This window comes from Canis lupus, chromosome 22 (assembly GCF_011100685.1).
Source record: "Canis lupus familiaris isolate Mischka breed German Shepherd chromosome 22, alternate assembly UU_Cfam_GSD_1.0, whole genome shotgun sequence".
Classification (NCBI taxonomy): domain Eukaryota; kingdom Metazoa; phylum Chordata; class Mammalia; order Carnivora; family Canidae; genus Canis; species Canis lupus.
This window is the reverse complement of record NC_049243.1, coordinates 61,242,650-61,377,912: the sequence shown is the minus strand read 5'-3', so window position 1 is coordinate 61,377,912 and position 135,263 is coordinate 61,242,650. Positions and strand designations below refer to the sequence as shown.

At 52.9% G+C, this 135,263-nt stretch overlaps 2 protein-coding genes and 2 long non-coding RNA genes across 10 annotated transcripts in view; 2 read left to right on the top strand and 2 right to left on the bottom strand.

Annotated features, from left to right (window-relative positions):
* Positions 1-14,121: 14,121 nt before the first annotated feature.
* Positions 14,122-16,765, bottom strand: LOC119865159. The gene is made up of 2 exons (XR_005376103.1): positions 16,712-16,765; positions 14,122-16,380 (listed from the first exon to the last, which is right to left on the bottom strand). It is a non-coding gene; the product is annotated as an uncharacterized LOC119865159 (long non-coding RNA).
* Positions 16,766-17,054: 289 nt separating this feature from the next.
* On the top strand, positions 17,055-125,876 carry RASA3 (RAS p21 protein activator 3). 2 transcript variants are annotated; one of them, XM_038570139.1, is made up of 25 exons: positions 17,055-17,213; positions 64,433-64,550; position 66,368; positions 74,654-74,756; positions 84,251-84,345; positions 91,189-91,265; positions 99,859-99,939; positions 100,319-100,391; positions 102,651-102,727; positions 104,313-104,417; positions 105,923-106,079; positions 106,863-107,011; positions 108,018-108,132; positions 108,850-108,924; positions 109,682-109,805; positions 110,888-110,994; positions 111,750-111,827; positions 112,738-112,815; positions 113,777-113,850; positions 114,532-114,638; positions 115,106-115,188; positions 117,727-117,935; positions 119,393-119,496; positions 123,772-123,955; positions 124,443-125,876. In XM_038570139.1, the coding sequence occupies exons 1-25, from the start codon at positions 17,159-17,161 to the stop codon at positions 124,516-124,518; spliced, it is 2,505 nt and encodes an 834-aa protein (XP_038426067.1). In that variant the 5' UTR covers positions 17,055-17,158; the 3' UTR covers positions 124,519-125,876. The 2 variants fall into 2 exon arrangements, with proteins under 2 accessions (XP_038426067.1, XP_038426066.1); XM_038570138.1 differs by lacking the exons at positions 17,055-17,213; positions 64,433-64,550; position 66,368; positions 74,654-74,756; positions 84,251-84,345 and adding an exon at positions 88,906-89,034.
* LOC119865246 lies at positions 54,353-71,095 on the bottom strand. The gene is made up of 2 exons (XR_005376640.1): positions 70,774-71,095; positions 54,353-56,400 (listed from the first exon to the last, which is right to left on the bottom strand). It is a non-coding gene; the product is annotated as an uncharacterized LOC119865246 (long non-coding RNA).
* Positions 125,877-128,458: 2,582 nt separating the features above from the next.
* C22H13orf46 (chromosome 22 C13orf46 homolog) overlaps positions 128,459-135,263 on the top strand; it is an 11,415-nt gene continuing 4,610 nt past the window's right edge. For 2 of the 6 annotated variants that reach the window (XM_038570140.1, XM_038570141.1), the window contains exons 1-7: positions 128,841-128,935; positions 129,050-129,195; positions 131,432-131,483; positions 131,998-132,106; positions 132,211-132,258; positions 133,147-133,194; positions 134,935-135,002. In XM_038570140.1, coding sequence (XP_038426068.1) covers positions 128,856-128,935; positions 129,050-129,195; positions 131,432-131,483; positions 131,998-132,106; positions 132,211-132,258; positions 133,147-133,194; positions 134,935-135,002 — 551 coding nt within the window. In that variant the 5' untranslated portion in view covers positions 128,841-128,855. The other 4 variants (XM_038570142.1, XM_038570143.1, XR_005376639.1 and 1 more) reach the window with 4 other exon arrangements.

Here is a 135,263-nt window from a genome sequence, read left to right as displayed (position 1 = left end):
AGAATAAAAGATTTTAAAAAAGTATGGAAGATAAAAATTCGGAAATAAAAGCAGAAGATCTGGCTAAGAGTTCCAACTCCCTGCTGATAGGAATTCAGGGAAAGAGTCAAGTAAAAATCACGCAAGGGAAGTTACCTGAGAAACAATACAAGAGCACTTCCCAAAGTTGAGGAGGAACGTCTTGAGAGTGGAAGAGCTGACAGCACGGATAACCCTTAGAATCCCAAGAGTGAGCAAGCGAGTGAGTGAGTGAGTCCCTCCAGAGGGACGGGGTGGGGCTGGCACCTGGAGGGCAGAGGTGATGCTGGCAGCAACCTCGGCAGGAAGACCAGGAAGGGAAACCTGGTTAAAACCAGGTCTAGGTCAAGTGCATGGATAAAGAATAATGTAGTCAAGAACACAGACCTTTCGAGAACCGCAGACTCAAAAGTTTGGAGAGAACTTGTTTGGATTCTCCCCACCGCGGGAGGAAGTCTCTAACAGGCTGCCCTCCCAGGTAAAACTGAGGAGTGGACAGGGTGACTGACGTTAGTGCTTGGATAGAGGAAATGCTCGGCCGGCTGAGAAGGTGGGGTGTGCCCACTCGGAGGCGAGATGGGGAAGGTGAGGCAGGCACCTCTGGTTGCTGCGAGGGCCCTTGGCACTACCAAGTATTTTTTAAATAAATGCGTATATTTCGACACAAAACAAGCTTTTCAAATGCTGAGCCAGGCACACTCCAAGATTCACCGCGTGTCTCTGCGAGGTGTCAGGCCTTGTCTGAGTAAGGAAGAGCTCTCACTGGCTTGTGCTTCTGTCTTAGAGCTGCTCAGAGACCCTGCCCAGGCCCTGCCAATTCCGCTCACACTCTGCCCAACACAGAAGGGCCCTGCTCAGGCTCTGCTTAACCAGGAGAAGACTCACTGGGAAGTGGTGGGTCACTTAATTGTTAAACCAACCAGTGGCAACTTATACAACCAAATGAGGGTGGTTTTCCAAGCAGTGGAGCGGGAAGACCTGGTGCTTTGGGACCGAGAACCTGCTGTGGAAATTTCTGCCTCAGTGGAGAGGCCCCCATGGTGGGGATGGAGCATGGGCTTGGGACCAGGGCCGGACGCCAACCAGGGTTCTGCTGCTTGCTGCCATGGTGGGTGAGGTGCCAGCAGAAAAGTCTGTCTGGTGGGACTGAGACCCTGCAGGGAGCCTGGCAGTGGACAGGCCCAGGTGTCCACAGCTCCACACACAGGCCTTGCCAAATGCAGCATGATGACTGATTAGACAAGGTGCCAATGCAGAAGAGGCCAGGGTGATGCTTTGTCTTTATGTTCTTCAGAGCAGTGACACATTCTTTGGAATGTCCATAAATACAGCAAGCCTTTGTCTATGAAGGAAAATTTGAATCTTATTTTTTGACACAATCAAAGTAATTTGGAATGACTGTTTTAAAGGAAGTGAATGATATAACACAGGGCAGTGGAAGCACTCGCCCAAAGTTCAACGCACCTCTTAGCTGTGGACGCCATACACTTGGCTGTGGTTCTGGTGTCCAACTGTCCCAGTCCAGACCTCAGCCTCACCGCTCACTTACAAAAGCATCTGCAATTTCCCCCTCTGTGAAACAAGGTGACGATGGTTGGACCCCCACACGGTGATTAAAGAGTGCCCAAGTGTCTCAGGCTGCCTGGCGCTGAGAGGTGTCCCCCGACACTAGCCCTGAGTAGCCTGGGCAGCCCAGTTAAGCCAGCCCCCTAGGACCTGGGATCAAGTAAGGCTTGCCAGTGGATACGTGGCAAGGGCTCTCCTAGCAAACTTTTCCTATTTCTCACAAGTTATTTTATTTACTTATGTTTGTTTGTTTCTGAGGAGCAACTGATTTTGAGCTTCGTGTGAGAGGAAGTGAGAACTGGCTATGCTGGACCCGAAGCAGGTGGTATGTGGATTCTGGCGCAGCTCCAGGAGCACGAAACAGAAGCAGGAGCCTTGGTAGGCACGGGGCTGGGACACTGGTCCTGCGGGCTGCTCGGGGTTGGTGGCAGCTCCAGGGCCTCGCATGGGGAGCCGATTCCTCTGCCTGCAGGAAGCGGGCGCCGGTGCTCTGAGTGGGTACACCTGCTGCTCCTGCCCCTGAGACTCTGGCTCCCAGGTGCTGGGCACAGCGTGCTTCCCTGAACCCGGGAGCACCGACCCTGGGCCGAGCCTGCTTGTCATCTCAGTCCACAGTCCTGAGAAAGAACACATGATGGCTCCACACGTCTTTTTAAACTGGGTCATCGTGTCCCATGCTAGCCTAGGGCTGGATTGATTCTCCACCATCCAAGAAACTGTAGCTCAGTGGAAGAGGGTGGAAGGGATTGTGATAGCACACTTCTCTCCGTCCTCCTCCTTGTGCATTTGCATCTCTAAGGAGGAGGTACGTAATAAAAATACAAAGTTTTAAACAATAAATATGAGAAGTGGGACACCTGGGTGGCTCAGCGGTTGAGCACCTGCCTTTGGCTCAGGTCGTGATCCCGGGGTCCTGGGATCTAGTCCCACATCGGGCTCCCCGCGGGGAACCTGCTTCTCCCTCTGCCTGTGTCTCTGCCTCTCTCTCTGTGTGTCTCTCATGAATAAATAAAATCTTTAAAATAAATAAATAAATATGAGAAGCATAACTTCATCACTGGGGTAGGTGCTTCAGGTGGGTGTTCCTAAAATGTGAGCCCAGGAGATCACCCTGTCTTTGTTTGCCCCAAGAATGCTCCAGCTTGAAGACACAAGTCCTGTGTCCTGAGAGCCCCCCTTGGTCCCCGGCAGACTTGGACTGCTGGTCACCCATTCCTGGAACATGATAGAAATGTCAACTCTGGCCTCCTTGGACCTGCTGACTCAGAGCCTCAGGGGGTGTATCCAGCCTGCTGCTTTTATCTGGCCTTCGGGATGTGACAATGCAGCTCCGGGTTGAGGATCTAGTCCTGGGGGTGCTGGGGTCCAGGTTAGTCTGGTGAGGGGTCACCTCTGCAAACCAGCAGCTGAGGTGCAACTCCTGCCCTTGGCCGCTGGTCCCACCATCTGCTCTCCAGGCTGTCGGGAGTGGTCCTTAGCCAGGATCTGCCGACTCTGCCTGGCTTGCTCTGGGGCCACCTTCTGGACTTCTCTGTTCACCCGGGGACATGGTCATTATTCCCAGCAGGTGGCACATGCTAATCACCCTTCTTAGAAATCTGAGTAAACTCAACACTCAGTTGCTGAAACACCAGGCGTATGTGTTTGCAAAGGACTCACAGTAAGATTAGGCCACAGCAGTGATGGAGAGGAGCCTGCAGTGGGCATCATCAGGACTTGAGTGTGCTGCTGCGTAATTACAAATATCCTCTTTGGCTCCAGTGACACTGAGACTGGTAATCACAGATTTTTTTTTTTTTTTTTGAGGAAAATAGATACAGGAGGATATTCTGAAATTCAGCACCTGTTTGCTCAGTCACATTTTCAGATTTGCTTGTGGGGGTTATGCAGGTGCTGCCAGTTTGGTAACAAGTCTCTGAAATGCCTCCATTGGGACAGAGATGAAAACAAGATGCTTTTGTGACGTGTATGTGACCAAAAATGGAATTTCTTGTTTTAAATTGAAGTACAGGTGACATATAATGTTATGTAAATTGCAGGTGTACAATATATTGATTCACCAACTCTATATGATGTGATGCTCTCCACAACAAGCATGGTCATGGTAAAAGGTCACTATAGTATTATTGACTACATTCCCAATGCTGCACTTTTTTATCTCCCTGACTTACTTATTTTATGCCTGAAAGTTTGTAACCCTAATGCACTTCGCCTGTTTCTTCCACCCCCCACCCCCTGTGGTTACAGGTTTATTCTCTGTGTTTATGAGCGTGTTTCTGTTGTGTTGGTTTGGTTTCTTAGGTTCCACATATAGAAGAGATCATAGGATATTTGTCTCCATCTGACTTATTTCCCTTTGCCAACACTTGTTATTTCTTGTCTTTTTGATATTGGCCATTCCAACAGGTGTGAGGTGATACATCATTGTGGTTTTGTTTTTTTATTTTTATTTTTTTATTTTTTTTATCATTGTGGTTTTGATTTGTACCTCTTGTACAATGTTTTTATTTCTCAAGGAGAAAATTTGAGACAAAGTAAGGCATGGCCCTATACATTTTGTTCTATCCCCATTATTTCAAAGTTGTCTTGTGACAACTGAAAAACTGCCCCATGTAATACTGAGCTCTGGTGGCCCTGCGTGTGATCACAGTCTTGAGTCTCAGTATCTTTGCACAGGGGCAAAGAACAATGATGACCCCTGGGCATGAACCAGAGTTGCGGGCAGCGTAGCAGAGGACATGAGCCCTGAGCCCCTGGCTCTGCCTTGGTCCATGGAGAGAATTTGGTTGCTCATAGCAGCCTGTGGAGGCTACTGTGGAAACCATGAGTCCTACCTCAGGATGGATGTGGTGATGAAATGCAAGTGAGTAGGTGCCCTTAGTACTCTTTCCACCGTGAATGTGGTGCACTGAACCTTGGATGCCTCGGCTCCTGTGGTTCCTGGATTCTGGGAGGAAAGTCAGCAGTGACATGGGCCTTGTAACTTGGCTCAGAGACTGAGCCAGAGATTAAGTGTTTTGGTGTCATTCCTGGAAATTAATAGAGTTGGTGTCCCCTCAGTGCTCTAGGTTGAACCGGGTCTTTCCAGTTAGCTCTAAAGTCCACTGAAAAGTCAAACTTTCAAGGGCATAATGGATGTGGTTGGCAGTTTTAAAAAAACAGTGTTGCTGCAAACTTCTGGGCACCTGAGTCTGTCTCGAGAGTCTTGTGCTGATGATCACACAATAGTTTGGCATTTGGTTTAGGGAACAAAAAAATATGAAATCAAAGTGAAGCAAAAGTACAAGAATCTTTCAAAAAAGAAGTATCAAATACTGTCCTTTTTGAATAAGAATTTCAAAACAGTATATAGCCTTTTTTTCTGTATTTCTGATTAAGTCACAGGAAAGTGAAGACCTGTATGGGCAGACACACTTAACAAGTGAGAAGAGAGCCAGGGGTCATCTGTATGTCTCGACCCTCTTTCTGAGCTGGACGGGCTGTTTCTGCCTACTGCTCTCATCTCTGCCTCAAACCCACTTGAGAGTCAGAGAAAATAGATCTGCATGTTCTCTTGCCTGGGCCTTCTCAATTGCCTGTTTAAACTTGGTGTGAGGGTTGGAAGGGATTTGGGGAAATCCACAAACAAGGTGTCTCTATTGGGTTAGTGGTTCAGAAATTATGCTGTGGCTTGCCACACCCTCAATGCCTGATGGGACCCCCAGACGTTAGCTTCTGGGATCCTCGACTCCTTGCTCCAGGTGGGCATTGGTTGTCAGGTTCAGAAGACCTGTTGAACTTGGGAAAATGTCCTCAGTTACAACCACAGTTATGCCACCACAGATCTTAATTCTCATTTTAATCTGTCTTTTAATCCCCATTTGGACCTCGTAACTTTTCCTTTTTTCAGTTTTTTAAAAGTTGCTTATTTGAATGGATGTGAAAGTAGCCTGTGTGTAAGTGAAGGGAGGTAAGAGCAGGGAAAACAGGTCCCACCTCCATGCACACGTGTATATACATGTGCACACACACACATGATCACGTGCACACATGATCATATGCACGCACATGGTCAGGACCACACACGTGTCCACATGCACAGGCACATGAGCACACATGTGTATACATGTGCACACACATACATGTACAAGACATACACGTCCACGTGTCCACGTGTACAAATTCACACGCATAGGCACAGACCACTTGTTTGGGGACTGCCGGAGCTGCTCTGTGGAGGGAGGCGGTTCTTGCCTCCCTTGTGGAGAGCCCTGCTCTAAAGAGAAGGAAAGAAGGAAGCTGCTGGCTTCCAGTGGGTGAGTCATCCAGATGGGGCTGGGACCCCTCCAGGGATGGCGTGTGAAGTGCTCCCATGGTGCTGAGCTCTGAAGGGATGTGGACCAGACCCAAGTTCTTCAGATTTGTGTCTGAAGAACTATAGTGTATGAAGTTTAGAAAGCCCAACTTTCAGTTCTCAAAGCAAGTGGAAAGTGTTCCCAGTGGACGCTGGACTTTTTTTCTTCTTACGAAGGAAGGCTATGTAAAATTTATAAAATTACAATTCTGCTTGGCTTCAGGAAAGTCCCTAGAACTGTTTCTGTCCTTCCATGGAGCGGAGACCACAGAGAGTCACCGCCTTGAGGCAGACGGTGTGACACCAGCATGGCACAGCTTCACCACCATCAGCATCGTCATTCTTATTACTGCTTGAATACGCCAATTTATTCATGGAGTAGATTCTCAAGGGTTTTCTTTTTTTGAGAGAGAGAGGGAGAGTGCACGCGTGTGCACTAATGGGGGAGGGACTGAGGTAGAGAGAGAGAATCAAGGATTTTTTAATGAAAAAACTTCAGTGCAGCCTGGGTGGCTCAGTGGTTTAGGTTTGGTGCCGCCTGCAGCCCAGGGTGTGATCCTGGAGACCCCGGGCTCAAGTCCCACATCGGGCTCCCTGCATGGCGCCCGCTTCTCCCTCTGCCTGTGTCTGTGCCTCTCTCTCTGTGTCTCATGAGAAAATAAATAAAATCTTAAAAAAAAATTCAGAGCATCATCAGTCTCAATGTAGATTAATATTCTCTTTGTTATTGTAAACTGAATTTAGGTTATTTTCACACACCAGGTCTGGGAGAGACAGACAATAAGCAATCAATTAAATAAATAGTAGATCAAGTAGAACAATGTTAATTAAAAAAATAAAGCAAGGTGAAGAGGTGAGAATGAATGGGGGCAGGGAGGCAGTTATTTGATGTAAAGTAGGGAAATATCTCAGGGATCATTTGAGCAAAATTTCAGAGGGAGAAGAGAGAGCAACATGTAGCTATGGAGCAACACTCCCTTCAGCAGAGAGTAGCAAGTGCAAAGGTCCTGAGGCAGGCAAGAGCTTGGGGGACAGCATGGAGGCCATGGGTATGGAGCCCTGAGAAGTGGCAAATGGCATGTTAGGAGGTGAGGTCAGAGGATAAGCTGAGTAGAGGCACATGGGCTTTGTTTGTATATAGGGTTTAGAGATTTTGGGGAGGAGGCCAGTCCAGGATTTGAGCAGAGGAGTGACACAGCCTGAATTGAATTTACAGAGGACTACTCTCACTGTGAAGTAAAAAATAGATGTTTGTCCTCTTCTCTGGTAGAGCATGGTGACCATGCTCTAATTCATCTCAAATTTCTAGCCTGGTGAACAAAAATGTAGTTTTAAAGAAATCTACCTCAATGAGACTGAGACCCCTCCTACAATTCTACATCTTCACCTTAAAGGTAACTTGAGGGGACACTTGGTGGCTCAGTGGTTGAGCATCTGCCTTTGCCTCAGGTTGTGACCCCAGGGTGCAGGGATCGAGTCCCGCATCGGGTTCCCCGCAGGAAGCCTGCTTCTCCCTCTGCCTGTGTCTCTGCCCCTCTCTCTGTGTCTCTCATGAATAAATAAATAAATATATATATTTTTAAAAGGTAACTTTAGGTGGCAACAGGGTCGAGTAGGACCCCAGGAGTTAGTTAACTCATCATCATAAATGTACGGTCTGCGTCCCTTCAACTGGGGGAACCAGGATTTAACTGGCCTACAGGACACAGTCCAGCTGGGAGCCCTAGGCCTCCAGCCACCCACCAAACGTGGCATTTCAGCCCTGGAGGCTGGTCTATCCCGCAGGGCACGTCGGCTCCCTGTAGCCCTGCTGCCCAGGCTTCCAGAGGCTGCTGGCTCTAGCAATTGATAAGGGTGGGAGAAGCAGTGGAGGCAACGAAGGGGCTTCAGGCTGTGGTCTCCCTGGAGCACATAGCACTTTGCAGCATGCTTCCTCCAAAGCCTAGAGGCCCATTATAGGGCCTCTAGGCCCTATACAATTATCATGTATCTGCTCATATTTAAACATGAGACACGCAGGGAGAAGACGGTGCCAGGGAACCAAAGGTGTCTTCACCGGCCTCACCCCTTCACATGCTCATGGGAGAGGAGCTGAGCTTCAATGCCCACCCAGCTAGGAAATGCATGGGCTACTCCATAGCTTGTACGTGGATGGTGCAGGGCTCTCGCTGCTCAGGACTTCAACTCTGACTGGGTGGAAATGCTTACTCAGAGAATTAGTGTAGGAACATACAGATGACTTTCATGCAAGAGGGGTGGGATTGTGATTATATTCTTTTATATTTCCCTTAATGTTGCATTTTTAGCAATGAAAATTGATGATGGGAGAAAAACACTTTGGAATATTATAACTAGACATATTTTATAGGGTAAGGACCCACTGTGTCTAGCATCATATGCATGTATTTCCCATTGGATTTTCTCTTTCTTTAGGAGCAGCCTTGCAGGAATGCTATAAGGGCTGATGTCTCACCATGTCTAAATAACATATCTCGGATAAGTTTGGAAGTGCAAATAAAGAAGCACACCATGCAGAGGTGCACGCCAGGAGGCCAGGCTGAAAGCACAGACCCCTACACCTCCCAGAGCTGGGTGCTGCGTCGGCTAACTGTCCCCTGGTCCAGCAAGAACACTGGTGTCTGGCTGGCCGCAGGTCCTGAGACCTGCTCCTCACCCACCATGTCCACATCTCAGAAAGGGGTGATTAGTCCTGAATGGGAGAGGATTCTGCTTCCAGCCCCAGAGCCTCGTAGCCCAGCTGCATGCAGACAGTCCTGGTCTGTGGTGTGGGGCAAGAAGCAGGACTTCGGGCTAACAGCATTGGACCTAGAATGGGAAGAGGGGGCACCCCCTCCCCCACTCAGACACTAGCTGGTCCCAGACCCCGGACTCTCCAGTGACCTCCCTTTACAGTCTTCCCAGTCAAGCATAAAGGTGGGAGGGGACAGGGAAGGGAACTGTCTGGTGCAGCACATCTCAAACCGAGCCTTGCAGCCAGCCATGTGCTGGTAAGCGCTGACATCTGACTAGAAATAAAAAGGGGGTAGTGTGTAGTGCTTGCCAATCCACGGTGTGAATTCTGCAAGGTGGGAAGAGATGCAAGCAACACGTCATTATGTAGTATTTCCACCATCTAATAGGCATTGGCAGCCTCAAGAGCATGAGTTTCAGTAGCTTTGTAAGCTTTGTAAGCCTGTATCATTTCATTTTAAAAAATGGTTCTGTTTAATAATCAGCTGGCAAAACTTCTGAATATTTATTGGTTGGATCTTGTGAGCTGGTACCTCCAGCACTCTAGTTGCTCACTAGTGAATGGAGGATCCTGAAATCAATTAAAAATTAAATAAACAAGATTAGTTTAAGTGAAGCTAGAATAGAATATAAAATTTTAGAACACATTATATCTGGTCAGGATAGGTTTTCATCTCATAAAATTTGTGAGTATATCATGTCATCACCTAAAATGTATTTACTTATGTGGGTCTTTTAAAATTTTTTTTTAATTTTTATTTATTTATGATAGGCACACAGTGAGAGAGAGAGAGGCAGAGACACAGGCAGAGGGAGAAGCAGGCTCCATGCACCGGGAGCCCGACGTGGGAATCGATCCCGGGTCTCCAGGATCGCGCCCTGGGCCAAAGGCAGGCGCCAAACCGCTGCGCCACACAGGGATCCCATGTGGGTCTTTTAATAAGAAGTTTGAGCAGTTCTGCAATCGACACCTCCAGCAGCATTTCTGTACAATGTTGGTTTGAGAGTGACTGTCAGGAGGGCCACCCCACCCACCAGGAGAGCTAAAATCTGACTAAAGAGAGCTGCTGTTCTGAATATCTCCTGCCTTCTACGGGAGGAGGGAGCAAACGAGGCTCTGAGGGATGCCTGTGAGCCATATGAGCCCTCAGGTGTGCACTGTGACTCCTGAGGTCAAACCCCTTGTTTGCGAGCAAGGACACCAAGGGCACGGTTTCCTCAGGTGTGGCAGATAAACACAATGTCACGCCCTTCCTGTGGGTAGCAGAGATCAGCTCCCCACAGGAGAGGATGTCTGCCCACGTGGGGCTGTAGCAAGCGCGGGAGGGGACCGGCGATGAGTCGGTATCTACTGCCATATCGTCCTTCCTTCAGTTGTTTTGTTTTATTTCAAGAAAACTGTAGATTCACAACCCTTATAAGGCACGACACATAGGTCCCAGGCACTCTTCACCATTGTCTCCACTGCTGACATCTTGCAGAACTGCGGTGACTGCAAAAGGATCCCAACCAGAAGACGGCCAGGGTCCCATCCATGCACCCACCTGGAGGGCTTGCTCCTCATGCACACGTGTGTGTGAATCTGTCACATGTGGGTTCCTGTGGCCACCAATGTGGCCAGGACACAGACCATTTCCCTCCACGGGGTCCCTCCTCCTGCTCCCCTGGCCCCCACCCCCCCATGGCCCCACCTGCTCCCTGCTCCACAGTTGGTCATTTAACAACGCTGTGGAAAAGGACTTGTAGGGCCTGTGATAGGCTGTCCTCCGGCAGCCTGGGGATCCGTGTCAGCACTTTATTCCTGTTTGTCTCTCTCCCACCCCCTGCCAGTGAAGGCCTGTGGGACACCGTTTCCTGGTTGTACCTTTTTTTTTTTTTTTTTTAAGATTTTATTTTTTATTTATCCATGAGAGACACAGAGCGAGAGAGAGAGGCAGAGACACAGGCAGAGGGAGAAGCAGGCTCCATGCAGGGAGCCCGACGTGGGACTCGATCCCAGGACTCCAGTATCACACCCCGGGCTGCAGGCGGCACTAAACCGCTGGCCACTGGGGCTGCCCTCCTGGTCGTACCTTACTGCAAAGATGCTTTGTGTGCAGGATGCCTTTGGGATGTGGGCCACTGTCACCTTGGGTGGCCATGCCTCGTGCTGCTCCGAGCACACCCCCAAACAGAAGACCTTGGTCCCCTGTTTGGGAAGAGGTGCAGGCCTGCAGGGGCAGCTGACCTCCTGGTGAGGAAATCCTGAGATCCCAGAGCAGGAGCCGGGTGGGTGCTTCTGGACACCTCCCTGCGTGGGCGGTGGGCGAGGGCAGCTGGCACCCACCAGGTGCTCAGGCGGTTTGTGGCAGCCGCGGGCAGGAGAGGGAAGGGCCCGCCCTTACCCTGGCGGGGGAGGGGGCGCTGAAAACCCGGCGGCCCGGGTGGGGGCAGGTGGAGGCCCATCTGTGCGGTGCACGCCCCGCGCCCCACGCCCCGCGCACCGCTGGTCCCAGAGCCCTGCGGGCAGGCGCCGCCTCTCCCCACTTTACAGACACTTAGATCTAGTCTTGGGGAAATAGTTATGTTCACATCAAATTATTGGGAAGGAATAGAAAATAAGGTCGAGCAGTGCAGTCGCTCACTCTTCATACCTGAAGGTAAATGAACCGTCCCAACGCGCACGGATGCTGTGCTGGTTCCCGGCCCCAGCCTTGTCTTTCTTCCACTCTGTCGTCACTGGGCCCCATGACGCGCCCTCTGGCAGGTTTGCTTGTCAGCAGCTGCCACCACCCACTCCCTCTGGTGCCACTCACACCCCTGGGGGCTGGGAGAAGCAGGGCCGCGCCCGGGGTTGGGGCTATGGCCTGGCTCCTGGGCTTCCCAGACCCCGCGTTCACCCTGCAGCACTGCGGGGTGTCCACCTGCCTCTAGGACGCTCTCCTCTTTACCTTCTTACCGTGCCGGCGCGCACCACACTAAAGCAGGCAGAGGGAAAACTTCGGAGTAGCTGCATAAGTAGTCCAAGGGCCCGAGGTCAGGGGTATGTGTGGTGTTTCTCTGGTATTCCCACAGGATCTGGCTGGTTCCAGACACATGCTAGGTGCCCATTAGACATTTGCTAAATAAATGAATTGCTAAACAGAGTAAGTATGCATTCAGACAAATTATATGGCCACTGTGTAAAACTGTCTATAAATGTTAATAAAATCTTGAAGGAAACAAAGAAATAAAAATATTTATGATAGGCAAGCAAATACATTTTGCCCTTTTATTTTTATTTTTTATTTCATTTACTTATTTTAGAGAGAATCTGAAGCAGACTCCTTGCTGAGCACCAAGCCCAACAGTGGCTCCAGCTCAGGACCAGCTCAAGAGTGCAAGATCACAACCCACGCTGAAACCAAGAGTCAGATGCCCAACCGACTGAGCCCACTAGGGCCCCCATTCTTGCCCTTCTGAAGTCTTATTATTATTACCAAAGGGCCAGCTCCTACTGGGCATATGCCTGGTCGTGGTGCTGAGGAGCACGCCAAGGCTCGCTGCTGCTCCTGTGCTATCTCAGCAGTCTGGTTCCCTGCAGGGAGCATCTGTGGGTCAGACAAAGGGTTTTCTAAAGCCCTCGGCCTCTTCTTCTTTGGAGCTTGTGCTGTGACTCTGCTGAGTATCGGAAGTCAGAATAGTCTTGACAACAAATCCCCATTCCAAATGGTGTGAATCAGGTACCCCTCTCCTTTTAACTTTTTCTGGCAATGGGCCAGGTTAGGGTTAGGGTTTCAGATTGATAGAGGTGGGGAGAGAGAGAGGCAGAAGGAGAGGGAGAGAGAGAACCCCAAGCAGGCTCCACACCCAGTGCGAAACCCGACATGGGGCTCGATCCCATGACCCCGAGATCCTGACCTGAACTGGAATCAAGAGTTGGACACTTCACCAACTGTGCCACTCTGGTGCCACTCTGGTGCCCTTCGACAGAGATTTTAAAAGGACAACATATATTCCTGCTATAGGTAAGAAGACAAGATTTGGAGTGTAATTAATTGGATTTCAGGGCTGTCTTCATAGAGTACATTGATATTTAGCTAATTCACGGTCAAAAGTCACAAGTTAGATGTTATTATGTTAAAAAACAGTAATTTTGAGCAAATATTCTTCATAGTAAGCAATCAAGATATTACACAAATCTATTCAATGGGTAAATCTTTTAGACATTTAGGGTGATCTTTTATTACTCAAATTGACAGATGATTGATATTAATAATGATTAGTATTGCATCAATATTAATCAAATAACATTCCATCGAAACTTTATTTTTTTAAGGTTATATTTTAATTCCACTTCGTTAATATACAGTTTAATATTAGTTTCCATACAACACAGGGTGCTGATCAGGCCAGGTGCACCCCTTCATCCCTGTCACCTGTTTCTCCCACCCCCATCCACCTCCCCTCAGGTTCCCACCAGTGTGTTCTCTGTAGTTAAGAGTCTGTTTCTTGGTTTCTCTCTCTTTTTTTCCCCTTTTTCTTATTTGTGTTGTCTTATATTCTACATATGAGTGAAATCATATATTTATGTTTCTTCGATTGACTTATTTTGCTAAGCACAATACACTCTAGTTCCATCCATATTGCAAATGGCAAGATTTCCTTATTTTTATGGATGAGTAATATTCCATTACATATGTACACCACATCTTCTTTACCTATGCATCTATCAACGGACACTTGGGCTGTTTCCATATCTTGCCTATGGTAAATACTGCTGCCTTAAACATCGGGGTGCAAGCCAAACTGTGGAAGGATCCTCGGTGTCCATCGAAAGATGAATGGATAAAGAAGATGTGGTTTATGTATACAATGGAATATTCCTCAGCCATTAGAAACGACAAATACCCACCATTTGCTTCAACGTGGATGGAACTGGAGGGTATTATGCTGAGTGAAGTGAGTCAATCGGAGAAGGACAAACATTGTATGTTCTCATTCATTTGGGGAATATAAATAATAGTGAAAGGGAATATAAGGGAAGGGAGAAGAAGTGTGTGGGAAATATCAGAAAGGGAGACAGAACATAAAGACTCCTAACTCTGGGAAACGAACTAGGGGTGGTAGAAGGGGAGGAGGGTAGGGGGGTGGGGGTGAATGGGTGACGGGCACTGAGGGGGGCACTTGACGGGATGAGCACTGGGTGTTATTCTGTATGTTGGTAAATTGAACACCAATAAAAAATAAATTTATTATAAAAAAATCGGGGTGCATATATCCCTTTGATAATTTTGTACATTTTGGGTAAATATCCAGTAGTGTGATTGCCCGGATCCTAGGGTAGTTCTTGTTTTAACTTCTTGAGGATGCTCTGTCCTGTTTTCCAGAGTGGCTGCACCAGCATGCATTCCCAGGAGCCATGTTCGAGGGCTCCCTTTTCCCTGCGTCCCTGCTACACCTGTTGTTTCTTGTGTTGTTGAATTTACCATATACACTTTATCAAAGACTTTATTAGTAAGGATAGGAGAGGCTTGGGTTACGCTGATTCCTCAATGCTATTGGCTTTACCCAGGAAGAAGTGAGAAGCTCATTTCTCATTTTTGTGGCTGCAGATCCCAGCAGCCCTCCAGGAGTTACTCAGGGATCTGGGCTGCTTCTATCTCATCTCTGAGTTTCAAAGTGGGTCCTCTTCAATTGCCACTGCAGGAGAGACTGGAAAATATCCCAGTGGCTTTTCTCAGCTTCCAGCCAGATGTGATGTCCCTTCCTTCCCATTTCCGGGCACATGGTTCCTCACTGAGCTGTGATGAGGGCAGGTGGTGTGGCCTCCATGCCCCGCAGAAGAGCTATTGGTACACACCTGTGAGGCTCACGGATGCCTCCTCGGAGTGGCTCTGGGCCTACTTTCTACCAGCTGCATGACGTCTGGGCTTTAAGTATCCAGAAGGAACCTTAGCGTAGATGTGTTCACTGTTCGGCTTCTGTCTCCAAACAACTAATATTTGAGAAATATTACCCAAAGGTGTGCTATGACTCATTTCTCTAGATTCTCTAAATGCTTTCTCTCACAGACACTCAGGCCTTTGGAGAGCTACCCTCCTTGACTCCTGAGAGCCTGAGTAAATCTTATCAGAGAATTATGAACTAACATTATGTCCCTAAGTTAGCCATGAGACAATGGGAGAAACCAGTATATTCATTCAACAAATTTTAATGGAGCTTTCACTCTGTGCCAGATGCTGGAACAAGCATATCCTTGAAGGTTAGTCATTTGAGATTAAAAACATCCTTCCTAAATGTGCTGAACATCCCTACGAAAAAAATCCCATATTGCTTAGTTGGCCAAAAGAGTATTTTCTGAAAAACTAACATACTTCTGTTTATTAAATCATTTGTCTAAAATACTATATTTCTATATTTCCTTTTCACCTTGATGACCAGGGAACTCAGAGCTGGGCTTTACAAACATTGCTGTAGCTGTATCTACTGTAGATATTTGACACAATAGCTTCTTCCTTCAACACTTTTTTGGTACCCTTTAAAAATCATTCAGTTATATACTGGTCATTTATTTTATGCCATTTCAAATCCTTTGAAAGTATATTGATCAAATAGGAATAATAAATGATCTAATCATGCTGTCTGAGCAATGCATAAATACCAACTTGTTTATAGATTGATACTTTTCAGGAAATATTTTTTGGGGGAGTACAGAAGAGGATTCTATCAAAGGGAGAGAAATGCAACTGTTAGTTATAAAAAAAAAGGATTATACTTTCAAGAAAGCCCTCATGTTTCCCTTGAACCCCAATATTTTCCTGTTTCTTTTTAAGTAGGCTCCATGCCCAATGTGGGGCCTAAACAGTCGAACTCTTCAGTTCGACTGAAGAGTTCTGATACCCATCTTTTCCTCTGGTTGTATGAATGGAGCAATACTCTTGCTAGCAGGCTGACTGCCCTGCTCCTGACACCGCGTTTGGCTGACCATCTGTGTTACTCCTTGCAGTTCAGAGCACCCGGGCTGCCACTCCAGCCTCGTTGCTCAATGTAATAATAGCACCTGGCTTGCTTCCGATGGTTAAACGTCACCCCTAGGCTTCTATATGTCACTATCTGGTCATCGTCACTGCTATCAGGGAGCTCGGTGTTCTCTCTGTAATGGCCCAGTCATAGAATGGCCAGCTACCGCTGAGACCCTCATCTGAACATTCCTCATCACTTTTGTAACTGAAATGTCCTCTGGGTTTTCCAGGAAACCTTGTCTGCAACTAGGTTTCCTGGTCGTGGGAGTATATTTACTCGCTTGTGCCACTTCTCTGAGCGTTCTGGGGTTTTTCTCTGCTATCCTCCACAACTACTTGGCATTTCCACTTAGTGTGGGATATCGCTTTTTATGAGCTTCCCAAGACCATGCTAGTAGCATGGGGTACGTGCCAACGTGCCAAATCCTGTATCATGATGGAATAATTCCTTATCAGTAAACTCTAACCTCATCTACCTTTTTGTTCTGCCCGCCCAAATCCACGGTTCTCTGGATCCGGTTGTGTTTATTCTCCCGGCCCTTTGGGCACATGTTTCCGTGGCTGTGAGGCTCTTCTGCAGATAGGACCTTCTTCCTTTGTCAGATCTGGCGCTTCTCCAGCTGGGGGATGATGACGTGGTGGAGGAATGGGGCTGGGGGCTGACCACTGGTGTAATACAGCCTTGCAGAGGTCTCTGCGCTCCTCAGCAAACACAGAGAGAGCGTTTGTCTGTAACAGGGAGAAGTGGGATATCTCTTCAGGTCCGGAAGATTTTGAGCGCGTTAATCTAGACCTTCTCCTGAGCCCCAGGGTCTCCCTCCTTCCCCGGCTCCCCTGCCTGGTCTCACTCCATTCCCCTGCCTGGCTTCCGTCTAGCCTGGGCCCCTGGCCGCTCTGGGTCCTCCTCACCTAGCCAGCTGCCCTCCCCGGTTTCCCCCATTCCCACTTCGGGTCCCACCTCCTCGCCTCCTCCTCCTGCTTCAGCGCCCCATTCCCTTCCCATCCTCTCCACCGGGTCCCCCATCCCCCGGCCCGGTTCCTGCTCCCCATTGCCCCCCACCTCGGCGCCCCGTCTCCGCTCGCGGTTCCGCTCCATCCCCTCGGCCCCGCCTCCCCGCTCCCCATCCGCTCCCCATCCGCTCCCCATCCGCTCCCCCTCCCACCGCAGGGTCCCTTGGGCTCCCTCCCCCGGAGACCGACTCCGCCCCCTTCGAGCCTCGGCCGCGGCGGAGCTGGGGTGTTCCGAGGGCGGGGCCGCCTGGCTCCCGCCTCCGAGAGCTTCGCCGGGGGCCGTGGGGTCGCCCCGCGGGCGGAGCCGTCCTGCCCCGCCTCCCTGCGGGCGCGGCCGAGGCGCAGAGCCGGGCGGGGGCGGGCGCGGGCCGGGGCCGGGGCCGGGGCCGGGGCCGGGGCGGGCGCAGAGCGCGGGGCTGGGCTGCGCGGGGCTGAGCTGCGCCCTGGTCCGGCTGCTCCGCGGGGCTGGGCGCGCGGAATCCGGCGAGGACCCAGCATGGCGGTGGAGGAAGAGGGGCTCCGGGTGTTCCAGAGCGTGAAGATCAAGATCGGTGAGCGCCGGGCGGCCCCTGCCCCGACCGCGGGCCGGCTCTGCGGGACGCGGCTCCGGGGGCGCGGTCGGGCGGCTGGGCTCGTGCGCCCCGGGCTCATCCCCGGGCTCATCCCCGGGCTCGGAGGCCGCGTCTCCCGGGGCTGCTGCACCGAAGCTTCCCTGCACGCGGTGCCCAGGGGCGTGGGCCGGGTCCGCAGCGGGCGGGCGAGCGCGCGTTCGTGGGGTGCGCCCTGCCCTGCCCTGCCCTGCCCGGCCCTGCCCGGCCCGCGCCCCCGCCCGCCCCCATCGACAACTGCCCGGGGGAGCCTGCGGCCGAGTCGGCGGGGAGGTTCCTGCCCTTCTCGCTGGCCCGGGGCTGGGGGAGGGAGTCTGGAGGGGGTGCCCGTCCCCAGCGCCGTGTTGCCTCGGGAGGGTGATGGGCAAGGTTTTCCTCCCTCCCAAGACCCGGATCCTTGCCTGGCGTGATGTCACACGTCGATGCCACCAGTGTGCGGGATGAGCGGACGGCTTCTGGGGGCCCGGGGAGCGCCCTGCTGGGGGCGGGTGCTGGGGTCCTCCCTGCCGCATCGCCGCCTCCTCCCGCGGGGCAAGGGGCCGCTGGGAACGCAGCCAGGCGCCCAGTGACCGTCAGTTGTTGATGACATCTGATGCTGCCTGAGGAATTCCAGCTACCCCAAAGCAGCGTGCTGCTTCCTGTCTGCTTTATTTTGGTTTATGGATCATTGCTGAGACACCGTTGATATTTGGCCGAGAAGCACTGTGGATTGAATGTAGCGGTTCTTCAGGCACCAGGAGGCCGCCTGCAGAGGATTTCTCTTGTTTACTTGGTTGAAATCTGCTGTCACTTTTGTACTGAGAGATCCAAGGTTGCGCCGCTGCTGTAGTGGGGTCAGGGAACTCGCCAGTACTAGGGTCTTTCAGCCAAGAGCCCTCGCTCAGCCCTGGGCCCACTGAGCCTTAGTCAAGGGAGCAGGAGGGGAACCTGGGGTGGGCGAGGGTGCCAGGCTCTGCAGGTACAGCTGGCAGGAATGGGTCTGAGGTCTTCATGGTTCAGGCCAGGCACCTCCAGTCTCCTGCTCGGTTCCAGGAGTGTTCTGGAACAGTGGTAGACCGAGCAGGGAATGGCACAGCACATGAAGCAGGGTAGTGAGGAGACTGTGGAGATGTAGGAGAGCAGCCTCACTAGCCTACCAGTCCATGTCCATGGGTGGGTTCTGGATCTTGACAAGGATGGGCCTGGTGTGGAAGGAAGGGGATTTGAAGACCCTGCTTGGTTAGGCTTCCTGTCTTTCATGTTCTACCTTAAACACGCAAGAGAAACACCCAGCTCAGCTGAGGAATGGTGCAGTGCCTGTATACTTAAAAGTCCTAAACATCTGCTGTCTCTAACCCCACATGAGAGTGGGTACTGTTGGAAGTTTTGAAACACCTTTCTCATGTTTGGGGGCTTAGCAGTGAACACAGCACCACCTTCCAACTCCCCAGATGTTGGTCCAGCTTCAAGAAACTCTTATCTCTCTCTCATCTCTGGGGGTCTTTGTCCACAACACTGGGCTGCAAGAGGGAGATATCTGTGTGTCACCTTTGCAGCTGGGGGCATTCAGGGAGCAAGGGTCTACACCCAGCACAGACAGGGCATCCTCCTGTGTTTGAGCACAGACATGGTTCTAGGCTGTGCCTCTGAGTTAGAGCCTGGGCTGGAGGCCCTGAAGGTTAAGTGGAGGGGCTGGTTTGGGGCTTAGTCTCATTTAACTCGAGGGGTGGTCTGTTAATAGAATGGGATGAGGATGGTCCTGAGCATGGAAGGTGGTAGTGCTGAGCTTTTGATTTCTTTCCCTAGTTGTCTCTCGTGGCCAGTCTTGGCTCTGGCTTGCCTGAATGCCCTGGTCTTTAAGGCACAAGATGATGAGGAACACCACAGTTGATCTGGAAGAGGGGCACACATGCATGAATCATACACACAGTCACATGCACACTTGCCTCTTCTTGTTCGGGGACACACTGGCCAGGCCATCCATTCATCTTTGAACCTTGTCTCCAGGCTAGCTGGCTGCATGCCTGTGCGCTCTTGGCTGGCTGACCCAGTGCAAATGTCTTCCCCTTCCATAGCCTCATGTTTCCATGTACAAAATGCAGGCAGTAATTGTCTACTGCATCCGGTGGGGGCTTACAAGACGATATTGTTCCGGCTCACATTCATGCCCACCCCCTCACTCCCGGAAAAGCAGAGAAAGAAAAGAATCTCCCTGAAGTTACACTGGTAAGCAATATCACTAATCTTGTTGCTAGCTAAAAAAGAAAGGCAGTACGTTTTTGGGGGATGAGTTTTTTAGGTGTCAGGGCCTTGGGTTGTCTGGTGGTTGTGGTCCCCAGGCTGAGGCTGGGGACAATGGGAAGAATCTTTTCATTGTCTTCCTCTTCCCCTTTCTCTGGCCCTTCTACCCTCTGCAAAAGCCAAATCAGAGCGAGGCATTCTTATTAGATCTTTTTCGGGCCTTGTGGTGAAGAACCTATTGCCTTTCCCATGGAGATCTTGCAGTTATTTTGGGTGGTTCTTCTGTATACTTAAAAATCCTAAACATCTTCTACCTTTGGTAGTAGTTGTTGCTGTTTTTATACTAGTGTCTCTTGTGTAAGGCCAAGTGCACTTCCTATGAGATTGTAGTTTTGAGGAAGTGTGCCTTTCTGACTTTCCATGAGTCAGGGCCTTTGTGCTGGGAGGGAAGCAACTTGAAGACTGTGAGTGAGGCGTGTGTGGAGGACCCACAGAGAAAGCCCTTCTGGGAAGCATTATTTTGGACTCAGTGCTCCTCTCGGCTTTGTGATATAGCTCTAATTCTCAGTGGTACTTTCCTTTTCCATAATAGTTACCTCTGGTTTTCAAAAGTGTCATCTTATCTTGATAAATGTGTTCAGTTAAGAGCAACATACAAAGGTTTTTCTCTAGAGCTAAAAAACAAACAACAAAAATCAAAATCTAGCCTTGCACTTGAATGAGAAAAGCCCTCTTGCTCTGTTTTTTTTTTTTTTTTTTAAGATTTATTTATTTATTTATTCAGAGAGACAGAGAGAGAGAGAGAGAGAGAGAGGCAGAGACACAGGCAGAGGGAGAAGCAGGCTCCATGCAGGGAGCCAGATGTGGGACTCGATCTCGGGTCTCCAGGATCATATCCCAGGCTGCAGGCGGTGCCAAACTGCTGCGCCACTGGGGCTGCCCTCCCTCTTGCTCTGTTAATGGTTTTCATCATCAGGTTTGAGGGCCCAGTTTGGATCCACTGGGCATGTTGGCCTCCGTGTCCCCAGCGAGGCCACGCTCTGCCTGGTTCCAGGCTTTCCTCTCTTGCCTGTCTCTCCCTCCCTTCTCCTTGGGCTCAGAGCACACTCTCGTGTTTTTTCTCTGTAAAGTTACCACTTGTCCACCATCAGGGTCGATGGCAGGTGGGGTCCAGTGCAAACACATTGGGACTGACAGTGCCCACCATTCAGCACAGCATGGCCCAGGCATGGGCCCTGGCGGGCCTGCCCCAGCCTCATGCCCTCCCTCCAGCTAGTTACAGACACAATCCCTCCAGAAGCAGGAGGCCTCTCAGGCAGGAACCAAGGGAGGTGAGAACAGGACATGGTGGCTGAGGGTCTCTGGCCTGTACCTCCCTGGGCCAGGTGGCTGCTCAGGTGGGGCGTGGTGAAGATGGCCCAGACCACAGGGCCTGGACACTTAGGGTTCTGCATCTGCTCTGTTGAAAGTGGGATATTTAACCAAATTTCTGGCATGGGAAGGAGTAGTGTGCTCATCCCAGGGTCCTGTGAGGGTCAGCGAGGTGCTGCTCCTGCTTGATAAGGTAGTTATCGTTAGTACTTCCCAGGGCTAAGGAGACATGGTTTTCCTGACCAGAGAAAATATTTTGTGAATATGAGGAAGTGATATTAGTGATGTTAGCTTTTTCACTGTGTGTGTGTGTGTGTGTGTGTGTCAGTGAGAGAGAGACAGTGGGAGAAGGGGCCATACAGGCCACACATGGTTCTTGGCATCAGGGATTTTGTATTCTCTTGAGCTGTCTCATGCTAAAATTAACCTGGATATTCTATTAACCGAGCTGAGCTAGCTGCTGCTGCTGCTATTTTTAACCCTTAAGGACTAGTGTGCAGACCTGGGCTCTGCCTGGGGAGCAGCCAGGCTCAGAGGCCATTGGGGATTTCAGTTTGTGGCTCCCTCGCTGGGGAGGGCTGGGTTTGCTGTGCACACGTGTGGCATGCAGAGGGTTGCAGACTTCAGGATCTAGTTTATGCGTATTATCTCATTTTAATTTAAGTTTCCACAACTCTGTGACATTGAAGTGGAGAAAAGGAGAGCCATATAACTTAAATAACCTGCCAAAGTCACCCAGCCCATGAAAGCAGAGCTGGGGGCCTTACACCGATGCCAGTGTTATTCTTGCTACTTTACTACAGTCTGTCTTTCTGTGTGATCTTGGGTTTGAATGGTAGAGGTGCAATGAAGAGCTGGGAAAGACCGGTTCTAGGCCCAGGAGGGAACAGGGCCACTGTCTCCCGTGGGTGGACCACCAGGGGCACTGGCCTGATTGTCTGCAGACTTGGAGTCATTGACTAGGGCTGCTGGGGTAGAAGGTCGAGAGGAGAGAATTGTGGAGATGGGGTCTTCAACAGAATACAGAAATCCAGAGATGAATTGTTAAGCAGGGTCACCAGCAAAACATATGTTTTGGGAAGAGGCATGGGGCAGGTGAGCGGAGCATGGGTTCCTATCGGTGGAATCATTTGGCTGGAATATAGCATTTGGTGGGAACGTTCGGTTTGCTTCTCCGAAACCAATGAAGCATCTGAGTATGTAACACACATTCCTGAAGGCATCGGGGAGTCGGAGCATCGGCATATCATGTTGTAGTCATAGATGTGCACATGTTTAGAGAGGAGATGGGTATATTTGCTTGAAGCAAGCAGAAGTAGTAGCCGCTCATGCCTGAGAATTGAGATGTGCAAGTTGCCCTTGAATGTGTGGCTGTGGGTGTACGTCCTACTTTCCTAGTGACCTTGGAGGTAGTTTCAGGCCTTGGTGGGCACAGGCAGAGTGTCCTTGGCTGCTGTAGGGACCACAGCCCCCAGGAGCCAGTGAGGTGAGGAGGGTATGCCTAACGACACCGAGATCCCAGACCCAAGTCTTTGTTTCTCACTAATTCTGTGACTCCAGACAAATCTTTGAAACCCTCTCTGCCTCAGTTTCTTTGTCTGTCAAAGTGGAGAATAAGACGTTTTTCGTGAAGTTTAATGAGACTGTGTGAACAAAGGCACGTCCTCTGTGTGACTTTCCAGGCAGGAGGTGTTCTGTTAATTGTGTGACAAAGTGAGGTTCCAGCCAAAGCAAGATGCATTAGTTCAGAGAAAGCTGGACTTCCATATGCGTGTTTGCTCATGGGTGAGTTCTGGAAAGATGTTGGGAGCAAGTGGCCCTGAACCTGCCATGAGGTTTCGAGACATAGGGAGCCAGTGTGTGATGTAGATCCTCATGGACACATGGGTGGCTGGCATGGCCCACATGGCCAGCGCTGTGTATGGACGGATGGCCCTCTGGCCTCTGGGTGAACCTTGTGGGGACTTGACGTCCTGTGTGGTGGTGATGGTTGTCCCTGGAAGGTCTGAGGCTGGAGAGCAGAGGAGAAATCAGGGTGCTTGAGCAGGGAGTCCTCACTGTCTGGTCTCCTGTTCCTGATGTTGGGGTGGGGGTTTGTATTGGCACAGTGAGGGAGGGGCTTCTATCCTGATGGGGAGAAGTGCTTTGACCAGCAGGTACTGATGTACAGGTATGATCATACCATACTACCATAGTCTGCTGTGAAGTGAAGCCTAGCAGAGAGTGGACACAAAGGAAATACCAATGGGAAGGGTGATTATGCTATGGGGCTTCCACAGTGTGGAATATTGCGCAGCTTCCAGAGCAGGGAGTTAGAGCCAGGCCAGGCTGTGTGACATGCAGGAGTTCCCAGGGGTATGACTAGAAAGAGAAACAAAACGCAGAAATATCTACCGAAGATCACCCCTTATAGAAGAGCAAAGCGTACACAAGAAGGCGATGTGGATGTCCGGGCGCACACGAGCCTATCAGCTAGACTCCCTGGGCTGGGGACTGTGGACTAGGAAAGACAGCAAGAAAGATCTGTTTCAGAAAATCAAGGATGTTACTGTCGGGCGCACACACGAACTAGGTATTTAGGTAGGCATATGAAGAGTTCAAAAATCACAACCTTAAAAATGGAAAGAACAACTTTTTGGAGAGGCAGTGCCCAGAAAGGTGAAATAATTTACCTAGACTGCTGACAGGTGTGGAGAGTTGGGAGTGGGGCTGCCATTGGAATCTAGAAACAGCAAACCAGATGCAGGGACAGAGGCAAAGTGGTGGGCGCACAGGGCAGGGGCTGGCTCCTGAGTCATCCTTGAGTCTGCTCTGACATGCGGAGACACTGAGCAGACCACAGGGAACTCAATGTCGTGTCATCCACAGCAGGTGACCCAGTGCTTCTCTTTAAGTGTGAGGCAGTGTTCAACGCATTCACACTTCAGTATAAACACAGGTCTCAGGGTCACCCTTAGAAGTATGGAGATGTGTGTCCCTGATTCCTGGCTTCCCCCCTGTTCTGCAGGCTGGACCTCCCGAGGTGGTTCTCACACGAGGGTTGTTGGGTCAAACTCAGAGCCACTTGGGCCTCAGCATCAGGGAAGCTTTGGCTTTGAGTGTCTCTTCTGTCTTTGCGGGGGGGGGGGGGGTGGATGGTCAGGCCGACTATGGGATCAAAGATAGTGATTGCTCGTTTGATGTGTGTCGAAGAGCCGGGCATGTTTCTGCTCACGAGGCTGGACTCCCTGGGCCGTAGCTCTGTCTGTTCTGAAATGCAGCATTGCTGGTTTCAGTTTTCTTTTCTTCTTTTTTAGAGAAATACAGAGAGAGAGCGCGCGAGACAGTGCACGTGTGCATGAATGGACTCACCAGCGCTTGTGGGCAGGGAGGGACAGAGGGAGAGAGAATCTCCAGCAGGCTCCACACCCAGTGAGGAGGCCCATCCGTGACTTGATCTCATGACCCTGAGATCATGACCTGAGCCAAAATCAAGAGTCGGACACTTTCTGACTGAGACACTGAGGTGCCCCCGGTTTCAGTTTTCCAGTTGGCTTGAATCCCTCTCCAGGGACAGCTGCCTTTGTCCTAGATACAGCCGGTAAATGCTGCATCTCACACCTTGGCCCGCACGGGGCACCTCACACACCTGAGCCCGTGTGGGGCTCCCCTCATCTGAACCACACAGGCTGCATCTATATTCTGAAACATGCTGTGAGGTGTAGCACACTCCTCGGAGAGCTGGAAGGGGCTGGAGGCCACGCTCAGGGTCACACAGTAAATCAAAACTTTTTCTAGAAACAGAACAGAGCAGAGTCCCCTTCGTTCCTAAGACTGTGGAGGAATGACTCTCGTGCCTGCTTTTTCCTCCATGTCGTTTCTGTTCCTGTTATCTGAATAATTTCCAAAATGTGAAGCATTATTCTGTCTTGACCCCAGTTGCCAGTAGGATAAAACCCAAAGGTAAAGTCTTTCTCAGACTCAGGGTGACTCGGGCTGGAGACCTGTGGCTGGAGGTGTTTTCCTGTCCTTCAGGCTGTGCCCCCCCCGCCTCCCCCCAAGCATCCTTCGCAGTAAGATCTGCTTGGCAGCGGCAGGTGCCTTCAGCGGCTCCTCCAGCACTAGGAGCAGGACCCAGTCCCCAGGCTTTTCCTGAGAGCCATCGTCCCCTCTGTGTGTGGAGACTCCTGGGACGGAGCTCAGGCTTCCAGATTCTTCAGGACATTTAATAGAGTTGAGAGCACTAAGTGTTTGTGTATTTCTTTCTGGAGCCTCATGTGCAGACTCTACGGTCCTCTTTGTGGCAACATGGGTCCGCTGAGGCGTGATCTTGGTGTGGGCCGGTCGTCCTGTCACCCAGTCAGGGCGGCTCCTCCCTTTTCGTCGTGTTGGTTGTAAGAGCCCATGGGTGGGTGAGGCCTGTTATGGGGCCTCTAGATCTCTGTGGCTTTGTTGGGTGTTTCCCTTCTTCTGAGGAAAAGGATTCGTTTTCCTTTTTTTAGCTCTTGTGGTTTCTTTTTTTGGTCCCGAATCCAGTTCTGGGAGGTACGAGAACAGCAGGTTTGCTCGATTTCGTCCAGTTCATCGCACCCGCTCAGTCATCGCTTAGGGAGCCACGGACACGTCCTGCCCCACCCAGTGATTCTGTGGAGGGTGCAGGCTGGGACCGGCGACTGGCCCCCACCTCTGGGGCTCAGGGAAGCTGCTGACGTCTCTGAAATGACACCAGCCAGAGAGCTTGTGAGGGACCCGCAGTGCTCAAGGCCCTCGTGCGTTTGTGGTCAGGGGGAGCTGCCTTCTTGGGTGGTTATGGAACTGCTCCCCCCGCAGGAGACGGCTGCCCCCCCCCCCCCCCCCAGCCTGTCTCCTCCTCGTGAATCTTTACGTCAGGAGCGTCTGTAGCACTTGGACACTTACTCAGCAGAGTGACCCCTGGGGGCTCAGAGCCCCCGACCACTTCTCAGCTGCCTACGGCCCACAGCCCAAAGGCTTCTTTCTGATTATCCCTCCTCCTGGGGGGTGCCCCCTGCCCCCCAGGTGACCCCCTGCCCCCCAGGTGTCTCCTGCCCCTCAGGTGTCCCCACTCCCCCCTCTCCCCCAGTACCCTCACTCCCCGCAGTGCCCCCAATCCCCTCGGTGCCCTCACTCCCCCCTGGGTGCCCCCACATCCCGCCCACTCCCCCCACGGTCCCCACTCCTCCCCACTGCCCCCCCCCCCGTGCCCCCACTCTTCCCCACTGCCCCCTCGGTGCCCCCACTCCCCCCTGGCTGCCCCCACTTCCCCCCAAGTGCCCCCACATCCCCTCTTTGGTGCCTCCCTCCCCCTAAGTGTCCCTACTCCCCCCTGGATACCCCCACTCTCCCTTGGTGCCTCCACTCCTCCCCACTGCCCCCCTCCAGTGTCTTCACTCCTCCCTGGGTGTCCCCACTCCCCCTTGGGTGTCCCCACTTCCTCCCCTTCCCCCCAGGTGTCCCTACCTCCCCCCCACCTCCTCTCCCTCCTTCCCCCTAGAAACCCCTACTCTCCCCTCACCCCCACTCCTCTCCACTCCCCCCAGTGCCCCACTCCCTCTCAAGTGCCCCTGTTCCCCACCAGGTTCCCCAATCTTCTCCCCCATGCCAAACTTAACCTTGTGCAGGGAAACCTCTCCGGCCAAGGCAGGTAGTGAAGACATGGCCTTGTGGCAGGTGGAAGATGGGTCAAGTTGGGGCAGTTACGCTTGGATATTTCAGGGTGTGGGTCAGCCCCAGGCCCCTAAGCCTCTGGGCACCTGCTTGTTTTGGCCCAGCTACACTGGGACTTTCCAAGGCTGGGGTCAGAGTGTGGTCCGGAACTATGAGCAGAGATCCAGGAATAGGAGTTGGTTCCGGAAAACCCATCAGTGTGCAGACCCTAGGGGAACCTGGCTGGGCCTGCTACTTGTTGTGACGTCTGGGGTGGGTGCTGTGACCCAGCCGGTTTTCCCACGGGCTGTGGGATGTGGGCCTGGCAGGGGAATTCCAGACCACTCAGGGTTGAGGCTGGCAAGCGCTGCCTGTTCAGGAGGCCCTGCTAGCCTGTCCTGAGGCTCATTGCCCTAACAGTTGTTAATTTAGGACCAAACAATTGGGTATTTTATTACCTTATAGGGATGAGTTTCAAGGGCAGTAAACTGCCTACACGATGTATACACAGAGAATACTTACACCAACGTATAGTAGGTCTAGGAGTCGGTCAGGCGTATGGAGGAGCCAAGTATACTTGGACTTTCCTCACAGCTGCACCCTGTGAAGCGGAGGGTTTAGTTAGGGAGGCAGTTGTCCATCTGGTCTTTCTTATGAGGTCTCCCCTTGTTGGAACATGGTTTCATGTGTGCACATATACACATGCACAGAATACACACACAGATGCACACATGGGCACACACCATACACACATACAAGGATACACACGCACACATGTGAGCACACCACACGGCCCTGCATACGTGTACAAAATACAGGCACACAGATGCATACATGTACACACATGGGCACACACATGCACACACATGGGCACACACGATACACCCAGACACGTACAGATGTACATATGCACATGTAGGGACACACATGCACATATGCACACACGGGCACACACCATACGCACAGATATAAGCAGATGCACGTATGCACACATGGGCATGTACACATGCACACATGGGCACACACATGCACACACATGCACACATGGACACACGTACACAGAACACACACATGCAGGCAGACACACGGGGACACACTGCTCACACAGGTACACACATGGGCCCTAGGGCCTGTCTTGGGGGGTAGAGATGCAGGATGCTGGGTGCCCAGTGTGGGCATAGCATGGAGACTGAAGGGAGGCTCACACCCCTTTGTGACAACTGTTTCCCACTAGCTGAGATCTATGGCACCAGGGAACTGGTCATGCGTGACACAGTAGAGTGTGTGGCATTTAAAAAGTTCCTGTTTCTCAAACAAATCAATCTTCTTCTGCCCCATACATTGCAGAGTCATGTGGCCCCTGTGAGCTGATCCCCAGGGGGCCTGGGGTGTGGTTTGGGGGCACCTGTAGTCGGAGAGCCTGCCCTGGAGCCTGCGTATGTGGATACCTAGGTTTCCACTTTCTATGATTTGAGAGTTTTCTCTGGAGTTGTTTTTGAGTTTCTAATTTTTTGTATTTGAATCAGAAGCCTTTTACTTTTCAGGCCCACATCCTGGGCCTTGTAGCTTTTTTTCCCTAGTTGTTTCTGGCCTGTTTGTCAGCTGGCTGCCCTCGGTGGGAGTTCCCTGTCTTTGGCCAGCTCCAGGGACTCTGGGCTGGGCCGTGCAGCTCAGGAGGACACAGTGGAACTCTGGGAGACAGGAGAAGGCACCGCCGCCAGCACTGGTACTTGAGCTGCGTCCTTGCGGGTCTGCTGCTGGCGTGCTGACTTGGGGCAGGCCTTCTGGGCTCAGGGGTCCAAACCCTGGACTAACAAGCTTGCTTGTGAGAGCCCCCCTGAGTGGCATCAGTACACACACCTTCCTGGAAGGGGGAGGCCGCACTTGGGTCACGATTTCCCATTTCCCTCTGAGCCGGTTGGCTGCAGATGGGGACTCCTTGGGAAATCATGGGAGGTGATGGTCAGAAGACCTTCCTTGGCTTCCTGAGCCCCCAGATGGCTCCATCCATCTGGAATCCCCGGCATTCCTTTCTCTGTTCATCATTTCCTGCTGCGAAGTTTGCGACAAGAGTTTGAGAAAGAGTTTCTCAGCATTTGGACCCAAGAATGTGTTTATGCATGTCCTGACTGGAAAGAAAGGGTCACATGGAAAGAAAAAAACACTTGTCATTATGTTTTTGCTCAGTATCTTGATTTTCTATTTGTGATTGTTTCCTAAAGTGTTTCCCAGTGATCCATTTGGGGAACCCCTTTCCTGGCTTCCTGGACCAGCAGAGCCTTTGGTCAAGGGAGTGGACGGGGTGGTGAGGAAGGAGCAGGAGGGGCCGGCACAGAACCAGACTCTTACTTCTGCTGCACCACTGTGATCGATAACAGTGTAGTCCAGTGTCTCTCCCTCTGGAACGCACCCCTGCCCGCCCCCCCGCCCCCGCCCCCGCCCCACTACCGTCGTGCACTGCTGTCTACCCAGCCCGCATTGGCTTCCCTGTGGCAACTGTACAGAATCGCTGGTTCTGTGAACATAGGAATGTTGGCTTTCAAAAGTAGGATGTGTGTGTTGGTCTTCAGCGGAGAGGGTGAGCCGATGAGCGAGCTGCCTCACACTCCGGAAGCTAGTTCCGAGTTCCCTGTTGCCGTGGCCTGAAGCGGGAGGTGTGGGAGGTCTCCTGTGCACCGAAGCTGGAGGTGCTGTGGGTCCTGTAAGTTGGTGTTGAGTCTCCGGGTTGGGATGGGGAGGTAGGAGGGGCGGCATCCACAAGTAGGGGTGAGACAGGTGACTTCTGGGGTCACCGCAAGGCAATGGCAAGAACTTGATGTGTTAATCACAAATGCTTGTTTGGGGGAAAAGTTAGTTTTTAGAAGGTTTTCTCCTGCTGTAAAGTGCTCGCAGGTTGCTTAGGTGGCGAGTCTGAGTCACGCAGATCGACCATTGACCGAAGTCAACCCAAGGGGGGCCCGATGTTTCTGTTTCATGGAGGTTGGATGCTATCATCAAATGCTGTACAAACTGGGTATTTCACAGCACACACAAGAAGTAGAGGACTTTCTTTCCAGGTTTTTACAGACTGAAGGTTAAATAAAACAAAGTCTTGTATTTATGGGACTAATAGTAGCAGGGATTTTCAGTTCTTGGGGAGGCGAGCCTTTCTCTGTGCTAAGAAGCCTGGGGCGGTCTGGCCTGCTCCTGCCCTCTGGGGAGCAGATGTGTCCATGTGCCCCTTGCACACAGGGTACTTCCCTAACCTGCAGATTCATTTTTCATTATTCAGAGTGGTCCCCATCGAACAAGAAGAGCACTTTTATCTTTAAAAATAAATTAAAAATCAACTCCGTGTTCTATGTATTTGAAGATTTTATCTGTTCTAAAGTGCAATTTCCCCCACATTCAACAGCTCTGAAGATTTGCTTCCCCCTCCTTGGCAGCAGGTGACAGTGGTCTGTTTTACAACAGAGGCTTCTCAGGCTCCTTGAAATGGGGGGTATTCCAGGGAAAACGGAAGCAGGGAACGCTAGGGACCAGGTCTAGAAACTGGGTGACTGGACAGGACGCTGTCTTGTACATTATGTTTGCAGGGGTACATTTCAGAGTAGCAAACCGTCTTCAGCTAAAATAGAGCCTGCAGGGCGGGAGAGGGTGGCAGGTGACAGGTGACGGTGCCACGGGGTTGGTCCCATATGCCTCCTTCCTTTCCAAACTCCTCTGTAGTTTGCAGAGGCCTTGGCGGGAGGGTGACGGGTGAGAGTAAGAAAGCAGTCATTGAAAATGCTTCAGAAATGAGGCTCCCGACTGGGATGTGTGTGGACAGCAAGGCTCGCCCCTTTCTGGGAGGCCTTCCTGATTCTGGGGTTTCCTGAGTGAATACAGTGGGAAGGCCCCAGCACCGTCTCTCTGGGACCCCAGCTCCTAGCTTCCTGGGCTTTTGCTCAGCACTTGAGAGTCATTGATCTTGTGAAAGCAGAGTGGAAAACCAGAGGAGACAGGGGTCTTCGGGACGGGTGCACCACATCTTCACACCCAGCACCGTGAGACCCATCGTAGGTCCTGCTCCAGCATATCTGGTCCAGGCAGTGCTGATCGCCCGGGAGTGAGTGTGTCCAGACACACACCTTTCCCCTAATGCCAGGGCAGTTTTCACCCTGGGGGACGTCCGGCCACGTGTGGGTTGTTTTTGTTTGTCACCGCTGGGAGGGGGAGGGTGGCACCCACAGCCCAGCACCTGACAGCGCACAGGCACCCACCTGGAGAATGTCAACACCGGGTGGGCAGAAGAGAGGCCTGGGGCGTCGTGCTGGTGCCTGTGAAAACCAAGGGTGTGTCCGACTAGTGCTCTCGGCTTCTCCCTAGGAAGTGGCCAGGAGGGGAGTAGATGGATCTCATGCTTGCCTGATGGAAAGACCTAGCAGTGTGGACCACACGGATACGGCCCGAGGGTCTAGGGTGTGGACAAGGAGGGCAGTGCCTCTGAAAGGGAGTGTGGCCATAGCTGGTAACCTGGCTCTGCACCTTACTTGCTGTGTGAACTTTGGCAAGTCACTTAACCTCTCTGTGTCTGTAAGATGAGGGAGGATAACAATAGGCTTCATAGGATTCTTCAGTGGTGCGGTGGCGACGTGCTGGGCCTACGTGTGCCTTACCTAAGTGGCCCCGTCCCTCTCTCTCCAGCTCTTCCTCACTCTTAGGAGGAGCCTGAGGCCTCACAGAGCTGGAAGGGACAACTGATGGTATTTTCAGGGCCTATGGAAAGCAGGACTGCTGGCCAGATTCCTCAAAAGGACGTGGCTGAGGGGAAGGGCTGGGCTGGGAGGGCATGAGTTGGTGGCGGGCGTTTGGGGTCTGGCCCCCGTGCCCCTGGCTGTGGTCTCACCTCATAACTGACCCCTGGACCTTGGGGCCCTCTTGTCCCATCAGGCTGCCCTCCCGGGGACCCGGGGATGTCTCCAGTGCCACTGCAGGCTGGTTCCGAGGCTCTCCTTCTCTTCACAGAGCCTGGCCCTGGTTATTCCTTAAGTGTGCTGCCTGGGACTTGCAAGTAGAACATTAACTAGGAAGCATGATTTCACAATTAAATGCAGGTTTGCAGGGAAGTTGGTGCCCGTAGTTAGGAGGCTGTGCTTTCCCTCGGGGTGCAGTAGAAGGAGGAAGTGGGAAGGATGTTCTCTGCTACTTTAAACCTCGAGTGCAGCAAAAACCTTCACGCACGGCTGCGGGAGCTTCGGGAGAAGCTGTAGGCACTGTGGTCACAGTCCTGTAGATACCATGGTGACAATCGAAGTTATTTCGAATGTTCTTGTGGCTTTTGTAGCTTCTTTCTGGATCATTTCATGGTTTTATCTCTGTGCCACAGGCCCTGATGGGGAAGTGGTAGTAATGAATCAGATAACTATTTTGGAAACTATGGGAAGTTGTCTTGTGATGAGTCTGCACTTAGAGTGTGCTGGTGCCCCCTGCCCCCCGCCTAACACCAGTGAGGCGAGCGCCGGTTTTGTGTGCTGGGCAGCCCTGCGAGACCAGGCTGGGAGGCTGACGGCCTGGCTGTCTCCTCCTGTTCAGGGTCCTTGGCACGGAGGCATGACGTTCACGTGCTGACCTTGCCCATCAGACACCCAGGAAAACTGACTTCTTTGGCCTCCTGACAACATGCAAATGCTGGGTTGCCCAGCAGTAAGGGAGGCCCTCAGGCTGGAGCTGTTTCCAGGTGGGGCAGCCGTGCCCTGCTGCTCACCTGCTCCGCCGCCCTCGCACACCCATACTGGTCAAGGCACGAGCCTGGCACTTGAGCTGACCTCTCCCTGCCCCAGGGCTAACGGGGTTCTGGATGACTCACTGCACTGGCACTTTATAGAGTCTGCCTTCCCCCTGCGCGTGGAAGTGGGGCTGCGGACGGGTCAATGGAAACACATTGGAGTGAGTGTTTATGTACTCTTAGGTTTATACTGAAAACCTGCCCACGTTGTATGAGTGGATAAGAGCAAACAAGGTTAGTGAAGGATGAAGAAAAACAAATTGCTTTTATAAGTAAAGTTAAATGCATGATAATGTTCCACTCATTTTGCTTTGTGCACTTTAAAGGCCAGCGAAGAGTGAGGTGTTATTTTTTCAGGGGTGGAATGAGGGTTCTGGCCTACTTGGTACCATGACCCGCTACATTGGGTACCCCCAGGACACTTGATACCATGTGATGAGCTGGAGGCCGGCGATGCTCGTCCTGCTCCCTGTCCTCACCCCTGCGTGGACAAGGCTGAGATGACCTAGCCTCCTTCCCAGGCACTGAGTCTGGGAAACGAAGCCCCAGGAAATCCAGAATCGGGGGCTAGCACAGTGACGAGAGGAAATCCGTTCCCAGCTGCACAGGTGAAGGTGTGGTTTGGCTTTGTGTCACTGCGGGGCAGACTCCTGCACATGCGATAACAGTTTGTGGAGTAAATGCTGCAAATCTCTAGTATAGATTGTCTCACAATCTTGAAAGGCAGGTGACAGAGTTCACTGGCCTGGTTTCCCCTGACTGTTTGTCTTTAGCAGTCTGTCTGTCCACAGCAGCTTCATTCCCGGGGGCTCAGCAGGGACCCCTTTCGTGTTAGGTGTCACACTCAGCAGTCACAAGGATGCTATCTGAGTGATCTCGTGACTGTCCACAGGGTGCCTGGGACCTCCTTGCCCCAGGTGCCACCCTGACAGCAGAGCAGGGAAAGCTTCCACCTTTGGGGCCCGGCATCGCTCACCTGCTCACTGGTGCTGTTCCAGGACCACCCCAAGCCCCTCTCTGGGTGAGGAAAGGGTGCCCATTTCCCTTCCCTCAGCTTCTGGTCACCTCCCCCCATCCACCACCCTGCCCTGGGGATCCTGGCTCTCTTTATCGTGATATCAGCACATGCCCACCCAGCCCCCACCCTCCCTGCGTTCCTGCTCTCCCTCCCCCTGTTCCCCCAGCCTCTGCCCTCTGCCACCCTCCCCCTCCCCTGACAGCCCCCCTCCCCCTGCCCTCCCTGCCTCTGCCCTGGCCCTTTGCATGTCCCAGCCCCATCCCCAGACACTCACTCACTCCCCTGACCCCCCAGGAGATGGTCTGCTTTCTACTGAGGTTCCTTCCTGAATTTTTTTGCACTGATTGCTGAGTCTGTGGCTGAGCTGGTTCAGCTCTGTTGCTTTTCAGAAAGACAAGGCTGCTGGACCCCTGGACGTGGGGTGGGGCACACCCATCACTGTCCTTAAAGTTTCCACCAGGGCTCTCCAAGTGGGGTCCTCACTGCCACAGCAGCACCTGGGGACTGGTTTGACGTGTAGATGTGAGGGCCCCACCGCAGACCTGCAGAATTGGGGGCTCTGGCATTGGGCCTGGAACCCCATGTCTCCTGGGGTTCCCCTGTGGCGTGAGGTTGAGCGCCTCTGGTCCAAGAGGAGAATCCAGCAGTGCCTCTGGCGTGCTCATCTGTGGAAGGTGCTCAGGTTCTGGGGAGAGGCCCTGACTTTCCTGGTGGACGTCCTGCCAGGACCACATGTCTGAGCACCTGGCAGGGACGGAGCTTTCCAGGAGCCCCTCTGGGTGCTGTGCTAACACCCATTCACAGAGACGGGGTGCTTTGTTCCTCGTATTTGCATTTGCTGTCAGCAGATTGGTGTGAGGACACAGCAGCCCTTCCTGCTCAGGCAGTACAGGGCGCCCAGACCGAGGGGCCAGTGAGGTGCCTGGGGCCAGATTCTGTCGGGACGGGGCAGTGTCACGCACCCAGCCCCACGAAGGGGCTGATTTGATGTTTGCTTTTGTTTCTTCCAGTAACACCTGCACCCCATTCTTTGGCGTGAAAGGATAGGGTGCGATGTGTGCGTCCTCCAACAGCAGCATGAACAGAAGGCACTTGGAGTTGGTCATGTTCTATTTTGAATTACTGCTGTGGTACCTTGTTACTCCAACCACTGCTTGGATTTGATATGCCCCTAGAAGTACGGGTCTTGCTCAAATTACAAGCAGGGAGTGCTCTAATTACTGACCTTGGATAGAGGTTTTACATACTCTGCTATTATATTTGAGGTTTTTTTGAACAGCTTGTGTGGTTAGAGGCTATTTTGGAAAGAAAGGTTGTCACGAATGTCGTCAAATACTGAGCTTCTTGGTGGGAGTTGTTGAGAGGCGGGTTCTGCGTGGGGCTTTTGTCACAGCCCCCTTGTGGCATCAGCACTTTGTTTTTCCCTTGAGTAGCCCTGAACGTCAGCCCCACATCTTTGCCAGGCCTCACGGTGGAAGAAGCCCTGGTGCAGCCGGCATCCGGGGTCAGCACCACACACACCCCCTACCCCCCACCCGCCCACCCCAGTCAGTCCCAATGGCTGATCAGGCTTTTAAAGTGTAATCACAGTCTCCAAGCAAGCATGAGCCGGAGTTCAGCGTGTCAGTTTTTGGGGGAGCGTGTCCCTGTGCAGTCCCTCTCAGGAGCCTCGGCTCAGCGTGTCTCAAGTGGTGCCGAGGGCAGGCCAGCGCTGCCACCCTCAGTGTTTGACACCCCACCTCCTGGTTACTCTGCAGGACATGCTGTGGCACCCCTAAACCAGAAAGGCCCACAAGGGCCAGTGCCCACTTCCCTTGTCCACTGTTTCGGCTCCCAGGGCCTCTGGCCCAGGTGTACTTAACCCTCATCTCATAGAGTTCCAGCAGCTGTTTGTTCTGTGTCTTCTGGGTGCAATGCATGTGTTTACAAAAGTAAACATTTTCACCGAAGAAGATTTGGGGGATATAGAAAAGCAAAGTTAGAATATGAAAAATTGTAATTCTACATTGGGTGACCCCCAGACACTTCCTTTCTGGGGGTGAGATGGGACCGTCACAGTTGTGTGTGGGTGACTAAGACACAGGTATGTTTTGTGGGGCTGCTGCCGCCAGGTGCCAGCATCCCATGTGGGTTCAGACCGTCATCTCCACCACTGTCTCTGCTGTCGAAGCTAGCAGGACATTGTCCACTGTGTTCAGAGATTTGAGGGCCTGGCATTAGTTTCACAGGTGGATGTGCAAGACCTTAGTGCAGTGTTAAGAGGACAAGCTAAAGTCTGATGGCCTGGGGTTCAGTTTTAGCTTTGACGTTGGCTAGTTTGTGCTGTGTGAGAAGGTTGATGTAAATGTGGGTTGGATTTATCACCGTCTTTTCGGGTTGTCAGTGGTTTGGGATTAAGTGAACATGAAGGGTACGGATGGGACATGAGCTGTGCATCCGGTGCTGGAAGCAAGAGGAAGCTATGAACAGGCTCCTGGAGCTTGGATGCAGCTCTGCTATCGGTGGGGAAGAACCCTTGGTGCGGGGGCATGAAGTGAAGGAAGAAACCCGCTGTTTACATAACGCCTTTCTCTAGATGAGGTCACAGCGCCAGGGCTTTGGCCTGACCCGGAGCCAGCCAAGCATCCTGTGACCAAGATGAAGTTCTAAGAACCCATTTGTCAGCCTGGCTCTGGGCTGCCCCTTGTCTGACCTGAGGCTTTCTCAGAAGTTTCCCTTGGGAAACCTGGATCTTGATCTCATTGAAAGCTGTAAGCAGATTGATGTGGGTGCTGTGTCTGGCTCTGGTGCCGGTACTGCCCTGTTTTCATGCGCCCTCCAGGGCCTGGTGGCCTCCTGCCCTGGCCTCTGCTGGGAACCGGGTGATGTTGCCATTTCCTCCTGCTTCTCTCATTTTGCAGGACCTCTCTGAGGCCAATGGAATATTCACTGGGACCAGATCTTTCTGGAAAGACCATGATTTACTAGGGGGACATTTGGAGGTGGTAATAAGCCCAAGTGGAGCAGCTGTTGTTGTGGACAGGAGATGGACACCCCTCTGTGGCTGCAACCTCCACGTGTGCTGCTGCCCCAATCTACCAGGGTCTCCATGGCTCCCCTCAGCGGGTGGACTCCCTGCTCTCCTGTAGCAGCAACAGCGCCCTGTGGAGGGGACGGTGCCTGCTCCCTGCTCAGACACTAACTACTGAAGCTCCTGTGCTGGGTGTGAGGGCCGAGCAGGATTAAAAGATTCAGAATGATCCCCATGGGTTCAGACTCTGTGGGTAGGCCAGGAACCATGCTGGGCATTCTCAGGCACTGTGACCCCCGTGTTGTTGATGGGAAAACTGAGACTTAGCAGGAAGCTCATATCCAGTCTGAGGGGAGAGTAGGGGAAGATGGTTCTGCCGGCTGTTGGGCATCCCTGTGAGTCTGTGTCTCAGGGACAACTGTACATGGCTCCATTCTGGGAAGTGCAGTGGTCGTGGGAGCCCCTCTAGAGGCACTGAGGCAGGCCCTGGACTCCTCTGACCCTGGCAGCTCTGAGCTTCTCGGGTGGGTTGGGACAGACTTGCATGGGAGTGGAGTCCATGAGGGGCAGTTGCTGCCACAGGAACCTCCTGGAGGTGCTCCCGGCCACCTGCTTGGCCGCAACAGACATCCAGGTTGGGGAGGCCCGGCCCCAGCCCCCTGGGGAGACTCGCACACTTGCTGGGATGTGAAACACAGATACTGCTAGAGCAGTTTGTGAAGGAGGAATTATAGCACAAAAAGGCAAGACACAAGCTGTGACCGCCAGTGTGAGGAGGACTGAGGGCTGTGCCAGCACCCAGGCTTGCCTGTGACACTTCCTCCTTTCCCTGTGATCCAGATGGTCTATGTGGTCATTTGGCCTCCTCTGTCTCTAATTTAGGCCACCGTGTGTTTGGGTGTCTGCCCGGACTGGGCTCTCTGTCCCCTGACCTCATGGCCTTTGTATGCCCCCCTCCCCCGCCAGGCTGGACCTCCACCTTTGCTGCCCTTCTCTGCCCTGGGTCCCCCTGGCCCTGGCCACCGCAGAAGCCTCCTTCCTCTGTGTTCTGGTGAGGTCAGGGCTACGGAAGATCTTCATGGCTCAGACTACTTTTCATTTCTTAGACATAATAGTAGAAATTAAGAGTGGGGAGTTTTCTATGAATTAAACTTGTTTTGATTCATGGAGAATTGTGAATTAGTCCTTCATTGAATAATAGGCAGACTGCCTGGGCCAGCCAAAGCCTCAGATTCTAGGCGCTAAAAATAGGAGTGGTGGGTGAAGGGCAGGTTGGCAGAGTGTAGAGGCCCCGACGGGACAGCGAGCTGACACGCGCGGACAGTGGAGCCCTGCCCTCCAGGCCGCTGGTGGAGGTCGGGCCAGCCCAGGTTTGGCGAGGGAGCTTTCTCTAGAGTTAAATGTTGTAATTAAGCAGCCATGTACGTGCTGTGAAAAGGGGGACTGGAGAGTTTAAGTTTAAATTACGATAAATTAAAGACTAAATGTGGAAATTTCAGCATTGGTTTGTTATTAGCTGCAGCTATACTTCAACAGAAAAAATTGTTCAGATCAGAGGGCAAGGTGCCTGCTTTGTATATAAGTCAGCGTGTGGAAACAAGAGTATGACTTGGGGGATTGGGGAGGTGTCTAGCTCTCGATTTTGGCTCAGGCCATAATCTCAGGGTCATAGGATCAAGCCCCTTGGGGAGGGCTGCCTCCAGTGGGATTCTCTCCCTCAAGTCCCCCAAGTATATATATAAATAAATGATCTCTTTCTTTAAAAAAGTAACTTGGAGAGTGATAAAAGTGCTAGAATTGCTAACTAAGGTGGGTTATTTTTGGTGGTATAGTTGACTTTTTAAAATGTCAGGCAGGATCTTCTTAGGTTTCTAATAGAAAGTATCATAGAGAACTCAGGAGATCAGAGCATGTATGGGAGCCTAACTGATGATAAAGATGGCATGTGAGCTCACTGAGGAAAAGGTGGTATATTTAGTAAGCGGAGTTGGCTTCATTGGCTCTCAGTCTTGAAAATACGATGTCCTAATGTCCACCATACAAAATAGACTCCAAATGGATTGATGGTTTCAACGTGTAAAAATAAAACAAAAATATCAGGAATGCTTTGGAGACTGTTGTGAATGACCTCTGGAATGTGGGAGAACTTCCCAAGTGGTCCGTAAACTAAAGGCTGAAGAGGAAAAGATGACAAGTTTGATTATATAAGAGTTAAAATGTGAGTAAGGCAAAAGCCATCAAATAACAAATGGCACAACGAAGGAAGCGTCTGGCTCATGGTCATGACCTCCTGCTTGCACTCCGACCTGTGTGCTCACAGCGGACAGAGCAGCTGCCGGACGCATGGGATGCACAAGGCTGGAGTGCAGCCCCCCTTGCCCCGACCTCTCCCCGGAAACCCCGGGTGTACAGCAGTGACATTCCCCTGGCGCTTGGCACATGCCCTCAGTCCTGTGGGCAGCCCTGCTCTCATCCCCCAAGAGGTGGAGGCTGTAGCATGGTATGGTGTGGTTGGGGCACACGGGGCCTGGCGGCAGCAAGTCAGCAGTTGGGTGGGCTCATCCCTCTCTGTGCCGCCTGTGCCATTCCTGAAAAGGAAGGAGGTAAATCCACAGGTCATAGCAGATTTATCGTACGGCGAGGGGAAGCAGCTGGCTGTCGTAGTGAACACGCTGGGAACCACCCCCTTCCATGCATGCATCCCTTATACAGTGGTGAGATCTCAGAGAAAGCTCTGGAAGCTTTGGAACCAAGGGTCAGCCCAGCAGTGTGAAGGGAAGGAAAGATGACTTATTGTTTCTGTGTGAGCTTTCTTAGTGTGGTTACAATGAATCCGAATTTCCTTTGTAATAGAAATGTTTGAAGATAGATAAAGAATACAGTTTCCTTTTAAAACTTAATTTTAGGGATCCCTGGGTGGCGCAGCGGTTTGGCGCCTGCCTTTGGCCCAGGGTGCGATCCTGGAGACCCGGGATCGAGTCCCACGTCGGGCTCCCGGTGCATGGAGCCTGCTTCTCCCTCTGTCTGCGTCTCTGCCTCTCTCTCTCTCTCTCTCTCTCTCTCTCTCTGTGACTATCATAAATAAAAAATTAAAAAAAACTTAATTTTATACATAGAGCTTTTTAAAAGGAACTATGCATGTTATTCACTTACTATTAATTATGTGCCTACTGTATACCCAGAAACGGGGTAGATGACTTTGTAGAATGTGTTAGAATTTGGATCCAGTTGTTTCTGGAGCTGAAGAGAAAATAACTAATAAAATAATTAAAGTGATCAATTCAGCAGATAGAGATAACACATCTGCCAGTCACCAGGGATCCAGACATCGCAGTAGGAAGTGCCCGGCATAACTGGGGTTTATGGAGGAGTTTCTAACTTAAGGTAGATAAAATGAGCATTTAATCACAAAGCTTCATTTTACATTTATTATGTTTCATTTTACATTTAAGCTTTATCAGAAATTGCCTTTATTATTACACATAATAAATTGACGTGGTCAATGTTTAATATAAAAGGAAAGAATTATTGGCTCTTAAATTTGTAAGCATTTCCATTTAATTATAAACATGCTCTATAGAAATTTGGAAAAATTCAATTCTGAATTTTTAAGAATAAGAAGAAAGTGACTCATTCCCCCAGTGGGGGCTTAGCACAGTCAACATTTGGGTACCATTCTGGTTCTTTGGTTCAGCCATTTCTTCTCCATTCTTATTTTTTATTTGGGGATATCTGTATTGCATATGTACTTATCAGATGTTTTTTTTTTTAATATTTATTTTTTTTAATTTTTTAGTTATTTATGATAGTCACAGAGAGAGAGAGAGAGAGCGGCAGAGACACAGGCAGAGGGAGAAGCAGGCTCCATGCACCGGGAGCCCGATGTGGGATTCGATCCCGGGTCTCCAGGATCGCGCCCTGGGCCAAAGGCAGGCGCCAAACCACTGCGCCACCCAGGGATCCCCTTATCAGATGTTAAATGCACATGTATACACACATATACTCCATATATGCTTTAAAAATTTAACTTCAAACATTTCCATGTACTTCCAGAAGAAGTTCCTCATAAAAATCACTTTGATTGCTGTGTGGCCTTCTCCTTAGCCTTACCGCCCTCATCCACCCCTCCCCTCGGCCCTCTGCTGACCCACAGACAGGCCACTCTGGAGGCAGCGACCTACCTGCCCTCTACAGCCTTGTGTCCTGGCCCAGCACTGGCCAAAGGCACTTTGTCTGTTGGAGTCTCCCGTTGTTGAATGTTTAAGTATTTCCTTGTTTTCTTGCCAACATAAATATTGTTATAATAAACATTGATCATTAAATCATTTATAAATTTTAATCATTTATAAATCTTTGTCTTATGGATTATAGTTGACCCTTAAACAACATAGGTTTGAACTGTGTGGGTGCACTTACCTGTGGTTTTTAAAAAAAAATATAGCAAAGTACTGTAAATGTATTTTATCTCCCTTATGATTCTCTTAATAACTTTTTTTTTCTCCAGCTTACTTCATTATAAGGACACAGTATATAATACGTACACTTGCAAAATATGTGTCAATCAGCTGTCTGTGTTATTAGTAAGGCTCTTGGTCGGCAGTTGGCTTGTTAGTTTTTTTTTTTTTTTAAGTCGAAATATAATGTATAATGCTGGTTTTTTTTTTTTAAAGATTTTATTTATTTGTTCATGAGACACACACACGGAGAGAGGCAGAGATACAGGCAGAGGGAGAAGCAGTCTCCCTGCAGGGAGCCCGATGTGGGACTTGATCCCGGGACTCCAGGACCATGACCTGAGCTGAAGGCAGATGCTCAACCACTGAGCCACCTAGGTGTCCCTGTATAATGCTGCATTAATTTCAGGCATACAACATAGTGATTTGATAATTCTATACATTACTCGGTGCTCATCACCACAGGTGTGTCACGATCTGTCACTGTACAAGGTCACTACAGTGTTGTTGACTGCATTCCCTATGCTGTCATCTTCATCTCCCTGATTTATTTATTTTATACCTGGAAGTTTGTATCCGTAATGCCCTTCGCCTGTTTCTCCCACTCCCTACCCTCTCCCCTCTGGCAACCACTAGATAATCTCTGTATTTATGAGTCTGTTTTTTGTTTGTTTTGTTTTTAAGATTCCATATGTAAGTGAAATTGTATGCTATTTATCTTTCTCTGACATATTTCCCTTAGCAGTGTACCCTCTAGGTCATCCATGTTGTCACAAATGCCAAGATCTCTCTGTTTTATGACCGAGTAATATATATAATAATAATAAAGTAATATATATTAATGTAAACATTATAACATCTAATTATAATATAAAAATAATTATGAAGGTGATATAATGTCATAGTAAACATAGGGGTGCACATATCTTTTCAAATTAGTGTTTTGATTTTCTTTGGATAAATACCCAGCAGTGGAATTCCTGGATTGTAGGGTCTATATTTAACTTCTTGAGGAACCTCCACACTGTTTTCCAGAGCATCTGCACCAGTTTGCATTCCCACCAACAGTGCACAAGGGCCCCCCTTTCTCCACATCCTCACCAATACCTGTTGTTTCCTGTGTTGTTGATTTTAGCCATTTTACAGGTGTGGGGTGGTATCTCATTGTGATTTTGATTTGGGATCAAAATGATGATGAGTGATGCTGAGCATCTTTTCATGTGTCTGTTGGCCGTGTGTATGTCTTCTTTGGAGAAAGTCTATTCAGGTCTTCTGCCCATTTTTGAATTGGACTATTTGTTTTTTCTTTTTTTTTTTTTTTGGTGTTGAGTTATACAAGTTTTTAAAAATATATTTTTGGATATTAATCCTTTATCGGTTATATCCTTTGCAAATATCTTCTCTCATTTGGTAGGTTCCCTTTTGATTTTGTTGGAAGTTTCCTTTGTTGTGCAAAAGATTTTTATCTTGGTGTAGTCCCAGTAGTTTATTTTTGTTTTTGTTTTGTTGCTAAGGCTGGTGTCCACGTGGTTATTGCCTATGTTTTCTTTTAGGAGTTTTACGGGTTCAGGTCTTACGTTTAGGTCCTTGATCCATTTTGAGTTTATTTTTGTGTGTGGTGCAAGAAAGTGGTCCAGTTTCATCTTTCTGCATGTGCTGTCCTGTTTTCCCAACACCATTAAATGAAAGTGACTGTCTTTTTCCCTTGGCATATTCTTGCCTCCTTTGTCATAGACTAATTGAAAATATAAGTGAGGGTTTATTACTCTGTTCTGTTCTATTGATCTGTGTGTCTGTTTTGGTGCTAGTGCCATAGTGTTTTATTATAGCTTTGTAGTATATCTTGGAACCTGGGATTGTGATACCTCTCACTGTGTTCTTCTTTCTCAAGATTGTTTTGGCTATTTGGGGTCTTTTGTAGATACAAATTTTAGGATTATTTGTTCTAATTCTTGAAAAATGCTGTTGACATTTTGGTAGTGATTACATTAAAGCTGTAGATGACTTTTGGTAGTATGGACATTTTAACAATATTCGTTCTTCCAATCCATGAGCATGGAATGTCTTTCCATTTGTTTGTATCATATTCAATTTCTTTAATGAATATTTCATAATTTTTGAAGTATGAGTCTTTTACCTCCTTGATTAAATTTATTTATAAGCACTTTATTATTTTTGGTGCAGCTGGAAATGGGATTATTGTCTTAATTCCTCATTCTGCTACTCCATTATTACTGTAAAGGCATGCAACAGATTTCTGTATATTAATTTTGTATCTTGCAACTTGACTGAATTCATTTATTAGTTCTAACAGATTTTTGGTCTTTAGGGTTTTCTATATATAGTATCATATATCTGCAAATAGTGAAAGTTTTACTTTTTCCTTACCGATTTGGTTGCCGTTTATTTCTTTTTGTTGTTTGAATGCCATGGCTAGGGCGTCTAGTACTATGCTGAATAAAAGTTGTGAGAGTGGACATCCCTGTCTTGTTCCTGACCTCAGGGGGAAAGCTCTCAGTTTTTACCCATTGAATATGATGTGGACTATGAGTTTGTCATAAATGGCCTTTATTATTATGTTGAAGTGTGTTCCCACTAGACCTACTTTGTTGAGGGTTTAAAATTTTTTTTTAATATCATGAATGGATGTTGTCAAATGCTTTTTCTGCATCTTTTGAGTGATCAGATGTTTTTTTTTTTCCCTTTCTCTTATTGATGTGATGTATCTCAAAGATTGAATGCAAGGAACCACCCTTGCATTCCTAGAATAGATTCCACTTGATCGTGGTGAATGATTCTTTTAATGTACTCTTGCATTTGGTTTGCTAATATCTTGTTGAGGATTTTGCATCTATGTTCATGAGAGATATTGGCTTGTAGTTATCTTTTTTTAGTGGAGTCTTTATCTAATTTTGGTATCAGGGTAAGCTGGCTTCGTAGAATGAGTTTGACAGTTTTCCTTTTTTTCTATTTTTTGGAATAGTTTGAGAAGAGTAGTTAACTTTTGGGAGAATCAAAAATAATACATGGATTTTTTTTTACTGTGCAGGGTGTTGTCACTGTAACCACTGTGTTGTTTAAGGGTCAACTATATTTTCTTAGGAGACTTAGATACTGATTTATTCATGGTTTTTCAAAAAAAATTTTTTTTTGAGAGAAGTACCTGTGGGGGTGGGGAGGGGCAGAGGGAAAGGGAGAGAGAGACTCTCAAGCAGACTCCCCACCTAGTGAGGAGTCCAACTCAGGGCTTAACCCCATGACCCTGAGATCATGACGTGAGCTGAAATCAAGAGTCAGATGTTTCACCAGTGGAGCCACTAGGTGCCCCTCAGCTGCTGTTATACAGATAAACCTGTCACTTGCTTATTATACAGCCTCAATTGTCCAGGGTGTTGGGACGCAGGCAGGAGGCATCCTAGGTGTATCAGATAGTTGATGGCCCTCTGGGGACATGGCCAGGAACCCCTGGGAGCAGGGGCTTAGGACCTTGGGTGGTAGCTGTCCCTCCACCCAGAGAGGCTGGTGGTGTTTTCCTTCAGGGTATTAGGGCCTCCTTGTTCATCTGTGGGCTGGGAAGGCCTGCAGGAAGCCCCTGCTTTGGGCGGCCAGGAAAGCCCTCTCTGTGGGGTCCTTGGTTTGGGCGGCAGGGAAAGGCCAGCACTTGTCTTTGCAGGGCCTCTGAGTGGGAGACGGTGCGGGTGACTGGGGTGCATTTCTTTGTGAGCTACTGGCTTGCTGATGTTTTGTGGTGTTAGGAAGAGGAAGGTACATCCATCTTTCCTGAGCAGTCTTGCACAGTGATAAATAAGGAAAGAGAAACCAAAGTTTCACGTTGTCAGTTTCTTCCTATTCTAAAATTGTTATTAGGACTCAAATCCGGTGGGCAGCGCAGGCTTTTCGTTTGTGGTTCTCCATGGGAGGTGGTAGAGTGGAGCTGCCTTTGTGGCTGGTGACTGCCCTGGGCAGTTGCTCACACTGTGGTGGTGCTGGAGGCAGGGCCATCGTCTGATTCCCAGTGACCAGGCTCAGGCAGGGAGCCTGTTTCTGCTGGCTGAAGGCTCAGGATACGACAGCCCAGCAGTGCTAGACTTTGATGCTGGCCGTGGTTCTGCTGGTGGGTGACTGGTGGTGGCTGGTGATGACTGGTGGTAGGCGCTGTGGGTCTCTTCTAAGGTTTGGCTGCCTCTGGCCATTGGCCAGGCTTTAGGCAGGAGCTTTAGGCTTTAGGCAGGAGCTCCCTCCAGGGCTCAGTCCGTGTGCCTCAACCAGCCTGCAGCTCCTGTTGGAGGTGGGGAGTCTCTGTAATCTGTACTGGGTGCTTCTGGGCTTCTCAGTGCATATGTTGGTACCTCAGGTGCTCTGATCAGACGAGAACAGGTGTGCAGAGGACACACCTGGACTGGCCGAGGCCACTTGGAGAGTGTGCACTTAGACTGCAGCCCAGTAGCCATCAGACCATTAGGCACTTGTCCTGTGAAGAATCCCGAGGAACCCTTCAGTCTTGGGGCATTACCGAGCCAGTGGATGGCTATCTGTGACATTGGCGGCAGGCAGTCGCGTTGATCTTTCCCTGTGCCAGTGTGCTTGTCGAAGGAAGACGCGGCCTGGCCCTTGCTCTGGCAGGTGAGGACAGTGAGAGCTAGGGAGCTGCAGGGGGGACTCATTGCTTGTTGAGGACCCAGAGCAACACACACCTTCCGTGGAAAGCCGGTCCACAGACTTGGCTTTTGCTGTTTTTTTGTTCCATTGGTCCCAGGCCCTGAAAGGATGGTGCCTGGTCCAAGTTTCAAGCCCAGAAAGGAGAGAGGTCAGGGCACCACTCGGTGCTCCGAGGACAGCAAGTATTAGGGCCCCTGACCCACCGAGTCGCTGTGGTGTGGAGTAAGGTTGCTGAGTGTGAGCTTGGTCTCCACCCAAGCGAGCACTGGGGTCCACTGGCCCTGGTCCTGGTGAGGCTCTGCAGCAAGAATGGTTTAGGTGAAGAGCCCGACTCTGGAAGACCCACATCCAGGTGTGAAGGCCCCCCCGGGTCTGGCTGGTCAGGGTAGCGGGGTGAGCCCAGGGCAGACCACTGTCGAGAAAGCCCAGCGAGAAGACCGTACCCTTTGTTACTGGTGGGATTCGCACCCGAGGCCTTGAGGCTCTGCCTTGAGGGAGTAGAAACTAGCGGGACAACAGACCTTTTCAGGGGAAGCCCCTGGAATCCCTGCCAGTGTGCCTGCAGGCCGTCTCAGGCTTCTGTCAGACTCGGCCAGCATCTCAGGGACACACGTGGCGTGCTGATCAAGCTGCCACCGCAGTGTGGTGAGGAGCCCACACAACCCCATCAGTTTGAGTCTGGGCCCCAGCTCTGCTTCGAGACGGGGGTCACACATAGAAGGTGGTGCCGCAGCTGGTGAGGTCTGCAAGGTCGCCAGTGCTTGTTGGGGGCATCGTGACACATGCGGTCCACCCCTCCCTCCTGAGCACGCCGTTGGGGGACTTCTCCACAGCCCTTGGATTTTAAGGCTAAGGTGGCTGGGCTCGAGGAGGCGGACACACGGCTGCACAGAAGTTCCGCACCAGGGAGGGTGTTGGGTGATCTCAATGTGGAGGTAAAATCCAAGCTGTGTCTCCTATGAGTTCTTTTATTCACGATTTCAGCAAAATTTAAAAAACATCCTGTGTGTGTCAGTATGTCCTCGTTCCTAATGGCCCCTGGCTCTCCCAGGGCAGCCGGCTTGTAAACCGGGCAGTGTTTCCTGCCTAATTAGACCAATAGCAATGTTAAAAATAACTTGGGGGTTTTGAGCAAGTGGAACTCCTTGGAGAGCTCTGGCTTCTGTAGCTCGCTGTGTCTGGAATAGCCCTGCCTAGGCCCCAGGGAAGAAGGGGTCACTGCAGCCTGGGGTGCATCTGGGGAGTGACTCAAGCGCAGGCGGGGACAGCAGCCACGTGTGCTGGGTGGGTCCGAGACCTGGCGAAGCTTTCCCCCTCCTGTGCATGAATCAGCGAACACAACAGCCCATGGCCCTTTAGAAATAAGTTTAAAGCTTGTATTACTTCATTCTTTAAATCCCTCTGTAGGTCCTGCCTCCCCATCCCAAGCATCTAACAGCTGCCTCTCTCCTTGCTGGCCTGTCGTAAAGAAGTCTATCTTCCGGGACATTCCACGGGTGACACGTATGAGGTCATCTTGGCAGGCCCACGACTTTTGACCTCTGGGTGGTTCCCAGTTAGCTGCAAGGATGTTCTTTTGTTCGACATGTGTTTGCTGAGAACCAAGAATGGCTTTGTGAAGCTAACAAGGAGTGACAGAGCCCATGAGGCAGCCTGGTCTTTGCAGCAAGGAGGGGGCCTCCTGCACAAAATCACAGCGTGTGTGTAGGGTAGAAGGGGAGCATCGCGACGGAGGAATGCAGCCCTGCCGGGCGGCCCCAAAGCGCAGAGGGGATGTGGGTGCTCGGGATGTCGAGGCTCAGCGTGACCCACACGAGGGGGCTCAGGGATGGGCCTGGCATGTGCTTTGGCTCAGGTGAAGTGAGTCGTTGAAGGTTGTCCTATACGTGCCAAAGGGCATCGGCTGTGGGCGGAAGTTCCTTCTTTGGTGGGTCATGGGGTGCTTTTGAGGCGTGAGGGTGAGGGCGGAAGGACAGTCGTGCAGGTGAGGTCAGATGTCACTGGAGGCACGGTTCTTCTGCAGAGGGTGCTGAGGCTTCGCGGCCTGGCCGTTCCGCCACGAAGGAGGGTGGCTGTGCCCGGAGGCCCGCGAGAAGCCCGAGCGCCCCGCTAGGCCCGTGTGTGCAGCTGGCCTGCGTGGGCCATTCACAGAGGGTCCCCTGAGGCGAGGAGGAGGTGCCCTGGCGGGGCAGGGCCGAGCCGAGTGTCAGAGGCTGGCTGTTGTTGAGGCGCCGCGGGGTGCGCAGGACGGGAGGGAGAGCTCAGAGTCACCGGGGCTGGGGGCTGGTGACGATGCGGTTTCTGTGTTCAGGAGCCCGCCTGGGACGCCCGGGGTCTGCCCTGCCCACGGCACCTGGTGGCGCCCGCTGCTGGTTTGAGAACTGCTGGACACCCAGGTCCGGGCACTTCTGTCCTGGTGCCTGGCCACCCGGTTCACGGAGGGGAAACGGGCAGGGGGGATGGTGCTGATGGGCCCCTCCTCCTGCGTCTCTGGGGTGTGTATGGGAACGCTTGCGTGCGGAGCTGTGCGCAAACGCTGCTCCACGACAGGCCATGCCGGGGAGTCCTGGACAGCAAGATGCCGAGCCAAAGGGGCCAGACTCGGAGGCAGGATGTGCGGGTTCCGTTACTGGGAACATTCCCAAGAGGCAGCTCCGTCAGCCGGCAGCGGGGCGGTGGTCGCCCGAGCGGAGGCGGGATCAGGGTGAGTGCTCTCTGGGCTGGCTGCTTCGCCAGTTGATGGAAATGCTTTGGAGTTAATGCTGATAGTTGTGCGACTCTGTGAATGTGCCAAAACCCCCTGAATTGTACATTTTAAAAGGTTGGATTTTGTATGTAAAGTATGTCAATAATATGGTAGTAATAACTGCAAACAAATTACAAAAAATGCCCCATTTATTCACTTGTACGGTCACTAACTCATTATTTGAAAATCTGGTAAATAAATGGAATCATCAAGCATTTACCCTTTCTGTGTGACCTTCACTAAAGGGTCACCAAATGGTAGACAAGGGGCAAGCATCTCTATAAGATCACCACAGTTTATTTATTTATTTATTTTTAAAGATTTATTTATTTATTTATTCAGATTGAGAGAGAGAGAGGCAGAGACACAGGCAGAGGGAGAAGCAGGCTCCATGCAGGGAGCCCGACGTGGGACTCGATCCTGGGTCTCCAGGATCACGCCCTGGGCTGCAGGCGGCACTAAACCGCTGCGCCACTGGGGCTGCCCATCACCACAGTTTATAAATTAAAATGAGAGGTAAAGTTAGGATCTATTTTGCAGCCTCTAATTGATTAACAGACCAGGCTGCACTTTTATGAGGTGTAACCTGGCAGGACTGTGAGCCACATGAGAGGTTTTGGAGGAATGCTGAGCCCTGGCTGGGGAGGGGGTTGACCTGGAATGACAAAGGACGTTGCAGGTGTCGGTGTGGCTGCTGACTCCATGCTGTGCACATACGTGGAGTTCGCGGAGTTGTGTTACACTCCAGCAAGAATGTACATGTGCACATCGTTTTCTGCTCCATCCAGCAGAGGAGGTTGGGTGTGATAACCAGAGTCCCACAGAGTGGCTACTGCCTTGGTCATCACACTGCCAACCATCTTTACTTTTCTTTTTTACATTGTGATAAAATGTGCATAAAACTCACCATTGAGCCAATTTTAAGTGTACACTTCAGTGGCCTTTGGTGCACATACTACCACGTCTCTTTAGTTTCAAAGAGAAACTTTGTAATCGCCCTGAGGGGCACCGTGTGACCCCCTCACAGCCAGCGATGGCACCGTCCTGCTCCTGCCCACACCCCAAGAGACACGTGGATGCGTAACTGCATCTGTCCAGCGTTGGCTGCTGTGGCTGCTGGACATCCATGGGTGTGTTCCTGTCTTCGGTTCTCGCGTGTGCATGGCCTGCAGTGGGGTTGCTGGGTCATGCCCTAGCTGTTTCCCATGACGGCTGTACCACCAGCAGTGTATGGCCACCCCACTTTCTCTACATCCTTACCAGCACTTGTTATTTTTCCACTTAAAAAAATTCTGGCCATCCTCGTGGTGAAGTGTTATCTCACAGCAGCGTCGACTTGCATTTCCGTGACACGTGATGCTCAGCATCTTTTAGTGTTCATGCAGTTTGGGTATCTTTGGAAAAATGTCTTTCACATTCTTTGCCCATTATTAAGTGTCTTTAATTGTTGAGTTGTAGAAGCTCTTTATATGTTTTGGATCACAGAATACTCATCGGGTATGTGGCTTGCAGGAATCTTCTCCTGCTCTGTTGATAACTGTCACCCACATCCACATTGCTGCCGATCTTTGCTTTCGAGGCCTCGAGCTGCATCACCTGTTTCTCTTTATGTCACAGCTGGAGAGAGGCATCAGGTAGCCTGGCGGTTGTAGCACCTTGTTTTGGGTTCTTCCAGCCTGGGGCCCACCCCCAACCCTCCCTGGGTCGGCACTGTCATGGTGGCTGGGCCCTCTTGTTGTCTGCCACCCTCTGCACATGGAGGCTAGCCCTGTTGGAGTTTCGGTAATGCTGCCTTCCTATGGAGGAGCAGAAACAGGTGCGTCACAGCACTGGTACTGTGAGACATGCTGACGTGGATGTTACCTGTGAGTGACTTCAGGGAGCATGTAGCCCCCCACGATGCTGCCCTAATTGTCTTCATTCTCCCAGAGACCGTCAGTCAAAGACCACCCCGACAAGGAAATGCCAAGTGCTTGAGTGCCTGGGGTGTATTTAGCCACCCGAAAAGATCAAGCTTTCATGAGAAAGGCCTCCCAGTGTCTCTTTATCCCAGAATAATATATCAAGTCTCACTTTTGCCACAGACCCAGGATTTCCACCATGTGTCTGTCTGGATCTAGGCCATTCCCTTCAGGCCAGATGTGAGTGAAGAGAGGAACACTTTCGTTTAAAAGTCTTCCTAGAACTTTGTTTTGCGCGGCAGGCATGAATGGCAGGCTCTGATTGTATAAGGAAGAAAATGGTTTTTCTGAACTTTTGTTATTGTCTAGGAATTTCCTTTCTTAAGCTTAAGCCAGGACTCTTTCAGAGAATGGTGTGGGGAAAAGAGAGAAAAGCAGAGTTAGTACCAGTGTGTTCAGGACAGAAAACAGCTGCCTGAAATCCTAAGTTGATTGCTTCTGAACAATAAATCTAGATCTTGCAGAAGACTCTTTCTGCCTGGGACTGGCCAGGTCAGGGTGGGCGTCTTATTTTACATATCAAGGCATTGCTGCCGGTGGAAGAGGTAGGCTGTAGGTGGGAAGGGAAATTTGGAGCATTTAATGTATTTAAAAAAAATTTTTTTTATTGGAGTTCAATTTGCCAGCATAGAACATAACACCCAGTGCTCATCCCGCCAAGTGCTCCCCTCAGTGCCCATCACCCAGTCACCCCAACCCCCTGCCCACCTCCCTTTCTACCACCCCTTGTTCATTTCCCAGAGTTAGGTGTCTCTCATGTTTTGTTACCCTCGCTGATATTTTCACTTATTTTCTCTCCTTTCCCTTTATTCCCTTTCACTAATTTTTATATTACCTGAATGAATGAGCCATATAATGTTTGTCCTTCTCTGATTGACTTACTTCACTCAGCATAATACCTTCCAGTTCCATCCACGTCGAAGCAAATGGTGGGTATTTGTCGTTTCTAATGGCTGAGGAATATTCCATTGTATACACAGACCACAGCTTCTTTATCCACTCATCTCTCGATGGACACCGAGGCTCCTTCCACAGTTTGGCTATTGTGGACATTGCTGCTAGAAACATCGGGGTGCAGGTGTCCCGGCGTTTCATTGCATCTGTATCGTTGGGGTAAATCCCCAACAGTGCAATTGCTGGGTTGTAGGGCAGGTCTATTTTTAACTCTTTGGGGAACCTCCACACAGTTTTCCAGAGTGGCTGCACCAGTTCACATTCCCACCAACAGTGCAAGAGGGTTCCCTTTTCTCCACATCCTCTCCAACATTTGTGGTTTCCTGCCTTGTTAATTTTCCCCATTCTCACTGGTGTGAGGTGGTATCTCATTGTGGTTTTGATTTGTATTTTCCTGATGGCAAGTGATGCAGAGCATTTTCTCATGTGCGTGTTGGCCATGTCTATGTCTTCCTCTGTGAGATTTCTCTTCATGTCTTTTGCCCATTTCATGACTGGATTGTTTGTTTCTTTGGTGTTGAGTTTAATAAGTTCTTTATAGATCTTGGAAACTAGCCCTTTATCTGATACGTCATTTGCAAATATCTTCTCCCATTCTGTAGGTTGTCTTCTAGTTTTGTTGACTGTATCCTTTGCTGTACAGAAGCTTCTTATCTTGATGAAGTCCCAATAGTTCATTTTTGCTTTTGTTTCTCTTGCCTTCCTGGATGTATTTTGCAAGAAGTTGCTGTGGCCAAGTTCAAAAAGGGTGTTGCCTGTGTTCTCCTCTAGGATTTTGATGGAATCTTGTCTCACATTTAGATCTTTCATCCATTTTGAGTTTATCTTTGTGTATGGTGCAAGAGAGTGGTCTAGTTTCATTCTTCTGCATGTGGATGTCCAATTTTCCCAGCACCATTTATTGAAGAGACTGTCTTTTTTCCAGTGGATAGTCTTTCCTGCTCTGTCGAATGTTAGTTGACCATAAAGTTCAGGGTCCACTTCTGGGTTCTCTATTCTGTTCCATTGATCTATGTGTCTGTTTTTGTGCCAGTACCACGCTGTCTTGATGACCACAGCTTTGTAGTACAACCTGAAATCTGGCATTATGATGCCCCCAGCTATTATTTTCTTTTTTAATATTCCCCTGGCTATTTGGGATCTTTTCTGACTCCACACAAATCTGAAGATGATTTTTTCCAACTCTCTGAAGAAAGTCCATGGTATTTTGGTAGGGATTGCATTAAATGTGTACATTGTCCTGGGTAACATTGACATTTTCACAATATTAATTCTTCCAAACCAATGAGCATGGACTATTTTTCCATCTTTTTGTATCTTCCTCCATTTCTTTCAGAAGCGTTCTGTAGTTTTTAGGGTATCGATCCTTTACCTCTTTGGTTAGGTTTATTCCTAGGTATCTTATGCTTTTGGGTGCAATTGTAAATGGGATTGACTCCTTAAATTCTCTTCTTTCAGTCTCATTGTTAGGGTATCGAAATGCCACTGATTTCTGGGCATTGATTTTGTATCCTGCCACACTGCTGAATTGCTGTATGAGTTCTAGCAATCTTGGGGTGGAGTCTTTTGGGTTTTCTATGTACAGTATCATGTCATCTGCAAAGAGGGAGAGTTTGACTTCTTCTTTGCCAATTTGAATGCTATTTATTTCTTTTGGTTGCCTGATTGCTGAGGTTAGGACTTCTAGTACTATGTTGAATAGCAGTGGTGAGAGAGTAGACATCCCTGTCGTGTTCCTGATCTTAGGGGAAAGGCTCCCAGTGTTTCCCCATTGAGAATGATACTTGCTGTGGGCTTTTTGTAGATGGCTTTTAAGATGCTGAGGAATGTTCCCTCTATCCATGACCTTGCACCTAAAGGAGCTGGAGAAGGAACAGCAAATAAAACCTTCACCCAGCAGAAGAAGAGAGTTTATAAAGATTCAAGCAGAACTCAATGAAATAGAGACCAGAAGAACTGTGGAACAGATTAACAAAACCAGGAGTTGGTTCTTTGAAAGAATTAATAAGATACAGAAACCATTGGCTAGCCTTATTAAATAGAAGAGAGAAAAAACTCAAATTAATAAAATCATGAATGAGAAAGGAGAGATCACCACCAATACCAAGGAAATACAAACGATTTAAAAACTTATTATGTGCAGCTATATGCCAGTAAATTAGGCAATCTAGAAAAAATGGACGCATTTCTGGAAAACCACAAACTACCAAAACTGGAACAGGAAGAAATAGAAAACCTGAACAGGCTGATAACCAGGGAGGAGATTGAAGCAGTCATCAACAACCTGCCAAGACACAAAAGTCCAGGGCCAGATGGCTTCCCAGGGGAATTCTATCAAACGTTTAAAGAAGAAACCATACCTATTCTACTAAAGCTGTTCAGAAATATAGAAAGAGATGGAGTACTTCCAAATTCCTTCTATGAGGCCAGCATCACCTTAATTCCAAAACCAGACAAAGACCCCACCAAAAAGAATTATAGACCAATATCCCTGATGAACACAGATGCAGAAATTCTCAACAAGACACTAGCCAATAGGATCCAACAGTACATTAAGAAGATGATTCACCATAACCAAGTGGGATTTAACCCAGGATGCAAGGCTGGTTCAACACTCATAAAGCAATCAGTGTGATAGATCATAGATCATATCAACAAGAGAAAAAACAAGAACCATGTGATCCTCTCAATAGATGCAGAGAAAGCATTTGACAAAATACAGCATCCATACCTGAGCATTTAATGTATTTAAAGAGCTGTTAGGAGGGGAGCAGTACCTGAAACACGGCAAGTTGACCCGAATGCTGATTTTTTTACTTTGTCAAAGGATGAAGACCCTCAGACAGGCAGAGATGTGTCCTCCTCACAGCCCAGAGCAGTGCAGGAGGTGCTCAGGTCCCATGGGAAGGAGGCAGGTGAAGGGCCACAGTGTCTGGTGACCCTGATGATAATGGCATGTGGCAGGGTTAGCGTATTTACAGTCAAACTGCAGAAATGGTAGGTGAGGCATTGATCGGTACAGCACAGTGTGAAATGTTGAATTCTTGACATTGTAAAATGATTGTGAAAACATCATCTTTCATAGCATGGAGTCAATAGCTGATTTTAAATTGATCAACCGAGAAACATCAGTGATGCTCTTTGAATTGATGATGCTTGCTCAGAAACTAAGAAACAAATCGGTGAATGTGACTTTCTGGAGACTGTGTCTGTGGCAGGGCCAGGAAGACGTAATATTTACTCTCAGATTCCCACAGCTGCGTTATGGGTATCTCTGAACAATAACAACAACACAGCATATAAGTAAACAAAATATTTTAACAGAAACCTGTACGTACAGAATGTTCCCACCTCTGTCCACTGCCACTGAGACTCTGAGCCAGAGTAGACTAGCCTCTGGAAGCTCTGCTCTCTTCAGAAGAGGACCTAGTTTTTCTCTTGGGCTGGCTCTGCAGGCTGGAAGCATGCAGATGGACCCGGTTTGTGCATGTCTGGGGACAGAAGTGCCCCTGCCATCACATGCCTGCCCGTCAGGCCCCACTCTCTTTGTGTCTTCAGAGCCGGTGCTTGGACACAGGCGGCGTGAACCCAGCATCACTCATGCTAGGGGAAGGGTTGGGGCGTCAACCGTCCTGGCAGATGTGGGACATGGAGACCAATGTGGGGCAGCCTTGCCACTGGGCCCCAAGTATTTACTGTCTTAAGAAACTTGTTGACACCATCACCCGTCCTCCCTCCCATTTTGTCATCGTAAAAATAGGAAAGCATTTCTCTGATTCCAAGCAATGTTTAACCGAAAAGAATGTCATCCACTGCTGGTGGAAATGTGAAGTATCCCAGCCGCCATGGGAAACAGTTTGGAAGCTCATCAGGCAATGCAGCCCAGGGTGACCACATTCCCCAGCACCTCCACTGCTGGGCAAGCTCATGTCCACACGGAAACTGCTACGCCGACACCACAGCAGCCCAGACACATGTCTGTCGGCTTGAAGAACAGACACACAGGTCATGGCAAGTCTGCACGTGGAATATTACTCACCATGAGAAGGAACGGGCCCTGACCCAGGCTGCAGTGTGGACGAACCTTGAACATTACGCTACGTGAAAGAAGTCAGACTTAAAAGATCACATGTTATGTGATTCTGTTCGTATGAATGTCCAGGAGAGCCAGAGCAATAGAGATGGAAGGTCGGTTAGTGGTTGCCAGGGCCTGGGGGAAGCAGAAAGGATGTCCCAGTAAATAGGTCCACTTTTATCTCAGGGCTTGAAAACGTTCCATCACTTGACTGTGGGGATAGTTGCACAGCCCAATGAGTGTACAAAAAACATGGAATTGTACACTTTAAACAGGTGAATTCCGTGGTATCACAATAAAGCTGTTAAAGTGCAGAAATCAAAACACACACATACACACACAGACACAGACATATACACATAAACAAGTGTGTGACACCCGGATAGGAGGAAACGGCAGGCTTTGGGCATGGCCCTTGGCCCTGGTGTCCACTGCCAGTCATTCTCCAGGTATTCACACAAGTGTTCTCCCAGGTGATCTCCCAAGTGTTCTCCCAGGTGATTGCCCAGGTGTTGTCACAGGTGTTCTCCCGTGTTCTCCCACGTGATCCCTCAGGTGTTCTTCCAGGTGATCTCTCAGATGTTCTCCTAGGTGATCTCCCAGGTATTGTCACGGGTGATCTCCCAGGTGATCTCTCAGGTGACCGCTTGGATGTTGTCACAGGTGATCTCTCAGGTGTTCTCCTAGGTGGTCTCCCAGGTGATCTCTCGGATGTTGTCACAGGTGATCTCCCAGGTGATCTCCCAAGTGTTCTCCCACATGATCCCCCAGGTGTTCTCCCAGGTGATCTCTCAGGTGTTCTCCTTGGTGATCTCCCAGGTGTTATCACAGGTGATCTCCCAGGTGTTCTCCTAGGTAATCTCCCAGGTGTTGTCACAGGTGATCTCCTAAGTGTTCTCCCAGGTGATTTTCCATGTGATCGCTCAGCTAATCCCCCAGGTGTTCTTCTAGGCGATCCCCTATTTGATCTCTCATGTGTTCTCAAAGATGTTTTGCTCTCTTCCTGTTTCTTATTTGGGTCAGATGATAACTGCTCTGGAGATGGGAGTGCCAGGTGAAAACCATTCAGAGGCTGAGGTCTCGTATGGCCCTGGGGCATCCTGCAGACTGCGTGCTTACTTTTGTGTGGCCTCCTGTTTTCTGTGCAGACACACAGGGGTGATGTTCTAGGAGGGTCCGGAGCCAGCTTGGCAACAGCTTGGATCCTTGTCTTCACCAGGGTCCAGGGACTTTCAGTCTTCCAGACATTTCCATAGTACCTCACCTTAGTTTCCTGCATTAAAAAAAAAAAAAAAAATCTCAGCATATTCTTGCTGTCTATGTTTCTGTTACATTCCTTACCCTCCTCCCCTTACTGTAATCTCCTAGAAATTCTTACACAACTAGTGGAAACAAAGCATACAAGAGCAGAAGACTTTGGGCAGCAGAGCCGTGCTGGAAGGTGTGGGGGAAGCACAAACCCTATAGTTTCATTATTTACCTGCTGCAAGTGGGTCTTCCAGCCAGAAATTCTCATTATTCAAGGGCACCCCAGATGCTGCTCACGCTGTGGGGGAAGTGGAGAGCTCCAGGGCAGGTGTGCCTCGATGACAGACTGCCCAAGGGATGGGGCGGGGGGCAGACCCACACGTGTGGCTGGAGTGCCCCAAATGCACAAGGCCAGGCAGGTGGCCCCTGAGAGGGTCCGCCCCCACCAGACCCACAACCATTTCAGCAAGGGGAAGTGGCCAGCATGGATAGATTTGCAGAGTTTCCAAAAGGGCTTTTTTTTTTTTAAAGGTTTGTTTATTTATTTATTTATTTATTTATTTATTTATTTATTTATTTATGATAGACACAGAGAGAGAGAGAGAGAGAGAGAGAGAGAGACAGGCAGAGGGAGAAGCAGGCTCCACCGGGAGCCCGACACGGGACTCGATCCGGGGACTCCAGGATCGCACCCTGGGCCAAAGGCAGGCGCCAAACTGCTGAGCCACCCAGGGATACCCCCCAAAAGGGTTTAAAAGAAATTTGAAATCACTTTATTTTTAAATGGCATCCAGTAACTGAAAATTTAGAGCAGTCTGTATCTCAGGATCACTTTCGACTGAGGGCCCAGACTGAGACTTCAGGGTAGCACTCAGCACACGATGTTGTCTTCACTGGGGCCACGGCCAGAGTCACAGCACCTTTGGATGCCGATGCCAAAGATCTGTGTGTTTTTATGACAGTGGTGGCTGATGGTGGGAAAGTGTCTCCCACTCCCAGGCTCAGAATATTACAGCTTCCTGACAAATGGACACGACAGTCAGGGCAGCAGCACTTTTTCCTGGTGGGTAACTGCAAGGTCACGGAAAGGCTAATGGCCAGCAAGGCCATGGGTGTAGAACTGGTGGGAGCACAGCCCTTGTCTGGTGCAGTTCAGGCACAGAGAATCCCAGCAGGCCCCCTGGGGGCTAGGGACCCTCATTCAGGGCATCAGCTGTCTTTGCTTGAGTCTGTTGGTCTGTTGAGAACAATACGAATAGCAGTTGGAGCAGCCAGCACAGTTCACCATGGTGAGCCTCCTCTGCGGTCCTTTCCCGCCGAGTGACTGCTCAGAGAGGGACGCTCATGACCACTGGTGGCTCTGGCTGGTCCAGCCTTCAGGATAATCTGCAGATAATCTGAGTAATGGTCCCTCCAGTCTTCCTGCAAGGGAAGGAAAAGGAAAGTCTCTTTTTCTGCTAATGCAGAAGCTCCTGATCCTGAGGACACTGTGTGTGCCTTGGTATTGTTTTCCTCAGAGCATTAAGGCTGGGAAACAACAGCTTGTATCTCACATCTTTGGGACCGCAAAAGGCCTGGGTGTGGCTGCATGAACCCTCTCTACCGTGAGGTCTCCATGGGAGACCTGGTGGATGGGCTGGGCTGCAGGCCCCAGGTGCATGCCTCACATGTCGTGTGCCTGCAGGGGTGCAGGGAGGTCATGCTGTGGTTGGGCAGCCCCCAGAGCACCTTTGTGCTGTCTCTTCAGCAGTGGCCATCGGGCTCTGATGTGTTGGCTCAGGTTGGACCAGGTGGAATCCACAGGCTCTGTCCTTGCCTGCTCACCACTGGACGGCTCAGACCCCAAGGGGAGACAGTGGGCTCGCCTCTCAGTGGCAGGAAGTGGGAGGAATCCACGACTGTCTGTTGGGTGTTTGGCAGGTCTTTGACAGCTGAAGTGCATAATCAGGACTCCTTAATCCCTACCCAGGTGGTCATTTTATTCTTGTATTTACTGGTCTGTTAATTTGAGCAAACATTTATAGGATGCCTACTATTTGCCAGACTAGCAGGCTGTTTCAGCTGCTGGAGAAGAAAGGAAGGAGGCCCAGTCCTGTCTCCAGTTCCCCAGGGAGGAGGGAGGAGACAAGCCAGTGGGCCATGGGGCTGGAGGCTGTAGCTGGAGGGTGGAGGTGTGGCTGAGGATCTCTGCTGCATCCCAGTGAGGACTGGTGGCTGGCTCTGCTATCATCCTCGGGGGTCATACCAGCCTCCTTCCCTGGATGTGGGAAGAGATCTAGACATCTCCAGGAGCCGTGGCCATGAGATGCTGGGAGTGCAAATGCTGGTCGCAGCAAGCCGCCCACAGTAAGTGTATGGAGTTCTAGCCTCAGCCAGGTGGGGCACAGAAGGCAGAGTCTCCTTGTTCACACCACCTCCTCTGCTGAGACTTCACAGCGTTTATAATTCATCCCCTGTTTCTCAGGATGGACAGGGCAAGTAGTAGCCACAGGAAGCATGCTTTTGAACCTCCTGTACACAGGCACATGAACGCAGGCACATGCCCAGCCCCTCATCTCCTGCCTCCTGCATGAGGCTGGCAGAGGGTTGCTCTAGAACAGTGTGTCCTCCTGGAGGGTTGGTGTGCTTTTTTCTCAAGTAAATTCTGAGAAGTGTGCGTTTGGCCATGTTTCCACTTGTACCTTGGCTACCAGGGACCTTGGAGCTCAATTGATCACTGACTCGCATATGTTGAGGCTGGATAGATCTAATTTTCCTTTTCATTATATTTTGAAATTTTAATTTCCACGTGAACGGCTTTATTTTTTTAAGATATATATATATATATATATATTTTAAAGATTTTATTTATTTATTCATGAATGACAGAGAGAGAGAGACAGACAGACAGACGGAGAAGCAGGCTCCATGCAGGAAGCCCAATGTGGGACTTTATCCTGGGTCTCCAGGATCACACTCCGGGCTGCAGGCGGCGCTAAACCGCTGCGCCACCGGGACTGCCCAAGATATATATTTTTTTATTTGAGAGAAAGCATGTGTCACAAGCATCAGAAGAAAAGAGAATCCCAAGCAGACCCCTTGCTGAGCACGGAGCCCAACATGGGACTTGATCCCATGACCCTGAGATCATGACCTGACCCGAAACCAAGAATTGGACACTTCACTGACTGTGCCACCCAGGCGCCCCATGAACCGCTTGATTTTACTCTTGTGTTTTACCTACCCCTATTACCTCTTGGAAGAAATCTGAAATGTGTATTAAATAGTTCTTCCTGGCCATGGTCGCCCGGATGCAGAGAAGGCAGGCATCCAGGCAACTCAGCATGGAGTTTTCAGGCTGACTCTTGTCTGCACTAAGAGAAGCTGCTTATAACTTGACTTAGAAATCCAGTTTTGTCTGTTTTTATGGAGTTTTCTATTTAATATCAAGTGATAAAATATTAAAAAATATATTAACATATTAAAAACATATTAAAAAATATATTCAAAAACCTATATTCAGGATAATAGAATATTTTAGTCATGAAAGTGATGTTTTTGGGGGAATAGACTCTTATGTTGCTATGATAAGCTGTGCTGGCTACCAGGATCTGGACCCACGTCAGTGTGCTGAGCCGGAGTGACTGTGTAAATTCTCCCACGATGTTGCCTTCCACAAGTGGAGCTCCCGAGTTGGGGAGGACCCACTAGCGCTGTGTGGACATGGTACATCTGAGCATGTCCAGAGAGAACACCCAAGGCTCACGGGCGAACTGTCAGTAGGGCTCTCATCCACAGGCTCCTCTCCTCTCTCCTCCACGCCCCTCTTCCTGAGGTTGTACTGGGTGCTGTGCATGGGGTGAGCGGCCGCCATGCTGGGTGCTGTGTGCAAGGTCAGTGACCTCTGAGCTGGGTGCTGGGTGCTATGTGTGAGGTCAGTGGCCTCTGTACTGGGTGCTGTGTGCTTGGTGCTTGTGAGAGGTCAGTGGCCTCCATGCTGTATGCTAGGTGCTTACATGAGGTCGGTGGCCTCCATGCTGTGTGCTGTGTGTTGAGTGCTTGTGTGGGGTCGGCAGCCTCCATGCTGGGTGCTGTGTGCTGGGTGCTTGTGCAAGGTCAACGGCCTCTGTGCTGTGTGCTGGGTGCTTGTGTGAGGTCAGCAACCTCCGTGCTTGGTGCCGTGTGCTGGGTGCTTGTGTGAGGTCAGGCAACCTCCGTGCTGGGTGCTGTGTGCTGGGTGCTTGTATGAGGTCGGCAGCCTCCATGCTGGGTGCTGTGTGCTGGGTGCTTGTATGAGGTTGGCAGCCTCTGTGCTAGGGTACTGGAGGGAAGCAAACAAGATCCGGCTCTCAGAGGGGAGGTGGCTGAGAGCCACCGCAGAGTTTGTGGTGCTGGGGTCTGCACCTCCTGTAGTGTCTCTCAGGGCACACACAGCCCCGTTCCTGGGCACCCCAGAGTGTCCTGACGGGGCAGGGGCCCCCTCAGGAGGCTGAACACCCCCTGGCGGCAGCGAAGTGTGGGCGTCCACATGTGGGGGCTCCCTCTCTGGGGGTTTGTGGCCCGGGAAGTGCTGCCCGTGGAGGCTCAGGACTGTGGCCTCAGGATCAGCCTCGGGCTTCCGGCCCTGTGCCTGGTTCCTGAGGTGGGAACCGAGTTTGCTCTTTCCAGGTCTTTAGTTCCCCACGTTTTAAGGGCTGCCTTTATTCTGTTGGTAAATGAGGTGCTTGGGGATGGAGTCCGGGTCCTGACGTTCTGCCCTTGTCACAGTTGCGGGTGCAGAGTGTATGCCCCAGACACAGTTGGTCGGAAAAAGACTCATGAAAATGATCCTAATGTAGTTCTTAAAATGAAACCAATGTTTACCCTTCTTTTACCTGGTGGTCATTTATTCATTCATCCATTCACTCAACAATTCAGCACCTACTGTATACTGGAACAGCTTTACTCTCCTATGTCAATGTCTCCATGTGCTGAGAAAGGACATGCTTTTCCTCAGGGACAGAAAGGCAGGGAAATGACCTCTGGCCTTTGGGGTAAGTAGTCAGCATGGAGGAAGATGGATGGTTGGGGTGGGACAGCTGAGAGCTGGGATGTCATCCCTGCCCTGCGGTGGGGCCCCAGGCAGGGGCTCAGGATGACCCCTCGTTCTCAGCCTTTTTGGTCCAGAGAGGCCCCCAACTGTAGGGGGCAGAGGACGTGGCTGGGGGTGCCACCCGCTGGGCCCCCCTCCTGGTCCTCGTGGCCTGTCAGTGCCAGCTCGCTGCGGCCCTGCCGTCTCGCCAGTGGGCTTGTGTCTGGGGCCAGCAGGGTGGGGCGGATGCGGCCCAGTCCGTGTTCACACTGCGTGTCCACGGTGTCAGGTGTCTCATCTTTTCCTTCTCTCTTTGAGGAATGTCAGCTACTATTGCTCATGTTCTGAGGTTCTTTGGAGACTAAACAGGAACAAAACCCTAGTTCTCTATTTTCCACCAGCGATCATCTCCTATGAGACTTTCAAACAAGTTTCCTTTCTCCTTTTAAGAAACACAGGAACTTGCAGCTAAATATCTCATTTGCTGCAAAAAAAATTCTGAAGGGCAGCATGGTCAGCCCTGATTCCCATCATAAAGATGTCAGCTGAAAGTACACAACGTCGGGCTGGTTTTAAGGTTAAACATTTGTGAATGCTGCACAAGTGGTCAGTTCCCAAAGCAGAACCGGGAAGGAAGACAGAAAGCGCTTGTTTGGAGCCTGCCAGGTGTGCGGTGATGGCCTTGTTGGGTCAGCTTGGCAGATGGAGCCCTGTGTCTGCCCTCTTGCCCTCACCGCCTGCCGCCTCTCTGCATGTGTTGGCGAACCTTGCCATCCCCTCTGGTGCCCGTGGAACGGTCACCCAGCCTGCACGTGCACGTGACCTTTCCCATCTGCCAGGAGCCTTCTGAAAGTCTCCTTTTTGACATTTAACACCTGACTTGAGGTTGACTCAGATTCACATGCATCTTAGCAGGTTGGCCGTGTTTTTACGTGCTCCATGCGTGGACATAGTGTGTCTGGAACACTGTAATGTTGAGGTGGCTCTACAAGAAACATTCATCGTTATTTCTCTCTCTTCACCACTAAGAGCCCTTGATGATTCCCCAAAGGAAAAAAACTCTGGATTCTTTTAAATTAAAAGCTTCTTGGGGGATCCCTGGGTGGCTCAGCGGTTTGGTGCCTGCCTTGGGCCTAGGGCCTGATCCTGGAGTCCCGGGATCGAGTCCCACATCGGGCTCTTGCATGGAGCCTGCCTCTCCCTCTGCCTGTGTCTCTGCCTCTCTCTCTCTCTGTGTCTCTCATGAATAAATAAATAAAAATCTTAAAAAAATAGATTAATTAAAAGCTTCTTGGAGCTGGAGGAGCCTTGGAGAGCTAGTGTGTCCTCCTGCCCTTGCCATCCTGGACAGTTGGCTCTCATCCCAGCTGCGGGCAGGAGGGACCCATGCGCTGCCCTGGGGTGTGTGACTGACATTACATGCAAGTCCAGAAAGCTTCAGCGACACGGAGCTAACCCTGCCTCCTGAGGCCCTGGCGTGCCCACTCGCAAACTGGCACCTTTTAAATGAGCTGGCTTCCCGCAAGTGCGCTGTAGCGTCTGCTTCCGGGGAGTTCCGCAGCAGAGGGTGTGTGTGCCGCGTGTTCTGGTGCTGAGCTCCGACGGACTCGTGCTCTGGTTCGGGGTTGGTTTCTGTTGCTTCTTCCGTTTTGACAAGACTGAGGCAGTTTGGTCCTTCGTGCTGCTCCAGGCGTTACCGGCCGTGCCCAGGCTGTTGTTGGCATGGGACCGGGCCCTGGGAGCCGCCCCATCTCCTGAGCCCTGGGCTGCCCGCGGGGGTCCCCACCGGCCGCAGGGACCGGAGGCCCCTGACAGGCAGGAGGGTGTCCGAGGCTTTCCTTCCTCAGAGGTGTCTCCAGGCGTCCGCGAGGTCCCGGTGTTGATACTGTTCTCTAGACAGACCCAGGGCCGCACGCAGAGTTGTGTTGTTGCAGGGCCGTGGGCTTGCCCGTGCCGCTGCCGAGGTCCTTCCGTGTGGGGAGGGGCCGCGGAGGGAGCCCTTTGACCTGCAGCAGCGTCCCCTTGGGATTACTTCTGGCTGGCCAATCTTCCGTACTTTAGACCAGGAGGAGCGCCTGGGGCTCAGGTCGCGATCCCGGCCCGGCCCGGGGAGTGAGTCCTGCATTGGGCTCCCTGCCCAGAGGAGGGTCTCCCCCTCCCCCTGCTTCTTGTGCTCTCTCTCTCTCTCTCTCTCCGTCAAATAAATAAATACAATCTTAGAAAAAAACCCCAAACAGGTGGAGTTTATAGTTTTCTCAATAAAAAACAGTCCTTCTCCCTCATTATTGCCCCAACTGTCAAATCAGATTCAGAATGAAAATCGACCCAGGGAATGAATGGATAAGCAGCAGATCCATCCTCAGTCTTGACAGGGAGGAAGATCCTGACACCTGCTACAACACCCGTGGGCCTTGAGGGCATCCCTGGGAGGACAAATACTGATGAGCCCGCATCCGAGTTACCTAGAAGAGCCAGGTCACAGACACACGGTGCGGGGCAGGGACGACATGTCTCGTGAAGGCGGAGCTTCAGTTTTGCAGGATGAGAAAGTTGCAGAGACTGGTCGCACAGCAGTGTAAATATGCTCAATGCTACTAAACTCTACACTTAAAGGTGGTTAAGACGACAAATTTTAGGGTATAAGCATCATCCTATAATTTAAACATTAAAGAAATTAATTTAGCAGATTAAAGAAATTAAGGGGGCTACTGTGAACAAAACAAAACAAATAATCCTAATTGGTAGGCTGATGGATTCCTACTTTTATCAGTTGGTTTTGGAGGTTGTATGTTAGCTTGTGTTCCAATACCAGGGGTGGCACCATCTGTGGCATCTCAACTTGTGGTGGCAGAGAACCAGGATTATGAAGAGCTAGGAGTGTGCAAGAGGGAGAGCAGGTGCATTGCTGTGAAATAAGTTCATTATTCGGAAATGTGCCTGTGATCAGCAAGGGAACTAGATAATTCTGTTCTGCTAACTTGATGGTGTATCGACATTTGCTTTTTAGGTGAAGCCAAAAATCTTCCGACTTACCCGGGGCCGAACAAGATGCGAGATTGCTACTGCACCGTGAACCTTGACCGGGAGGAAGTTTTCAGGACCAAAATCGTGGAGAAGTCGCTCTGGTAATGTCTGTGTAGCTTTCTTGATAAGTTTTCCTCATGTGGAGAGCACTGTGAACATGGGTGCTGTTTGCCACCGTCCGTGGGGTGTGTCCACCTTGGCAGTGGAATGACCCTTTTCCCAGGTGCCTGCTCCTGGGGCACACGTGGGCACCTTCTAGTCACATGAGCGGCAAGGCCCGTGCCATGCACAGTGCAAGTCAAGCACTTTGAGAAGCTGAATGTTTGGAAGGTTTTTGTTTTGTTTTGTTTCTTTTTTAACACCTTCCTTTAGATGTTCTAGGAAGGACACATCTGAGATGGGCGTGGAGGTAAATACTCAGTGAGGAAAGGGGCCTGGACCGTGTTCACTGACCAGAGGAGGTCTGCAGAAGGAGCAGCACCTAATGGGCCCTCAGATTGAGGAATTTGCCAGACAGTGGGATCAGCTATGAAGGGCACTTGTCACCCAAGGGCTTGTGGAGACACAGGCATCTGCCCAGGATGTGGAGGGTGGGCCAGAATGTGCGTTTCTACCAGGCTCCCTGGGGTGAGGCCCCCAGGCCACACCCCGGGGATGGGAGGGCACCCTGCAGGTCGAGTACTTTACACAGGGGATGGATCCAGAAATGTGAGGTTAGCAGGGCAAGGGGACCGTGGTTTGCAGCCGGGTGAAGCAGCCAAGGCTATTAGTGGGGTCCTGAGTGAGTCATGTATCACCGGGCAGTTAAGAGAGTGGGGAAGGCCCCACAAAGCCCCGACTCCACCTTCAGGCTTAGGATTGTGGGTTGTGTGTGTCCATGCACACAGCTGCTCTGGATTTGAGAACATTTTTAGCAGATGAATTATATCCTTGCATATTACTCCTTTTAAGACAGCACAGCACATTCAGACCACTGACCAAAGTCAGTCTTTACAGAATTGTTAGAGGTCTCATGCCCCTGAAACGTGGGGACTGCTGTCATTCCCCATGTGCATGGTGGCCGCCAGCACCCAGAGGCTTACCCCGGAGGCCACACAGTCGTAGTTGACGCTCCGTGTGCTCTAGATTCTCGGAAGCAGCCTGTGGAAGGAAAACGAGGAGCCTGAGACATGTCAGGAGTGGAGTCTGGCTTTGTGGCTGAGGATGAAGGTGGTGCCAGGGATGATGCTCCTGTGACCTCCTGGGTCACTTTTGTTGCCCCGATGGAACATAAACCCTTCTTGTGTTTACACAGTTGAAGCTGGAGCCCACAGGTCACAAAATCAGAAGGTGACCGTGGCCTCAGGGAAGCCGGGCCCTCCTCAGATCTGCTGAGCCTAGACCTCTGGGAAGAGTCTGTTTGGGAATCTCTATTCTAGGTGAGGTTGTGAACGGGGGTCACGGTCCTCAAAACATTTTAGACAAGTTTAGAAATAGAAACCATGGTTCCTGGCTTTGGCGGACCTAGAAAATGTGCTTCTGGAGCAGGAAACGGAGGCTCAGAGATCAATGAAGATAATGATGTGGTAATCCTGTCCTGTCGGAAAATCTGAGAAATAGCCAGAATCAGGTGAACTGATGTAGTGGTCCAGACTCGGCGGAATGTTCATGCTCTCCTTACAGTTTTAATTAACTTGGCTATTTTTGTTATTTATTAGTTCAGCGAATATTTATCATTTTAAGGTTTGTTTATTTGTTTTAGAGAGCACGCACGAGCACATATGTTGGGGGTGGGGGTGGCGGGGCAGAGAGAGAATCTGGAGCAGACCCTCGCTAAGCCTGGAGCCTAGTCCGATCCCACGATCCTGAGGTCATGACCCGAGCTGAAACCAAGAGTCAGACTCTCAACGAACTGAGCCACCAGGTGCCCCTCAACGAGTGTTGATCGAGTGCCTATTAACACACAGACAAGGAGAGGGTGCCGTAAAAGAAGGTTAAAACTGACGGGAAAGAAAGACTCCAAAGGAATCACTGCAGGAACTTAAAAAAGTGGGTGCATTAGGCCATTTGGTATTGAAACAAAAGCCGTGTTCACACTGGTGGATCGTGCGGGCTGGTACCCCCAACGTTCTGCTCAATGTTGTGAGGGCAAAAAGGGAAATAAACGCATCTGTAAAAGAAGTTAGCAAGGAACATTGCTGCCGCTGCTTGCTGCCAAACATTTGAAACCAAAAACTAGCTGTCTTGTGGGTTTGCAGGCCTGAATCCCCGTCTGTGGCCCACAGATCTCCGTCCGTGAACATGGGTTGCGGCAGTGCTAGACTAGTGGTTGATAATGTACACTGAGCGATGAAGTGCCAGTGGAAGCAAATCCAGATGTGCCCTTCGGTCCAGGCTTGGAAGAACCTTGCTCTGTGACCTCTGAGGAGAAGATACAGAAGGAAATGGGAGGGATGAGAGGTTTGGGGTCAGAACAGAATGGTGTTCACACATGTCTCACAAGGACTCCTGAGGTGAGGGGAAGAGGGTGGGAGCCTGGGCGAGGGTAGCTGGAAGAAGGCGGTATTGTGAGATTCCGGCCCGAGTGGCCCTGGTTGGAGGGCAGAGCCCAGGAGCAGAAGCCCCACATGGAGGCCTCTGCCAGCGTAGAGGCCCGAGGAGGAAAGCCAGGCTCCGAGGATGACTGCCAGCACGAAGGCAGTGGGCACAGAGGGAGCCATGCTGGCGATGCTGAGGGCCACCTGTGTGGGTGGGTCAGTGGTTGTTGCCTCCCCTGACATGTTCCCACTGGCCTCAACATTTCCTCTCAGGCTGGATGCTCCATTTGGCGAAGTCACTGTGGAAAAAAGCCTCCAGCTGGTCTCTGAACTCAGAGCTAGAGGGCTTGGTGGCCTGGCCGGGCACCTGGGCAGGGTCAGCCTCCAGCTCAGTGGCATCCTGGAGCCATCCTCAGACGTGGCGGGAGGCGCCAACAGGATGCGTGGCAGAGAAGGGGACGTGCATCTCCCCAACTTCTTGCCAGCAGAGGGTTGTCCCTGGGGCCCCTGGGTGGCGACCACGTGGCACGAGTGTCCCTGGCACTCAGTAGGGATCACTCGGCAGATGCCGTAGGGAAAGGCCCTAGTTTGTTCTGTTCTTCCTCTCTGTATGGAGAGCAGGGCTGGGGGCCTGCTGCTGATGGAAGACTCGTTGGGTGGGACACTTGGGAGCACGAGCTCTTTCCTCCTGGCCTTGTCTGTGGTCCAGAAAAGTGGTTTTGGGCAAAGCTTGTTTTACTAGGAAGAATACTTCCCTGACGTTGAGAGTGAACTTTGTTCACATGTAACTTTCATGGCTTGATCGTGTCAGCACCTCAGTGGCAGCTCGGGGTCTCCTGTTTAAACCCGAGGCTCTAGGACACTGGGCTGGCAAGGATCGGGGCTCAGGGCAGCTGCCCATACTGGGTGGCAGGCGCATCTGCTGAACGCCTTCTGGGACCCCACCAGGAGGGTCTGCCTCCTGCTTCTGGAACAGGGGTGGGGAAGGTTCCATCATGGAGGAAATCACCATTCTGTCCAGAAAAAGGGGCTTACCCACGTGCCACGCACAAAAGAGGTTAACAACAAGACCTCCTGAGTGCTGGGTTAGCCCACTCATTCTCGAGAGTATTTCAGAGTGGTCTCATTATTTTTCTGTCAACATATGTGCTTATTGTGAGGAGGGCATTGCCTACCTTTTCCCACAAAATCCCCACAAAATGTAAGAAGAGCTCCTGTCCTGGAGAGGAGCTGCCCCAGGCTTCCTGATCTGACCGTCAGCTTCTCCGGCAGCCACTCTGACGGGTGGGGACGCTGCCCTGGGACCCCCTCTCACGGGGTCTCATGTGTGTTGCCGTCTGGGGGGATCGCCCGACCACCTGGCCTGCAGCCCCCTCTGGTCTTCCCGCAGAGGCCGGGCTCTGGTGCCTCCTCATGTCCACACGGAATGGGGCTCTCTCTGCTGTTACCGGCAGGTCACAGACTGCATTCACAGTAGGGTTCCTTTTGTTCAAAAATTGGGATTGTTCCAAAAATGGCCTGGAATATGTGGACATAAATGTCAGTGTGGTTATTTGGCAGGGGGAGGGGTGTGGGATTATGGGGGGTATTTTTGTTCTTTTGTTAGTATGTTTTTGGTTTTGCTTTTTTACATAAAATTAAAAGTTAGACAGTAAAATAACCACTTTCTGCAGGAAAGTGAGGAGGAGCTAGCTCATCACCATGTTTATGGACAGGGGCATGATTATAGCGCCCACATCCTGTCGTTCTTGCTGAAAACGTTCCCTGAGGAAAGGTCGCTCCCAGGCAGGGTGGGTGTGCACTTCCAATCTGGAGTTGAGGGTGCGAGTGGGTCTGTGACGTGACCGTGCCTTTCTGCTCACCCTGGAAGCTGATGGTTGCTCAGAAGCCAGCCCTACAGCGTGCCAGGACCTGCCCCAACAAGGACGCCCCCGTCCTCGGGGCCCCATAGTCCTAGGGGAGGAGCCATCTGGGCCTAGACCCTGAAAGGGACAGCAAGGAGTCTGTGGTTTGGGAGGATAGATTTCAGTTTCTTGGAAGGTTTTAATAAAACCCAAGCTGTTGATGAGCAAACACTGATTTATGAAGCTGTTATGTTTGATTTATGAACACATAACAGTTTCTCCTAACATTTACTTTTATCTCTAATTTCTCCAGTTAAATTTAAAAGAAGTCTTTTGGACATAAATGCAGGCTTTAGGCCCAGACAATCCTTGCCAGCTGGAATAGGTGAATTCATGCCTCACAATCTTAGGGTGCTCCAGGCAGGGACCTGTCCCCCCAGCATCCCAGGATGCTCCAAGCGGGGACCCATCCCCCCAGCGCTCTGGAGTGCTCCAGGTGGGGGTCTGTCTCTCCATGGTCCCCTAGTGCTCTAGGAAGAATCCCAATCCTGGTGCTTTGGGAAGAGTGTGGGCAGCTCTGAGTGTGTTCCTGCCTAGTGCTGTGCCTGCCGGATGCTGAGCTGGGGCTCCTCTGGCCCTGCCTGTCAGGCCACCCTCTCAAATGTCCTCACTGTCCTTGTGGTCTGCAGTGGCCATCGTGGACTCATCGGTGCTTCATGGCCAGCACCCCAGCCCTGCGCCCTCCAGTGCAGGCAGTGACTGGTCCAGGTGACTTGTGGGCAGTGCCCAGGCAGGAACTTCTGCCCAACATGGGGACAAACTCTGTGATCCCACCTCAGATTCTCCCCTTCCTGGAGGAGGCTTAGCTACATCCCTCCTGTCCCCGCTGCAAGAGTGCAAGATGCATATCTTCAGACTGTCCTTCGTGGGATCAGAGTGGCTTTCTGTCTTTGTGGGATCAGCCTCCCTGGGGCTGCTGTGAGCAGGTCGGGTTGTGACATGAGTTGGGGCTGGCGTTCAGCACAGAGGCCGGGTATCCTGCCTCCCAGGCAGGTGCCACATCTCATTGGAAGGGCAAGGCTCTGTGGCGAAGGCTCTCGGGTGCTGGGGAGCCAGGTCACACAGGGATTTAAAGGAGGTTTGAGGGAAGTGAGAAACCAGGTTTTCTTCATGCGCTGAGAGCCTGTGGAGGTAACTGGCAACAGAGGCCTGTGTCTCTGGGGCTCCTTTCTGAGCCCACCTGCTGCACACGGACACACGGATGCTTCGGGCTCAGTGGTCCCTGTGGGCTGTGCCCACACACAGCTTCCTTGGTATTTCTTGTTCTTCTCCTATGGACGTTTCAATAGTATTTGATATAATGAAATTTTAATCCGGCTTTTATTTAGTGATTTAGCCACATTTTATTAGCTGCATTCTCAGCTGTGTGGAGATGGGCTGGTGCCCTTTTTGGAAAACCCGTCCTGCCTGCCTGGCATCCAGGTCCTGTTGGGCTGTGGGCTGGACCTGAGTCCCTCTGGGAGCCTGCACCCATGGCTTCTGGAGGCTCTACCCTCAGCCTGGCCTTCTCTGTGGCACATCTACAGCTTCCACCTTGAGGCAGGAATAGTCCTAGTGGGGCTGCTTGTTCTTGGGCACGCAGCCTCTCCAGCTACCCCCAATCTGGAGCAGCTCAGGCAGCCTGCCCGTCCACCCCCCTCCGCCCCTCCGCCCGCCCCCTTGCCCCCCTGCCCCTCTGCCTGTCCGCCCCCCTCTGCGCCCGTCCGCCCCCCTGCCTGTCCGCCCCTCCGCCCCTCCACCCAGATGTTGGGAAATGCACTTGGGCGTTTGCGACACAGCATGAAACCAGAGAAAACCAGGCGCACAGCTGTTTTCTTGTGAGCAGGCCCCATGGCCGCAGGGCTAGCAGCCTGGGTGTGGGCGGTGCACCGCGGGCCCCGCGCAAATGCTGGGAAGTGACTCACGGAGAAGGCTGCGGTTTCTCCACGGGTCCCAGAGGCGGCCCTGTCTGACCCTCGAGGCTGCACATCTGGGCTCTGGGGGGAGTGGGAGGAAGGCAGGCCATTTCCCTTGTTGGAGTTGCTTACAGATCAGCTCCGTGTCTGGTGGGAGGTGTTTTCTTTTCTCCTTGTGAGACTTCCCTGGATTTGGTGAAACCCCATTTGAGCTTCTCGCAGTAATTACAGAAGGAAAGAGCTTGTCACTCTGGCCAGCCTTGGGGGTGGATGCTGCGGCACACGTTAATTTCCTTCTGTCAGATAGCAGTATTTAAGGCGAGCCAAGTCCTCTGGGCTGCTTTTTTCTTTATTTGGAAAGAGGGTTCTGGAGCCCTCAGGCTGCAAGTGGGGCCAAGTATGTGGGGCATGAGTCATGCATCTGACTGCTGCTGACCTCGGCTGGGGACAAAGCGGGGTCTGTGCGGACAGAAAAGTGGGGTCTGTGCAGACAGATACCCCAGGTTAAGCTGCTCATGTGCAGGAGGGGGACGTTGGGGGCTGGAGCCTCTCTGAGTTCACCAGAAAGAAGATACTGTCTTGCTGGGCACATGGGGAAGGGTGGGCATGAGAGAACCCTTTAGCTTCCCTTGTCTTTGGGAACATGCTTCCAAGCCTGCTGCCTGTGAAGAGACCAGTGTGAACTTAACTGTTGACCAGGAAGGGGACGGGGTTGTCTGGATGATCTGGGGTGGAGGACACACAGGGGAGGGGCACCATTGTGGGTCCGTGTGATGTCCACCCTCCTGCCCGGAAGATGCCACCGCTGCCCAGGCAGCGTCTGCTCCCACGTGCAGGAACTCTGCTACTTTGCTGGACCACGTGCCTGTCCTTGCTGGTTGGTGACATATTATTAACAAATCGTGCTGTTTCCAGATAAAAAGATATTTCTTACATGCTGTGTATCAGTCATGTGTCTTCCAGTCTGGGACACACATTAGAAAGTTCTCAGTGGACATGAGAAGGTGGGCAGTAATAGAACACGGGCCCCAGGCGTCGCAACTGAAGTGCCCTACTCAGCACTGCACCAGTGACTTCGACTTTGCCAGTGAAAGCAGGAGGCTTGTTTGCCATCAGATTAGCCGAGTCTTTAAATGTTGGTAAGACGCGGTGTTGGTCGGGGAGTGGACTGAATGTGCGCTCGCTTTCTGGAGAGTCGCACAGTGTGATTCCTTCTGCCAAGCAGGCGTGCCCTGGGGGCCCCTCAGGGACAGGTGGATGGCCGGGGTGCATCTGGACAGCACTGGCGCCCATCGGGGTTGGGAACTTCTGACCCCCAGGGAGGCCCACTCAGACCTCAGGTGCTGTTTGGCAACAAACATTTTATGCACTTATTTGGGAAGTGGTCCATGGCGTGATATTAAAAGATTGGGATGTATAATGTAATCCAACTTTTTATTTCAAAAATATGTCTCCATCCACATCTATTTCTGTTCTATAGTCATATGGTTTCAGAGAAAAAAATCCAGGAGGATATTCCCTATGGTGTTAACTTGGTTTTCACTTCCTGACATCTTTATGTATTTTTAAGATTTTTATGTATTTTTAAAATATAACTTTATTGAGATACAATTCACATACCATGTAATTAACATATGTAAGATGTCTCATTCTGTGGTTTTCAGTGTACTTGGCACATTTTCGTGTCCCTGAAGAGAAACTCATCCCCTTCACTCCTGTTTCTTACTGGCGCACTGCTCTCCAGCAGCCATAGCTTTGCCTGTTTAGGGCACTTCGTGGAAATGGAATCACAGGAGTGTGTGGCCTTTGTGGCTTCTTTCACGGAGTGTCGCGACGTCAGGGTTCACCCGTGGGCCACAGGTCCCCGAGCATGCCTGCTCTCTGAGGCGGATGACCCTCCCCTGTGTGGACGTGTCATCCCGCTGCTCTGGGCCTGCTGGGCCACACAGTTACTCTGTTCACCATTTTGAGGAACTGCCACTGTCTCCAAAGCAGCCGAGCTAGTGCACATCCCTGCATTGTCTGGCTTCTCCACATTCTCCCTGCACTTGTTAGTGTTTCTAGTTAAAAGTTATAGGAAACAGGGATCCCTGGGTGGCGCAGCGGTTTGGCGCCCGCCTTTGGCCCAGGGCGCGATCCTGGAGACCCGGGATCGAATCCCACGTCGGGCTCCCGGTGCATGGAGCCTGCTTCTCCCTCTGCCTGTGTCTCTGCCTCTCTCTCTCTCTCTGTGACTATCATACATAAATAAATAAAAATTAAAAAAAATGGCCTTGGGCAGCCTGGGTGGCTCAAGGCAGTTTAGCACCACCTTCGGTCCAGGGTGTGATCCTGGAGACCCAGGATGGAGTCCCACGTTGGGATCCCTGCATGAGGCCTGCTTCTCCCTCTGCCTGTGTCTCTGCCTCTCTCTCTCTCTCTGTGACTATCATAAATAAATAAATAAAAAAAAATTAAAAGTTATAGGAAACATTCTTATCCACGGATGTTCCTCTTTTTAAAGCAGACAACTGAACTTGTAGGGGACTTTGGAAGCACAGGGAAGCTCTAAGAATGTACACATTTGGCGGAAAGCTATGTCTTGCTGGGGTGGTTTTGCTGAGTTTGGGACAAGCAGGAGTCAGTGGGACGAGCGGGAGTCAGCGGGGAGCTGGTACCTGCAGATGGAGCCCTCAAGGGCAGGCCCGTGCTCTGGCTGGGACCCCGCCAGCCTGCACGAGCATGTACCTGCCACCCACACCTGGGTGTCGTGCTGCTGCAGGTCACGTGGAGTGTGGCTCCCTGCAGTCTAGTGCTCTCCTTGGGTGCAGACACTACCCTGGTTTTCCTGTGCCCTCGGAGGTGAAGCCTTGCCCCGAGTGGCATGCCTGAGGGTACGGGGTGGGGTTCTGTGTCGCTGAGGAGAATCCATGTGCTGCCCACGTGTCACACGTGATTGCTCTGGAGACCATGATGACCTCACGGCTTGTGTTAGACATCTATGGGTATGGAATTAAAGGTTTCTCACCCTGGAGAGGGTTCTCTGGCGTGGAACCTCCAGCTTCCTGCCCCTCGACTGGGATTTGCCCGCATGTTTTCTAAAATGCTGTCCCGGCAGTTCCGGGGACATGTGTGTCCCTCACTGTGAACTTCCGCCATGGGGCACCACACTGGCCACCTTCTCCACCTTCATTCCAGCCTGAGCAGGAGCTCATATCGTTCCAGCTTCCCTGATGGGTCACGTTTGCTGCTCTGGACCTTGGCTGTAAACATGCGTGGAAGTGGAATCCTGGCCGAGTCCGAGGCCGTGGTGTGCCGTAATCTGACCATCGCAGAAGCAGCCAGGGCGTCTCCAGCGTGCGTCTGTCTGCTGTGTGCAGGCCACGTGCGCGGACTCAGCCTGGCTCCCCACGAGCAGCTGGGGGTCTGTTTAGTGACAGAGCCCTGGGTTTGGCCGCTTAGCCGGGGTTTGCAGCTCTTGTTGGGTCTCTGTGAATCCATGGAGGGTCCGCCTGGGGGGCCCGTCCTCTCCCCGTGAGAGGCGCAGACGTCACCCCAACTTCCAGGGAACAAGTAGGATGGCCTGGAGCTGGGACACTGAGCACGCCTTCCCAGGGTCCCAGCAGTCCCGGGGCACTGCAGACACTGTCCTCACTGTGCAGAGCTCCGCCAGCACTGCCAGTGCCCACTCGGTGCAGCGGCCTTATGACCCCACACATTCAACCCCAGCGAGCAAACCGCCATTTCCCACCTCACAGATGAAACGCAAAGTGGCGTGTTTATGATACATGCAAAAGTGCTGTAACGTGTGTGCCCAAGGCTGGTGGCCTGTGTGCAGACGGCCCACCCTGGGGGGGGGCCGGGCCACTGCATCCGGAACCTAACAGAGCCTGTTCCGCTTCTTTCTCAGCCCTTCTATGGAGAAGACTTCTACTGCGAAATCCCTCGGAGTTTTCGGCACCTGTCGTTTTACATTTTCGATAGAGACGTGTTCCGGAGGGACTCCATCATAGGTAGGTGCTGACGCGGGTGTTCTCATCCTCTCGGTCTCTTCTGGGTGGGGCCTCATTCTGGGCTCTCTGCTCTGAGCCAGCAGCGTCCGTCACACTCCTGGCCTGGCTTTCCCGGCTGTGCTGAGCAGCACAGGTGGCAGTGGGTACCTGCTGTCCTGGTGGTGGCGTCCCCCCCTGCCCTGGGTGGGTCCCTGAGCCTCCTGTGGCAGGGGTAAGCTGCCTAGGTCCCCTCCAGCCCCGTCAGGTATAGAGGAGCTCCACAATGGGAGCTCACATGGGAGAGACCAGAGCAAGGGCTTCAGACTGTCCTTCAGAGTGAGCATACAGTGACCACGGAGCCTGTCCCCAGATGACCTCCAAGGGCCCCGCCCCTCTGAAGGGACAGTGTGCAGAGGACGTGCCCCGCAAATCCCCAGACTACACTTGTCCCTGACTCTTGACATCCCTCTCTGGTATTGGGGTGCTCTCAGGGGCCCTGGGGCTCTCTGAGGTATTGGGGTGCTCTTGGGCCCTGGGGCTCTCAGAGGAATTGGGGTGCTCTCAGGCACTGGCATTTCAGCAGAGCACTCCTGGAGAAAGAAGAGAGCTGTGGAACAGCGCAGCCTCCTCGAGTCAAAAGGGTCCTTGTCCCAGGAAGACCCTATTCATAGTCTCTGTGGCACCAAAACTAGAAATTAAGAGGCTAACTGTGGGTGCACATGTATTTGCTGGGTTCCAAGCACCTTATGATGGCCCTGTTGTGGCCATGGCCGCTCCTGGGGGATGCTGAGGGACTTAGCTCCAGGATAGAGCACTTGAACCATGGAGTGTCCATGCCTCATTCCTGGGTGTCCCGGCCCCTGAGAAGGTCACCTACCCAGGCCAGCAGCACTCTGGGCAGTGGTGGCCTCCCCTGTAGCTGTCCCTCGGCCTCTGAGCATCATGCCATCTGGCGGTTACTTCTGGGTCTGGTTGTGCTGAGTTCCTGCTCGTTGCCCAAGGCTCTGCATCACCATGTAAGGCCCATCCCTGCCTCTTCCTCACCCTGGAGAGTGAGGAAGAGAGTGGGACCCTGGAGCCCACTCTCTCCCCTCCCAGCGGCAGCCCTGACCCTGTGCTGGGAAGGCCCGAGCTGCCTCTTCGGTGTACGGGCCCCAGCACCTCCTCACAGTGTATAGCTCACCTATGAAAAAGCTCCACGCGGAGGCAGGGCTCAGCAGTGACTGTCGGGTCTCTCCCTTTGGCTTGGGAGGCAGTCACTAAACGTTTGTTGAGAAAATGGATGGTTTTTGAAAATACCTCTGTTCATTATATTTATTCCACCTTAGAAATTCACAGTGTGTTATAGATAGTCTCCCTCCTGAAGAAACCCTGTTCTGGTGTCATGTGCTCCCATTTTAGAGCTCAATTTATCCAGAAGGAGAGAGAGAGAGAGAGAGAGAGAGAAGGAAGAAAGAAATTGCCGATTTCTTAGCCTCACGGCTGGATTTGGCCTGGAGAAAGAACTCTACTCCATAGCATGCCTTGAAGACCTTCCATAATCTGACCCAAATGGTTATCTGTATTTCTCAACGTATCTGCATGTACACACACAAGTGTGCGCCCCACTGGGCACCTGTGCAGACTGCCCTCCGCAAGGGGCTCCTATGACACCCTCCCAACATCAGAAGGCTTCTAAACATGCCCTCGCTCTCCAACATCAGACTTGTGCTGCGGGATTGAGCTCATGCTCAGCCTCTCTCCCATGTCCCAGGCACCCAGCCTTCATCCATGCCGACGAACCCACATCGTCAGGGGCTCAGCCTAAAACTCCATAGTGGAGTCCTCAGGTGATTCCTAGAGTTAGATGGAGACATGTATGTACCGGGCACTGTGCCAGTGTTCCCGTGAAAGCATGCGTTTGACCTGTGTCTTCGCCCCTGGATATAGCTACTACCTCCACTTGCTACATGAAGTAGACACAGGCTCAGAGGGCGTCACACTCTTGCCTGAAGATACACAGCCAGCAGGTACTAAGCCAATGGGCTAAGTATCTCCTGTCATATTTGGAGGGTCAGAGGCAGGAGAGGAGGAGGTGTGTCCACACCTGCTTTGGTTCCTCCAAAGACCCTTTAATGGGTCTCCCATCCATCACCCCACACCCGCTCCCAGTCTGGATCACCTTTCATCCTACCAGTATGTGACAGGTAGCTTCCTGAACTTCATGCAGAGCATCCCTAGTCCGTCCAGCACTCAGGGTGCCTGCTCTCCCTGGTGCTCTGGGCCCCCATTGCCTGCTGTGTGAATGAACGTTCCTGTGGCCAATGTTCAAGAGAGGGCAGTAGTCACCTTCCCATGGAAGCAGCAGACCCACTGGTAGTGGCAACAGTCATGACCTGCTGATCTGCTCCTGCCCTGTCCCTGGGGGCCAGAGGGGATGTGCCTTAGAGCCCTGCCCTGCCTGCCCTCCCCTTCCCACCCCACGCTCCATCATGGACTCTCTCTCACCTGGTTTTCCTCTTCTGGGTCTTGGACCACGTGTGGGGCAGAGAATGTGTCGATCCTTGCTTTATTCTGGCTAGGGCGGCTTAGCTGAAAAATGATGACGTGTACCAAAGTTGTACCAGAAATCCCTGAATGGAATTCCTGTAGTAGGGCCTGAATGATCTATGTTGCTCACTAAAAACATTTCATGGCTGAAGATAGAAATCAGTGTTTGGTCCTGGGAGTGTAAACACACCATCCCATTTAATGAGCCATCTGATTGGCTTTCATTCTGACTTTTCTCCTTTCTTCCCTACCCTTACTCTGAAAGAATGGTAGGTGCTGCCCACTTACTCCAGAACTATCCAGCAGTGATTCATGTTGTAGGAAAGGAAAAGCGATGTAAATTGGAAGTATCTGGTGCATATCTATTTACTTATTTCACATGTTTACAGAGTATTTAGTAGGTGCAGGGGCTTGTTCCAGGTGCTCTATGAATCTGAGCCCTTTAGCCTTCACAATTCTTTGCTGCGCTCTACCTTCAGAGGGGGAGCTGGTAGAAACAAGCCAGATGGTGTGCACACCTGCAGCCAGGTCCCCAGGTTTTCATGTCGCTTTACATTGTGCTTTGCAGACTTCACTTGGAGGCAGTCGTTGGTTGCATGTGCAGGCTGATGGGGAGGGAGAAGTTCAGGATGACTCCTGGCTATGGGTTTGCATCAGCCGGGGCGGGTGGTGGTGGTGCTGGGACACACACAGGGCTGGAAATTGTGGATGTGGTCCTAGTGGAGGGTGTGCAGGTGGGATGTGGGGATGACAGTGGTAACAGATGACTTACTCGTGCCAGGACGAGATAGCATCTTCCACATCTGCCATGAGCAGAAACCCATCATCACCGTATACCACCTTCCACCCATCATGCATCAGCTGCCATCCACCCTCCTCCACTATCAGACCACCATCCACCCTCCTCCACCATCCACCTTCCTCCACCATCAGACTACCATCACTTCCTCCACCATCCACCGCCTCCACCATCACACTACCATCCACCCTCCTTTACCATCAGACCACCACCCTCCACCCACCTCCACCATCAGACCGTCCACCCTTCTCTGCCATCACCACTTATTCTCCACCATTCCCCACCCCCCACCATCCATCACCCTTCATATGTTCTCCATATTCCCCAGCCATCATGTAACATTTACCATCCTCTAGCCCTCATCCTGTACCTTGTTCCACCATCTTTCACCACTGTCCTCACCACTTCCAGCCCCAAATATGTCCCAGCACCAAAAACACACTTGGTGTAAACCCATGAAGCTGACTAATTCAGGACTCCCCATCCTCATTGGTATCTGCTCTAGTCCTGGCCACACATTTCTCATTTTTGGAATGGAACCATATGACTGTGAATCTAACATCTAGATACCAGATTCTTGTGCTGGGTTTTCTTCTACCTGAAGAGGGTAGCTCTGCATGGTCCAGGACGGCAGGGTGGTAGATGCCAGCCACAGGCCAGGGAGGCCCTTCTTCTGCAAAGCCTGTTGGTCGGAAGGGAGCATTCTTCCTGTCCCACCAGAAACTCCTTTGACCGTGTGCCTCCTGTGGTGGGAGCCACCTTGAGCGTGCTGCCTGCCTCCGCATTCCTAGTCCAGCAAACACGAGTGATAGTCTTCTGTTTGACCAATGACCAGAAATTCAAATTTAGAAAGTCTGAAGGCAGCTTTGGTGCTGAGGTAAAGAGGTGCTGATTCAGAAATGATCCATGCCTCTGGTGGTGTTTCTGCAGTGTAGGCCAGAGCTTTGCACACTTGTCAAAATGCCACTGCTGATTCACAGGCTGGGGCAAAACCTGAGAGCCTGCATTTCCAACAGCTACCTTCTTGGAGGGTGCTATGATTTAAGTAGAAATAGCTGGAGTTTTTTAGGATGTGCATGGGCCTAGGAGCTTCTCGAGGCAGGGCCTGGGTGTCTCTAATCATTACTTGCTGGGTGTGCAAAGGTCTGTTCAAGGACGAAAGGGGGACTCCCTTCGGCCCGGGGCCTGATCCTGGAGTCCCAGGATTGAGTCCCACATCAGGCTCTCTGTGAGGAGCCTGCTTCTCCCTCTGCCTATGTCTCTGCCTCTCTCTGTATGTCTCTCATGAATAAATAAATAAAATATTTAAAAAGCAAAAAAGGACAAAAGGGATGAAGCAGACAGAGATAGAGGGTGTTGCATGGTCCCTGGTGGTTCTGCAGATCTGATACCCCAGTATGACGGGTAAACCCCACAGTGGAGCTCTTAGCAATTGGCCTGGATTATACTATAAATAAAGATGAGTTTGTTAATCTTTGGAAACCTATGAAAAATCTTTTCTGAGTGGGAATCCTAAGAGGAAAAAAATGCACATTTGCACATTTTAGAGAAACTGCTCAAGTTGATTTGTGAGATTATTTCTCCTCAAAATAACCAAATAAGATGTTTGTTAGTTATCCTGTTTAAGGTATCTGTTATTTTATTTATTTCCTTTAAAGGATTTTATTTATTAGAGAGAGAGAGAGCACGAGTGAGGACAAGCAGGGGCAGGAGGAGAAGCAGGCTCCCCAATGAGCAGGGAGCCTGGTGCGGGACTCCATCCCAGGACCTTGGATCATGACCTGAGCCGAAGGCAGATGCTTACCCAACTGAGCCCCCCCGGTGCCCTAAGTATCTGCTATTTTTTTTTTTGAAATTTTTTAATTTATTTATGATAGAGAGAGAGAGAGAGGCAGAGACACAGGCAGAGGGAGAAGCAGGCTCCATGCACCGGGAGCCCGATGTGGGATTCGATCCCGGGTCTCCAGGATCGCGCCCTGGGCCAAAGGCAGGCGCCAAACCGCTGCGCCACCCAGGGATCCCCCCAGTATCTGCTATTTTTAAAGATAACCAGCAAAATCATGGTTTGGCAGCTGTTGGTGGCATTGAACTGGTGTTTTGGCAGCTGGACCTAGACATTCCACCTCATTTCTGCTGCTGGAGGAATAGTGGCCATCTGGATCTCCAGGAAGAAACCAGAATTATGGCTGGTAATTATGCTGTTATGAGGGTGAGAGTACAGATTGTGTCACGGGAATGAGCACCAGGTCACTGGCCTATCAGGGTTTTTAGTGCCTGATCTGATGGGGTCACAGGCCTGGAGGAGCCTCGTGCATACCCTGGTGAACAGCCAGCCAGAGACACATAGCCTTGAGTCTGGAGCTTCGTCCTGAGGGCCCGTTCCTAAACCCAAAGCTGCAGGAGTAGGGTGCCATGATCTGGTCCAGGGAGAGCTGACCTCACCGCCCTCCCACCAGTTCACTCGTGTGCCATGGGTGCAAGGTCAGCTGCAGGTGAGAGGCAGGCCCCTCGAGGTGAGGAGTGTAGTAGAGAGTGGGCTCGGGGTCCAATGAAAGTGTCCTGCGGAGGAGGGCATGGATCGGCTGCAGTTGTCTGGCTCCCTTGCACTTAGTTGGCAGCCTTGGGTTTCCTAGGTAGAGAATTTTAGCACCAGAGGGAGGGGTTCCAGGCACATGGTCTTGGCCTATAACGAATGTCAAGGAGCTGCAGGTCCAGCAGCTGGCTGCTCGCACACAGGGTATGTCCCTTTACCGGGATGAGGCTGCTGGACAGACTGGCTGTCCCCACTGGACAAGAGCTGCACCACCTTCCAGCAGTTCTGGATGCAGACCAAATGCTCAGATTAGCATTGACGGTTTGGTGACGGAAACTGGTGGAAATGTCTGTTTAGTTGATGCCACTTGGTCAGCGGGATTCTAGGAAATGGTCCCTGTGTCCCTCGTTTGCTCCTGGGCTTCCTCCCTCCCCCAGCCACCAAGTTCCAGATAGATCTGGGCCAGCAGGGTTCTGGGGCTGCTGTGGAAGGCAGGGTGTTTTCCCCTCTTCCCCCCTCTAGCTCTGGTGCCCCCCCGCCCCCCACGGAGCCCCCTCGTCCTCTGGGGGCCCGATGCGGGACTCGATCCCAGGACTCCAGGATCACACCCTGGGCTGAAGGCAGGTGCTACACTGCTGAGCCACCCAGGAATCCCCTATTATGGAGTTCTTAAAGTGTTTTGTGTGTTCTGCATTTAAGTTCTTCATGAGACATTTGTTGTACAAGCATTTTCTTCCCTTTTGTTCTTTTTGTTTTCTTACCAATGTCTCTTGAAGCCCAGAAGTCTTTAATTTTGATGAAGTCCAATTTGTCGAAATCCTTTGACGGTTTGTATTTCTGGTGTCATAGCTCAGAAATCTTTGCCTACTCCAGGGTAGGTGGAGATTTTCTTCTATTTTTTTTTTTTTAAAGCTTATGGTTTATTTCCTCCATTTACATGTGTTTTAGGTGAATCGTATGTATGACACAAAGTTCATTTTTCTCCTTGTAAGTGTCCAGTGATATGAGCATAGTTTATTGAAAAACTGTCCTTTCTCCATTGAGTAACCGTGGTGTGTTCCTGAAAATCACCCAGCTTTATGCATACAGGCCTATTTCTGGCATCTCTGTGCTGTTCCATTGATCCATACTCCTTTCCTTGTACCGATACCCGTGGTCTTGCTGACAGTGGCCTTAGCTAGTCCTGAGTCAGCGGCGTGAGTGCCAACTCTGTTCTTTTCCAGACTTGTTTTGCTATTTGAGGACCCTTGAATTGTCACTTATGTTGTTTAATCAGCTTCTCAATTTCCAGAATGACTGAGATTGCATAGTGTACAGATTGATTTTGGGGGAGGAATTCACATCTTAACAAATTGGAGTCTTCAGACCCTCTGGTAGGGCTCGTGCTTGGTCTTCCTTGATCTCTCTCATCAGTGTTTGTGATACGTGTCCAGCTCGTCTCAGGAAGCATCTGTTCCTCCCTAAATCTGGCCTCAGCCAGCCTTCCTGAAGTTTCACCAGGTCCTGTACTCGGTTCCCCACATCACTTGCCCTCTGGAGTTTTCCCGGGCATATCGTGTCTTCTGAAGAGAGCCTGACCGACCTCAGAGCACATGATCCATGGGGGTTTTAATGTGTGAAGGCAGGAGCACCGCCTGCCTGTTGGTCCAAGTGGGTCAGTGAGGCCCAGAGTGCTTTAGTGACCTTTTGATGTCACTCAGACTGGGACACATGTAAGTAGGTATTATAGTTTGTGGGTCAGGCATTGTGTCTGAACAGCATTTAGAAACACTAATATAGGGATCCCTGGGTGGCGCAGCGGTTTGGTGCCTGCCTTTGGCCCAGGGCGCGATCCTGGAGACCCGGGATCGAATCCCACATCGGGCTCCCGGTGCATGGAGCCTGCTTCTCCCTCTGCCTGTGTCTCTGCCTCTCTCTCTCTCTCTGTGACTATCATAAATAAATAAAAAAAAAAAAAAAAAAAAAAAGAAACACTAATATATGTGCTAAAAAGTACACATTTGTGTACCAGGTGATGATGTATAAGTTGTGGGATTCACATAAGCACTAAATATGTAGCCCCTCTCTCTTGCAGCTAAAGCTTACAGACACACTGCAACGACTTAACGTTTTGAAAGTCACATATCATCCTCTTACCCAGCTGAACTAATGTCAGTCTGAAGATTTATTTATTTTTCAATGAAATATATTGCCCAGTTCAATTCCCAGAATTTTTTCCACGGCTTTATTCCCTTGAGACTTAAAATCACATTCCCACTGTAGGGCAAAGGATGGGGTTTGCAGGAGCTGAGAGGGAGGAAGGACTGCGTTCCCTCTGGGGGGGTGGGGAGGCCAATGTGGGGAGCGGGGAGGACTGAGGTGGGGAAGGAGCAGGTGTCCTCAGGGAGCCATCCTGCCCGGTGATTGGGTGCTGCTGGAGGAAAGCCCAGACGGCCTGTGATTTGGGCTTCTCTCTGCATTTCTGTGGAGTGTCCTCTGCAGACTCTGCCTGCTGCATGTCCCTGCACCTGCCTGTCGTGTGCTCCGCCTCCCCTCTTTGTACCCACCTGTCAACAGTGAGCTGTCGTGTGTGGCTCCAGGTGGCTCTGGCAGGTGGGAGCTGGACCATTGGGGTCTAGGCAGATGGGGTGTTGATGTGCCACATCACATCAGGGGCACAAGTACTGGCCTTGCTGACAACCCCAGTGGGGTGATTCCAGGGTCTTTCCTGAGGCTGTTTGAAAACTGGCTGTGCAAGGTGACCTTCCTCTTGAGAATGTGAGAGATGTAAATGTGCTGAAGTGATGAATGGCACAGCTGACAGGCAGATGGGGGCTGAAGGCAGGGACATGAGACCCCCAGGTCCCAGCGCTTGGGCACTTGGAATGGCTCTTCTGCACGTGTGTTGCCATCCAGACACCCTTCTGTGCCCCATGGGTGGGTCTCACAGGGTCTGGAATCCAGGGCAGAGGTTGGCTGACCAAGCTCTCAGAACCTCCCTCCACCTGCTGAGGCAGGGCCTGTGAAATCGGATTCACAGAAGAGATTAGCTGAGAGGAACAGCTCCTCATGCCTGAAGCTTATGTGAGGCAGGAGGCATCTCGTGAGGAGTACCTCCAGGAGCTGGCTGGACCTGGGCCAACGAGCGGCCCACACCCAGAGAAGCCACCTGATGAGGGGGGAGGTTCCGGGCTTCTGAGCATGGCTGACTGTGGGAAGGCAAGCGCGTGGGACGAGTGGAGTCAGGTTTGTTCATGCAGGACCATCTTGGGGCACTGCCTGACCTTTTGCCCTAACACCTCCCAGCAGAGGGTCTGCGGCAGGCCTCACTCTTCAGAAGTTTCTGTGTGTGGGCAGCTTAGGGGACTCCACGAGGACCTCTTTCTGCACCTGCTCGTTCTCATTTGCCGGCAGCTCCTAGTGGCCTATTTTGGGGTGGCCAGTGCTGAGTTCCCAAGGACCCGACAGAAGGGTAGCCTTTTCTTCTTCTAAACCTCATATGGAGGAGCAGGCCGGGCGGCAGCCCCAGACGGATCTCATGGGAGGCCTTCCAGATGAATCGTTGCCCGTATTGATCTTACTGGAAGGAGGACATGTGGTTTTAGCAGCTTGCCCGTCCGTGGAGAGAGTGCCACTCATTCCCCCGTGACCTCTGTTCCTCTGCGTCTGTTGTAGGGAAGGTGGCCATTCAGAAAGAAGACTTGCCGAAGTATCATAACAGGGACACATGGTTCCAGCTGCAGCATGTGGATGCAGACTCGGAAGTGCAGGTGAGCCCTTGGTGGGGCCGTGGGAGCAGAGGGCACTTTGGTCTCACCGGGGAATGGCAGTTATAAGGTAGGTCTTCTTACAGTGAATAGAGGCGTGTGTTACTTCTGCGTATTCTTTTGGTTATTATCACACTTTGTCATGTGTGATTAGAACAGCTTTAAAAATATAAAATTAGAAAGGACAATAATCACACATGACTGAAGGTAAAGAGAAAATACAGGCAAGCAGAAGTAAATCCTGGAGTGGGAGCAATATGCGGAGCCTCAGGCTTCAGGTTCTGGTTGCCAGAGGGGCCTGTGCACTTCCAGCTCCTACACCAGCAAATGAGTGACCAGTCACTGAGTTTCCCGTTGTCTGACGCGTCCCCAGGGCTCCCCTGGCTCACCTGGCCCTGTGTCACCTGAGACTAACTCCCTGCATCCAAAGCTTCCCCCCCGACAGGGACCCCAGTTCCCAGCCCTCCCTTCCCCAAGCTGGGGGCACTACATGTCCCCAAGCATCTGGGACAGCACCCGCTGGGAGGGCAACCCTGCTTCTGTGGTTCCAGTCGAGCTCCTAACCCCATGCTCATGCCCAGAGCCCATGATGTCGAACCCTGACCAGACAGCACAGTGCCCCCGACCTCAAGACACAGGAGCATTTTCGTTAGTGGTCCTGTGCAGGGCTGGGGTTTGGCCTGGGTGTGTGACCCAGGGGGCAGCAAGCCTGTTCCCACCTCTGTAAAGCAGGGTTCTGGGAAGACGAGACAGTGCTTGATGCAGCAGAAGCCCCAAAATAGGAGGCTGGTGGGACCCCCCCGCCCCCACCTCCAGGCACCTGTCCAGCCACGTGTCCTCCATTTCCTTGTTGACCCTTGGCTTCCTCTGGGCTCTCAGGCATGGGGTTTCTGCCTACAGTGGTCCCAGGGTGTGCAGGCCCCTGGGAGCCCCAGGGTTCAGCCCACAGACCTGGAGGAAGAGGTGGTGCAAGGGAAGGTCACAGTGCCCCTCACGTGTAATTTTGGCCAGGGGGCTGCACGTGCTGCCGAAGTTAGCAGACACGGCAGGTCGTGCAGGATGCGCATCTGTGCCCAAAGCCCAGAGCAGTCCTTGCCGTGATGGTGAGCGCCGCTCCTGCGCAGGCTGCTCGAAAACTTTATCTGTGGGCCGTGGGCTGCGGGGGCGTATATGGGGTGATGGGGCTCATCCTGCCACTTGTGCTGGCTCTATCGCCATCGCTTCTCTGTGGAGACAGCTTGTGTGTCCGGCATGCCCTTCACACTGTGTTACCCTGATCAGTTTGGCGTCCTTGTTGAGTGGGGCTTGTCGTCCTTCTCGTCTTGTGTTTAAACTTTTCATTTTGAAATGGCTTCAGATTCATAGGACGTTGCAAAAAAAATGGTACACGAGGAATAATGATGAGCAGCTGTGCACTCTCCTATTTATACAGAACACAGTAAAGAAGGGGCCGTGTTCCTTCACCCTGTTTCCTTGTGGCTGCAGCCTGCTGACTGGCCGTAGCCAGGACACGGACCTTGTTTGGACCTCACCAGTTTATGTGTCTAAACCCGCGTGTGTGCATGCACGTGTGTGCACCTGTGTGTTTTATCACACGTGTAGGTCTGTGCAACCATCACTGCAGTCGAGATCCACCACAAAACTGAGGAACATGGGTGTGTGTGAGTCATCCAGTGTGTAGACTACATCCCAGTGGCCAGTGGCCATAGCCAGGGAGGAGGTCCTTGTCCTGCTTAGCCTGATCTCTGGCCTGGATGCTGCCTTTGGGCAGGCCAGTTTCCTGGGAATCTGAATCATGAATAGCAGGTGGGTGTTGCCGGGACTGTGAGGACAGGACAGGCTATGTGTCGGCTGGCCTGGCTCCAGGCCTGGTGACAGCTCGTGTGCAGTGTGCCTGCCTCGAGGTGTCATCCTGCAGACGGGCAGAGCTCCCCTGGATCCACACAGCCTCCGGAAACACATCAGCATCTTTCCCCGCAGCCCCTTTTCATTCCGAAATGTCGCCCTTACAGTCGTAGAAGGTCAGAGGATGGCAGGTGGTTTCTTGAATCCATCTATTCTGTGATCGCAGTAAAAGGCATTTGTCAGAAAGAGGGTGTCACAAACTGGGGCCAATGAGAGATGAAGGAGTATTGGGGAGTATTTCCCTAGTATTGGGGGAAAAGGCGATCTAAACAATATCTTGCTTCCTTCTGGAATTGATGTTTTAAAGGTCTCTGGAAAAGCACTTTATTAAAAAGAATTAGTTGCTGTGCGTGGATGGAACTGGAGGGTATTGTGCTGAGTGGAGTAAGTCAGTCGGAGAAGGACAGACATTATATGGTCTCATTCATGTGGGGAATATAAATAATAGTGAAAGGGAATATAAGGGAAGGGAGAAGAAATGTGTGGGAAATATCAGAAAGGGAGACAGAACGTAAAGACTCCTGACTCTGGGAAACGAACTAGGGGTGGTGGAAGGGGAGGAGGGCAGGGGGTGGGGGTGACTGGGTGACGGGCACTGGGGGGGGCACTTGACGGGATGAGCACTGGGTGTTATTCTGTATGTTGGCAAATTGAACATCAATAAAAAATAAATTTATTATATAAAAAAAAGAATTAGTTGCTGTGTTCTTTCTCTGACCCTGGGTGGGTAGTATGAGCACAAGGTGTTGGCAGGGAGGGGTCCTTTGTGGTGTCAAAACTGGGAGGGAGACGGTCTCCCACCCACCACCTGAGCGGCCCCGGGGCCCTTCCCCGGCTCCCCCGAGGATGCCCGGCTGCTGCTTAACTCCGCTGTGTGCTCTTCTGTTTGTAGGCTTGCTGTGAAACTGTGTGAGCTCTGAGGGCAAACCTTGGCCTTCTTCTGGCCCCTTTAGAGCAGGCCTGGGAGCTCTGGGGATGGTGATCGTCGTGCATGTCAGACAGTCCTGCTTGAAGGATTCCCAGCAGTTGTGCACATGCGAGGACCCCGCTCCGAGGAGGGAAGGGCCGGCACGGCTCCTGGCTTGTTCTCTCCCCTTCTGTGTTCACGGGCGTCTCACCTGCTCTTGGCGCTAGGGTCCAAGTGCTCAGCAGTCTGGCCCCACCGCAGCCCCAAGGCCCATGCAGACCAGGGCTCGAGGGGACAGGGGGTGTGCTCGGCTGCCATGACCAGAGCCTGTGGCCAGGGCTCTCTCTGCAGGCCAGGGATCTGATGTCTGCCGCTTTCCTGAGGAAAATGTGTGTGAACCACTGGTGCTTTTTTCTTTTTAAATTAGCAAACCTTATTTTTCAAGCCATTTCATGTTGCAGAAAGTTGAGCAGAAAGTTGGAGGAAGTCCCACGTCCTTGCCCCACCTGGCGGGTCCTTGCATCTGTTATGGTCGGGGAGCTGACAGTGTGCCTGGAGGGGGGCGCTCTTGGTTGGACAAGGGTGGTGGTGTTGGGAGCCACGGTCCCCGATCCCACAGGGCGGCCCCTCTGTCATCCCATTATTAGTGATTTGTGTTCTCCAGCTTCTTAGCTTGGCTAGAGATAGAATCTGTTTGATTTCTGCTCTGATTCTTTGGTTTCTGCTGGTGTCTTGATGTTACTGACGCTAGATCTTTCCTTGTGAACGTGCAGTCGCTGCTATAAATGTCCCCGTAAGCACTGCTCTCACCGCATCCCACATGTTATGATAAGTTTTAATTTCATTTTCATTTACAAAAAAAGAAATGAATTAAAAATATCTCAGCTTCTCTGGAGGCTTTTTCTTTGGCCTTTTTTTTTTTTTTTAATTTTTATTTATTTATGATAGAGAGAGAGAGAGAGAGAGGCAGAGACACAGGCAGAGGGAGAAGCAGGCTCCAAGCACCAGGAGCCCGACATGGGATTCAATCCCGGGTCTCCAGGATCGCGCCCTGGGCCAAAGGCAGGTGCCAAACCTCTGCGCCACCCAGGGATCCCTTCTTTGGCCTCTTTGGACTGGGTGGTACGCGGTTTCATCTTCGAGTATTTGGGGACTTCCAAGCAGTTTTGTGCCCCTGAGTCCGGCTCCCTCATGCTGTTCTGAGAGCAGATGAGTGATTTGGTGGCGTAGGCTGAGGCTGCAGCCGGTGCCCGGGCTCGGGCGCTGTTCACCTCCCAGCCGCTGTTTGGGCCCCGTGATCTCATCATTCACCTTAAATCAAAGGGGGAAACCATTCAATCAGCCTTGGGAATGCACCTAAGACTCTGCTGTTCTCACAGACGCAGGGATGCCTGCGGGGTCCAAGCCCCCCTGGTCAGGGCCATCCTGCCCCCGCCTGGGCTCTGGGTGCCGCCCGGAGCCCCGCTGCCCCTTCTGCGGGCCTGCGACGACCTCGCTGGTGCTGGAGGTCAGGATAAGCACAGGCTCAGATTTTTCAGTGGCGGTGGGTGGAGTTCAGTGGGTGTCAAGCTGTAGAAGCCGCACTTCCTGCCTGCCCTGAGGGGCAGGGTGTGGCCTGGCCCCTCGGGCGGGCGGAGGTGTTTGTGGCAGGTTGTTTGTGAGGGACGTGGTGTGTCACCCTCTGGCACGGGGTACGCCCATGCCAGCAGCCTGGCTGCATGAGGACAGATGTGCACTGGTGAACCACAGAGCTCCTGGTTCGTTTCTGGGGGGCGGGGCCCGGGTCCTTTCAGCAACGTGCAGCGCTTGTACCGTTTTGCTCCCAGTACAGTCGTCTCCCGAGTGTCCAGAGGTGGTGGCTGACACGATCTGCCCCGTCGGTAAGGAAGTGCTCACCCTCAGAGGAAGCGCAGCGGCCGCGGGCTCGGGTGCGGATGTGTCCGTGCTCTTCTGGGAAAAACAGGAAACCGGTCGGTCGCAGGTTGTCCTCGCTGGGGGGTCCGCCTGAGCCAGACACATTCTCTCCCTTCCCAGAGCCTAGTGAAAAGACAGTGTGATGTGGCCGTTGGGATGGCCGCTGCCAGTCTTAAAATTGAGCCAAGAAAGACTTGGGGTGGGCCCTTGGGGTGGGAGAACAGGTGAAGAGCCCGTTCTGTGACTCGTCCTGGGCTTTTGTCCTGAGCCTTCACCCTGCATCTGGTTTGGAGGGAGGCTGCTGGTCGCCCTTGGCCTCAGCAGAGTGGTGGCGCCTGCCCCATGAGATGCTTTGGGAGCCCCGCGCCCAGCCTGGCTCAGTGAAAGGAGAGCCGGGAGCCAGCTCCCCAGGGCGCGGCCAGGGTGCTGGCTCCGTCTGCAGAGCCGCCTGGTGCGGAGGCTGCCTTCTCCCGGCTACGCGGGCCAGGAGGTGATGCGCCAGGGAGCCTGCGGTGTGCACCTCTGTTGGATGAGGGGTACGGCGGGGCAGAAGCTGCCAGGGCTCTGTAGGAACTGGCCCATTGGTTCCCTCGGGAAGTTGGCAGCTCTTGGCATGCACGCCACGCGGTGAGCACCCTGGACGCGGACCAGTCAGAGCCCCCGGTGCTCAGAGTCTGCTCTGGGTACTAGGTGTTGCCCAGGGGCACACAGGTGTGAGGCTGGCCTGGTCCTGCCATCCAGGAGGTCTCGCTGCCCCCTCCTAAGGCCACTGGTCCTGCAGGTGAGGGGAAGGCTCAGAAAGGGCAGCGCTTGGTCTTGCTCAGGACAGGGAGGGGTGGACACCCTGAGGCTACAGTGCCCGGCTCCGTCCTGCACATCAAGTCTCCCCTGTCAAAGTCGTGGGCGAGCCAGATACCCAAGGGGCTGGCCTCCGTGCTGCAAGGCTGGCAGGGAGCTCTGCAGGTGTCTGGGAAGCCACAGGAGACCCGCAGTGGCCACGGTGTTCAGAGGAGCCGACTCAGGAGGCCGCTAGGGGCACCGCTGAGTATACTGCCCACGTTCCCCTGGCATGTCCATCTGTCCATCCGCCTGGCACCCTGGGTTCTCCTGGGACAAGGCAGCCTTCCCAGGGCCCGTCCATCCATCCATCTGCCTGGCACCCTGAGTTATCCTGGACAAGGCAGCCTTCCCAGGGTCTGTCTATCCATCCATCTGCTTGGCACCCTGGGTTCTCCTGGGACAAGGCAGCCTTCCCAGGGCCCATCCATTTGTCCATGCGCTTGGTACCCTGGGTTCTCTGGGACAAGGCAGTCTTGGAGGGCCCTCCCCAAGCTGCAGGCTAGAAGTTTTACTCAGAATGGATGTCGGACATTATCCAGTTCAGTCTCCCTTTCTAACTAAAGAGAGTGTTAATTTTGGGGCGCCAAAGGGTGGCTCAGTCATTGAGCATCAGACACTTGATCTCAGCTCAGGTCTTGACCTCGGGGTAGTGAGTCAGGCCTGGTGTTGGGCTCCAGCTACAAAGTGTGAATTTTAACGTTGTAGTGTGTGCTCATATACACATGTCTTGTGTCACACGGGCTGCTGTTGGATAGTTTGGAGGGAGCGGGCTTCTCTTCTTCATAGGCCTTGTGCCCCCGGCCCCCGCCCCTGAGCCCTGACCCCTGACGGTAACCTGGTTGGTCCTGGACCCCTCCCTCCAGCTGGTCTGACCTTTGTGCAGACACAGACACAGGCGAAACACGGCACTGGTCTTGCTCTCAAAAGTCCAGCCACCTGTGCTCAAGTCCATCTCCTTCAGAAGTGTCCATGAACACTAAGTTCCTACGGGGGGACGCCCACGCCTGCCCCAGGACTCGGGTGTCCACACAAGCTTATGTATGAAGGGGTACATCCTAAAGCAAGTGAGCAAAAGTGTTGGGAGGCTGCTTTCTCCAGGACCTTTTTCTTGAGCGTTTTGAGACGAGCCTGCCCTGGTTTCTGCGGCCTGACTGGGGTCGGGGAAGTGCTGTGGATGCCACGGGGGTCGGGCTCAGCTTCACATCTGTGGGCCGAGGCTCTGGGTGCTCTTCCCTGCTCGTGGCCATCCTGTTGTGACCCTCTGTCCTTGTGCCTTTCAGGGCAAGGTCCACCTGGAGCTGCGCCTGAGTGAGGTCATCACTGACACGGGTGTCGTCTGCCACAAGCTGGCTGCACGGTAAGACATGACGGCCGGTCTTCCCAGGAGCAGTGCCCCGCAGGGAGTGGGATGGGTGGTGGTTTTTCAGACAAATGAATCAGAATTGCCAGCCTCCAGGATTCCCCATGATGGCATTGTTTTTAGAGGTTTTGGCACATCCTTCCTCATGTCCTCAATAAAGCAGGTGTTTGTCCCTGAGGTAACACATTTGGCTTCTGCAGACGGCCACAGTCAGGCAGACATGTAGGCAGAGGTCGCCGTCTGGCCCCAGGCGGGACACAGGAGGGGTCTGTGTGCTGGTGTGTGGACCTGGGGCCCAACCACAGACCTCCGTCTACCCCATAACGCTTGGTGAGTGTGGGCGTCGGTGCATGTGTCTGCACATGGTCCCCAGACCTTGTCGTGGGCTCTCGACATTCAGGGTCATGGACCCCACAGATTGTCTGGAGGAGGCTGAGAGGTCCACCCTCTGACCACAGTGAGGTCTCAGGGGCCCCATCTTTCGCTTCCTGCGCCGTGGGCGCCGCATGTGTCCCCCCCACTAACGACACTTGCAGGCATCAGGGATCCTGCAAGCGGCTGTCACAGGTACGCTCGGGCCTTCCCTCTGTGGCCTGCACGTTCCCAAGTGAGGCCTCTGAGAAGGGAAAGGGAGGGTGTGCAGAAGCCGTCCTCTGGTACTCAGGACCGTGAGAGGGACCAGACGCTCCAGCTTCCTTCGTCTTTGCAGAGATGCTTCCCAGATTCATCCTTTCACCATCTCTGGCGAGCAAGGGCTTCGGTGAGCCCGGGTAATGCTCTTTCCTTGGGCCGAGACCCCGAGTCCTGCGTTAGGCTTGTGTTTCCTCTGTCATGTCCTGGGGTGTGGCATGAGAGGAGTTCCACCCTGTGTCCACCCCGGGGCCTGCCTCGCTGCCTACTGCACTTTTCCAGTTCATTGTCTGGTCAGTTGAGGCTGCGGGGCTGTCACCGTGGGACATGGAGGGTGTGTGTAGGAACCTATACAGGACATGGCATGGGATGCACAGTAGGACACACCAAACTCATCCTTTCCTTCATCGGTGCTGCCATTCTCCGAAAAATAGCTGCTCTCAGACCCTGTAGCAGTGATGAGAGTTGCCTGTTTTCTTGTTTATTTATTTATATCCCTTGTTCCAAAACAACTTTCAGCTTTTTTTTTTTTTTTTAAGACTTTATTTACTTATTCATGAGGACACAGAGGGGCAGAGACATAGGCAGAGGGAGAAGCAGGCTCTCTGAAGGGAGCCCGATATGGGACTCAATCCCAGGACCCCGGGATCGCGACCTGAGCCAAAGGCAGATGCCCAACCTCCGAGCCACCCAGGAGCCTCCGATGTAGGGCCTTTTCAGCGGAGGCTCCCGTGGAATAGGAGTATCCATTAGCGGTGGGGGCAGAATGGACCGGGCCGGGCAAAGAACGGAGTTGGTCGCTGAGTGCACATGCTGTCACTGTTCAGACCCCGAGCAGACAGGTCCCTCATAGGGATGCGGTGAGGAAGAGCGGAGGAACGCACCGAGACCCCCAGGGCTCATGTCCCCCAAGTGTCTGAGACACCAGTGGCCTGCCTTTCTTCACTTAGCCACCCCCTGTCGATTTTTCTTTCACTAAGAAATACCTTTTACCATAAAATTCAGGATTTTCAAAGGCAGACTTCTGGCACAATCCTCACGCTAACCACGTCCAGTTCCAGAACATCTCATCACCCTGAAGATGAAATCCTGTTCCCTGATGGGCCCCATGCTCCTCAGCCCCCGACAACTGCTGCTCTGCTTCTGTGGGGTTGCCCATTCTGGACGTTTTACGTGAATGAACCCGCATGACAGGTGGTTTATTGTGCCTGGCTTCTGTCACTGAGCGTGCCATCTTCAGGGCTCACCCATGCCCTGGCAGGTGTCAGGGCTCCCGTCATGCGGGCACTGAATCACGTCCTTGGTTGTCCCACTCGTCCTCCACTGATAGATGTTTGCCTGTTGTGAAGACGACTGCTGTGAACGTTCCCATACAAGCATCTGTACGGACTTGTGTTCATTTCTCTTGGGCGCGAGACACAGGAGAACCAGTGTGGTATCTGGACTGTGTTTAAGCCTCAGCAAGCTCCCGATAGGTTCTCACTGTGCCAGCAGCATGATCCGGTTCCTCTGCCTGGGCTTGCCCACGATGCTCATTGGGTTCTGCAGCCTCCTGGGGGGTGTGCAGAAGTGTTGGTTTCACGCCGTGATGGGACCATCTTTTCTGTCCTTCACTGATTTTCTCATTGGTTATTAATATTTTATTATTAAATTGCAAGAATCTTCTGTATATTCTGGATGCCAGCCTGTTGTCACATACATAGCTTGGAAACATCTTCTGTCCTATCGTGTTCACTTTCTTGATCACATTCTTTGTAAAACAAGAGTCTTCAATCTTGATCCGCCTCATCCGTTGTTTCCTGTTTATACAGATTTCTAAGAGACCTTTTCCTACTCTGAGGTCACATTGACACCTGTGCTTTCCTTCTAACATTTCCACAGCTTTAGTTCTCATCTTCAGGTTCTCAGTACATTTGGAATTAATTTTTTATGTATGGTGTTAGGTAGGGGTCAGCATTATCTCCTTTGCTTTTGAATATCCTGCTGTCTCGGCACCATTTGTGGGAAGGTTCCTTCTTTCCCAGCAAATTGTCTTGCATTTTTGTTGGAAATCCCTGGCCTACAAATGGGTACATTTATTGGTAAACTCTGTTCTGTGCCTGTGGCCACTTGGGATCATAGGAGGTTCTGAAATCTTCCATCTTGACCTCCCATCTTGGTCATTCTTTCCTAACTCTTCGGCTGCCCTGAACTCTTTTCATTTCCATATGAGTTTCAGGATCGACGTGTTATCCTTTCTGCGAACATAGCAGCCGTACTGAATCTGCACATCAGTTTGGGGAATTAGCCGGGTGAGCCCTTCCAGCCCCAAAACATCGTCTGTCCATTTGCTCAGCTATTCTGTAAGCTTTTTTAAAAAATGACCTTGTTTCTCTAAGGTCGTTAGAATGTCCCCCTTTCATGGCTGATGTCAGTAATTTGAGTCTGTTTTTCTTGGTTAGCCTGGCTACAGATGTGTCGAGTTTGTGGATATCTTCGAAGGCCGCACTGCTATGTCCCTGGTTTCTCTGTTTGCTCTGCTTCCTTACCTGCTAGTGGCCTGTGTGGGCTCTTTGCTCTTCTGTGTTTGGTTTCCTAAGCTGGAAGTTTGGGTTATTGATTTGTGATCTTTTTCCTTTTTTAGTTTGGGCATTTATAGCTGCACGTTGTCCTCTGACACTTCAGTCCCATTTGTATTTTACCACCTTCTTTCTTAGAGCTAAGTCTGCCCTGTGCACCTGGGACTTCCCACAGATGGTGCCGCTGTGGGATGGAACAGAAGATTGTGGACGCTCCACAGGTGATGAGGTGCAGAAGGCTCTGGACCCGGAATCCTGGTGTCCGGAGCTAGTGCTTGTTCCCTTTGTGACCTCCGCTGTCATGTCCTTGTATAAAATCGGAGCAGTAATGTCTACGCTGGCGTCTGTGCAGTATCACACATGCTATTTGTACGGATCCTCCCCTCGTGCCCTGGCCTCTCAGAGGTTAGCACAGGCTTGAGCCAACCTCGACAGTGTGTTATGGGCTTGGGAAAATTCAGAGCGAGGCTGGTGGGCCGTTGACGAGAAGTCAGGCAGAAGCAGCTTTGTTCCAGTGGGGTCCCCACTGGCCTGGGAATCGCCTCATGCCCTCCTCCTGCTAAGCAGCACCTGACTTCTCCCCCTTCCCTCACTGGAAAGTGCTGGGGACAGATACGGCCTGCGTGTACCACCTGGACCTGTTCTTAGCCTCCCGACACACGGCACCCCCTCGTTGTGGCAGTGTGAGGTATGAGGGCTGCTCTAGCCAAACACCACAGTCTCAAGTGTTTTAAAACAACAGGAATTTCTTTATCCCAGTTCTGAAGGCCCGACCTGAAGTCTGGCTGGGCCACGCTCCCTCCAGAAACTTCAGGGGCCCACCCCCCCCTCCCTGTTCCAGCTCCTGGGATGCAGGGCGCCCTTCTCCCCTCTGCCTGCCTCTTCCTGTGACCCTCTCCACTGCGTCTATGAAATCTCCCTCCTGTAAGAACTCTATAGTCAGTGGGTTTAGGGCCCATCCTGGATCCAGGGGAAGCTTATCATCTCAAGATCCTTAGCTTGATTACATCTGCAAAAGGACTTTTCCGAATAAGGCCACATCTGTTTGAGGACCACCTCCCAGCCTGTGGGCCCAATGGTTCCTGGACTGTCAGGTCCTTCTGGGCTCTCCTCACCTCTTACCCCGCCAGGGACATTCTTTCATGGGGGGCCTACGGCATTCTGCAGGGTTGAGTTCTGTTTCCCAGCCTGCCCCTCTCTGTTGTGGGTACACCCTTCCCAGCTGCCTGAAGAGCAAGGGGAGGCCTTGTCTACCTTCCCCAGACTGCAGGTGGCCCTGGGAGTGCTTGTAGTCCTGGACTGGGGGCGTCCCAGCGTTCCCTGCAGAGTCCCTGGACGCTCACCGCCCTTAATGTGGCCTCCCTCTGGCTGGTAGTATTATCCACCGGCTTTCCCAGCCACTGGCGGGCAGAATGTCACCTCTCCCTGACTGCCTGGATGGCAAGTGAAGCCTTTCCCCAGGTGGTGCCATCAGCACTGGGCCTCCTTGTGGTTGTGTGGACAGAGGACACACTGGACGTGCTCACACAAGCTTCCCTATCCTTTCCTGACTATAACTACTCTTTTTCATGCTGTTCCCTCATATGTCCACATGTGCTGTCCTGGACGCTTGACTGAGGCCCAGGTGGTTTGGTGACCCGCTGTCCCTGTCTGTGGATGTGGCATCTGCCCCTCCGACCTCGGATGGGTGTCTGTTCATGTGCATGGCTTCTTTCCAAGGAGATCTCAAGCCTGCACGCAGGGGCTGTAACTCATGCTTTCCTTCCCTAACAAAGATGAGTAGACCTTTGTAACATTCGTTCAGAAATATTTCATGAGCCCCTGTTAGGTGCCGAGGACTGTCTCGAGCCTCCTGGGGCCTGCGTTCTAGCGGGGGAGGAACGTTATCCTGTGGCACATCTACATTTCATTCACTGGAGGAGCGTTAGAGGAGCCTGGTGGTTGGGAGCTGGCCTGTTGAGCACAGGGTTGGGGTTCTGAGCCATCTGCTGGGCCCCCAAGACCATTGGAGTGTGGGCTGGGGTGAGTGGGCAGCATGTTATGACTCCGCATCACCTTCATTCACAACACTCATTCCTGTGGGAGACCTGCAGCCACTTTTGGTGCCAGGAGATGAGTGGGAAAGATGATGCATGTGCACCATCTGCTGGCTGGCATTGCAACAGACCTTTACTCACCTTCCTTGTCCCTGTAGGACAGTGTCTCCTTGGGTCTCCTGTGGCCACCTGCTTTATCCGAAAGTGAGGGCTCCTGCGCTTTTCCACTTCCAAGCTCCACCATCTCACCAGCAGATGAGAAGCCTGTCAGCAGCCCTGTAGATGCCCACTGGGCAGCCCCTCCTGACTGGGGGTGGGGTCCTTGCTGCTGGGGGGCTGGGCTCAGGGCTTGACATCCCCATAGATGCCACTGGGCAGCCCCTCTGACCAGAGGTTGGAGTCTGGGGGGCTAGACTCAGTGCTGGGGGGCTAGGCTGGGGGGCTAGGCTCAGTGCTGACAGCCAGGCTATGGGAACCTCCCCCTTGAGGTATATCCAAGTGAGGAATTACCTGTTTTCAAGTTTCTGACAGCATTTCAAATCCAATAAGATCTTATTTACTATTACTGGGGAGTTAGAAAAAGAAAACATAGCCACTAGGCTGTTACTGTTCTAGCTGCAAGGCATAACTGTGTTTTCAAGGTCAGTTTGAATGTAAAATCCTATAAATGTTATAATACGTGTAAGTATTATACTTGATGCCTTGGACTCCAGATTAGTTGACTGTGTCGCTGTGTCACAGTGTCCTTCCCAGGACACAGGAATAGGCAGCGTAGTAAATATTTTACTCCTTTCCCTTATTTACCTGGAACATTCCGAAGCAGGGGTTGAAGTTGTTTGCAAGAGAATAAGCCTGGAGAGATGCCCTGTGTGTGGAGTGTGGTGAGAGGGGGCTGTGTGGCCGGGCAGCCCTAGCCCACCTGCAGGTGCCTGCCGCCCCAGGTGAGCGAGGGGGGGTTGGACGCCCTTACCTCAGTTGCATGGTCGGCACACCGATGGAGGGTGCTGGGTTTTCCCTCCACAATGGCTGTGTAGGTGGGCTCGGTATCCCGGTAACTGCTTTGCGTTAGACAGTAGGTCATGTGGGAGGAGGCAAGGCAGGGACATTCCCATGGTTGCTGGGGGGGTTGTACAGGCTGCTGCCCTGCGTCTGGTGGTGCTTCTCTAGGACGTAGGTGTGGGGACACTTGCTTTCACTTTGATGCTTAGTGATGCCATCTGGTTCCTGGCCATGAAAAGCCGTCATGTCTGAGGATCCAAAACCATCTAAACCTTCTTGAGCAACAAGTGAATGTAATAAAAAAGGTGTTTGTGTTAAACTGGGGTCGTTGGCCCCAGGGGAGGGTGTGGGCCTTGCTGCCCTGTCCTGAGCAGGCTGTTTCCCCACCGTCTCAGATCTGCTGCGGGATTCCCCCCCTCCCTGGCCCGTTTGTCCTTCAGACTCCAGCCTGAGGCCCCCAACTACCACCTTGTGCTCCTCTGTTGTATCTAGTTTCCTTCTTCCCTCACGTGGCTGGGTGTGACAATTGCATGTTCTGTGTTTACCATCTTGCTGTTGCTGCTGCGCCAATGATCAGACCTGAGCTCAGACTGCTCCGTTCCTGGAGACATGCCTGGGCTGCATAAGATCTGCACGAATGTTCGTTTCACGATGATGTAATGGATAAATCGGTATTTCTTTAATGAGTTAATGAAGGAAGATAACCAAAGACCAAGTCAGTAATCTGGAGAGAAACTCAGAAATATTTCATCAAGTAAAGAGTTGAAAGTATTAGGTAAGGCTAACAGAAGTAACGAAGTGACCCCTAAGGTTCAACCTTGTCTAGCAGAGGTTTCAGGGAAACTCATGGAGAAATGAGAAATGTAGAAAGCTGCCAGGTGTGGGACCCGTGTGGCACCAGCTCCAAGGGCCGTAAGCACCACGAAGGAAACAAAATCCTCAACTGGAGAGACATGTTCTGGGAAATGTTGGAAGCTAAATCCTTCCCAAGAGAGGCACAAGCAGCTCACATTGCTTGGCTGATGGAGCAATGGGGCAGCTGGTTATTCTCTGACTTCCTGATGGCAAGAGAAACGAGCATGCAGCCGTCTGAGGGGATGTGATCCTGCATCTAATTGCCACACCGTTCCTCTTCGGGAGTAGAGCTTCTGCTCCCTGCCATGTTGGAATACTGGGACCCAGACCCCCTCTCCTCCCACAGACCGCGGAAGAGCTGGTGCTGTACTGGTGGGACATTCTGGATGTTGGGCAATTGGCATTTGAACTCTGTGACCCCAGACAAGGGGGGCAGACACGGGCCGCAGTGGCCCCGGCTTTGTCCTGTGGTGGGTGGAGAGAGGCCACTGCAGTGTTTTCCGGAGAGGAGGAGGCCTGCATACTGCACAAGCCAATATGGATATGTCGGGCTAGCGCCATGGGTCTGGACAGAGCATGGGGTCTGTGGGTACGGGGCTCTCGTATGGCTCAGAGGCACCTGCGTATCCGCCAGTGCGGTGGAGATCCTTGCTCCCACTCAGGGCTCAGCATAGCTCCTGGGGGGCCCACACAGCCCCTGACACAGCCTCAAGCAGGAATGGCCGTGACCAGTCTGTACCCAGAGGACCCTAACCGCCAGCTAGCACAAGACCCAGAAAGTCAGCAACCTGGAATTCACGACGTCCAGCATGTGCTCAAAACCGGCAGGCCAGGAGCAGGATGACCTGAGCACGACCCAAAGGAGCAGCCCACAGAAGCATACCCAGGGATGACAGTGATGACAGAATAAGTGGAAAGGATGGTCACATAAATTGCATAACCAGCTCTGCTCCAGAATTTAAAGAGACCTGAGCCAGGACTGTTGTACTGGGACCCACAGGAGGGACCAGGCACGAGTAAATCTGAGATTGGGGTGCCCTCTGCAGCCGAGAGGCATGCGTGGCATGGGGGTTGTCCCCAGGCTGGACCCGAAAGCCCAGTCGGTTGTTGGGGCCACCGTTTTCACACCTGTAATACGATGTGCCACAGCAGCTACTTTGTCAGGTTGTGGGAGAGGTAAACTCATGAGCCACGGAAAGCTCTTGCCACTGCTGGTTCCCAGGAAATGAATCGGTGGCATCACTCACACAAGTCCCTAGGACCGTGTCATCCTCGGCTAAGACAGCCTTGTCCTGAATGCAGCACACACCTCTTCCTGCCCCTAAATGCTTTCTGACTACTAATCGGTCAGGTCAGCACCCACTGCGCTTGTTAGACAGGAGCTTCTGGGCAGCTGGTGCCAGGAGCATGCAGACCTCCTGGCTCTTGGCCCTGTGGGGGGCTTCAGAGCCCTCGAGAAATGGCCTGTGGGCCCCTCAGCTCCTGCTCCTGACACCCCACCTCTCTTCTCAGCATCCTCGAGTGCCAAGGCCTCCCCATCGTGAACGGGCAGTGTGACCCTTACGCTACTGTGACACTGGCAGGACCATACAGGCAAGTATCTTTGCCCGCACCTACCACTGCCTCTGGGCCGTGATGGTGAGTTGCAGTCAGCTATGATGATGCTGACGGTTCCAGAGAAATGCAGCCTGGCTGTGAGGAGGGAAGTGTCCTCCTGACCCACTCTCATTTTCTCTATTGCCCTAAAGTGCTTTGTAAAAAAACACAAAAAAACCCTGTGTTCTCCTCTTTGGGTGTTTTGGGCTCAGTAAAGGGTCCTGATTTGTGTACCATCTGGGTTGGAGACAAACAGAAATATTTATAAGTAAAGGCAGTAAGTCACTTGTGCATTTGATCACTCGGTCTTAAGGTCCAGAGAGACTTGGTGTCAACAGTGTCGGTTTTAATCTCAACCTTTCTTCCTTGATTACAGATCGGAAGCAAAGAAGACAAAAGTGAAAAAGAAGACCAACAACCCCCAGTTTGACGAAGTGTTTTATTTTGAGGTTGGTATTAGTGCCACCAATGTCACGTTGATATCCTTTGGGAGAAGTGTGGCTCTGAAGGGCCTCAGGCAGTGGCTCCCTGCAGCATCCATGGGTCCCAGGACCTTCCCTCATCCCTGGGAAGAAAGGCCATTTGGTGCTTCCTTGGGTTTGAGTTGGCGAGTTTTACCTCCCAAATTATCAGTATTTGGGTTTTTTTTTGGGGGGGGGATGTTGGGGGGATTTAATTGTTTGCTGTGGGATTTTGTTTTTTGGTTGCTTCCCCCAGTCTTTCCTGAGCACTGGAGGGAGGCTTGTTTCACCAGAGATAGTGAGGGGTTTTGGGGCAAAAGAGGAAATGCATTTGAGCACGGAGAGCCTGTGGCTGCCTCTCAGAATTGTGAGCCACCGAAACTGGGTGGATGGGAGGCATGAGGGCCAAAGCGTGCAAGCAGGGCAGCTGCCTCAGCTTAAATACGAACCATAGGTCATATATTTAGGCACAGGCTCTTTGCAGCTACAAAGTTTCCTCGAATGTTTCATATGCACCAGGTCCTGGGGGGCTAAGCATGACTTGGCTACTGGGTAGAGCCGCCTGTACAGGAGAGGATCATGCACGTGGCCAAGTGACCGTTGAGTCAGTGGCTTCGGGGCGGTTCTTCCTGGTGAAGAAGGGACAAGCCTTCCCAGGACGGTGACCCTCCAGTACAGTCTGGGACGCTGAGCGTCCACACGTAGGGGAGATTGGTGTGAGAAGGTGCCGTTTCGGTAAATGAAGTTGGAGCGATGGTTAGAACTAAGGAGCTCACGTGCAGAGAACCTGGACCACTCCTAACGTGTCCAGAAGCCCACAGGTCCCTCGCATGTAGGTCAGCAGCCAGGCCTCTTGGGCGGCTGTACGGAGGGCACAGTGCCCTTCTCTGTCCCAGAAGGACATTCTTGCTTCATAGCCGGTGGAGAAAATGGTTTTTAAGAAACTCAAGATTAGGCAGGAAGCGGATGTGGTCAGCCTCATCTCAGGGGATTCGTGCCCAGGCTGTGGAACAGGGAAGGCGTCTGGAACAGATGATAGAGAACAGTTTCTAATACAAATTATACACAAAGGCAGCAACAGCCTCCCTTGTCTGAGCTGCCCAGCGTGCTGGGCAGTGCTTTCCAACTTGAGGTCAACATGGCACACGGTAAAGCATGGGCTTTCCCTGCAGCATGTGCTCCCCGGGCTCTGACACGCAGCCCTGGGTGCTTCTTACTGAGACTGTGCTACTGACTTACAGTTCACGCTGTAAAAACATCAGTCTCAACTCAGTAGGTGAATTTAACAAGCCCCGGATACAGGTGAGCACAGGGGTAGGCCTGCATCCTGCAGGATCCCAGGGCAGGTCCGGACCTGGGCTCTGAGTGCTGCTGGCCAGGGCCCACCTGACACCTGCCTCGCTCATGGCCTCAGACCACAGGACCTTGGAGTTTTTGGTCTTAGACCGAAAGGGCTGAGCCCTGTTAACAGCTAAATCCCCTGTTTTGGTTCTCTGCACCCGCTTTCTGCTTCAGCTTGCAAACAACCCCCACAGCTCTGACTCAGCTTAAGGCTGAGCCTCTGGAGTCCCTATGCTTGGCTTGGGGCCGGCACATGCCTCCTACAGGAGTTTCAACAGGAAAGCATTTTCTTCCAGGGTAATGGCTAGACTTACCTAAAAACCCCTCACTATCTAAATGAAAGTATTCAAAATCCTGCGAAAACCATCTTCCTTCACTGAGTAGACACAGTGGGAACAATGCAGAAACCCTGTGCCCAGCATGCTGGATGCCAGACGGCAAGCTGCATCAGGCAGTGGAGGCTCTGGGGGGCTTCCTAGAGGAGGTGGCATTTCAGAGTCCCCTTCGAGTTTCCCAGCATGGGCCTGAGAGGTGATGTAGGCAGGGGTGCAGGTGGTAGGAAGACTCCCATGTGCTGGGGGAGGAGAGCTGGTGGGGGCTCCAAGGGGAGGAGGTGGAGGCCAAGCTGGGCTGTGGCTGGAGGTACCCAGATGGGGAGATGGGCAGGTTGGGGAGGAGCGAATGCAGGGCAGAGAGGTGGAGAGCCTGAGAGGAGAGGGAGCTGGCCCAGGTGCTCACAAGGGGAGGCCATGGTGCTGGGAAGACCGGCAGGCACAGCCCCCTGGAGAAGGGGCTCCAGACCACTGAGGCTGGGACCTGGGACACCAGCTCTGCCCCAGGTGGGGGTGCTCGTGGTGGGCAGGGGTCCTCACAGGCCGGCACACAACCTTGCTCCCGCCCCTCCAGGTGACCAGACCGTGCAGCTACAACCGGAAGTCCCACTTTGACTTTGAGGAGGAAGACGTGGACAAACTTGAAATCCGGTGAGCAGTGGCCATGGGGCTCCAGGCTCTGGCCTGGTGGCTATAGTCTCAACCCACCTCTGCTGTTTGTTTTCTGGTTTGTTTCTGAAAATACAGAACCAGGAAGAAAGGGATTTCCAATTTTCTGGTAATTTTAACACTAGGACGTCGGGGGTTGGTTGAAAGGAAGAGCTGTGAACTTGCCAGCGATCTGGGGAGTGGCTGAGGACCTGTACTTACCCAAGGGACAAATGTGGTTTTAGAGGCCATGTTTTGTTCTTTTTTTTTTTTTTTTTTTGAGGCCATGTTCTAAGAGGGGTTAACGGCTCGATGCTGCTCAGTGTGTGAGGCTCCGTCCACGTGGCGGCCTCACCCAGCCCCGTGCTCCTGCTGCTCGGAGCCCCCACGGTAAAGCCGTTGGTGTGTGTGCTCTGGGGAAGATGCCAGGGTTCAGGTGCAGCAGCTCTGGCGGGTCTCCCCACCTCCTGCCCCCGGGGCTTCTGCCCACCAGCTGCAGCCGTAGGAGGCACCAAGTGACAGTTGAGACCATAAGCTGGGCGGTCTTTCCTGTCACCCTGGGGCCGGGTAGACCACATTGCCAGAACCTGGCAGGTTTTGCAGTCTGGTTTCCTGCAGGGTCAGAGCTTCCTGAGCCAGCTGAGGCCTGCCTGGGATTCTGTCGATGTCCAGCTGGGGGCATGGGCCAGGGACCAAGGGTGGGACCCTCTGTGGCTTCGAGCTCTGAGGGATGCCAGGCTCCACACACAGGTCTCAGCTGCTTCTGCTTTAAGTCTTCCATTTCAAAACACTGAACCAGAGGCAGAGTGTCTGAGAGTCCCGATCAAGGTCGGGGCCATGCTAGAGGTTTGGCTGTGCACTGGCTGCCCTCAGCACACAGCTCCCCTTCCCTGTTCAGAAAAACAAGTGTTTATACAAGACTGGGCTTTAAACTTGACAATAAAGTCTTAGCTGTTGTATTTTAAGCAAACAAAAACCGTTTTTAAATGTTTTTCTTACTAAAAAGGGGAAAAGACTGCCTGACCGCCTTTTGTCCTACTGCTAAGGTGTCATGTGGCAGATTAAGGATTTTCCTTTGTTTATTCTCAAAGAGCCACGGGACGTTGTTCCTCTGTGTGTTCCTGACACACACATGTTCCTGTACCTTCCGTGATGCCCGTGGCTCCTGCTTGGACTTCAGGGCCACAGAGAGCTGGCACGGCCTTCTAGAAGCTTCTCTGTGACAACCAAGTGTGCTGAGAACCAGTCTTAGACTCTCAGCTCTGGTTCTGGGGTCTCCATGGCCCCAAATCAGAGGAGCAGTGAGAATCCCATCCATGTGCACTGTCTTCCTGTGCTGTTGAGAAGATGGGCAGCCCCCTCACCCCGAGGCCCTGGGAGGCCACCGTCTTCATGCCACAGTCACATCCTGCGTTGACCTCACATTTCAGATGTCCTCACTGTCACTCTCTTGCCAGAGGCTAGCTTGAGGGACTAAAGGCCCCATCCCACCCCAGACACTCCTGGGGAAGCTAAGGAGCACTGCTGCCCACCTGCCCTCCCAAGGTCATCCCTTACTGAGATCTGTGTACCATTGGCTGTTTTTCAGAGTTGACCTCTGGAATGCCAGCAACTTGAAATTTGGAGATGAGTTTCTGGGAGAGCTGAGGGTTCCACTGAACGTGCTCCGCCAGTCCAGCTCCTACGAAGCCTGGTAAGGTGGCTGCACACCTGGCGCCATGTGCTCCCGGTGGGCAGACATTCAGAGCTGCTACTGTGCAGCCAGAATGAGATGGCTCAGGTTGGCTCCTACCTGGCCACCCAGTCTGGCTAGCTCTGGTGAGGGGGATGGGGTTACAGGTGCTATGAAACAGTGCCGTTTTGGTGGGCGGGCGTGGGGAGAGCGTGAGAGTGGTGGCTGAGAGACAAAGGCAACCTTGAACCCTGCAACTTTGAGAACGGCCCTTTGAGCCTGGCACTCCCAGGAGCTCTGCCGCACCAGGCCTGCCCCACAGCTCTCGTACCTGGTGTCGCCTGCTGAGGAAGGAAGCGAAGGCATTGTTCAGGCAAATCCCCCTGAGCTTGGCCTCCAGCCTCATGTTTGGATTTCATGATCGCTTAGTGCATCCCTTTATAGCACAGCGAATGTCACTGTGAAGCGCAGACACTCAGGTCTCCTTTAGCAGACATGCAGGATGGGGACGTGGTGTGGTCGCAAGCCGTGTGCAGCATACCACAGCCCTGAACGTCTGCAGACTCACCGTGTGGATAGATTTTTGTGTGTTGTGCCCGATGGCAGTTTACTATCACTGGGTCCTGGTTCCTGCTGGGAGCACTGATGCACCTAGCAGCCCCTAGCCCAGTAACCAAGATGGCACACGGCAGCCTGGCGGACGGCCACCCAGGTCTTCAGGTGGCCAGGTGCTCAGCCAGATGCACCCACGTCCCACCTCAAACTGCCTGGCCCATACACCTCTGCATGGCCACTCTGGGTGGGACCTAAGAGAAAAGAGTGTCCAGTCAGAAAACACTGAGAAAGTGTCCATGTACCCTTGTGGTCTGCCTGCCTACAGGCACAAGTCACCATTCCTCTGATGCTGAAAGCTCTACCATGTATTTATGAGAATAATCGCAGCTTTGCTCTTCGTATTGCTAGCTGTTGTCGAGTATTCATGTTCACGGATAAATGACTTTACTGTGTAGTCACTCATTCCCCCCTTCTCATTCTCTTATTCCTTCCACCCTTCCTGCTTTTCAGCCTTAACTTCTGGCCTGTGACTCCAGAATGTCAGCCCCCATAGTAAACATAATGTGCAGGGCGCCCCAGGGCACAGACCCTACAGGGGCTCTGCCTTTGAAAAGACTTCTGGCACAGGGACTCTGTGTTGTGGGGTGCCGCCTGGAATGACTGGCCCCCCACTCGGACCCTGTAGAGGGGTCTCCACGAGAAACACCCCATGCAATGCATGCACCCTGCAGGGGGTGTCAGGGAACATCCCCAGCTCCTATGAGGAACAGAGAGGTGTCCTGTAGAATTGCCCTGGAGCTCCCTCTTGCCTCAGACCCCGGCCCAGCCCAGGATGCCCTGTGCAGCAGGATCAGCGCGGTGCAGAGCGCCTGGCATACTGGGCCTTCCGGGCGTCCTGGAACCAGCCCCGAGGGACCCAGCCCCGGATGGTGCTGCCGCTGCAGCCCGCTGTGTGTCCTACGTTTGTCCAGGTACTTCCTTCAGCCCCGAGACAACGGCAGCAAGAGCCTGAAGCCGGGCGACTTGGGGTCCCTGCGGCTGAACGTGGTGTACACTGAGGACCACGTCTTCTCCTCTGATTACTACAGCCCACTGCGGGACCTGCTGCTGAGGTCCGCGGATGTGGAGGTACCCGTGCCGAGCACCTGCTACGCCCTGGGCTGCCTGTGGACACCTGTGGGGTTGTGGGGTAGCCTGCTAACACCCGGAGCTCCTGCATCCCCAGCCCCACCCCCTGCCAGGTTCCGGACCCCAGCTCCACCCCTGGACCCCTCACCTCTCCTCCCTGCCCCCTCTGGGCCCTGGCCCCACCCCTTCGCTCCCAGCTCCCGCCCACTGACCCTCCCGACCCCGCCCTGCTTCACCCACACCACACACCCCCATCAGCTCCAGCCCTCAGAGCCCTCGCCCTGGACCTGGCCCCACCCTGACCCCACCTAGCCGCCCGCACCAGCCTCCCCTCAGGAGGCAGGGAGCCGGCCCACCCCTTGCCCTGCGTCTGAGCTGCCAGCGCTTGGCAGTGACTCCCCTGCACACCATCCCCCACACCTGCTCTGTTCCCAGAAATCCCTCCCTCTCCCTTTGCTGGGAGGGTAGAAGCCCTTGCCCCATGCCCTGCCTGCAGTTAGAGCCCTGTGGCAAGCCAGCAAGGCCACAGTTTCTGATCTGTGACCCTGAGGTCACTGACCCTAGTGCTAGACTTGGCTTTGGGTGGAAGGATCCTCCAAGAATGCACTCAGAGCACGTGTGCACGTTGGAGGGTTTGGTGTGGGCTTCAGGGGGCCTGGGTCTCTGGTATGGTGACTTGGTACCATCAACCCACTGACCAAGTCGGGTGGGGAGTGGGGATCTGCACCAGCCCCCAAGGTTGGAAAGCGCACCCTGGGGCCATGTGGTGTCTTCCTCTCGCAGCCTGTGTCAGCATCCGCGGCCCACGTCCTGGGTGAGGTCTGCAGGGAGAAGCAGGAGGCCGCCATCCCACTCGTGAGGCTCTTCCTGCACTATGGCAGGGTGGTGCCGTTCATCAGTGCCATTGCCAACGCCGAGGTCCGGAGGACCCAGTGAGTGAACCTCAGCCTCTGCCCATGAGCCCATCCCACCAGGGGTGCAGCCTGGGGTCAGTGAGTGGTGAGGGGCTGGCCTAGGGCAGGTGTGGGTGACTCAGCATAGCGGAAGTCCCCTCAGCATGGATCAGAGTGCCCATCTGGGACAGCAGAAGGGACCCACAAGGCTCAGTTTTTCTTTTGAAGGTACATTGTTAAAAGGCACCGTTTCTCTCAGAAATCCTGAGGCATGCACGCAAGAAGGGCACTGGCTGCCTTGAGGGTGGTCAGTTCCCGTGGTCTGTGGGTGCAGATTCAGAGTCAGGCCCATGCCAGAGGACGGGGTCACTGCTGCCCCAGGACCTGTGCCCACTCCCTGGGGATGGATTGTGCTAAGAGTCTCTCCCAGGAGCCCTGGGTGGCGCAGCGGTTTAGCGCCTGCCTTTGGCCCAGGGCGCGATCCTGGAGACCCGGGATCGAATCCCACGTCGGGCTCCCGGTGCATGGAGCCTGCTTCTCCCTCTGCCTATGTCTCTGCCTCTCTCTCTCTCTCTCTCTCTCTCTCTCTCTGTGTGACTATCATAAATAAATTAAAAAAAAAAAAAAAAAAAAAAAGAAGAGTCTCTCCCTGGAGCTCTTGGTTCAAAGAAACCCAGAATGTACCTTAGTTGAGAGAAGGCATGAAGCACATGTATGCTTCTGTGCTGGACTTCCATGCTGACCCCAGGTTTGGTCTTTGGAAGCATTAACTTGCTGCAAAACCAAGCTTCACAAAGAGCCAAGGCAGTGGGTGTGTGGATGTCCTGCTAAACTGTACTACAGCTCTGTGCGGTCCGTCTGCTCCAGACAGGGCGGCGGGTTCAGGATTCTCAGCTGTAAAACATCTGGCGTGGTCTTGTGTCCCTCTCAGAGCATCTGGGAGCACGCTTAGCAGCGTGGGCATATCTTTGCATCCAGTGGACGGGTGCTCAGAGCAGGCTCTGCTTCCCCTGACACCTGCTGAGATAGTTGCCTGTTCTTGTAGGGACCCCAACACCATTTTCCGAGGAAACTCACTGACGTCTAAGTGCATTGACGAGACGATGAAGCTGGCAGGGATGCACTACCTGCACATGACCCTGAAACCTGCCATAGAGGAGGTGAGTGGGGGTCCCAAGGGCCCCCTGAGCCTGTGAGCCAAGGTCCTCTCTAGAGCACCCCCGGCTGTGCATGGTCCCTCTGTTATCGCTCATGCGTTGGGGCACACAGACGAATGCACCATAAGCATCCTCCCCTGGTGGCTCTGAGTCCCTCCCCTGACCGCTCCCGGGACCCTTGAGTAGGCAGCATTTCCCAGAACGGTGTCATTAAATGTAGGGACGTGGGATGCCCAGATGCCTCAGTGGTTAAGTGTCTGCCTTTGGCTCAGGGTGTGATCCTGGGGTCCTGAGATCGAGTCCCGCATCGGGCTCCCTGCATGGAGCCTGCTTCTCCCTCTGCCTGTGCCCCTGCCTCTGTGTGTATGTATCTCTCATGAATAAATAAATAAAATCTTTAAAAATAAATAAATGAATGCAGGGAAGTGAGGAAGTTTAAACTCGCATTCTGGTTTGGTCTGTGTGCGTGGACCTGCCAACACTGCTCAGTAACCCTGTTTTTAAAATTTATGAAGCCTGATCCCACGTGCGTGGATCTGGAATGGTCTCCAGGAGAGGCCTGATCCTCATGGACTGAGGCGCTCTGTGGCCACTCTGAAGGCTCTCGTCCCCTGTTGCGTGGGGCTGGCTGTGGCCATGACGCCCAATGCCCCTGACCTCCCCCCGCCCATGCTCCTGGAATCTGTGCTGCTCACTCCTTGTTGTCCGTGCACTTTCCAGATATGCCAGAGCCACAAATCTTGTGAGATTGATCCTGTGAAGCTAAAGGATGGAGAGAGCCTTGAAAACAACATGGTAAGGAGTTGTTCTGCACTCTCTGGAGCTGCTCGCCCATCTGTAGGATTTTGGCACTTGGCTGCTTGGGGTGCTCTCATCTCTCTAGGATTTGGGGAGGGGGACCTACGGGGACTGACTGTGCAGGGTGTCCTCAGGAGCCTGTGTCTCCGCCAGAGACAGTCCCTCTCAGCTGCAGTGCAGCGCCGTGATGCCCTGCTCCGGGCCCCAGTGCCACCGCCCTGCTGCTGATGGCACTGCACTTGGCCTGGCACCTTCCCTTCTGGGAGGACCAAGAGCCTCCCCACCAGGAGGCCTCCTGGCCTGGCTTCTCCCAGCCTGGTCTGGTCTCCGGCAGCCATAGACACAGGTCCCAAAGCCAGGCTGCCTCCATCCTGTCCCCGCAGAGCACTGTCCTGTGTTTTAGAATAGAACTCCCTGATGTTTTCAATGCACCCTCACCTCCTAATCTCTCACGTGATTTATTCATGCCTTCGGGAGATACAAGGCAGTGAATTTTACCTCTACGCCCCATGGATGAGGTCGGCATGGAGGGGGCATGCCCCACACCCCCAGAGCTCTGGTCCCTGGCCGCGGTGACGACTGTCACTAGCCAGAGAGGCACTTCTGTAAATAGTGATGTTAGTACATCTGCTGCTGCTGCGGGCCCTGCCCCATCCCAGTGTGGTTGGGGCTCCATGGGGCTGGCACAGCAGCCCTGGGGAGACAGTGATTCCAAACAGGCACTGGGGGGTGTCCCACCCGCATCCTGTTGCAGGAAAACCTGCGGCAGTATGTTGACCGCATCTTCAACGTCATCACCAAATCGGGGGTGAGCTGCCCCACCGTCATGTGTGACATATTCTTCTCTCTTCGAGAGGCGGCTGCCAAGCGCTTCCAGGGTGAGTCTTTGGTGTGGAGAACACCCACAGCCCCTTGCTGGGTTGTTCCTCTCCCCACTGTCTCAAAGCAGAGAAGGACGTTTCAGAGTCTGTGTGGACGTGATTCTGGCTGTGGCTGCTGGATCCACACCAGTGCCCGCACCTCATCCCTCTGCAGCCCGGCTGGGCCCCTCTGTGAACCCAGGCCCGGGCCCCGCACGGAAGGCCAGCTGGCCGTGTTTCGTCACACTGGTTCATGTGGGGTGGAGCGTTAATCTCTCCGAGCTTGGGCCTCTCCAGGGGAAGCTGCCTTTCCTGTTTTTTTGTAGTTCTGACTGTGGTAGGTTGAGGGGCAGCTCTGCACCGCATGCCCTGCTGCACTTTCAAGAAAGACAGGATGAGCTCTCCGTGGCTTTGGGACAGGAGGGGCCCCTAGGGATGAATTGCCTTTTCACGTGTGTCAGGTCCTCAGGAAGGCACCAGGATTCACCCTGTGCAGAGCTGCCCAGGAGCAGAGAAAAGGTGTCCTGCCCCGACAGGAAGCGCCAGCTGGCCTGAGGACTGGGATGCAGGCAGAGGAGTGGGCTGTGGGGAGCCTGGCCCCCCACCCTGTCCAGCAGGCCCCATCCCTGGCCCTCGTCATCCTTCCCTGAGGAGTCAGGGAACAGCCCAGATGTGTCCTCCTGCCTCAGGGAACTATGGGGTGCCCAGAATGGTCCCTGGGACCCTGACAGAAGCCGCCTCCTACCCACCTGCTGAGGTGCCTCTCAGCACGTCCGGCCTCCCACCCGACTCTGTGGACGGGACCTCCTGCTTTCAGAGCACGGTGGCCCCTTCCAGCATGGAAGGGGCCCTGGTGTCTGGCAAGGGCAGTTACCAAGCATACCCAGCCCTCAGACGCTCTGGGTTAGTGCCCGGCCAGGCCTTCCTTGGCTGGTGCAGTGCTACCACCACATGTTGTGGTGTGTTTGGGGATGGTGACGGGGACTCCTGTGGGGCCGGGCAGACTCTCAGGAGGGGCAGGCGCACTTGGGTGCCGGCTTCCAGGTCCACCGCTGTCTCCAGAAGGCCCGTTGAGCCGGCTCTCTGTGTCCTGGCTGCAGATGACCTGGATGTGAGGTACACGGCCGTGAGCAGCTTCATCTTCCTGAGATTCTTCGCTCCGGCCATCCTGTCCCCCAACCTCTTCCAGCTGACGCCTCACCACACGGTAAGTGATGTCAACCCCCGTCAATTGGCAAACCTGCCGTCCCGGGCTCATGGGGGTGTTCAGCGTCCTTGCTGGTGGGGCAGCCGGGCTGTGAACACCCACATGCCCTGAACTCCTTTATACGCAAGAAGGCTTAGCACCTCGGCCAGCTGTGTCTGTTAGACACAGTGGACGCTGTGACCGGGATTTCTCACTCCCACCTCGGGAAAAACGGGGCATTTATGGGGCATTTATGATCATGTGTATGTTCCGTCACATAATCAACAAACGCTTATGGAGCCCTGCAGGGCCCCGCAGTGCTTGGGCTTGGCAGAGACCCCAGGGTGAGGTGATTCTAGGGGCCCATTCCTGTTGGTGAGTTTTAGACTAAACCTCTAGGTCGTACGAAGGGCCGTGGGGGAGGGTGGCGCTCAGCATCGCACAGGAAAGCTGCTCATTTAAAGAGGCCCCTAATGTGTGTCAGGCTGGGTGCTTGATGGAGCTGCTCCCTGCGTCCTGCCCGCAGCCCCCTGTCCTGGAAGCACTGGCATCTGGTCCTCTAGGCGGAGAGCCTGGCCGCGAGCCGCTCCTGGAGCATGTGCCACAGAAGTGCCTGAGCAACTCCTCCAGGTGCACCTGCTCCATCACACACAGGCAGCACGCTGGAGCTGGGGGGCTCCTAGGGGATGTCATCCATGGTCGGCCATGCAGTTCTGGTTCAGTCACATTTCTGTAAAACTGAAAGGAAACATGCCTGTCTCCTTCCCATCCGACAGGACCCACAGACGTCTAGGACGCTGACGCTTATCTCTAAGACCATTCAGACTCTTGGCAGCTTGTCCAAGTCAAAATCTGTAAGTCATTTATTTTAATCATGTCTTTTTAACACAGAGGAGTGTGTGTTAAACAGTTATAAGCATAAGGAACAATAAAGCCCACATGGCGCCCCCACTACCATCTTCACGGAGAGAATGTTCCAACAACGTGCACACTCCTCAGCTCTGCTGAACTCCGAAACTTTGCTTTCTAAACCTATTTTGTGTGGGGGCAAATTATCCTCAGAGACTGAGGGTATGTTTGTGAATCGTACTTAATCAGGTTCACTGTGGGGATGTTAATTTACAGTAATATTTCACGAGCCAGTAGCATACACGATGACGTGTCTTTTTTTTTTTAATTTTTATTTATTTATGATAGTCACAGAGAGAGAAAGAGAGAGAGGCAGAGACATAGGCAGAAGGAGAGGGAGAAGCAGGCTCCATGCACCGGAAGCCCGATGTGGGACTCGATCCCAGGTCTCCAGGATCGCGCCCTGGGCCAAAGGCAGGCACCAAACCGCTGAGCCACCCAGGGATCCCTATGATGACGTGTCTTAATAAGCAGTAGAGCAGTAACATCCCCCAGACCAGCGGTGGGTCAGTCCCACCATGTTCCAGGCAGGGGAGGGCAAGGAATAAATTTGAATCCTGTGTCCTCCTAGAGAGAAGAGTTAGCAGTGACAGTGGCCCTTGCCGAGAGATTCCCTGTTCCTAGGAAACCCTGAGGTCTCCCAGGGCCCCCGCGGTCCCCTGGCCAGACCAGAGCTCCCCAGGGCAGGACCTGTCACAGCCCCACTGCAGTGATGAGGAGGCCTCAGCTGTGGGCACCTGAGGACGTGTGGGCCTGAGGGAGACCCGCTGCCCAGATGAGTGGTGCACCTCCACAGGCAGCCTGCAGCTCAGCGCTGTCCTGCAGGCCTTTGTTAAGTGACCTGTTTCATTTTAGGCCAGTTTTAAGGAATCCTACATGGCTGCATTTTATGAATTCTTCAACGAGCAAAAATATGCTGATGCAGTAAAAAATGTGAGTATGGCTGTCCCAGGACCCTCTGCCCCCAGGGTGCTGTGAGCCCCTTCTGCACCACTCCTGTTCGGAACTGACAGTTCTTGTCCCTAAGGGGTGGCACAGTGCCTTGCCTTGCCGGCCACGTACTATACTGGTGCCCCACAAATGCCTGAGTCACAGAGCTGGGCATCCAGACCTGGAGTTAGGGACACAGCACATGGGGACAATCTTTTCTGGATGCTAAAGCTTTACTTTCTTTTGGGTTTATTTTTATTGATTGATTTTTAAAGATTTTATTTATTTGAGAGAGAGAGAGCACAAGCAGGGGGAGCAGCAGAGGGAGAAGCAGACGCCTCACTGAGCAGGGAGCCCGATGCGGGACTTGATCCCAGGACCCCCAGGATCATGACCTGAGCTTCAGGCAGATGCTTTACCCACAGAGCCCCCCAGGTGCCCCACTTTTTCTCTTGTGTTTAGAAACAGTCACACATACTTATTTCTCAGAAATCATAAAAACCAAGACCCAGAAGAGGAGGAAGGGAGAGGAGCCGGGGGCACACATCAGCACAGTTGGTGGAGGGAATCCAGACAGGTTGAGGAACAGATGAATCCAGGAGGGGCGGGGGCCTGGGAGCCGATCCTGCTGTGCATTCCAGGAGAGATGCATCCTTGGGCTGCCTGTTGCCACACACGTAGGTCTCCAGGTGTGACCTGAAGCAGGTGAAGCCGCAGCTGTGGGTGCAGTGAGTCCTTCCCTGGGGGGTCTGATGGGTTGCTGGGGTCAGGACTGGAAGCTTCCAGCTACAGCAGAGACACGCTCAGGACCCCCTGACTCTTGTAGAGGGACCCACGCTCCCCCAGTTGCTCTCTCCTCGAGTCAGAAAGAGATGCAGCATTCTAGCTAACTGTTCCTGTGTGAGCAGGATTGTATCCAACCCACCATTTCCCCCTTAAGCATCTCATATCTCTCCTGCTTTAGTTTTTAGATCTGATCTCATCTTCTGGGAGAAGAGACCCTAAGAGTATAGAGCAGCCCATCCTGCTTAAGGAAGGGTAAGGCCTGCGTGCGCTGCTGGGCCAGCAGGACAGACCTGCAGGGGCCGTGCTCCTGGCCGTCCCAGCTCACAGGCAGCCAGACCCCTGAGGGGCCGCCCTGGCCTGGACAAGCATAGCCCCCATCCGTGTCTCAGATCCTGCAAGATGGTCTGCAGGGATGTCTGAAATGTGGGGTTGGCCTGCCTTTCTTGGTGCCTCTCCCCTGTGGGTGGTGTGAGTGTCAGTGGGAGAGAGGGAGGGCAGGCTGAACCGTGCTGAGGTGTTGGCTTGCTCACACTGGAGCCACCCTTCCTGCCCCCGCAGCCCCCACTCCTGAAGCGTCTCCTGCCTGCCGGGGAGCGCACCTGCCATGGCTCGTGGGCCCTACCTTCTTCATGGTGTCTCTCGTTGCTCTTCCTGGGGCTTCCTGGGGCGGGAGATGGGGAGGGTGGCTGCTTCACTGAAGGTCTCGTGAACCCAGTGTCCTTGTCAACTGGGACTAAAACTTTTCAAAAGTAGAGAGCTTTGCCTTTTGGGTTTAAGGTGTTGAAAACCCGCAGGCGGCCTCAGGTAGGACAGTTGTGAAAGGGGCAGTTTATTTGGATTTAGCGGATATGACTTGGGCTGTGGCGTGGGGGCCGGAGGCGGATGTGCCCTGAGCCCTGACAATGACCCACAGACACGCCCTCTTCACAACAGGTTCATGATCAAGAGGGCACAAGGACGGAAGCGCTTTGGGATGAAGAACTTTAAGAAAAGATGGTTCTGCCTGACCAACCATGAATTTACCTACCAGAAAAGCAAAGGTAACAAGGGAAATTGGCTTTTTAGTTGGTTCACAGCCTTTATCCTCAAGGCCAGAGCCTGCTTCTCCGGAGTGAAAACAAAGGGCAGGATGACGTGTCCCACGGGTGAGCCGCCGCTGTCACAGGAGTGCTTGGACACTCCTCCACCAGGGTGGCCCGGGGGGCTGGGGAGCAGGCGGGCCAGGGCCGCGCCTCTGGGCTCCGGGCAACAGGGTCAGGGTCCTGTGTTGGTCGTGTCTTCCCAGGTGTGACACGGCTCAGATCACAGGGATGTGGCACTGAGAACAGGGCTCCTCGGAGGCTTTGGGTCGCTGCCACGTGTCCTGGGTCCTGCTGGGAGTGCTGCCCAGGCTCAGGGGTGGGACAGTGTCCATGCTGGGGTCTCTGTGTCGTCTACCCATTACCCCGAGGGCGGGGACCCACCCTCTGCCCACCGCCTGCCCCCTCATGGACCTTCTCAACCTCAGGAGACCAGCCTCTGTGCAGCATTCCTATTGAGAACATTCTGGCGGTGGAGAAGCTGGAGGAGGAGTCCTTCAAGATGAAGAACGTGAGTGTCCTGTGTGCGCCACACTTTTCAGGGGTTTCTCCATCCTCTGCTCTCTGCCACAGAGCCCTGTCACCTGCATGTTCACTGGTGTTCACAGCTGTTGTGTGGGAACCCTGGAGCACAGCGGCCTGGCTCTTCCTGCTTCGGGCAGCCAGGGCAGGGAGGAACCTGCTGGAAAGGGCTTCCTGGCAGCTCAGGGATCAGCTCTGGGATCTTGCAGCATTTCTTTGAAACTTAATTTTGAGATGGTTGTGCACTTACAGGAAAGTTGTAGAAACAGAGCAGGACCTCCCGTGTCCCCTCACCCAGAGTCGCGGGGTGTTTGCATTTGTCACGTTGGCTGAGCTCTGTCCTTTATCACCCTCCGTGGCCATGCATCCTTCTGAACCACGCAGATACCCCAGCGTGCTGCCTATAAAGAACGACATCCTGGGATAGGAGCTGTGCTGCTCTCAAAGGCAGGGCAGGGTGCCCACGGCACCGATGACAGTCTCTGAGTGCCCAGCCGAGTGCCGCCTGGTCCACTCGTTCTCTGCCAGGTTCTTGATCTGGGACATTTCTCAGCCTCTCTCTGTGTTTCGCAGCCTTGGAGTGTCTGACGCATGCAGGCCAGGTTTTGCGGGTGTCCCACAGTCTGGGTGTTAGGCCTGAGCCCTACGTGCATCTTGTCATGAGCCGAGCATGGGAAACACACTGCACCGTATCCTCATCGGGCTGCTCCTCAGACTGTTGCCCCTCCACTCAGGCTTCCCACCTCCCTCACCCCTTCACAACTTTCCTTGGCTTTCTGCTGTGCACAGAGCCACCCAGGGACCTTCTTCGCTTGTCTGTCAGGGCCACGGGGCTCCCAGGGCCACGTTTACCCGGGGTGGCACCCCTCACTGCCCTATGTGGCCATGGGATGTGGCAGCGTTGCTGATCGCGTTGTCACCGCTGCTGCCAGCACACGCCGTGGGCATGCAGAGTTCGACAGGCTGAGCACAGATGTGGTTTCCGTCATGGGTGTGACCTAGAGGCCACCAGGCCCAGCTCACAGATGGCCGTCCTGCTCACCTGCACCCCCTGTTACCTCGTGCCGCCCCTGGACCACGGAAGGTGGTTTCTCGGGCAAGCAGATGGGCCCGTGGCAGATGGTGGCATTTTCTCTGGGCCTGAGGATGGTAATGCTGTTGCACCTGCTGCAAGCACCGTCCTCATCTCCTCTGTGGCATGTCTTGTCGCCTTGGGTGTCTGCTGCCTGACCTGTGACCGGCCCTCTCCGGGATGGCAGCCTGGGAGCACTGTGCCCTGAGGGCAGCCCATGGCATTCCCGGATGTGATGGCAGGGCACGAGCGTGAAGACAGCCTAGAAACTGCATTTCCATCCCCTTCACTTCTTTAGAAAATCACCCAACTTCAGCATATCAGCCTGTTGTTTCCCACCACTTTCCCTCACAGGCAACTGCGTATGGCACTAACTGCAGACCCCTGCCCGTCTGCGAGGTGGCCCGCGGTGGCCCTGTCAGAGCGGCCAGTTCGTGAGGGCGGTCAACAGAACTCTGTCTGGGGTTTGTCCCTCCCTGGGGGTCGCAGCCTGCAGAGATGCAGTCTAAGGCCTGTGCAACAGTGCATGTGTGTGCAGGGGGCGCAGGGGCAGGGCTCAGGTCCCTGAAGACGCCCCAGCTCTCCCCTCAGATCCAGCAGCTCCTGTCCATGCACACATCCCTCCCCTCCCCCCAATCACGTTCTGACAGCAGCGGGGTCGTTGATTTCCTGACTCTTCCTCTGACGTGCCCAGACCCTGCACTTCCTTTTCATTTTTATCTTTCTTGAGGGCTGAAAGTTCATGCAGATAGAAACTGTTTGGGCCACACTGTGTTCCCAGAACACAGGGCAGAGCCTGGCATTCGGGAATGTGGGTGGAATGAATAATAAGAACAGCAGTGGAGGCTCTTAGCAGCCTCTCAGAGGAAGTGACACCTTTCTGGAAGGAGAAGAAGGGTCCCCAGGGTGCTCAGGTGGGTGGGGGAAATTCTTCAGATGGACTCAATAGCACATGCAAAGGTCCTGAGGTAGGTGTGGGGGTAGCACAAGGTAAGCCAGATGCACCTTGCTTAGAAGTCCTCCCACCTTAAAAACCAGGAGACCCAAAGAAAGTCTCAGTAATGGGCACAGTGAGCATCAGGAGGACCTGGGGGGGGGGGGTAGAGAGTGTGATCCCTGTGCTTTTACATGAGCCCCTGACACCCCAGCACAGAGCCTTGGCCAGGGGCTCTTCTCTCTCCTGAGCCCCCAGGGAGAAGGCTGTGCCTAGTGGCTCTGTCGTTCAAGGGCAGCAGAAAGTACTTTGAGATGCCATGACCCCCGGGCTGTCCTGCCTCGGGGTCAGCTCTTCTCTCTCCCTCCAGTCCCCCCAGTCCCCCGTGCCATCCTCCCTCGGGGTCAGCTCCATCATTTCCCTCTGTGGGCCTGGGTCTTGTGCGAGTCCATCCCCAGGACTCCGTGGCCCGGCGGGTGTTTTGCTCTGAGGTCTCTCTGAGCCTTCTCCCCACGTCCCAGATGTTTCAGGTCATTCAGCCCGAGCGAGCGCTGTACATCCAGGCCAACAACTGTGTGGAGGCCAAGGCCTGGATCGACATCCTCACCAAAGTGAGCCAGTGCAACCAGAAACGGCTTACCGTCTACCACCCCTCAGCCTACCTGAATGGCCACTGGCTGTGCTGCAGGGCCTCCTCGGACACAGCGCCTGGCTGCTCCCCCTGCACCGGGTAGGTCTGCACTACCGCCAGTGCAGGCGGGCTGGCTCCAAGGACCCAGGGAGGGGGCCTTGGCTTCACAGAGCCCAGGAGTCAGATCTGAGCCAGCAGGAAGTGAAAGCAGAGTTTATTGAATATGTCTGTACAGGGCCTCCGACGAGTCTCATGTTAGCCTGGGTCTGGGATTTTACAGGGATCGTGGTCTGGTGCACACATCGGCGTCCATGGACTGGTCAGCACAAGGGCAGCATCCCAGGGTCTTTAAGTCAGTCCATCTGGCCAGGGTCTTGGCCTCAAGGGGTTTGGAGTGAGTGGTCCTAGAGAACGTTTACGACCACCCCACTAGTCACTCCTTAGACATTTTGTGTTGTACTGGAGAACTGGGAAGGTAGCATTGCCTCTGTCCCTGCCCAGGCGTGTGTCGAGTGGTGTGAGGGGTGCAGACTCAGAATAGGAGCTGAAAAAGGAGCATTTAAAAAAAATTGTCTCTTTCGTGAGGTCCCCTCAGTCGCTCTGTCTCACGTCCACCCCGTGTGGCCCAAGCACCGGAGTCTGGCTTGTGCATTGCACAAGGAAGTGTGGCCACGGGGCTATGTGGCGTCTTGGCAAGCTGCATATGCACCGCTGAGTCCCGTGGACCATTGTCTTGATTGTTGAGGGGCTTCTGTGTGAGAGAGCCCTGGCTCATCCCCATGAAGGCTCTCAGGAGACCCATCAGGAGCTGTGAGCCATCCTGGGTCCTCCTGTCTCTGCCAGGGGTCCTAGTGATCCTTGGGGGTGGGTGGCAGTGAGGGAGGTGCTGTCGTCCGCCATCCTGCTCACAGGCCCTTCGGTTTCTGCAAGTATCTGCACACACTCCCCTGCACCCTCTGGCTTTGTCAGCTGGGCCTCCTGAGGGTCAGGACAGGCTCACCTTGCCTCTTCTGGAAGGAGGACCAGGTGCCCCATGGCTTACGAGGACAGTGACAACTGCTGTCTAGTGTGGGCGTGAGGAAAGGCCCAGGCTAATGGAAGCGGGAGTGGAGGATCCGGCTTCTAGGACTCAGGAAAATCCCTGTGGGATCCTGCCCAGGAGAGGCTGAGCACTGTGTCCAGGGGAGGCGACATTGCCACACGCTTAGGCGGAGTAGGAGCCACCCCAGGCTGAGGAGGAATGGGGACCTGGCTGTCCCCACCTGGGTGGCAGGCCGAACCTTCAGGGCACGTGGCCCAGGTGCATCAGTAAAGTCATTTCTTTTCCCAGCAGAACAAGTCTGCTTGGCTATCACAGCAGATCTGTGGGCCTCTCGTCCTCCGAGCCCGTGGATGGTCACCTTTAAGTGCTGTGACCTCTTCCACCAACCACACATGAATGCCATCAGGGATAAGCTCACTTTATAAGACCACTCTGTTAGCTAACTCTTTAAAAAAAGAAAGGTCATGATTCCCATTGTTGTTCTTTCTGTTCTGGTCTTGCTGTATTGGGGCAGCGGCCTCCCAGCAAACATCCAGCTGGACATTGACGGGGACCGAGAAACGGAGCGAATCTACTCTCTCTTCAACTCCTACATGAGCAAACTGGAGAAAATGCAAGGTAGGCTCCGCTTACAGCCTGACACTGTCTCACGAGATTGCCAGTGGCTTTAGGGATGCCTGGCTGGGGTCCCAGCGACAACGGGAGCCCTCTGCTGGCACAACCAGCCCTCGGAGCCCCCTGTCCTCGTTTGTGGCACCGAGGGGGGGGAATTGCTTTCTGCAGCTTGGCAGCTACGTGGGCGAACTACTTTAATAACAGATCCCGTAGATAATTTTAAGATGGAATTCAGTTGCAGCCTCTGAACTGCCAAGTTCTTGAGAAGATAGTATATTTTATAATCTCCTGTACCCCCAGACTGAGGATTCGGTCTTCTGTGTTTTTCAGAGGGTTGCATGCCTATGTGTGTGTGTGACTCTGCACGTGGGAGCAGACATAATATTGACGCAGCTTTATCATCCTCAACATTTAACCACCTTATAATGTTCTGCAGAGCTCAGCAGCATGGGTGGGACACATGAGGTGACATGGGGTGATGTTCAGTTCAGGAGAGGTGGATGGAAGAAGAGCTACTGGGAGGCAGATGAGCTGCCTGGTCCTGGGCCGAGCCGGGCAGGTCTCAGAGCCACATTCAGAGACTCGGTGACCCAGCCCTTAAGCCCCACTCTGAAGGTGAAATAAAGCGGAGTGGGCCTGGAAACACACCTGCTAGATATTTTTCCTTTTCTTTTTCCTGATCTAACACAGCAAAATGGCGATGGTGTGGCAGGCATGCCATGCTGAGCTTCCCGTCTGAGGGGGCCACACCTGTTCTCTGGTCTCCTCATGTGACTCATCTGGGTGCACTTCCAGGCTCTGGGCACATGCACAGTCACACATGCATGCACACACATGCAAGACAACTGTGTTATACACCTGAACATATGCTCGTGTGCACACGCACACACCCACCCAGCAAGTGTGCTGTACACAGCACGTGGCTCCAGGGCTCCAGGAGGCCTTGCAGTGGTGGCCCTGGCACTCTACACCAGGCTTTCAAGGTGGCAAAGGCATTGGAGCCAGGGGATGCCAGCCCCTTCCCAGCTGCCTGAGAGGAGTGACCAGTCCAGAGGAGGGTAGAAGTAAGGAGTCTTAGGAGGCCAAAGCCACCATGTGAGATCCGGGGTTGTGAAGGGGGCTGCCTAAGCCTTGCATGATCAACCACCTTGCAGCCACCTCTTCCACACACTGTCTCCCTTTTGCTTCCAGACACGTTGTCTGGGGTCTCCCCAGCATCATGCCATTGCAGGCCTCTGCCTCTGCCCCCTCAGTCTGGCCAATACCTGGTTGTCTTGTGAATCTCCTCCTCCAGGGAGCTTTTTCTAACCCTGTATGTATCTCTGTCTTTGCCATGACAACTGTCTCAATATACTTGACCCTTTGAGAGCAGAAGCAGGTGTTATTTATCCTAGAGCCTGACATGAAGGAGGAACTAAATACATGTTTTCTAGATAGATGGATAGGCAATGGATGACAGATGGATGGATGATAGATGATGGATGGATGGTGGATGATAGAGGATAGAGGATGGATGGGTGATGGGTGATGGGTGGATGGATGATGGATGGATGGATGAATGATGGATGATGGATGGATGGATGGATGATGGGTAGATGGGTGGATGATGGATGGATGATAGATGGATGGTGGACGATGGATGCATGGATAATGAGTGGTGGATGGATGGATGGATGGATGGATGGATGGATGGATGGATGAACCTCCCTCAAAGTATAGGAATCATCTGGACAAGTGTTCTTAGAGTGTCAACAGGATTGGAGACCTTACAGTACGCTTCACCCGGGCACTGTGGCACTGAATCACTTCTCAGACCGTCTTCCAGCCTCTGTCTGGAGTCTCAGTGCTTCTTTGAGGCAGATAGTTTGTTGTCAGAGCAACCTAATCCTCTCAAGATACTCCTTTTATATTAATCAAACTGTTCTTTTTGGCACTGACCATGGGGCTTATTAACACCTGACATGGTCAGTCCTTTTCTCTTGGGCATGGCAGCCTTTAGGTGATCAGAGGAAGCTGTGTTGTAGTTGCCTGTGCAGGAGGAGAGATTTGGTCTCCTCCACCTCCCTCATGTGGTATGGAGTCACCTGGCTATCTTCCTTGGGGCCTGCCCTGGTTCTTTAACCCTCCCCCTGCAATCTGCTGACAGCAGAACCCAGTACTTTAGGCAGAGGAGGGTTAGCATGGGGCCTGGCAGGGGCCTGGCTAACGAGCTGACAGGGGGCTTGGGCTGTGGGGCTGAGATGAGTGCAGATGAGCCTTTCAGGGTGGCAGCAGGTCACCATTCTCGTGGTATATCCTGGGATAGCAGCTTGCTTCATCCCTCTGCAAAGTAGGCACAAGGGCCCATTTATCAGGTGTTGGGATGGTTAGGGGGAGGATTCACACAGAGCACTGTGCTGTTTCCCCCACACAATCACCTTCTCTCGGGCCTGGGCCTCTGGGGTCACTCCGAACACATCTGCTCAGGGCTCCTCGGGGCCCTGTGGGCAGCTTGTCTGCCATTCTCAGGCTGCAACCCAGAGACAGCTTTGGTGTCCACTGTGAGACAACTGGGCAAGGCCTGTTGTCCTCTCCTATGAGACCAGGCAGTGATGGTACCATCCCGTGTGGGTTAATCCAGGATTAAATCAAATAACCCCTGGGAGGCAGTGAGGGCCCTGGCTGCCTGTATCCTTGTCCAGGCCACCTCCCCTGTACTCCGTCCCCTCTGGGTCTGAGTCCTCTGGGCACCTGGAACTCTGCAGAAAGTTCAGATCCTTGTGTCAGGAAGGCGTCTGCCCATTCTCTGCCGGCACCATGCTGGCAGTGAATTTGTTTGGTTTTGGTCACCGTGAGCAGTGATCAGAGATGTGAGCGTGTTCAGGGGTGATCCCTCTTGACCTGTCCACACTGGCTGTCTTTAAAACAGCCAAGCTGGGCAGCCTGGGTGGCCCAGGAGTTTAGTGCTGCCTTCAGCCCAGGTTGTGATCCTGGAGTCCCGGGATTGAGTCCCATGTCAGGCTCCCCGCGTGGAGCCTGCTTCTCCCTCTGCCTGTGTCTCTGCCTCTCTGTGTGTCTCTCATGAATAAATAAATAAAATCTTAAAAATAAAATAAAATAAAATAATAAAATAAAAATAAAATAAATAAAATAAAATAAAATAAAATAAAATAAAATAAAACAGCCAAGCTCTCCGTATTGCCAGGCCCCCAGGCAGGAGCCTCTCAGGGACACCAGTGTCCCTCCTCCCCAGAGGGTTCACAGAGGCTTGGACTTACATAACGTGCTCCAGGCTGGGTAGCTCCCACAGGTAGGGCTGTGGGGAGGGGTCCAGACCATGAGATCAGCACCCTTCCACCTGGCTCTTCCTCCTTTGCCTCCTCTGCTCATTCGTCCCTCATGTTTAGACCTGCTTGTCTTTCTCACATCAGATTCTCTTTTTCTTTGAAATGTTAAATCTTCCTAGTTTTCTTTTGTACAGACTTGTGGTTTTTCAAGAAATAAGAGATTTCTCCTGGGTTAGAAATAAAGACAATGAAGTGGACACCAGAGCTTCTGTGATAATGAAACAGCAATACAGATAGGGTGAGGAGCCCCCTAGATGCTGGCTCACCTAGGCCAGGTACTATCCAAACAGCATGTCTTCCCACCTGGTCTCTTTGTGGCCCTGGAATGTAGGGCCCAGCTCAGGTGACTGGGGACCGGTTGTGTGGGGAGGGGGCCAGGCCCAGCTCAGATGACTTGGCGCTTCCTGTGGATACCTGGAGGCCACAGCGTGGTCTTCAGCAGGAGTGAGGTGGTCCAATGAGAAAGTCACTGCACAGCAGATAGGGGTCACAGAGGTCGCAGGAAGCTCCTAGTGCAGACTGGCTGAGAGGTGACACCTTTTTACGCACCTCATACCCACGGTTCCCAGCATAGGGTGTGCGTGTGCATGCTGGGTGAGTGAACCCCTAGCACCCGTTTCTAAGATGGGGCCTTCATGGGGGAGGTCGTCTCCCCAGACTGACCCTGGGTGACCACAGGCTCTTGAGCCAACCTGGCCCAGTGTCCGTGAACAGACATCTGCTGGTTCTGGTCTGGTGAGCCATGGGGCGTGGATAGATGCAGGTCGCCCAGAAAACAGGCTGGTCAGAAATAGGCATCAGACCCTGGCTTCTCTAGGGCTCAGTGCAGGCCCGGCTCTTGGGGATGGCTTCTGTGTCTTTGTGCGTTTGCGTGGGCTCTGCCAGCCCTTCCCTGAGGCTACTGCCCCGAAGAGCTCCCGCCCTGACCTCCAGCCCTCTCCCAACACCGCAGAGGCCTGTGGAAGCAGATCTGTGTACGACGGGCCCGAGCAGGAGGAGTACTCGACGTTCATCATTGACGACCCTCAGGAGACCTATAAGACACTGAAGCAGGTCATCACTGGGGTTGGGGCTCTGGAGCAGGAGCACGCCCAGTACAGAAGGGACAAGTTCAAGAAGACCAAGTATGGGAGCCAGTGAGTATGGCGGCGGGATTGTGGGCTGCTCTTGGCAAAGGTAGCAGAGAAGGGGACCTCAGGAGTGTCCTGGGCCAGGGCGCTACCGTGAAGCCACCTGCATGCACCCATGAGGACTAGGGCAGCTTTCCTGTCCCTTCAGAGGGGCTTACCGTGCTCTCCAGGGCCTGCTGGGCAGTGTCCCAGGGGCAGCACCTCCCTCACCTCCTCCCTCCAGACCCTCCTGCCTTCAGATCCATTGCTTCCAAAATTAGGCTTTCCTGGGCCAGAAGTTGCACACATCATGCCTCTCTCTGGGCCACAAATACATTTCTATAGACAACTTCTGGCTTAGCTTGTTTTTTCTTTGCTTGTCTGTATTTTTCATATTTATTGCGATGAACACGTATCACGTTTAAAGACAGAAGAGAGAGTATTAAAGCACGCAGCTGAGCACTGGCCGTAGGAGACTACACCCCACTCTCTCCTCCCCATTTCTGCTTTGCAGGGAGCACCCCATTGGAGACAAGAGCTTCCAGAGCTACATCAGGCAGCAGTCTGAGACCTCCACCCATTCCATTTGAAGTCTGTAGGAGGTCGTGTCCAAGGACGGGCACCAGGAAGACCACCACCTTCGGGAAGGAGGGAACAGAGACAGGACTAAAGGGCAAGGGATCCATACTTGTTCCGCTCACATAGAGCTCACACGCCAAGCTCCTGGGACTGGTGAACCTCCGCGGGCTGTGTCTGTGGTTGCCGTGCACTTTATTCACACTGTGGCAGGTGACTGGAACCGGCCTTTCTGGAATGAGCTGCTGGGGACACTGTGCCCTCTGTAGAGCTTGTACTTCTGTGTCGTGTGCACCTCTGCCATTGCTGCGCTGCGTGGCGCTGTGCCCCTGGAGCCCTGTTCCTTCGCGTATTCTGCTTCAGCGAGACCGGACGTTAAATAGCATCATTCGTCTCCCGTGAGCCTGTTTGGGCGGCCGTGGGCAGTGGCCCTCCAGCTCCAGCCTTTGGTGTTGCTGTGATTCCTGGCTGAAAGGTCGGTTTTGTGGCCTCATTGTGCATAATGGCACAAAGATCCGAATTTGAGGATGTTCTTGATGTTTTGGAGGTACGGGATCCTTCTGCAGAGAGCACTAGGGTGTTCCCACCCCCGTGGGCTGCAGACACTGCCAGAGCTGGCAATGGGCTGAGGTCAGTGTCCACCCCATCCCCTTCTGAGCAAAAGTTGTAGTTCTGCTGTCAGTGGAACTGCAGAGTACGATCCACATTAGCCACCACTTCTGGAGGTTTGGGGAAGGTTTTTAAAATAGAAATGTGCATTATTTTCAAGCTGTTTTTCTTAATGTTTTTAAAGGACCATTTCTCATTAGGTCTTTGATATAAGGTACCTTGGAACATCTAGACCTGTTCTCATCAAAGGGCAGGGTGCCACAGGAGAGCCACAGAGGGAAGGAGGCGCATCTCCTAGAAGCCAGTTAAAGGCCGTCCAGAGCACATCAGGGAAAGTGAGGCCCTGAGCTGTGCAGACTTGGCTCCTCCTGAGCTGGAGGCTGTGTCTCTGTGAAGCCCCTGGCAGCTGCCAGGCAGTGGTGGGGTGCTTTTCTGTGGAGGTGGGGATGCTGACATGAGGCAGGCAGGCAGCCTTTGAGCTTTGGAGAGCACTGTTCACACACACAGACCTTGTGCCCATCTCTGCTTTTACTTGCAAACACTGTCCTGCAGATTCTGAACGATGGCAGTTAGTAACATGCCTTGTCACAAAACGGTGAGGAAGATGTTGCAAAAAATAAACTTTGGGACACACAGCTATGAGGCTGCACCAAACTGCAATTTTTAACATGGATTTGTAACTTAATGTTTCTGTTTATAAGATACTAATGATTTGCAATGTATTTTACTGGCCAATTAAAACAGATGTTTTATTCTTTCTGAAGACTGGTTTGTTTTTGCGCGAGTGCCCCCTGCGTGTGGCGGAGCGGGCACGTGGGACAGGTGAGGGTGAGGGTCAGACTGGAAACCACAGTGCTCTGTGGGATGGAAGGATGTGGGTTCGGCACTCAGCGTTCCCTCAATGCATGTTGTGCCGGGAGCCTTCAGTGAGGGTGGAGGCGGCCTCGAGCCCACACGAGGAGGACAGGCTCCAGCATGTGTTACCATCTCCGGGACACAGTGGGGCCTGAGCTCCAGGACCAGACACAGGCCGGCATCCATGGGAAGCAACAGGAGGGGCTCCCAGATTGGGGGGTGCTGCGTGTGTGGGGGCAGCGCCTGGAGGAGACCTGCCTCCAGAGCAGGGATGCATCATTTCCCTGTTCTTCCTCTCCAAGTGGTGTTGACTCCGTTGTTCAACTTCCAGCCTGAGTCACCTGTTAGGAAAGAATCAAGTGGTCTGGCTCTGAGGACACGAGGTCAGGTTTGGGATGACGGGGGGTCAGCCCCTCCTGGGGGACTTGGGGAGGGAGGTGTTATTGCTGCTTCCCAGCGGCCGCTCCTGGCAGCCCTGGGCAGCAAGATGGGCTGGGGGGGGTACGGCACAGGGGTGCAGGGGTCAAGCCAGCAGCATCAGTCCCCCGGGACATGCAGGCATCCACGGCAGGTCCATGGGGCAGCTTCAGGGAGCCTGGCTGACTCAGATACATGCAGGACCCAGGGAATCAGGAGAGCCAAGTTCTGTCCCCATGGGAGGACGTGGGACCGGGGGCAGAAAGCCTGGGAGCCAAGGCCTTCTCCCAGGAGCCTCATGACCGGCCATGGTGGCTTCCAGGGGCCTCCATGTGCGCCCACCTGCTCTGCCTCCAGACAACCCATCTCAGCATCCCACCCTCCTGGTTGTAGGCCTGGCACCTCTGCTCTCATGTCCCTGGGCTCATCAGCAGCTGCACCAGCCCCTTGGCTGGGTGACTGGAGCCCCCATGAGTGGATGTGCCGGGAAGTGGTTTGGAAGATAAAAGTGCATGTGGAATTAACAGAGTCCCTTTTGCTTCATTCTATTTATGATCTGCTGGTTGCTCAGGGAAAGCACCTATTATGATTTGTCTCCTGTGGCCTTGGATGCCTCAAGATAAAAAATATGTGCTGGGATGAGACCAGATGTTCTCTGCTAAGCTGTATCATGGGCTGAATGTGTCCCCCAAAAACTCATGGCAAAATCCTGACCCCAGCCCCTCAGACTGTGACCGTGTTGGGAGATGGGTTCCTTAAAGGGGTTAGTTAAGGTTACACGAAGTCATTTGGGTGGACCCCAATCCCATGTGACCAGCGTCCTCCTAAGATTAGGATGTGGCCAACAGTCACGTGAGATGTTCAACATCACTGATCACCAGGAGATGCAAAACACAACCACAATGAGACACTACCTCACACCTGTCACCATGGCTAAGATCAATAACACAAGAAACAACAGGGGCTGGTGAGGCTGTGGAGGAAGCGGAGCCCTCATGCACTGCTGCTGGGAGTGTCAGCTGGTGCAGCCACTCTGGAGAACAGTGTGAAGAGTCCTCAGGAAGTTGAAAATAGAAGCAATTGCATTGCTGGGAATTTACCCCAAAGTATAGAAAAACACTAATGCAAAGGGGTGCATGCTCCCCAGAACTTTATAGCAGCGTTATCTGCGAATGTCCAGATACGGAAGCAGCTGAGATGTCCACCGACAGATGAGTGGGTGAAGAGAAGCTGGCCTTTATAATGGAATATTATTCAGAAGTCAAGAGATGAGATTGTGCCATTCGTGACATGATTGGACCGAGAAGGTACAACACTAAGTGAAATAAATCAGACTAAGACGAATATCCTAGGACCCCACCGTAAGTGGAGTCTAAACAAACAGCAGCGACAAACCAATGGAATAAAAAAGAATCAGAGCCATAAACACAGAGAGCAAAGGTGGCTGGTGGCAGAAGGCGGGCAGGGGACGCGGGGAGCACGGGGGCCAGACCCTGGTGTGAGTGACTTGGTCATGGGGTGAAATGGAACAGCGTCCGCGGTCGCGTGGTGCGATGGCAGATGGCCGTGCTAGCAGGGGGCACAGCATCACAGCCAGAGGAGCTGACCCACACGTCAAACTCCTGAAACAAATGTGTGTCACCCAGACTCAAACAGAAGAGGAAAAACAGAAGAAAACAAAAGATGAGGGCCCGGAAGCGTGAGGGACGACTGTGGAGGACGAGGCGGCCGCGGCACCTGCACGTCGGGCTTCCCGCCTCCCAGCGGTGAGACCCGAGCGCCCGGGCATCAGCGGCCTCACTGCAGTGCGCTCGCAGCCCACGCGGACAGCACAGCGGGGCCGCTGGCTGCTGATGAGCCTGTGACACCAGCACTGCCACTCTGAACCCTCGGTCCCTTGGGTCGTGATGGCATCGTCCCTGCAGAAAGATCCTCGAGTACAAGGGACTCAGCCGTCTGCCTCCGCATCCTCGGGGGGAAGGCCGGGGAGGGCCTCAGAAGGAAGCTCACCCACGGTAAGAGCTGCCTGCACTGACTTCTGACCTCTGAACTTTGTGGTGATGTCATAGGGGCCGCTTGGCAACAGGGGCCCCGGCCACACAGGGCTGCTGGTGGGACAGAGGTGGGAAGCCATGCTCTCTGTCTGAGGGCGCGCTCGGGAGCCCACGTCCCTCTTCATTCCTGAAGCCTGATGGAGGGGAGGAGGATGGAGAAAGACGCAGCCGCACATAGGAGGCACCGGCCAGGCCCCGGGGCCCCTCCACCAGGGGTGGCCCCCGGACACCTCAAGGCAGCCAGCGAGATAGCTGAGCTCCAGAGGAGCCGGAGTGTGGGTGGCCTGCATCAGAAGGGGGACCCTCCGAGCTGCATCAAGAAGCCATCCAAGGAGCTGGGTAGGCCCCAGCAGCGTCCCTCTCTCCTGCCTGCCCACGCCCTCGTCCCTGCTGAGATCCTAAGGCCTGGGCAGAGCATGCTTGACCCTGGGGTCAGCAGGCAGCAGGCGAGGGGGGCTGTGCATCCAGAAGGCCGTGGCCACGTGAAGTGTCTCTGGTCAGTCCTGCACGGGTAACCTGCCAGGCAGGGTCAGCGGTGGGCCCAGGGGTAGTGGACCCAGGACACGGGACACAGGTGAGCTAACGTACACTTGCTGTACGTGCCACCTAGGATATCCTGGGACATGGAACTGGGGCTGGGTGCAGGGTGCTCTCCCAGGAAGAGCCAGACCCTGGCCTGGCTGACAGATGAAGGTGACCACTTCAGTCCTGTGCCAGGCTCTTGGCAGCTCTGGCTCTGCTGGGAAGGCCCACCTGGTGAGTGGCCCTTTGTGAGGGTGTCGGGACGCCACAGCAATGAAGCAGTAGGAAATGCGGTTCGCTGTTCATGCCCTAGGGACGATTTTGAGAGGCGGTGGCATAAGAGTGTTGTTCCGTTAGTGTAAACATGCAGAGATGTTCCAGCGGGTAGGGGAAAGGAGGTGCCGGCTGGTGGGCCACACGGGTCACTGCAAGGCTCTCGGCACCACTGTCCCAGGAAACTCTGGGCACCTGAGCCTTTCGCAGCAAGAGGAGCAAAGTTTCCCAAAGAAGAAGTCGGCCTAAGTCTATGTGGGAAATACTGCGAATGGACGCGAGGGTGTCTGAGATGCCGCCGCGGGGCAGCCACAGAGCACCGTCTGGGCCCCACCGTTCCCGGCTATTCCTACCAGTGCTGCATTTCCCCCAAACAAGAGGCCGGGCAGAGACTTCTCTGTGGCACCATCCTGCCACATACACCTGGTGGCCCCAGTGTCACCATTTGGAGCGGTGGTGTCTGCACAGAGGAGCCAATGTCGCCTCCCCAGAGCCCACACACCAAGAACAGGAGGCTCACTGATGGGATGCCCACAGCGTAGGGAGCAGGGGCGAAGGGACCTCTGCTGCCTGAACCCCTGGCACCAGGATGCAGTGGACACAGGACACGGGCCACCTAAGTCAAGGGATGGGCCTGGGGGCGGCCAGAGTGAGCTGGCCTCAGGACGAGCCCGGTCTGGGAGGGAACAGCAGAAGTCCATGTGCTGAGTGCCCCAACCCTGGGCGGCTGCACCCTGAGCCCGCCTCCCCACCCTGGCCGCCTGCACGGGATCCACCAGGGGACCCACTGGAGCACGGGCTGCTACATCCTTGACACCCTCCCGGACCTTGGTACTCGGGCCTGCTCTGTGCCCCTGCCCTCGAGGGCACCCTCGCCCTCACCCCACTGCCCGTGCACCACCCACTGCAGTTCCCAGGCAGGTGTGGGGGGGCCTGCTCCTGAGAGGGGTGGGCGAGAGGGACCTGCTGAAAGCTTCAGCTGGTGGCCAAGCAGCAAGGCAGTGTGGTGCTGCCTCTGGGCGCCTGCACCCTGGCCCCAGCCTGCGCCCTCAGCCTGCCGATACCCAAGGGGGCATCTCGCGGCCAAAAAAGAATCTGTGAGCATTTGGGGACATTCACATCTCTGTTCTTGGACCTCACTGGGCTCAGCGGAGCGCATTTCAGCCCCCAGCCTACCACCCTGATAGCCGCAGCAGCCCCTTAGGGGAGGGAAAGGGCCGAAACCTGCTTCTGTCAGGAAGAAGATGCACTGCAGAAAACATATCATGTCTCTCTTTTTACTGATTCTTTCCTTTTTGCCAGATACATATTATAGGATGGAGCAGGTTCAGGGATGAGCCTGTGTCCTCTAAAATATGAGGACACACATACCCACGGGTAGGGGCAGATCAAGATTTTCCACAAGAAGTCAATTGTAAAATCCCTACTAGAAAACCACAGCTTCCGAGTCACTCGGGTCCTGTTCTCTGAGGTGGAGACGGCTCCAGAGCTGCCGAGCTCCGGAATGCTCTCTGAAGACGTGAGAGCAGCACCCCTGTACCCCTGCTCCCTTGGACCCCTGCCCATTGCCTGTGAGGCTCTGGCTCTAGAGTCGTGGTGTCTGCACAGAGGAGCCAGTGTCGCTGAGGTTGTGCAGGTGCGGCCAACAGGAGCAGGGCTGACAACCCCAGGTCTTCCCCGCAGGGAACTCCGATGAGCCCGAGAGGAGTGCACGTAACCCCCCCCCTCCCCCCGGAGGCCTGTCTGAGGCGAATCTCCTGCTGAGGCAGGTCGACTTCCGTGGGGCGGGGCTCCCCATGAGACCAGGCCCAGGGCAGGGATGGTGTCAGGGACTCCTGCAGAGAAGCAGGAGTCGCGTGCAGGTACCAACCCAAGCTGGTCATTGCCTCCCGTGTCAGCAGGTGCCCCAGCCCTAAGGCCTGGGAGCCGAATAGACGCACCCACTTCTGTAAGGACATCTTCTCTGCGGTATTGCGGTGTTCAGAGGCGCCTCCCCAGCCTTCCACACCCAGCTTCCGCTTTGTGATTTCCCAGTCAGCTGGACTATGTGTGTCGGGCTGGACAAGGGGGGACCAAGGCACTGGCAGGGACAAGTGCAGCAGCTGAGGGGACTCCCCCAATCTGGGCCCCATCCTCCTGGGGCCAGGCCAGAGGGTCCAGGGATGGGAGCTGACAACTGCCGCTCCTTCCTCCCCAGAGTCTGAGGACCAGGGAAGGGACCTACGAAGTGACATTGAAGATGCCAGCTGGTGAGTGGTCTGTATCCAGCAGAGGTGGTTTCCAGAGACATGAGGGTGGCACAGGGGTCCTGAGAAGACCGTGAAGGCTCCGAGGGGAGGATTTCCCAGGGCTGCCAGCCACCCCCTCCCCAGCCCCTACTCCTGCTCCCCCAGGCAGGCCTGCAGCTGGCCATGGCCTAGAGTCCCAGAGCTGATGCCTGTCTTGGCAAATGTTTGCACTCAGCTCTCCAGACCCCTGGGCACGCAGAGGTCTAGTTTGTTGGGGAAGTTCTGGATGTGCAGCACCATTGGTGGACAGGCCCCTGGCACTACCATCATTGCCGAGAACCATCCTCAAGTAGCACTGCCTCTTCCCCCAGAGTCCCTCCCCCACGCCAACCCCGGGCAGGAGGAAGGCTTCCACACCCAGCTTCCGTGAAGGCACATCCCAGAGCTCTCCCAACGCCCAGGGGCAGGAAGGACCAGCTCGAAGCTGCGTCTCCTCGGTACCCATCCTGATCCACTGCCCCTGCTCCTCCCACAGTCAGGCAGACCCAGAGGAGGACAAGCAGGAAAAGAATCAGGATGCCCTCGAGAAGTTGGACCCTGATGGAGGAAGGACGGAGCCAGAAGGGAAGGGCTGCCGCCCAGAGGCCAGTGGCAAGAGTGGGAGCACTGGCTGGGCACACCTGTATGGGCGTGCATGTCCGTCGTTCTTGGGTCCCGCTGTTATTTACCTGTTTGGTTTCTTCCCCAGGAACAGGAACCAGAGTCCGTCAAGCTGGATGAGCCTCCAGGAAAAGAGGCAAGGGCCTTTGACTTTGGTAACCGGGAGGTCCGTTCAGGCATGTTCCCATGTGAGCACAAGCAGGGTGTGCAGATGTGGCCTCAGGGCCTCTTGGTAGGGCCATGCCACAGGCTGGACCCGGCGCTGCCATAGCTCAAAAGCCTTTGGGTCAAGCTCTGCGCTCCCAGCTGATGCTGTGCATCCTAACCCCAGTATCCCAAACAGTGCAGTTGCCAAAGGCATATGACAGGAGGTGGCCAGGGACCCACTGTAGCTGGGGTACGAATTCTCACCAGGCACTTTCCAAGGGAAGGAGGCTCTCATTCTCTTCCAAGTCTGCATGGGAAGGAACAGAGAAGGGGCTGGACCTGTTTTACCAGCACCTACAACTGATGGTCCCTAATGGGATTCCCAGGGTTCATCCCCAAATACCTTCCACACTAACTGAAGTGCTTCCATTGGAAAACCCCTCCTGGGCTGGTTAGAGACGCTGGGGCAGCAACACCTGGAGCCACTTGAGGCCCCCACTCCTCACTAGTGCAGGCCCCAGGGGGCCCAGGAGCTTCGTGGGCAGTGTACCGGTGTGGGCCAGCGCTGGGCATTGCCCTGTGACCTGCAGGCCCTGCTTCTCTTAGGGCGAAGCCAGGGGACACCTGGGGCCTCAGAGACCTGACAGAATGTCGGGAGAGGTGGGAGACCAGAGCTGGCCACGGTCACCTCACCATCCACACTGCCCAGCTCCCCAGGATCCCTCACTGAGCTCCGCCATCATCTGGTGGTCCCAGTGCTAATCATGCAGAGCTCAGCTGCCCCAGGGCCCAGAGCCCACTGCCCCTCCCAGGAGCCTCCTCTCCTCTCCAGCCCACCCTGGAACGCCATCCACACCTCTCTGGTTTCCATTCACAGAAACCATCTGAGTTTGTGGAGATTGATCTGGGAGACCGTGCCGAGGAGGTAAAAGCCCTCAGACCACCTGCCAGGAATGCTGGTGCTCAGGGCCCATGGAGCTTGTCCAGGGAACCTGTCCCACATGCATGTCGTGGAGGCTGAGGCAGAGGCAGGCTGGCAGTGCCAGGAGGACTCTGGGATGCTGACGACTGGCCTGGGAACTCAAAAGCCACCTTGCCTCCTCCTTATCTTCCAACCTGCATGCATTCTGGCATCATCAGAGACTCTAGGGCCAGGGTCAACCTTCATGGTGCCCATGGGCCCTGAGAACCTCTTCGGGGATCATACTGGGGTGGTATAAAGGCTTGGGAGTCAGAGAACTGGGTGTCCACATCTGGCTCTGCCACTAAATACTCAAGTCACTCTACCTCTCACTGCCTCAGTTTTATCCATACAGTGGGGATCTTAGTAGTTAGTACCCACATCCCCAGGGTTGAACTGGAAAGCTCCGCATGGTGCTTATACCCAGAAAGCCTCAGCATCAGGTATTATCACCACCACCATCACTATCATCCCCACCATCACCATCATCACCATAACTATCATCATTGGCACCACTGCCACCACCACCATCACTGCCATTACCACCTCAGCACCATCACCACTACCATCATCACCATCACCACCATCCTCACCACTACCACCATCATCATTGCCACCACCACCACCACCACTATCACTGCCATCACCACCAACACTGCTATCACCACTACCATCACCATCACCATCATCACCATCACCACCATCACCATCATCACCACCATCACCATCACTACCATTACTACCACCACCATCACCATCATCATTGTCACAGCATCATTTTCTGTAAAACGAAGCTGTTGACCAATGGCCTATCTGGACCATCCAACACAAATGTCCTAGGATGTCCTCCGTTTCTCAGATGTTGTGGGCAGCCACTCTGGAAGTATTTTGAAGTTCTATCTTGGAAATTTAAGTTCTTGCGTGGGATTGTTCTTTTCCAGATTGTGCCTCCTCGCTCTTTGCCCTCAGAACATGTGGTACAGTGAACATGCTATTAGCCCCTCACAAGACTCTCTTGGGAGCACCACAGGTTCTAAGGACTCAAGGAGGGTCATCCAGTGGCAGAGTTGGATTATAGTCTGGAGGTCACAGTGATGCACATCAAAGGCATAGTTCCTTGGTCGGGGGTCTCCTAATTAGAAAGTAACTTACGACTTTCTTTCTTTCTTTCTTTCTTTCTTTCTTTCTTTCTTTCTTTCTTTCTTTCTTTCTTTCTTTCTTCTTTCTTTCTTTTTTCTTTCTTTCTTTCTTTCTTCTTTCTTTCTTTCTTTCTTTCTTTCTTTCTCTCTCTCTCTCTCTCTCTCTCTCTCTCATCTCTTTCTTTCTTTTCTTTTGAGAGAGAGACATAGAGAGTGGGGCAGGGGAAAAGGCAGAGGAAGGGAGGGAAAATCTTAAGCACATTCCATGCCGAGCGTGTAAGCCCAAACTCAGGGCTTGATCTCACGATGCTGAGATCTTGACCTGAGCTGAAATCAAGAGTCGGACACTCACCTGACTGAACCACACAGGTGCCCTCACCCTTACTTTTGGGGGAAACTTTCCCTTGACAGTGCCCCAACTCATGGGAAGATGCTCAGTGCCGGTGCTGTCTCCATGCCCCCATCTGATCCTTGAGCAGGTCTAGCAGGCCTGGCCTTGGTGGCTGTGGTGGATGAGTTGATTCCCTCCACTTCTTCCCTAAACTGCTTCTGCCACTCGCCACAGGTAGTCACAGGTGCCGTGAGAGAAGAGAAACGGTCCCAGATGGATGTGGGGGATTTGTCAGAAGACGAGTGAGTGATGCTTGTGGGTTTCTACATGGAGAGGTGGGAGTTCTCCTGCACCACGGTGTCTGCTGGGTCCGTTGTGCCTCCTGGGGGAAGGGCAGAGCCCGCTACTTGCTTGCCTTCCTCTCCCATGTGTGCAGAGACCAGGCATTGACTGGCCTGGAGGGCTGACAGGCGAGCAGTGGGACTCAGGGACAACCCTTACCTTGAGTGCCCCTCACCCCACAGCCAGACCCTTTCTCCCCATCCCATCAGCCAACAGATCAG

What these genes read in the sequence shown, in the direction of transcription:
- RASA3 (XM_038570139.1), top strand. Translation starts at nt 17,159, where the DNA reads ATGGCGGTGGAGGAAGAGGGGCTCCGGGTGTTCCAGAGCGTGAAGATC. An exon ending in GTGGACAAACTTGAAATCCG is followed by an intron (nt 102,728 to 104,312) that starts GTGAGCAGTGGC and finishes GCTGTTTTTCAG; the next exon opens with AGTTGACCTCTGGAATGCCA. An exon ending in GCCGAGGTCCGGAGGACCCA is followed by an intron (nt 107,012 to 108,017) that starts GTGAGTGAACCT and finishes CTGTTCTTGTAG; the next exon opens with GGACCCCAACACCATTTTCC.